The sequence below is a fragment of the Apium graveolens genome, chromosome 6 (genome assembly GCF_009905375.1).
Source record: "Apium graveolens cultivar Ventura chromosome 6, ASM990537v1, whole genome shotgun sequence".
Classification (NCBI taxonomy): domain Eukaryota; kingdom Viridiplantae; phylum Streptophyta; class Magnoliopsida; order Apiales; family Apiaceae; genus Apium; species Apium graveolens.
In genome coordinates this window covers 154820882-154965060 of record NC_133652.1, presented here as the reverse complement: position 1 = coordinate 154965060, position 144179 = coordinate 154820882, and the positions used below count along the sequence as shown (strand labels likewise).

Here is a 144179-nt window from a genome sequence, read left to right as displayed (position 1 = left end):
AGTAAATATGCTGAGGTTTCTAATGCATAACCCCACAGGAATACTGGAAGATTCGCATAGCTCATCATGGACCGAACCATGTCTAACAAAGTTCGGGAGTTGAATAAGGTGACGATTAAGAATCGATACCCGCTACCAAGAATAAATGACCTATTTGATCAGCTGAAAGGAGCAAAGTGCTTTTCCAAGATTGACTTAAGATCAAGTGTTAGATATATTTGTGATGTCATGTCAAATAATGATTTGTGTTTAGTTTTCAGATCTTGACTAACAGGACAAATCAGGACTTAACTGGAAATCAGTACTTATACTGAAATCAGAACTTAAGATATCAGAACTTAAGTTATCAAAACTTAAGATATCAAAAGATATTCATCAGGAGATAATATCAGGACTTAAGAAGACTTTCAGATAAGGAATGCGGCTGATTAAAGGGAAAGAAGATCAAGACTAAAATAAGAAGAGATATGCATGGAGAAGAATTCTATGAAGAATAGAAGACTTGGAGGAAAAGATAACTAATTGATATATTTTAGGATACATAATTATATTCGATATCAATTAGAGATTATCTTGTAACTGTGTGGTATATAAACACAGCATAGGGTTTACACTAGATGTGTTATCATAATCGAGAATATTATTCATTGTAACCCTAGCAGCTCTCGTGATATTGGTTCATCACTGAGAGAGAACGGTTCCATTGTAATACTGTTTTATTAATAAGATTATTCTTTGTTACATACTTGTGTTCTTAATTCGATTTGATTGTATTATACACTGTATCCAACCCCTTCTACAGTGTGTGTGACCTAACATCAGGATACCATCAATTAAAGATCAAAGAAGAAGACATCCCAAAGACAGCATTCAGGACAAGATACGGACATTATGAATTCTTAGTAATGCCTTTTTGGGTTGACTAATGCTCCGACAACATTTATGGATCTGATGAACCGGGTATTTAAGAAGTATTTGGACAAGTTTGTAGTAGTATTTATTGATGACATTCTTATCTATTCAAAGTCGGAAGAAGAACATAAGCAACATCTGTGGATAACATTGGATATACTCCGACAAGACAAGTTGTATGCCAAGTTTTCTAAGTGTGAGTTTTGGTTAAAGGAGGTTCAATTTTTGGGTCATGTTATTGGAAGTGAAGGAGTTAAAGTAGATCCGGCAAAGATTGAGGCAATTATGAGTTGGGAAAGGCCAAAGACACCAGTTTTCTAGGATTGGTGGGATATTATAGAAGATTTGTCAAAGATTTCTCAAAAATCGCCACACCATTGACTAAGTTAACTAGGAAGAATCAAAAGTTCGAATGGAATGCAGAATGTGTGGATAACTTTCAAGAGTTGAAGCAGAGGTTGGTTACAGCTCCGGTGTTGGTACTACCAGACGATCAAGGAAACTTCATGATTTTCAGTGATGTTTCACATAAGGGTCTGGGTTGCATGCTAATGCAACACAACAAGGTGATGCGTATGCGTCAAGACAGTTAAGACCACATGAATTAAAGTACCCTACGCATGACTTAGAACTAGCAGCCATAGTATTTGCACTTAAGATTTGGAGACATTATCTTTACGGAGAAAAGTGTGAGATCTACACGGATTACAAGAGTTTAAAGTATATTTTCACTCAGAAGGAGCTCAATATGAGGCAAAGGAGATGGTTGGAACTAATTAAGGACTATGATTGTTCAATAAATTATCATCCTGGAAAGGCGAACGTGGTAGCCGATGCTTTGAGTAGGAAGGAAAGATTGAATATGATAGCAATACCAAAAGAATTGTCTGAAGAGATTAAGAGATTTGAATTGGAACTTTGTGATTGTGGAATAGTTGAAGAGGTTTGTCGTACTATGACTTTTCAGCCAACATTATTGGAATAGATAAAGAAATGTCAGGAAAAAGTAATGCAGCAGGAAAGAAATCAGCTAACCGGGGAAGAGATTGGGACTCAAAGAGATGAGCAAGGTATACTAAGGCTTTCCTCAAGAATTTGGATTCTTCATGTGACTGAATTGAAGAATGAGATATTGCAAGAAGCCCACAATTCAAGATTTTCAATCCATCCAGGAAGCACCAAAATGTACCAAGACTTAAAGCAAAACTTTTGGTGGCCAAACATGAAGCGAGAAGTGGCAGAATGGGTTGCAAAGTGTTATACTTATCAGGAAGTGAAGGCAGAACATCAAAGACCAAGCATATTAATTCAGCCCCTAAAGGTTCCAGAATCGAAATGGGAAAACATTGTAATGAAATTTATAGTGGGATTACCCCGAACGAAATCCGGACATGACGCTATATGGGTTATAGTTGATCGCCTTATGAAGTCGGCGCATTTTCTTCCAATCAACGAGAGGTCTTCTTTGGACAGATTGGTCCATCCGTATGTGCGTGAAATCATATTAAGACACGGCGTGCCCGTATCGATAGTTTTAGACAGAGATCCCCGATTTAACTCAAGATTTTGGAAGCAATTTCAAGAAAGTCTTTGCACGAATTTAAACATGAGTACGGCGTATCATCCACAGACTGACGGTCAAAGCGAAAGGACAATTCAAATAATCGAAGACATGTTGCGTAGTTGTGCAATTGACTTTGCGGAAAGTTGGGACGACCAGCTGCCATTGGTAGAATTCTCCTATAACAATAGTTATCACTCCAGTATTGGCATGCTACCATACGAAGCTTTATACGGACATAAATGCAGATCACCAACTAGTTGGGATGAAGTGGGAGAAGGAAAGATTCTAGGCCCAGAATTGGTACAACAATTGCATGAGACAGTCAAATTAATTCAGAAGAGGTTACTTGTTGCTCAAGATAGGCAAAGAAAGTATGCGGATCCAGCACGTAAGGATGTCAGATTCCAAGTGGGTGAAGCCGTATTTACTAAATCCACTCACTTTCAATCAAAACAAAGGCATAAAAACAAACACAAGTATCATAGCACTTCATTTTTCACTCCACCATTCCACCCACTCCTTCCTCCCCCCTCCCTCTCGGCCCAACCCTCCCTCTCGGCCATCCCATAGTCGAGGCGCCCATCCCCTTCTTTTCTTATTCTTTCACTCATACATTCATCTTATATTCAATTAATCTTACTCCCTACATGTTGTTCTTATATATTTCAAAAAGTTTAGAGTGAGAAGTTTAAGTTTTGATCTTGCATGTCATAGTTTAACTAGAACTCAAAATATAATATTGATTCTCATGGATTTAAGGTTGTATTGTAGAGGGAACTACAAGGAATGGTGAAATGCCAAGTCAAGAGAGTGAAGCTCTTGTTTTTTTATGGCCATTTCCCTTTCCTTTCATTCGGCCATGACCATAAGGGAGCTGAATGAATGGTTCTTAGTGATGTCTTGTTGCCTTGTTCAATTCTTGTATGTTTTTGTGATAATGGCATGAATTTTGTAGTGAAAACTTGATAAAACCCTTTGCATGCTAAGTGATCATTTAGTTATAGCTTATGCTAGGCTTGCATGTTGATTTTATGATAGAATTATTATGGAAATTATATGGTTTTGACTTGTAAGATTCGAAGGCATGCATGCATGTAAACAACTCATGATTTTCAGAAGTTTTTGATCATTTGGATTCATAATTGTTAGTAGGCTTTAATTTCAGTTGAGTTAAGATAATGATCTTGATTTGTGATCCTTCATATGTGATGTTAATTCGTATATATTTATAAAGAAGATATAACTTGTTGTTTTCAAAAACTTGATGACTTGTAATTAGTGTAGTATGTTAACTTTTATTTTGCTATGTTGCACCTTAGGTAAAGATGATCTCCACTAAGTCAATATTGAGTGTAGGAGAGTTAGTTCAGTAGATCACCTTGGTTGAGGTTTGGTTTGGGTTTTTGGTTGTTATTGGTTGGGTTTGTCAAGCAAGAATTTTGGTGAAAGGAGAGTATTAGTTTCTGCAGAAAATCAGTTTGGTACCCTGAGGTTTAGAGTGGGATTTGACCTTGTCATTATTGTGCACTGTTATGCATATGTTGTGTACTTGATGATTTCATAAACAAAACATCTAAGTAGATTTTACTTAGTGAAATAGTGTAGCACTCGACGGATAAGAATTATAGTCCCGACGGATAACTCATTATAGTCCCGACGGATGTTGACTTATTATCCATCGAGTGAGTAGCTTATGTAATAATGAGTCTGTAGCACAGATCTGTATACATCTTTGTATAGAGTCTGTAGTAGCCTATTATCGAGAAGATTATTAATTGTAACCCTAGCAGCTCTCGTGATATTTGTTCATCACTGAGAGAGGACAGTTCCATATTGTAACATAGTTTATTGTTTTGAATAAAGTTTGTTTTCTGTTACTTGAGTTATTAAAGTTCGATTTGATTGTGCTATACACTGTATTCACCCCCTCTACAGTGTGAGACCTAACATAGAGGACGAAAAGTAGCAAAGCTTAAGACTGATAGTTTTTATATTTATTCAGTCTTTTTGACTTTGTAATTTTTGGTAATATATAAACCAAGAATGTAGCAAATAGAAACAAGTAAGCTAAGATACAAAAAACAGAGAAATCTTTGTAAGCAAAATCTTTAGCATTTCCCTGTATACTCAGTAGTTCAATTTGTAAGCAGCTGTGAGCATTCTTGCACACAGAGTTCTCTCGATATATAATATATATCCCTGGTGGAATTGTTTAAATCCACCAGAAAGTTTTTAAAGACTCTTGTTTTTAATTACTTATGTTTTGATTCAATTAAATTTCTATTCCGCATTGTGCTAATCAAAACACTTATATCTATATTCGAGTTGAACATTTTTATTTCGAGAAAAAGGTTTAAGAATTCCATTCAACCCCCCTTCTGTAATTCTTACTATATTCTTAAGGGACTAACAATTGGTATCAGAGCAAGCTCTTAATCTACAAAGAGTTTAAAGATCAAAATAATTCAGCAAGATGAACAAGAAAGACGTTGGAGTCAAGATTCCTTTTCTAGATAAAGCTAATTACCATCATTGGAAGGTAAAGATGCATCTTCATATGCTTTCTCAAGATAAGGCCTATGTGGACTGCATAGAAAGAGGCCCTCATGTTCCAATGAGAGCTGCAATAGGAAACGAGCCATCAGTTCCCAAGCCAAGGCACGAATGGTCTGATCCTGACATTGAACAAGTCAGGAAGGATAAAAAGGCCATGAGCATTTTGTTCAATGGAGTTGATGCAGACATGTTTGACAACATTATCAATTGCAAAACTGCCAAGGAAGTCTGGGATACTATACAGATAATCTGTGATGGCACTGAGCAAGTTAGAGAAAACAAGATGCAGCTCTTGATTCAGCAATATGAGCATTTTTACATTGAGGAAAGTGAGTCACTCACTGACATTTTTAGTAGATTTCAAAAACTACTAAATGCTCTGAAGTTGCATGGAAGAGTCTATCAGACTAAAGACTCTAATATGAAATTCCTTAGATCTCTTCCAAAGGAATGGAAACCAATGACAGTCTCATTAAGAAACTCACAAGATTATAAAGAGTTTAATTTGGAGAGACTGTATGGCATCCTGAAGACCTATGAGCTTGAGATAGAGCAGGATGAAAGGATGGAGAGAGGAAAGAAGAAAGGAGGATCCATTGCACTAGTTGCTGACTTGGAAAAGGAGAAGGAAGTGAAGATGGAAGCTGTTGAGTCAACTTCTAAGGTCTGTGAGAACAAGGGCAAGGGGCTTGCAGTAGAAAGTGAAGACTCATTGAGCCAAGATGATATGGAGGACATTGATGAGCACCTAGCATTTCTTTCCAGGAGATTTGCCAAGCTCAAGTTCAAGAATAACTTTGGAGCAGCCAAGCTAAATAGAAACATGGTGGATACGTCAAAATTCAAATGTTTCAAATGTGGCTTGGCAGGGCATTTTGTAAATGAGTGTAGAAAGTCAGATTCCAGTAAGAAAAGGTTTGAGTCTGTGGATTATAAGCAAAAATACTTTGATCTACTCAAACAAAAGGAAAGGGCTTTTATTACACAAGAGAATGACTGGGCAGCAGATGGTTTGGATGAAGATGAAGATGTCAGCTATGTCAATCTAGCCCTAATGGCCAAGTCTGATGAAACAGAGACAAGTTCCTCAAGCAATCAGGTAATTACTACAAACCTTGTATATTTATCTAAAGTTGAGTGTAATGATGCCATAAATGACATGTCTACAGAATTATATCATTTGCGTGTTACACTTAAGTCTCTTACTAAAGAAAATGCTAAAATCAAAGAAAACAATCTGTTTTTAAGTGAGAGGAATAATGTGCTTGAGTCTCAGTTTATTGGTTTTGAGAAATTAAGAATGGAGTGTAAGATTGCTAAGGAGGAATTAACTGAGTCCTTGAAAAAGGAAGAGATTTTAAAGAAGCAGCTCGAGTGTGAACAAGAGGTGATTAAAGCATGGAAAACATCCAGGGATGTCCATGCTCAAATCACCAAAGTTCAAGGAATTGAGTCTTTTTGTGATGAAGCCTGGAAAAGAGCAAAGAGAAACTAGAACTTAATTTGGTAGATGGTTTGCTAACAGATGTAGACTTGACGGATGATGCGGACTATCCGTCGGATAACAAAAAGTGTTATCCGTCGAAAGATGAAAATCCTCATCCGTTGGCTGTGAGCAAGCCCATTAGCAAAGCCAAACTAATCAAGCTGAATGAGAAGTATGGGTCTGTTTCCAAGAACTTTGTTTTAGGAGAGTCAAGTCAAGTTAAGAAAGGGAAAAAGGCTAATGTTGGTCACATGACTATCAAACAGTTTAGTGACATACTTGAGAAAATTGAGGTAAAAACAGAGACTAAAAGGAAAAATAATAGAAATGGTAAAGTAGGGATTAACAAACACAATAACTACACACCTGATAAATATGCTCCTAGAAAAATCTGTGTCAAGTGTGGTAGTGTAAATCATTTGTCTATTAATTGCAAATCTGCCATGCCTACTCCCATGTATGTTCAGTCTCAATTTCCTAACATGAATGCCATGCCTCCCATGCCTGTTAATGCTATGCCTACACAGAACATGAATGCACAGTTTTCTAATATGCCATTTGCACCTAATCCATATTATGCTGCATACAGTATGCCTCAAGTGCCATTTAGCATGCCTTACTGGAATAACATGTTTACTCCAAGCATGCCATTTCCTGTTAGCCATAATATGCATGATAATTCTGTTATATTGAATGGTTTCAAAGGTCCAACCCAAATGACTAAGGAAGAATCTGAAATTCCTAAGTCAAATGAGATAAGACCTAAGAAACAGAAGAAGAAAGCTAACAAGGCAGGACCCAAGGAAACTTGGGTACCAAAATTAACTTGATTTGATTTTGATGTGTGCAGGGAAACATAAGGAATCTTTGGTACTTGGATAGTGGTTGTTCAAGACACATGACTGGTGATTCTACCCTGCTCACAGAGCTTAAGGAAAGAGCTGGCCCAAGTATTACTTTTGGAGATGACAGCAAGGGTTATACTGTGGGATATAGCTTGATTTCAAAGGACAATGTCATCATTGAGGAGGTTGCCTTAGTGGATGGTCTCAAACACAATCTGTTGAGTATCAGCCAGCTTTGTGACAAAGGCAATTCAGTAACCTTTAACAAATAAGCCCGTGTTGTGACTAATAATCAAAGTAACAAAGTGTTTCTCACTGGTGTGAGAAGAGGAAATGTGTATCTAGCTGATTTCAACTCATCCAAAGCAGAATCTGTAACTTGCCTTCTCAGCAAAGTAAGTCAGGATGAAAGTTGGCTATGGCACAAGAAGCTATCCCATTTAAACTTCAAGACCATGAATGAGCTGGTAAAGAAAGAACTAGTAAGATGATTTCTTCTAGTGGAGTTTACAAAGGATGGACTGTGTGATGCCTGCCAAAAAGGGAAGCAGATTAAAGCATCATTCAGGAAGAAACTTGATTCAGCAATTGAAGAGCCTTTGCAACTGCTTCACATGGATTTGTTTGGACCAGTCAATGTATTGTCCATCTCAAGGAAAAGATTTTTCCTAGTAATTGTAGATGATTTCTCAAAGTTCTCTTGGACATATTTTCTAAAGTCTAAAGATGAGGCTAGTGAAATCATCATCAATCACATAAGGCAAGTCAACAATCATCCTGATTTCAAAGTTAGAAGAATTAGGAGTGACAATGGAACTGAGTTCAAGAATTCTGTCATAAGAGCATTTTGTGAAGAAAATGGGATTCTGCATGAGTTTTCAGCAGCAAGGACTCCATAACAGAATGGAGTAGTGGAAAGGAAGAATAGATCACTTATTGAAGCTGCAATGACAATGCTTGAAGAATCTAAACTACCAACATATTTCTGGGCTGAAGCTGTAAATACTACATGCTACACTCAGAACATTTCTCTGATTAATCAAGCAAGATGCATGACTCCCTATCAATTGTTCAAGAACAAGAAGCCAACTCTAAACTTTCTTCATGTCTTTGGCTGCAAATGCTATATCCTGAGAAATCAAACTGATCAAAATGGGAAGTTTGATGCTAAAGCAGATGAAGGAATTTTTGTTGGATATGCTGTTGGTAAAGCATATAGAGTCTACAATCTAAGAACCAACATTGTTGTGGAATCTATACATGTTGTGTTTGATGATAAAAAGATTGATGGACTGATAGATGGAGATTACGATGAGAGCCTCAAATTTGACAATGTGGAGATGGTTAGTGATGACAGTGATGATGAGAGTGATCAAGAAATAGTGTCTAAGGATAATGCAGACAAATCTACCACCAATGAAGCACAAAACTCAACATCCGTCGAGTTGCATAATGCTTCATCCGTCGGAAGGCAATCTATGTTATCCGTCGGAAGACAACCTGCCTTATCCGTCGGTACTCAAAATTCACCATCCGTCGGGTTATCAAAAGGGGAAGGAGGTCAAGACAGATTACCTATAGAAAATTCCCCTTTCTCAAATCAAAGATCCACAAACTCAGGGGGAGTTTCTAGCAATAAAAACTCAATCACACATCAAGACAACCATGAGGTCTCTTCATCTAGAGCTAATCGACCTCAACAAAGGAAATGGACAAAAGATCACCCCTTTGAGCTTATCATTGGTGATGTTTCTTTTAGAGTTCAAACAAGAAGAGCAACTCAGGAAGAATGTCTATACAACAACTTTCTGTCAAAGGAAGAACCAAAGAAGGTAGAAGAAGCTTTGTTGGATCCTGATTGGATATTAGCTATGCAGGAGGAGCTAAACCAATTTGAAAGGAATAATGTATGGAAGCTGGTACCCAAGCCTAAAGGAAAGAATCCAATAGACACCAAGTGGGTATTCAGAAACACGATGGATGAAAATGGCATAGTAATCAGGAATAAAGCTAGATTGGTTGCTAAGGGTTATTGTCAGCAAGAAGGATTAGATTTTGATGAAACTTTTGCTCCTGTTGCAAGACTTGAAGCCATCAGAATCTTCTTAGCCTATGCAGCCCATGCCAATTTCAAGGTCTATCAAATGGATGTCAAAAGTGCCTTTCTAAATGAAGATTTGGAGGAAGAAGTGTATGTTAGTCAACCTCCTAGTTTTGAAGATCCAAATTTTCCAGAATATGTCTATTATCTTCTGAAAGCACTTTATGGACTGAAGCAAGCACCTAGAGCCTGGTATGACACTTTATCAAAGTTCCTTTTGGAAAATCATTTCACAAGAGGTACTGTAGATAAAACTTTATTTTTCAGAAATGTTAATGGATCTAGTATACTTGTTCAAATTTATGTAGATGATATTATTTTTGGCTCTACAGATGAGAAACTTTGCAAAAAGTTTGCCAAATTGATGCAAAGTAAGTATGAAATGAGTATGATGGGAGAACTAACTTACTTTCTTGGTTTGCAAGTTAAGCAAGTTAGTGATGGAATATTCATTAGTCAAACTAAATACATTTTTGATCTTTTAAAGAAGTTTGATCTAATGGATTGCACATCTGCAAAAACTCCCATGGCCACTGCAACTAAGCTTGAACTAAACACTACTGAAAAGTCTGTGGATATTTCAAGTTATAGAGGCATGGTTGGCTCACTTCTGTACTTAACAGCTAGTAGGCCAGATATAATGTTTGCTACATGTTTATGTGCTAGATTTTAGGCTGATCCTAGAGAATCTCACTTGATAGCTATTAAGAGAATTTTCAGATATCTCAAGGGAACACCAAAACTTGGCATTTGGTACCCTAGAGATTCTGGTTTTGATCTAACTGGTTATTCAGATGCAGATTATGCAGGTTGTAGAATTGATAGAAAGAGCACAACAGGAACTTGTCAATTTCTAGGAAACAAGCTTGTGTCCTGGTTTAGTAAGAAGCAAAATTCAGTTTCTACTTCTACAGCTGAAGCTGAATATATTGCTGCTGACAGTTACTGTGCACAGATTTTATGGATGAAAAATCAATTGCTAGACTATGGTTTGCAAGTTGAGAGGATTCTTATTTTCTGTGATAACACAAGTGCAATTGCTATCACTAAAAATCCAGTGCAACATTGAAGGACAAAGCACATAGACATTAAGTACCATTTCATAAGGGAACATGTGATGAATGGTACTGTGGAATTACATTTTGTTCCAAGTGAAAAGCAACTTGCAGATATCTTTAAGAGCCACTGGATGAATCCACCTTTTCAAGGTTGGTAAGTGAGTTAGGTATGCTTAATTACTCTTAAATTTATCTGAGTTATTTTGCAAGTTGTAATGTAGCCAAAAATTTAGTTGATTTTTAAGTCTTGGATGAAATTTTGGCTAAGTCAAAATTTGCATCTCGACGGATGACCCTTATCCATCGAGTTTAGTCATCCGTCGATATACTACTTGCTAATAAAAGTCAATTATTTTTCTGGAATACTTTATGTCTCGACGGATATCAGTTTATCCTCATCCGTCGAATTGTCTAAATCTCAGTCGTTAATTCCCTGAACATTATCCATCGAGTATACTTACAGTTTGTAAGCATTACACGACGGATAATGGGTGGAATTTTTACAGTTTACTTTTAAACGGTTATTTTAGACAATTTCTATTGGTTAATTTACTTTTCTTTATTATTTTCATCAGTTATTTTTGAGATAGTATAAATGCTTATTTCATTCCAATTGTTTTCTTTTATCATTTTCAAATTCAACTGCTTTTATTTCATTCTCTCTCAAGCAAATATTCTCTTTCTCTTCAAGCTTTCATTCTCTAACAATGGCACCTGTAGTAAAGATTATGTCTCAAACTGGGTTTATTTATGAGAAGAACAACTTCACTGCTTTGGTCAATAAGGGTATTCAACAATCAGAGGACTATCACAAGATGATGGACTTTATGAAGAATTGCAAGCTAAATTACGCCATGCTGGAGTCACCCACAATCTTCTGTGAAGTTGTTGAAGAGATGTGGACCACTGCTATCTACAACTATGCTGACAAGACCATCACTCTAACCATCAAAGGTAATGAGTTCTGTATCAATAGTGATGTGATAAAAGCATGTTTCAAAATTCCTGATAATAATGTGACTTCACCACACAATGACACTGATATTATCAATATGCTTAATTCCATGCATTATGCACTTCCTACTACTAAACTAAGTGATATTAGGAGATTGGGTCTTAGGAAGAAGTGGAGTTTCTTGTGTGATGTGGTTACTAAAGTTTTCTCTGGAAAAGTCAGTAATTTTGATTCAGTGAATATTTTCAAGCTTAACATGCTATACATGCTAGTTACAGACAAATTTTTTAATTTCAGTGACCTTGTCTTGTTTGAGTTAGGTTTTAAACTAGGTGAGTTAGCTAAAAGAGGAAAGAATGTGTATTATAATAGATTTTTCATGTTATTGGCTAACCATCTATGTCAAGAGATTGTGCTTGAGAACCCAAACAACAAACTGGCTTGTTGGGTTCAAGAGAGAAGACTCATTGCAGATTTGGACAGAGCCAACCATCACAGGGATGTGCCAATGTTCTATTTTCCTGTAATGCAGGCACCTCAGGTAAGTGAGGTAAGTTCATCCATCCCTACAACTATTCCAACCTCCACCATTTATTTGACTTCAGGAGTGGCTATGGCAACTGTGCCAATGACCAAACAGTTGCCTACCAAAGCCTCCAAACCCTCTACAATTTCCAAATCTAAATCAAAGAAAACCCCCTCTGGCATCTCTCAAAAGATGCCAGTTGAAAAATCCACAAAAGCAAAAGAGGGGAGTGTGAAGGAGGGAAACTCAGGTGAGGGAAGGGGTGAACATCAAAGAAACCCCAAGAATAAGGATGGAGAGTTGAGTGAATCCCAGCCTAGCCACACTGCAGTTTCCCAACAAACTGCATTGTTTAAAAAGGATAAAAGCTCACTTCTAGCTGCATCCTCCCAAAAGGATGCAGTTATTGAACAAAGCTCTCAGCCAAGAGCACAGGCTAAAAGGGTTAGGGACACAAGCTCACCCCAAACTTACACAAGTTTGCCCAAGTGTTTCTTATGGAGATGACAACATTGGAAAAACATTGGGATATGGCAATATCAATCTTGGGAATGTCATCATTAAAGAAGTAGCTCTAGTCTCAGGACTTAAACACAATCTGCTGAGTGTTAGTCAAATCTGTGACAGAGGTTATCGTGGATTTCTTTGAAGAACACTGTGAAGTTGTAAGTAAATCTACAGGCAAAGTTGTTCTGAAAGGATACAGGCGTGGTAACATTTATGAAGCCAAGCTTTCAACAAGTACTGATGGTTCTGCAATCTGTCTGATGAGTAGAGCATCAATTGAAGAAAGCTGGAATTGGCACAAGAAACTCTCTCATTTAAATTTCAACAATATAAATGAACTAGTCAAGAAAGATCTTGTGAGAGGACTGCCAAAGTCAGTATTTGCTCCTGATGGCATTTGTGATTCTTGTCAGAAGGCTAAACAAAGGAAATCCTCATTCAAGAGCAAGACTGAATCATCAATTCTTGAGCCTTATCACCTACTGCATGTTGATCTATTTGGTCCAGTAAATGTCATGTCTATTGCAAAGAAGAAATATGCTATGGTCATAGTGGATGAGTTCACCAGATACACATGGGTGTATTTCTTGCACACAAAAAGTGAAACTGCATCTATCTTGATTGATCATGTCAGGCAACTGGATAAATTGGTCAAAGATTCTGTGAAGATAATAAGAAGTGATAATGGTTCTGAGTTCAAGAATTTGATAATGGAAGAGTTCTGCAAAAACCATGGAATCAAGCAGGAATTTTCTGCTCCTGGAACTACACAGCAAAATGGAGTTGTTGAAAGAAAGAATAGAACTCTCATTGAAGCTGCACGTACAATACTTGATGAAGCAAAGCTTCCAACCTATTTCTGGGCTGAAGCTGTGTAGACTGTTTGTTTTACTCAGAATGCAACACTCATTAACAAGCAAGGAAAGACACCATATGAGATGGTGAAGAAAAAGAATCCAAATCTGAAGTATTTTCACGTATTTGGATGCAAGTGTTTTGTTTTTAAGACTCATCCTGAACAGCTACCAAATTTGATCTAAAAGCTGATGAAGGAATCTTTGTTGGATATCCACTTTCCACAAAATCCTTCAGAGTCTATAACTTGAGAACAAGAGTGGTCATGGAATCTATCAATGTCTCTTTTGATGATAAGAAGATTACTGGACTTGAAGATTTCAATGATCATGATCAGCTGAGATTTGAAAATGAAGACTTAAATTATGAGACTGAAAATCCTGACAGTCTAAATCCTGATACTGCAATCTCTGATGGATTAAACTCTGATGTTCTTGAAACTGTGGTGACTATGCCAAAGGAAGATGCACCTATGCAGGGGGAGCCTACTCAAGATACAACCACATCTCAAGAAGCATCAGAACATACATCTGGCTCTTTAAGTTCTGATTCGTCAAGCTCTGATAAGCCAAGTTCTGATAATTCTGAAAACTTAAATTCTGAAGAATCCAACTCAGAGAGCATAGTTTCAGGGGGAGCATCAGAAAATGTTGATGAAGATAGCATGGATCATGGGGGAGCATCCAATTCTAGAGAAAACCTTCCATCTGCAAGGAAGTGGACTAAATCATATACATCTGACTTAATAATTGGAAATCCTGATGCAGGTGTCAGAAATAGAACAACTACTTCAAGTGAATGTCTTTACAATTCTTTTCTTTCTCAGACTGAACCAAAGAAAGTGGAAGAAGTACTTCAAGATGATGATTGGGTGCAAGCAATGCAGGAAAAGTTAAATGAATTTGAAAGAAACAAAGTATGGACCCTAGTGCCAAGACCAAAGAATAGATCTGTTGTTGGTACAAAGTGGGTATTCAGAAACAAAACTGATAGTGATGGCATAATTACAAGAAATAAGGCAAGGTTGGTTGCAAAAGGATATTCTCAACAAGAGGGAATTGATTATGATGAAACATTTGCACCAGTTGCTAGATTGGAAGCCATAAGGATATTTTTGGCTTATGCTGCTCACAAAAAGTTTACTGTCTTTCAAATGGATGTGAAAAGTGCTTTTCTCAATGGAGAATTGGAGGAGGAAGTATATGTTGAACAACCTCCAGGCTTAGTAGATCCCAAATATCCTAATCATGTCTACAGGCTTGATAAAGCACTTTATGGCCTTAAGCAAGCTCCAAGAGCATGGTATGAGACTTTAGCTCAGTTTCTTCTAGAAAGTGGATTTAACAGAGGAACTATAGACAAAACACTATTCTACCTCAACCATGGAAAGGACTTACTTCTGGTTCAGATATATGTTGATGATATCATCTTTGGTTCTACAAATGACAGACTTTGCAAGAAGTTTGCCAAATTGATGCAGTCAAGATATCAAATGAGTATGATGGGGGAACTTAGCTATTTTCTGGGCCTTCAAGTCAAGCAGAATGAAGAAGGCACTTTTATTTGTCAAACTAAGTACACTAGAAATTTGCTGAAGAAATTTGGAATGCAAGATTGTTCAAGTGCATCCACTCCCATGACCACTGCAACAAAACTGGATAAGGACACTCGTAAATCAGTAGATATTACTGATTATAGAGGTATGATTGGCTCTCTACTCTATCTAACTGCTAGTAGACCTGATATCATGTATGCTACCTGTCTTTGTACAAGATTTCAAGCAGATCCAAGAGAACATCACTTAACAGCTGTGAAAAGAATTTTCAAGTATCTTAAAGGAACAGCTGATCTGGGATTGTGGTATCCCAGAGAATCAGATTTTAAACTAATAGGTTACTCAAATGCAGATTTTGCAGGTTTCAAAATTGACAGGAAAAGCACAAGTGGAAGCTGCCAATTTCTTGGAGGCCGATTGGTTTCTTGGTTTAGCAAGAAACAAAAGTCAATTTCCACATCTACTGCAGAAGCAGAATACATTGCTGCAGGAAGCTGTTGTGCACAGATTCTTTGGATGAAGAATCAGTTACTGGATTATGGGTTAACATATTTTAAAATCCCCATTTACTGTGATAATCAAAGTGCTATTGCTATGACAGGTAATCCAGTTCAACACTCAATGACAAAGCACATCAGCATTAGGTACCACTTCATAAGGGAACATGTGGATGAAAGTACAGTGGAATTGCATTTTGTTGCAACAGATCAACAACTAGCAAATATCTTCACAAAACCACTGTGTGAAGCTACTTTTACAAGATTGGTAAATGAACTTGGAATGGTTTCAGGTTCTTTCTCTAAATCTGCTTAGCTTTTGTTCTGATGCATCAGACTTTATGATCAGTATTTACAGAAATTACTCTCTTTGTGTACTCTGTGCTTAATTGAAAATTGCTTAAGTACTGATTGTTGTCTGATGTGAATTTCTAAACTCTAATAGTGATATGACTGTTTATGTGACTATTCAATCCTATGAGGATAACTGTGCTAGATGCTGACCTAGTAGTCTTTAATATACTAGAGATCCCATGTTAGAAGTAATTATTTATGTGGAAATCTATTGACACAAGCAAATTCTGATATTGAGCTTAGTTAAGTTTAATTTGTCTATCTTATTACTAAGTCAAAAACTAGAATAATGCTTCTCATCTGTTAAGTTCTGATGTTAGTAAATCTGTTGAATGTACTAAGTGCTGATAAACCTCACTTATCAAAATAAAAAGGAACAGAACAAGGAATAAAAATCAGGTACTCCTTTGAGATCTAGAGTAAAAATGTGGAAGGGACGACCCAAGTGCATTGCTGGTATTAAGTAATATGCATCAGAAAAGCAAATAATTATTTTTCTTGGTGACTTTTCACACTCTATGATTACTGGAGAAATACTCTGATAAAAGCATAAGTTCTGATAAGCAGTCGTGACTCACTCACACTGAAAAGCCACTGTAAAATGGAATTTCAAAAGATGCATAAAATAAGCACAAAACAGTTGAGGTGGACTCGCGCATGAACTCATTCAAAAGTAAACTTCAGAATAATGACAGAATTTTAGTAAAGTTCTTAGTTATGCCTTATTCCTAAGATGTACTGAAGTGAATCAGACTTTACTCTTTGTCTGATATTTTGCTTAATGCACACACTTACACTCCATATGAATGATGAAAATTACTGTGGCGTTCAATGTTGTTTTAGATGAACAGTTTATGTGTCAGATTGCATAAATTCTGAGGATAAGTTCTGATGGAAGTTCTGATAAATAAAAACTGAAGAACCAAAATCAGAATTTGTGTGAAGAATCACAAAGATAGGCTTTCATTTTTCGAGTTAAGAAATCATGTTCTGATGACTGTTAAGTTCTGATATAAGTCTAAGTGCTGATATTCAATTCTAATCCTCTACTTGACTTATTTATGGTTAAAATATGAAACAGTCTTATTTTAAATCAGAATATGAACAGGTAAGATATTAACAGTCCATACAATTCGGGTTAGTGGAACACGTACATGCACAGTAATTTTTACTTGTTTCTTGTGCGCATTAAACCCTGTTTTACTTTTCCAATGACTGTTTTTCTTCTTCCCAGTTTAGGAAGACGAGGTAGAATTATTTCTGCCTATACGAATTAAATTATCCTCGCGTCTCCTGGCATTCTATTGCCTATATAAAATCCTCACCTCACATCAGCCTACACATCATTTCTTTTCTCACATACTCATTTTTTCCTTCATACCAACACAATCATGGTTAACTACAATATGTTTTTGAACTATGAGACCTTCAACATGGAATTGAGCTGTGAGGACTGGCAGCAGGAATGGCATGTAACTGTCATTCCTGATGAGATTTGGGACTCGGTTCCCCAGGAGGTTCTCACACACCTCCTGTTCTTTTACATGGACTACCATCGCCATCTGGAGCGATTGGAAGAAGAAAGGCTGGAAGCTCTCCGCCAACAAGAGCGAATCATACGACTCGCTATTCTTTTTGTAGAGAGTCGAAAGAAGAAATAATTTGTTTTCTTCTTCCTATTTTTCTTCATCGTCAGCTTTGTCCGGCTTCGTAGCCAAAGATAAAAGCTGTTGATGTTAAGTTTAGTAGCTTAGGACAGTCTTGTAATGCTCTGTTGTAATTTCAATTTCATGAATGTATTCTCTTAATATATTAATGGAATTTCTTATTTTTGCAAGATTCTGTCTCTGAGATGTTTACAATTTTACTGCACTGTTAAATCCTGATATATCCATATTCTGATGACCATTTTAATTATTGATTTAAATTAAGTTCTGATTTTAAAATATCAGTACTTGTTTACTTGATTTATTTTTTGGTCATTCTCACACTTGAATTTTTTCAGAATATTGGTTTTGTAGTGAAAATTATTAAATAAGTGGGAACAGTTTAAATTTTGAACAGGTTTCTGCATCAGAACCTGTTGTAAAAGAAGTTGAGAAGGTTCCTTCTCAGTAGGATTCTGGAATTGGGGGATCTAAGCTTCTCAAAAGGCTTAGAAGAATGACTTCTGCTGAACCTCCCAAGGAATCCCCACCTTCAAAGAGATACAAGAAACAGAGAGCTAAAAGGCCAGCTTCAGATGATGAGAAAGCAGCAACTAATGAAGGAGATCAGGAATCTTTGATCTCAAAAGAACCAGAATTTGCTGAAGCTACTGCATCTCCCTCTCCATTGTCCCCAACTCAGGAAGCTGCTACAGACAAGGCCAACATACCATCTGTGTCTCCTTTACATGAAACTGTATCTCCTGTAGACCCAGGCATAAGTGCTGAAATTGATAATTATAACCTTGTTGTGCCTGAGGTTCTCTACTTAGAAGCTTCAACAACAATTAATCCATCAACAACACCTGTTACTGATGCTAATCAAACTCTAGAATTGTCTACAACACCTTCTCTGCATCTAGATGTTGATGATCAGAATATAGGTGAGCATCAGGATATGGCTGTTGATCAGAACTTGGAAACATATCAGCACTTAGAGGATGATGCTGACGCCTCTATTGCTTCTCATACTGTTGTTTTATCAGAAGATGCTAATTCTGTCAGTTCTGATGCTTCAAATGCTGATGTTACTGGTGATGCTGCTATTAATGCAGATGCTGATGCAGCTGGTCCTTCAGGACATGCACCTCGACAAACTGTTCATAAATCTGAACTAGTTAAGAAGTTTGTTACAAGAGCAGCACCAGTATGTTGGAGTGAAACTCCTAGAGGATAGGAGTGGACTAAAGAATGGAACTCAGTTACCTTTGTTCCATCTGAAAAGATTCTTCCTTAGCACTTGGCAAAAGCTGATGAAATGTTAATTAATGATGATTTCAAGACACAGCTTCGAGTCACTGCATTGAGTACTAGACATCTGCAAAGTCTCCATTCAACAACTCATGCAGAGTTACGTCAAGTTAAGGAAGAATTGCTCAAGCAAGATATGACTAGGAAACTTGATAAGAAAAAATTCTTCCAACCTACCTTTGATAGAGTTGTTTACATTGAGAAGACCCAAGAGAAGCAACAGTCTCAGATTGATGATATTTTGAAACATCAAGCTTCTCAATCACAACTCGATGAAATCCAAGCCTCAGTGGAATTGCTTGTCTCTCTTCTCTTACCTGCTGATGCCAAAAAGGGGGAGAAAGTAATTAAGTCCAAATGCAAAACTGTTAAGACACTGAAGGGGAAGGATGATGAAAAAGATGACCAGGGAAACTCTGGAATGGGTGGAGGTCATGGTCAAGGTAGAAGTTTCTCATCAAGAAGAGCTGAAATTACAAGTCACAGGACAAGTTCTGATGCTGGAAAAAGAATTACTTCTGCTACTGGTAAAAGGATAAGTTCTGATGAACTTCTGGATCTTGATGAAGAAATATCAAGGCAGTTATTTCTGAAAGAAAATCCAGGAATGGACTTGGAGAGTCTGATGGAAGAAGAAGCTAGACTTAAGTCAGAAAAAGTCAATTCTAAATCTGAAGCTTCTGTTGGTAAAAAGAAACTTCCAAAGGCCAAAGGCATTGGGATAAAAGAAAGAACAAGTTCTGAAGCAACCAAGGCTAAATCACAATTGCAGATAGATACAAGGTCCAAGGGAAAAGAGAAAGTTGGTGAACCTATCAAAGTTTATGTGCCTCCCGTGGATGAAGAAATTACTGTTGAAGATGCTGATATTGCTCTAACTTCAAGAAAAATTTCTAAGACAAACTCTGACATGGCTCAAGTTGTTCAGAGTAAAGATATAGTTAGTTCTGATATTTCAAAAAAGCAAGTAACCTCTGACATAGCTCAAGTTAACTTGATATCAGAAGATAAATCAAAGGAAACCTCTGACATTGCTCATGTTAAACCTTCAAAGATACTCCTACCAGGATTCACCAAAGCCAAACAGACTCAACCTTTGAAGACTGCTGCAAGTGGTTTTGAAGCAAGAGTGGTTACTGGAAAGGAAGCAAGAGATAAATCTGGATTGGGTAGTGCTGATGAAAGAAGAATACAGAACACAACTAGTGATCCAACTTCCTTAAGTGAACCAGGTATTAGAGCAACTCCTGAAAGATTGAATCAACTAGAATCTGTACAGATGGTTTACCATACCTACTTGAGAGAACACATCTTGTTGTACTTCATGACAGATGGTGGGGTTTATCATATAAGGGAAAATGCCATTCCACTGAAGTATTTTGAAGAATTGGAACATGTATTATTCTTACTTCAAGTGAATGACAAAATAACAGAAAGTGCTGCAAACTATTTGAAGAGTCAAATTCAGAAACAGAAAAGGCTTTATTCTGTTAAGTCTGACAGCATATATCTTTCAAAGTACAGAGATCACAAGGGTGATATTGTTGAGATGAAGCCTAACTCTGCTAAGATTATAACTACCTTTCTGGGTTACAAGGCTGTGGAATTCAATCTTGAGTCTGACAAGGCATATTTGATCAGACTGGATCAGGACATAAGGAAAGCTAAAATTAATGATCTCAGGGCTGCAATCTTTCAAACTGGTGAAGATTCTGCAGAACTTAAAGATGCTAAAAGGAGGATGATTGATGAACTCAGATATGCTAAGAGATGTTTGTTAAAGAATTATCTCAGAACAACTCCTGACATCAGAGAGATCAGAAAGTGAAGCCAAGTCAAGATCTACAACTGCTCAAATTCTGATATGTATACAGACTTAAGTTGTTATTAGAAGTTAAAGTTGGTAAAGCTTTAAGGACTGTAAGTTGTAGTTATCTAGTCAAGTTCTCATGCATTTGTACTTAATGTTTTTGACATCATCAAATATCTGTTAAACTTGTATATTATGCTAATTTACAAGTTGGGGGAGATTGTTAGATATATTTGATAATGTCATGTCTAATATGATTTATGTTTAGTTTTCAGATCTTACTTAAACAGGACAAATCAGTACTTAACTGAAATCAGTACTTATACTGAAGTCAGAACTTAAGTCATCAGTACTTAAGGTTCAGGAGATATTTATCAGAAGATAATATCAGGATTTAAAGGAAATATTCAGATAAGGAAGGCAGCTGATTTACAGGAAGAGAAGATCTAGACAAACGTAAGAAGAGATATGCATGAAGAAGGAATTCCGTGAAGAATGAAATACTTGGAAGAAAAGATATTTGTTTGATATATTTTAGGAAGCAGAATTATATTCCATATCAATTAGCGATTATCTTGTAACTGTGTAGTATATAAACACAGACATAGGGTTTACACTATAAGTGTTATCATTATCGAGAAGATTATTAATTATAACCCTAGCAGCTCTCGTGATATTTGTTCATCACTGAGAGAGGACAGTTCCATACTGTAACAAAGTTTATTGTTTTGAATAAAGTTTGTTTTCTAGTTACTTGAGTTATTAAAGTTCGATTTGATTGTGCTATACACTGTATTCACCCCCCTCTACAGTGTGTGTGACCTAACAAGTGGTATCAGAGCCTATCTGTTAACACACAAACAGTTTAAGATCCAAAAACAATCATGTCTAAAGTAGAAACTCCAACTAAGCCCACCAAAACTGAAGAACCTCCAAAGACACAAATCCATAGCCGATATGAGGCTATTAGAGTTCCCATATTGAGACCATCTGAATATCCCATATGGAAGGTGAGGATGACCATGTTTCTGGAAGCAACAGATCCAGAATATCTTGATAGAATCAAGGAAGGGCCTCACAAACCAACCAAGCTCGCAGTTGTAGTTGCAGGTGAAGCAGCAAAGTCAGTACCAAAGGAGAAAAGTGACTACACTGCTGAAGATATCGCATCAATTGCTAAGGATGCTAAGGTACGACACTTACTGCATAGTGCCATTGATAATGTAATGTCAAACAGGGTAATAAACTGCAAGACTGCAAAGGAGATATGGGATGCCTTGGAAACAAGATGTCAGGGAACTGATACGATTAAGAAGAACAAGAAGATAATACTCAATCAAGAGTATGAACACTTTGACTCAAAGGCTAATGAGTCATTGGCTGATTTATATGATAGATTTGTCAAACTCTTGAATGACTTGTCACTGGTTGATAAGGAGTATGATCTTGAAGATTCAAACCTTAAATTCCTGTTGGCTCTTCCTGAAAGCTGGGATTTGAAGGCAACAACAATAAGAGACAACTATAATCTTGATGAAACAACTCTTGATGAAATTTATGGGATACTCAAGACTCATGAACTTGAGATGGAACAAAGAAGCAAGAGGAAAGGAGGAAAGTCAAGAACAGTTGCTCTTAAGGCTGAAAAAGAATCCCCCAAGGCAGCTACCTCAAGGAAAGGCAAGGGTAAAGCTCTCTTCACAAAGTCTGATACTGAGTCATCAAGTTCTGATAGTGATGATGACTCAGAATCTGTAAGCTTGCCTGAGACGGATGCTGATGAAGAGATGATGAAGCTGTGTGCTCTTATGGTGAAAGGAATCACGAAGATTGCATACAGAAAGTTCAGGAAGGGAAAGAAGTTTTCCAGGAAAGGTGCAAGTTCTGATAAGAAGAATTTTAGAAAATCTGAGGGTAAAGGAGGAAAGTCTGACAGAGGATATTATACAAATGTCAAATGCTACAACTGTGGTGAGAAAGACCACATATCTCCTGATTATAAGAAAGTGAAGATTGACAAAGGCAAGGCTCTTGTCACAAAGAACAAAAGCTGGACAGACACCTCAGATTCTGAAAATGAGGAGAATTATGCCTTGATGGTAAATGCTGATATGGCAAGTGCTGAAAGCAGTTCTGAAGCTGCTGAGTTAAAGGTACCTCAAACTACTTATGCCTTTCATACTGATGATATTAATGAGTTGAGAAGATATCTTAAAACCATGTTCATTAGCTATAGAGATCAAACTTTAACATGTGAAAGATTAACTTCTGAAAATCTTGCTTGCAAAAAGAGGAATGATTATTTAGAAAAAGAGTTAGTCATGTTCCATCAAACTCAGAAAGATAGAGATGATGCTTTCTATGTTAGGGATGAATTACTTAAAATGAATGAATCTCTAAAAACTGAGTTAGAAAAGGAAAGAGAGATTATCAGGACTTGGACTAACTCTGGCAGAACAAATTAGAATTTGTTAAGTAGTGAAAACTGGAAAGAGGGCTTAGGTTATGGAGATGATAAGAATGATAAAGGAACTGTAGATGTTAAGCCTATAGTTGTTAAACAAAAGCCAAAGTTAAAACCTGTTAAGTTTGTAGCTGTAAAATCTGATACTGAGAAATCAGAAGTTAAAAAGGAATTAACTGATGACAAACTAAAACAGGAAAAGACAACTGAAGTAAACGTGGGCTTAATGACTAAGAAGCAGCTTAAGCATAAGCTGAAAGATGTTAAGAATGCAAACAAGGTAAAATCACCTAGGAAAAATAGGAATGGAAAGGAAAGTATGAATAAAAGCAATGATTATAAGCCTGTTCTTGATGCTCCTAGAAAAACATGTCATAACTGTGGAAGTTCTAACCATCTGGCTTCTTTTTGCAGGAAGAATAAGAATATAAACTCCTTACCTTCAAAGTCAGGAGTTAAGAGTCAGTCTGTTAGATATAAGCCACAAAATCCTTATTTTCATTGTGGTAGTTTATGGCATTCCATTTATACTTATAAGGAAAATCATAGTTTGTACTATGATTATTATCAAATAAAACCTTCTTTAAAGAAAGTTACCATTGTTCCTTCTAGTGTAAGTTCTGATTCAAAGTATGATAGTGTAAATTCTGATAAGAAAAATGATAACATAAACTCTGATGCTAAATCCGCTGCAAATGTTAACAAACTTAATAAGGCCAAAGGATCCAAGAAAGTCTGGGTCCTTTAAACTAATCATTAGTGGTCTTTGTGATTGCAGGGCAACAGGAAAAATATCCTAGTTCTGGACAGTGGATGTTCAGGACATATGACTGGAAATAAAGCTCTGCTATCAGACTTCGTGGAGAAGGCTGGCCCAAGTGTTTCTTATGGAGATGGCAACATTGGAAAAACATTGGGATATGGTAATATCAATCTTGGGAATGTCATCATTAAAGAAGTAGCTCTAGTCTCAGGACTTAAACACAATCTGCTGAGTGTTAGTCAAATCTGTGACAGAGGTTATCATGTGGATTTCTTGGAAGAACACTGTGAAGTTGTAAGTAAATCTACAGGCAAAGTTGTTCTGAAAGGATACAGGCGTGGTAACATTTATGAAGCCAAGCTTTCAACAAGTACTGATGGTTCTGCAATCTGTCTGATGAGTAGAGCATCAATTGAAGAAAGCTGGAATTGGCACAAGAAACTCTCTCATTTAAATTTCAACAATATAAATGAACTAGTCAAGAAAGATCTTGTGAGAGGACTGCCAAAGTCAGTATTTGCTCCTGATGGCCTTTGTGATTCTTGTCAAAAGGCTAAACAAAGGAAATCCTCATTCAAGAGCAAGACTGAATCATCAATTCTTAAGCCTTATCACCTACTGCATGTTGATCTATTTGGTCCAGTAAATGTCATGTCTATTGCAAAGAAGAAATATGCTATGGTCATAGTGGATGAGTTCACCAGATACACATGGGTGTATTTCTTGCACACAAAAAGTGAAACTGCATCTATCTTGATTGATCATGTCAGGCAACTGGATAAATTGGTCAAAGATTCTGTGAAGATAATAAGAAGTGATAATGGTTCTGAGTTCAAGAATTTGATAATGGAAGAGTTCTGTAAAAACCATGGAATCAAGCAGGAATTTTCTGCTCCTGGAACCCCACAGCAAAATGGAGTTGTTGAAAGAAAGAATAGAACTCTCATTGAAGCTGCACGTACAATGCTTGATGAAGAAAAGCTTCCAACCTATTTCTGGGCTGAAGCTGTGCAGACTGCTTATTTTACTCAGAACGCAACACTCATTAACTAGCAAGGAAAGACACCATATGAGATGGTGAAGAAAAAGAAGCCAAATCTGAAGTATTTTCACGTATTTGGATGCAAGTGTTTTGTTCTTAAGATTTATCCTGAACAACTATCCAAATTTGATCTAAAAGCTGATGAAGGAATCTTTGTTGGATATCCACTTTCCACAAAAGCCTTCAGAGTCTATAACTTGAGAACAAGAGTGGTCATGGAATCTATCAATGTCTCTTTTGATGATAAGAAGATTACTGGACTTGAAGATTTCAATGATCATGATCAGCTGAGATTTGAAAATGAAGACTTAAATTCTGATACTGAAAATCCTGACAGTCTGAATCCTGATACTGCAATCTCTGATGGATTAAACTCTGATGTTATTGAAACTGTGGTGACTACGTCAAAGGAAGATGCACCTATGCAGGGGGAGGATACTCAAGATACAACCACATCTCAAGAAGCATCAAAACATACATCTGGCTCTTCAAGTTCTGATTCGTTAAGCTCTCTGTGGTACCCACACCAGCTACAACTCAAGCATCAAAGCCCTCTGTGGTATTTGAAGATATAAGGGTGGTGGATCCCTACAGGAATATTCATGGTTAACCTATTGTGCCCAAGGATGAGTCAATAGAGTGGGATAACATACCAATTCCTGACTTCAGCTTACCAATCCTTAGCAAGCCAAAAAGAACAAAGCCAAGGGCAGTCAAGAAAGTGAAGCTGTCACCTCTCAAATCCAAATCAGTAGTTAAAGCTCAACCCAAAGTCAACAATGGAGACTACTTGTACTTGTGTGACATCAAAGAATTTTCTGATCTAAACCTCTATCTGGATAAACTAGATGAAGTGAGGGGAATTGATGCATACAGAAACCTACCTGAAAGGTTAGTGTTCAAGTACAAAGGAGGAAAGGAGATTGTGTGGCCACTTCACAGGATTCTTCAAGAAAGCCAAGCTGTACTGATTAAAGTTTATTCATCCTTCAAGAAGAACTTTGGGTTCAATGTCACTGCAAGAAGCCTAGTATTGAAGAAGATTGAAGAACTAAGAAGTATTAGAGCTAAAGATGCACTCCCAAAGACTCTAATCATCCCATACACAGGGAGAAGAGTACATCTAAGGCCCTATTGGCTGATGGAGTTCATAGATGACAAAGGTGTGAGAAGATTCTTCAGGTTAGAAGACCAATTGAGTATCTCTAGCAATGAGACTCTCTTGGAAATGCAAGAAAAGCTAGATCTCTCAGAATCTGATGAACTGGAATTCCACAGGCAGCTCCAAAATCAGATTGATGAAAACAACAGGAAGCTTGGAAGAAGATCCAGACCTTCAAGAAACTAGAAAAATCTGCTCAGGCTAGAGGAGCATCTTGAAATGACTATGAGCCAAACTTTGTACATTTTGATTATTTGAAGCACTTTCAGTATTATCTACTTGTCTTTAAAGCTGTATGTTTAGGATGTTTTGTTATCATCAAGTATCTCTTAATTTATGGCTACAATTCCAGTAGACATAAATTGGGGGAGATTGTTGTGCATATGTTGTGTACTTGATGATTTTATAAACAAAACATCTAAGTAGATTTTACTTAGTGAAATAATGTAGCACTCGACGGATAAGAATTATAGTCCCGACGGATAACTCATTATAGTCCCGACGGATATTGACTTATTATCCATCGAGTGAGTAGCTTATGTAATAATGAGTCTATAGCACATTTATGTATACATCTTTGTATAGAGTATGTAGTAGCCTTTAAGTCATGTTGACTTTAACTAGATATGCAGAATAGGTTGATTAATTGTATATAAATGATGTCTTGTAATTCTGCATAAGTGAAATGAAGTCAAGTGCCAAAATAGCTACCGACGGATGATTAACAAAACCATCGACGGATGATCAAATGACTATCAATGGATGTTTAATATAGCAGTCGACGGATGATCAATGAAGCCATCAACGGATGTTCAGAAAGTCGACGGATGGTCATATATCCAACGGATGTTCATAAAGTCCAACGGATGATCATATAAAGAATTCAAACAGCAGTTGAACAGTGAAAGCTGAGCACAGCCGTCGAGATGTATACAAATCTACTGTGGAAGCCCATTAACTGGGTAATAAAGTGTTAGATATATTTGATAATGTCATGTCTAATATGATTTATGTTTAGTTTTCAGATCTTACTTAAACATGACAAATCAGTACTTAACTGAAATCAGTACTTATACTGAAGTCAGAACTTAAGTCATCAGTACTTAAGGTTCAGGAGATATTTATCATAAGATAATATCAGGATTTAAAGGAAATATTCAGATAAGGAAGGTAGCTGATTTACAGGAAGAGAAGATCTAGACAAACATAAGAAGAGATATGCATGAAGAAGGAATTTCGTGAAGAATGGAATACTTGGAAGAAAAGATATTTGTTTGATATATTTTAGGAAGCAGAATTATATTCCATATCAATTAGTGATTATCTTGTAACTGTGTAGTATATAAACACAGACATAGGGTTTATACTATAAGTGTTATCATTATCGAGAAGATTATTAATTGTAACCCTAGCAGCTCTCGTGATCTTTGTTCATCAATGAGAGAGGACAGTTCCATACTGTAACAGAGTTTATTGTTTTGAATAAAGTTTGTTTTCTGTTACTTGAGTTATTAAAGTTCGATTTGATTGTGCTATACACTGTATTCACCCCCCTCTACAGTGTGTGTGACCTAACATAGAGGACGAAAAGTAGCAAAGCTTAAGACTGATAGTTTTTATATTTATTCAGTCTTTTTGACTTTGTAATTTTTGGTAATATATAAACCAAGAATGTAGCAAATAGAAACAAGTAAGCTGAGATACAAAAAATAGAGAAATCTTTGTAAGCAAAATCTTTAGCATTTCCCTGTATTCTCAGTAGTTCAATTTGTAAGCAGCTGTGAGCATTCTTGCACACAGAGTTCTCTCAATATATAATATATATCTCTGGTGAAATTGTTTAAATCCACCAGAAAGTTTTTAAAGACTCTTGTTTTTAATTACTTATGTTTTGATTCAATTAAATTTCTATTCCGCATTGTTCTAATCAAAACACTTATATCTATATTCGAGTTGAACATTTTTATTTCGAGAAAAAGGTTCAAGAATTCCATTCAACCCCCCTTCTGTAATTCTTGCTATATTGTTAAGGGACTAACATGCACTTTGAGGCCCAAGTCACCAGAAACTAGCACTAGGAGTATACAATAGGTTTTAGGTGTTTGTTGGAGGTTTGTAAGACGTTTGGTTAGTGCACGAGTGGAAACACCAAATATGTCCAGCAGGGGACAGTTTTGTTGCAACTTAGAAATGGGAAGATTTGACCTTGTCATAGGTAGGCCCTCATTAGGCCTTGTTGGGCCTTAGTTAGAGGGAGTGTCAGAGGAGTTTTTCCAGCCATAGTTCATAGGATTTGAGTTAGAATCATGTGTCATAGGTTAGTTCAAATCAGGACCCTTTTCTGCCCAGAAAAATAGGGGAAGCGTAGACTTAAAGCTTAGGCCTAGGGAGGCCCAAGCTAGGCCCTTGAGCCACATCAGGTTTGGGAGTTGGATTATGATCAAGAGAGTCTAGTGTAAAAGTTTTGGAGGTAAACTTGAAGTGTAAGAGTGTCAAATGTACCCAAGAAACCTTAGATGTCATTTTGAAATTTACCATAATGAGCATATTCACTTACTACATAGTTTTAGAGCACTTAGGAGTGAAGTTTTGGTTGAATACCATAGTTGCAATGTGACACCCCCAAATCCGGGGTCGGGGATCCGGGTTGTTACGAATTCCATTTCCCATAATAACACCCAATCTTAATAAACAATCAACTACTCCGTACTGTGACCCCACAATAAACACACACACCACAAGTTATAGTCTCAGAGATGAATATCCAAAAATAACACAAGTCATTTTATTCCACAATTATATGCCATTACACCTTAAAAGGGTTTCTGAATAAATTTACATTTCTTTGCCATTATTACAATTCATAAAGATATATAAGTCTGGTACATCAAAAGTTGAAAGCCTAGCCTATTAGTAGTTCCTACCTCAGCTACAGCGACATCAACGCCTATAGGAAACTGCGGAACGTTTCCTATCCGCTCGCGAATTGGGAGCTTGGTCCTGTTTATCTTGTCTATCTGATGTTGTGTGATGAAAGAAGAAAGCAAGGGTGAGCAACAAGCCCACTGAAATAGTATGTATAATAATTTACAATATATGAGCATTCTCATAGTACTCAAGAAAGTCTTGGTTAAGAAGAAATGAACCAAGTTGATATCTTAACGCGACCAAGTCGCAAAATATTCAGTATATACATACATATATACTTTTCACAATCTTTGAAATCCTCTGACATGTAAAATATACACAGAGTTCCAGGTTATAACGGTATACAAATATCGTTGCAAGGTGATCTCATATATCTAACCTTGTCTCAACGTTTTTCTGAAAATCTTTGACATGCATAAGATAATCATTTACTAGATATAAGTTCAAAAAATGAAGTTACAAGATACTCCAATATACTTATATCTTTTCTGAATACTACTAGAACTACCACCGTTCAAGTTATAATTAGTTTTAAAAGTTCATCACACTGATGAGACTACGAGATAAGACTTGAATAAATTCAATCTTTGAAATATCATTTGAAAGAAATGAAGTTACGAGATACTTCATTAAGTCCCGATATATATATACACCTATATATATACATTTCATACACTCCTTGAAAACCTCTGTTATGAAAATTATAAACAGAGTTGCAATATCCAATGAATTTTGGAAAGGAGAAAACCTTGGCATAAACCTGATATCTTGCTGATCAGGCAAAGATACCAATAAGTAACCTTTTCTACTAGTAGATGGACGAATTCCCCACTGGTCATCACCCTGGCCACAATAGGACCTTATGCTGGACTGCCACTCAGCCACTTACGCATTTGATGGACTCCCACTGAGCCACTTACACTTTCATGGATGCCTACTGAGCCCATGTTGCTTATGCCGACTCAAATAGATGAACTTACTTCCCGAATGATGGGCAAGTAATCAAGATTTTTTCTCAAAACAGCAACCTCGTTGCGAATGTAAAATACACCACTGAGCCGGATCCCTCAGGTTTTGAGTGAGTATTTAAATCCCCTTTGAAAGGAAGATCTTAAATATCAAAATGAGTTTTGGGATCCGCTCTAACTTTTAAAAATCATTTTGAAGACTCGAAAACATTTTTAAGAATGTTCGGAGTAATACTGATTTAATGAAATAAATCAGTCCCGATATATTAGAAAATATCTGAATATTATTATTAAATAATATTCCCATAAAGGATAATCTTTATAAAAATAATTGAAGTAGAAGTTTTAAAAAACTCATACTTGAAATGAATAACGAATAACCAAAGATATACTTATACGAAAGTAAGATCTTTATTTGAATAATCGAAAATAAGTTTGATTATCGAAACACTCTTTAATAAAATAAAGAATATTATTTAATAAATAAGCGGAGTCATAAGTCTTCGAATGAATATTCAAAATAATATTCAATAAATAAAATAAACGGAGTCATAAGTCCTCGAATGAATATTCAACTAATAATATTCATTGAATAAAATAAAGTTTTCGAATAAACCTTTTCAATTAATAGTTTTGAAAACTATATCCATATATATATGAAAATTTATATATTATACTCGGGAACATCAACTCCCGGTTTAGAAAAATGTTCACCTTTGGGTCCCCTATACTAAGGGTATACGCAACTACTGCTTATCTCTAGCATACGTATTATGCAACTTATAAGCATTTGAATAACAATTAGATATCAAGATTACGAAAAAGACATGCATATATACCCTATTAGCATGCTCCAATATATCGCAAAATTTGCTAATAACAATTATGCACTTATCACAAGTTAATGCATATACATATATTTACATCACAACAACAGTATAACGGGTAGAAAACTTGCCTGAGTGCTCCGGGATAGACTTAAGCTTAGAGTGGGTCCGGTAACCTATGAACAACAACATAAGCCGGAATTAAACCACGGTCGCTTAAGAAACTAGACTTTAACCAATTTAACCCTAACATTTGCTTATGGTCATTTCTGCGCTTAACAAATCACATAAGTCGTTCGAGTACCCTCGACTCCACCATTTTTAATAAATTAACCGTTACGAATTTTAAGGAGACACTTTCGCGAATACCCTACCAACTTCCTATTACACTTTACATAATTTTTTCATACTCCAATTAGTCATTTAAGGGCCTTAACCAAGGTTTCAAAGTAAGGCGAGGGGTAACGGTTCGTTCGCGAAACGCCGTTACTTAAAACGGTCGTTTCTCCTAAACCGTACATCGGAATCAAGCGAACCACATATCAAAACGAAGCTCGTAATATGAACTATCTAAAAATGGCAAAGGTTAGAATCTTTCAGTGAGTTCACGGGTCCTAAAGTTAAGAACAGAACAGTTAAGGAAAATCGGGCATTATGACGTTTATGTTTACGCGATTTTCAATTTAATTAACACTCTAAATTATCATCAATTCACTCACAACCACCAATACAACAATATTCAACCATCATACTACAAACTCAGTCCCCAACTCCAAGTTTTACCAATTTATCCAACCAATCAAAGACCCAATATTCAAAACCAATACAAATCCACCAAAACTACTTATAATCAAAGATCAAGCCTTAATACTAACAATGCTTCAATAAAACTTAATGGAATCATAAAATCAAAGCTAGGGTTTGAAGTTGATACCTTTCTTGGCAGGTGTTAAATTTCTGGGAAGCCTTAGGGAGCCTTAATCTAACCTCCTACAAGCTTGATCTTTCCAAAGAAATCAAGAACACAAAGTTAGGTTTTGAAGTTTCTAAAAGTCCGATTTAAAGAACTGTAAAAATTAGGATCTTACCATACTTATTTGGACGAGACTTGTAAACAAGAGTTGTAGGACATCTCAATACCTTTCCAACGAGCTATAGAACACAATATTTGAGTGAGTATTGAAGGAGATATGGTAGTTTTAAGTTGCTGCTCTGGTTTTGGCCGAGAGCAAGGGAAGAAAAAGTGAAGTAAAAATGTTTCTAGTTTCATTAAATAATTTGTGTGGTGTTTAGCTTGGTTACTTCCTTTTGTTGTTAATTAGATTTTTACCATGGTAAAAATTGTGTGGCTCACAATCAACCAACCAATCCCTCCATTTGTCATACTTATGTCACCATGCCTATGTCATCTTTCTCATGTCATCCTCTTACACTTGTCTTCTTCTTATTGGTGTGATGACATCATCATCCACTAACTTCTTTGATTAACCCCTAATTACTTGGTTAATGACCGCTTATCTGTTATTTGGCTCGCTTAACTTTCGTTCTCGTTTATCGTTTGAGGGATCATACCTGAGATCTTATTACTTAGGTTCCCCTAAATCTTTCTCAATATTTTATATTCCTTTTATGATCCTCTTTAAAAATTCTTGAATTTAAATCATTTTTATTATGTTACCTTATACTCAATTCTTTCGGTATCTGGTGGATTTTCGGGAAAAATCAAAGTGTTCGGATTTGGATTCTGACGATCTTTACATACACTTATATACTATATAGAGTACTAATAAGACCTCAGAATATCAATAAAAGAACTGCTACATTGTGTGGCATGAAAAGTTTTCTTATTCAGCATAATGAGAAAAATCATTATTCATAAGGTTTACAAAAAGTCCAATTTTTTTTGGGGTTATTACAGTCTCCCCTCCTTAAAAGGATTCCGTCCCGGAATCAGATAGAAAATGAATAGGGATACTTTCTTAGCATTGCACTTTCTAACTCTCAAGTCAATTTTTCCACATTGTGGTTCTGCCAAAAACCCTGACTAGCATGATAACCCTTCTTCTAAGCACTTGTCCATTTTTGATCTATAACCCTTCCTGGTTGCTCCATATAGGTTACGTCTGGTTGCATGTCTATGCGCTCATATGCCCCTATTTGTCTAGCATCCGGATTACACTTCCTTAACATTGATACATGGAACACGTTATGAACTTGCTAAGGTTCGGGGTAAGGCTAGCTCATATGTTAACTTCCCAATACGACTTAATATATCCAAGGGTCCAACAATTCGTGAGCTTAGCTTTCCTTTCTTTCCGAACCACATCCATCCTTTCCAAGGGAATACTTATAACAGCACTAGGTCCCCTACTTCCTATTCTTTGTCCTTTCGTGTCAAATCAACATACTTCTTATGTCCATCTTGGGCTACTACCATCCGTCCTCTGATTAGATCTATTATATCCTTGGTCCTTTGGACTACCGCGGGTCCGAGCATCTTGCGCTCTATAACTTCATCCTAACATAAGGGAGATCGACATTGTCTTCCCTCAAGGATCTCATAAGGCGATACCTCGATACTGACATACGATCGATTATCATAAGAAAACTTAATCCGCGTTAAGTGATCATTCCAAATTTCTTTCAAGTCTATTGTACAGACTCTCATTATCTCATCTAGATCTACAGCTATTGCTTCTCAATACCCACTATTTTCCAGTTCGTAATCGTTACTATCTTCCGTACCAAATTTTATACTGATTACACTTTTGCTCGTTAGCGTTCTATAACCTTTTAATAATCGCGTCAACCTTAGTTTCACAAACACATTAGAATCGGAATACCACCATACTTGGTACCACTTCATCTCTAGCTGCCTCCATTTCGAAAGCTTGGTCCTTCATATAGAAGTAAAAGAATTTATTGAGAGATCACTATGATCATGAACACTTGTTACATTGCATAGTTAGTACAGAAGGTGGCCAACCTTTAGTACTTGACAAGCAATTAAACAATAGATGGTATCCTACTAGGCTTCTATCACACAGATAGATAGTCATTCGGCAATACCTCCCCTTCTGGAAGGGTTGTTTTTCTCAGCTTATATGAAATGAAAAGGTGAGAAAAGAACGAATTGAAGAGTTGTATATATATAAAATATAATGCCACAAAATATCTGGCTTGGAATCTGCCTCTGAACTATAGAGGTTTGTCATAGGAGAACAAAACATATACGTATATATATCTACATTAAGTATTATAACATCGTATTTCATGTGTCTAAAGATTTACTATTCTGTCCATCATTCTATGGACCCATGCTCTTGCTCGAGCTTATAAACAATCACCTTTGAAACTCCCTCGATATCGAAAATCGAATATGGGATTTCATTCTAGACGTCATCGTTATTAGAATTCTATGCTTGCATCGCAACCTTCCTCGTATAGTAATACGACTCTCTATTGATAAGAAGGAATAAGTATTCAATAGGTAGATAATCGACTTAATTAGCCTATCAATGATAACTTATACACCACTACGACCCGATTAGTGGTACTCACTCTCAACATCCATTCCAATACAACTCTCACGGTTGTAAGTAATCGGCTCATTACTCGCAGAATCATTCCTGCATTACTATGGCCCACCGTTGACCTACTGTAGTCATTCATTTTCCATGAAGTTTTAATAGCTAACCATACGGAGTCCATTCATATCATATCGAATCCTTCTAAGGAGGTAACATAATCACCATTCATGATTCGTGAAGAACATTCCTGATCCTGACGTACATACATGACATGAAGCAGATAAAATTGTAGAAGAGTTTCAATCAAAGCAATGATAGCAGGCTAATACCATTATTAACCATATTTCTTTACTGGGAGACATGAAGCTCAAAGGTTCATTTAGTCCTTTCGTAACATGCTCCTGGCTTATCTCAAGATAGGACCTTCTAAGATAGAAAGCCCGCTCACGGCGATTACATGAATTAAATCTTTACCAAACTACTATTATGGTTGAGTACCGCACAGTCATCAGAAGGAATGTCAATCTTTCACACCATAATACAACCTTCATGGAATTAACCATTATCACTGTATTCCTCTAGCACGAGCGCCGATAATTGTCCTCTTACACTTAAAGTGTTGGCCACCTCTTTGGCCTTTCCTGATAGTAAAATTTCCTTACAATCAATGTCATTTTAACCACCTCCAACTAAATTTTCTACCTCATTTCAATCACTGCTTATGTGAAAATGCTTCTCTTAAGTCCTGGTGAGAAAAAAAATCACCATTTTTCCATAAGTCATTGCCTTAGTCTTTAGATGTGAACATTGCCACGACTGACTTTCGATCATACTTAGGACGTCTCTTATCTTGGGTCCTTCTTGTTTTCACCAATCTCGACCCTCACTGGATCGATCTATACTTTCTTATGGTTCAACACGTGCCCCACCTAGAATTATTATAATTACGTCATATTTCCTTCATCAAAATTTCTATTCTTGAGAACTTTGAATATTACCTTTCTCCTTGTAAAACCTCTAAGGTTATCCTTAAATCCTTCATCAGGTACACCCTAGGCACAGGGCATATCAAGATACCATTTACTAATACCAGAATCATTGTCTATATACTTCTGAAAAATTTCTCCACTGATCCTTAAAGGTTGTTGTTACCTTAATCCTTTCCAATTCATACTGTCAAAACTCATGCTGTCCCTATTAAGGGTGAAATGCCAACCTTTATGCATTCCCCTAGGATTCATTTCAAGTTATCGGGGTTTTATTCTTAATTCCACCTTTAAAAGATACTTACACTCTTCCATGGATAAATCAAGTCATATATACTTGATAGATTACCTTATTCAATCATTCTCACTTCGATAGTCTATACTTAATTTCACAATAGCATCCTTATTCAAACAGAGGTCAATCCATAAGGCCTCCAAAAGATAACAACGTTTTTTTTTCGCTTTGCTTGCCTAATTTGGTAATGATAACATGGATGTTCTGGAAGATATTGGTCGTGTTCAACGTGAACTTCTTCTTAATAATTTCTTATTTACTTTTGGTGTTTATCTCAACAATCATCTCAATGTTGGGATATCTTTCATACATGGCGTCTCCCTTCCTGGGTATCAAGCCACCGGTCTTACACTTCACATTCTTGAAGGTCACTTCCTTCATCCAATTTTCCTAATTTCTTACTTCCTTGTCTCCTCAGTCTATCCGCGTCTCATTATTTATCCTTCGAACTATCTCAAGGTTTCCTCGAATCCTCCTAACTTATAGGGGATAAAATATATGTATCTCTTATACCTTCAACCATCAATTTTAACTCATGGTGAATCACCCTCATCCTGACGATTACATACTTTTCTATTCTATTGCTACGAGTCTTTAGGGTTTCCTCATACCCAACTCCCTTATCATTCCTCAAACTCTATTGCCTTTATATTCCTTTCCACTTCAGTTTCTTTTTATTTTCCTTTCTCTTATCATTATTTCATGAACCAACATAATATAAGCATTGATTTCAAACATCCCGTCATTCAGGATTTGTGTCCTCAGAACGAATCTTGACAACTTTTACAACTTAGATTCATAATTCATCATACTCGTCTGCCTTTGTTCTGGCTCTAAAGCTTTTACACTATCTCCATAACCTTTAGTACTTTCCTGAAAACAATTGACTGAACTTAAATCAGTTTATTATAATCTCTTGCTCCGTGCCTTCCCTGGCCTTTCACCAGCGGGTGGCCTCTCTCTTAGGAGGGTAAGTGACAAAAATGGTCTTTTGTGATTCGTCAATCATTTAGAATCTTAAATGATTCCTATATTTCCTTTAGTCAGGCTCTTGCCTCGACTGGGTCAGCTTGTTCCTTGGAACTCTGAGAGCTTAGCGACTTAAAGGTCCTGAAAGAATTTCTCACCGCATTGTTTCCTTAGGGTGGTGGTTGGGGATAATAGTCTAAGTTCTGTCTAGAAAGGTCCATAAATTATCGTATATGAGTACCGTCTCGGGTCTCCTTTCCTTACTCGACTTCTGTTTCCTTAGTCTGAACGTTCCCTCCTCCTCCCCATAATCGGGGTCATCCTACATATTTTAAATCCTCATTTTCCACTTCATTATGTTATGGGTTCCTTCTATCTTGATGGCGATCTCCCTGACTATCACGTTCAGGGTTTGCTCTAAATCGTATTCCTCAAACTAGCTTTCATCTAAGATCTCATCTTTAAGCTCTTGAACATTTGGAACCCAAATTCTGTAGGAATACCTCATTATTCCCTTATCATCTTTCTCGGTATTAATCTCTTATCTATTTGTTGGCTCTCTGCCTTTATTCATCACTTTTTCTGGCACAATATGTTCTTTTCCAATAATTCGGGCGGTATTGTAATCACAAATAGCTTTTCGGTACCGGCTCTGGTTACCTTCACTTCTATTTCCATTTTCTCAAAATCTCTTATAAACTCTCCCAAAGACATTATCATCTTGAGTCTCTCCTTTTTACTAAGGGCATCAGCCACCACATTGGCTTTCCCTGAATGATAAAAAATCTCCCAATCATAATTCTTGATTAGCTCTAACCGCCTCCTCTGGCGTATGTTGAGCTCTTTCTACGTAAAAATGTACTAGAGCTCCTATGGTTTGTGTAAATCTTGCACTTCTCTCCATACAAGTAGTGCCTCCAATCTTTAGGGAAAAACTATTGCCACGAGCCCAAGCTCATGAGTGGGGATATCGAATTTTATATTCCCTTAATTGTCTTGACGCGTACGTGATTACCTTGTTGTGCTGTATAAGAAGCACCCTAATTCCTTATGCGAAGCGTCACTACACATCAAAAAATCTCCTTTTCCATCCGGCAACGCCATCATACGGGCCGTCACCAATCTTTGCTTCAGTTCTTGAAAGTTGTTCTCGTATTTCTCTGTCCATTCGAACTTCTCTGTCTTACGAGTAAGCGCGTTAAAGGGGCTACTATCTTTACGAACTTGAACGAACCTCCGGTAGTAACCGCCCAATCCTACCTCTGGTAGTCGCCCTAACCATAGTCATCAATTCCTCAGTGGTCCTTTATTCATTCTTGTCAGGATCTTTCACGGGATTCTTCTCAGCAACAATCCCTTCTAGGACAACATCCTCAACTGCTACATCCTCAATATGAACATCATCCGGTCCCGTGTTAGGACGCTCTATCGGATCCATAATCTGATCTCCAATAAGTAATAAAACATCATCGCGTTGTTGCTCCTCAACCTCAGGGTTCGGAGTCCCGCTACCATATACGATAACAAACTACGCTTCTATCACGATATTTATAAGGGTTCCCATAAGGGTTTTAACTGTCAGTACTACGTTAGGTAGTCCGACTATGAACTTGGCAAGAGTTCTTATTATCTTAGTGAACTTGTTATTTTAACGTCATATCATCTCTGAGGTTTATAACGCTTAGCTCTGATACCATTTCTGTAACACCCCCAAATCCGGGGTCGGGGATCCGGGTTGTCACGAATTCCATTTCCCTTAATAACACCCAATCTTAATAAATAATCAACTACTCCGTACTTTGACCCCACAATAAACACACACACCACAAGTTATTGTCTCAGAGATGAATATCCAAAAATAACACGAGTCATTTTATTCCACAATTATATGCCATTACACCTTAAAAGGGTTTCTGAATAAATTTACATTTCTTTGCCATTATTACAATTCATAAAGATACATAAGTCTGATACATCAAAAGTTGAAAGCCTAGCCTATTGGTAGTTCCTACCTCAGCTACAGCGACATCAACGCCTATAGGAAACTGCGGAACATTTCCTATCCGCTCGTGAATTGGGAGCTTGGTCCTGTTTATCTTGTCTATCTGATGTTGTGTGATGAAAGAAGAAAGCAAAGGTGAGCAACAAGCCCACCGAAATAGTATGTATAATAATTTACAATATATGAGCATTCTCATAGTACTCAAGAAAGTCTTGGTTAAGAAGAAATGAACCAAGTTGATATCTTAACGCGACCAAGTCACAAAATATTCAGTATATACATACATATATACTTTTTACAATCTTTGAAATCCTCTGACATGTAAAATATACACAGAGTTCCAGGTTATAACTGTATATAAATATCGTTGCAAGGTGATCTCATATATCTAACCTTGTCTCAACGTTTTTCTGAAACTCTTTGACATGCATAAGATAATCATTTACTAGATATAAGTTCAAAAGATGAAGTTACAAGATACTCCAATATACTTATATCTTTTCTGAATACTACTAGAACTACCACCATTCAAGTTATAATTAGTTTTAAAAGTTTATCACACTGATGAAACTACAAGATAAGACTTGAATAGATTCAATCTTTGAAATATCATTTGAAAGAAATGAAGTTACGAGATACTTCATTAAGTCCCGATATATATATACACCTATATATATATACATTTCATACACTCCTTGAAAACCTCTGTTATGAAAATTATAAACAGAGTTGCAATATCCAATGAATTTTGGAAAGGAGAAAACCTTGGCATAAACCTGATATCTTGCTGATCAGGCAAAGATACCAAGAAGTAACCTTTTCTACTAGTAGATGGACGAATTCCCCACTGGTCATCACCCTGGCCGCAATAGGACCTTATGCCGGACTGCCACTCAGCCACTTACGCATTTGATGGACTCCCACTGAGCCACTTACACTTTCATGGACGCCTACTGAGCCCATGTTGCTTATGCCGACTCAAATAGATGAACTTACTTCCCGAACGATGGGCAAGTAATCAAGATTTTTTCTCGAAACAGCAACCTCGTAGCGAATGTAAAATACACCACTGAGCCGGATCCCTCAGGTTTTGAGCAAGTATTTAAATCCCCTTTGAAAGGAAGATCTTAAATATCAAAATGAGTTTTGGGATCCGCTCTAACTTTTAAAAATCATTTTGAAGACTCGAAAACATTTTTAAGAATGTTTGGAGTAATACTGATTTAATAAAATAAATCAGTCCGGATATATTAGAAAATATCTGAATATTATTATTAAATAATATTCCCATAAAGGATAATCTTTATAAAAATAATTGAAGTAGAAGTTTTAAAAAACTCATACTTGAAATGAATAACGAATAACCAAAGATATACTTATACGAAAGTAAGATCTTTATTTGAATAATCAAAAATAAGTTTGATTATCGAAACACTCTTTAATAAAATAAAGAATATTATTTAATAAATAAGCGGAGTCATAAGTCCTCGAATGAATATTCAAAATAATATTCAATAAATAAAATAAACGGAGTCATAAGTCCTCGAATGAATATTCAACTAATAATATTCATTGAATAAAATAAAGTTTTCGAATAAACCTTTTCAATTAATAGTTTTGAAAACTATATCCATATATATATGAAAAAATATATATATTATACTCGGGAACATCGACTCCCGGTTTAGAAAAATGTTCACCTTTGGGTCCCCTATACTAAGGGTATACGCAACTACTGCTTATCTCTAGCATATGTATTATACAACTTATAAGCATTTGAATAACAATTAGATATCAAGATTACGAAACAGACATTCATATATACCCTATCAGCATGCTCCAATATATCGCAAAATTTACTAATAACAATTATGCACTTATCACAAGTTAATGCATATACATATATTTACATCACAACAACAGTATAACGGGTAGAAAACTTGCCTGAGTGCTCCGGGATAGACTTAAGCTTAGAGTGGGTCCGGTAACCTATGAACAACAACATAAGCCAGAATTAAACCACGGTCGCTTAAGAAACTAGACTTTAACCAATTTAACCCTAACGTTTGCTTATGGTCATTTCTGCGCTTAACAAATCACATAAGTCGTTCGAGTACCCTCGACTCCACCATTTTTAATAAATTAACCGTTACGAATTTTAAGGCGACGCTTTCGTGAATACCCTACCAACTTCCTAGTACACTTTACATAATTGTTTTATACTCCAATTAGTCATTTAAGGGCCTTAACCAAGGTTTCAAAGTAAGGCGAGGGGTAATGGTTCGTTCGCGAAACGTCGTTACTTAAAATGGTCGTTTCTCCTAAACCGTACATCGGAATCAAGCGAACCACATATCAAAACGAAGCTCGTAACATGAACTATCTAAAAATGGCAAAGGTTAGAATCTTTCAGTGAGTTCACGGGTCCTAAAGTTAAGAACAGAACAGTTAAGGAAAATCGGGCATTATGACGTTTATGTTTACGCGATTTCCAATTTAATTAACACTCTAAATTATCATCAATTCACTCACAACCACCAATACAACAATATTAAACCATCATACTACAAACTCAGTCCCCAACTCCAAGTTTTACCAATTTATCCAACCAATCAAAGACCCAATATTCAAAACCAATACAAATCCACCAAAACTACTTATAATCAAAGATCAAGCCTTAATACTAACAATGCTTCAATAAAACTTAATGGAATCATAAAATCAAAGCTAGGGTTTGAAGTTGATACCTTTCTTAGCAGGTGTTAAGTTTCTAGGAAGCCTTAGGGAGCCTTAATCTAACCTCCTACAAGCTTGATCTTTCCAAAAAAATCAAGAACACAAAGTTAGGTTTTGAAATTTCTAAAAGTCCGATTTAAAGAACTATAAAAATTAGGGTCTTATCATGCTTATTTGGACAAGACTTGTAAACAAGAGTTGTAGGCCATCTCAATACCTTTCCAACGAGCTATAGAACACAATATTTGAGTGAGTATTGAAGGAGATATGGTAGTTTTAAGTTGCTGCTCTGGTTTTGGCCGAGAGCAAGGGAAGAAAAAGTGAAGTAAAAATGTTTCTAGTTTGATTAAATAATTTGTGTGGTGTTTAGCTTGGTTACTTCCTTTTGTTGTTAATTAGATTATTACCATGGTAAAAATTGTGTGGCTCACAACCAACCAACCAATCCCTCCATTTGTCATGCTTATGTCACCATGCCTATGTCATCTTTCTCATGTCATCCTCTTACACTTGTCTTCTTCTTGTTGGTGTGATGACATCATCATCCACTAACTTCTTTGATTAACCCCTAATTACTTGGATAATGACCGCTTATCTATTATATGGTTCGCTTAACTTTCGTTCTCGTTTATCATTTGAGGGATCATACCTGGGATCTTATTACTTAGGTTCCCCTAAATCTTTCTCAATATTTTATATTCCTTTTATGATCCTCTTTAAAAATCCTTGAATTTAAATTCTTTTTATTATGTTACCTTATACTCAATTCTTTCGGTATCTGGTGGATTTTCGGGGAAAATCAAAGTGTTCGGATTTGGATTCTGACGATCTTTACATACACTTATATACTATATAGAGTACTAATAAGACCTCAGAATATCAATAAAAGAACTGCTACATTGTGTGGCATGAAAAATTTTCTTATTCAGCATAATGAGCAAAATCACTATTCATAAGGTTTACAAAAAGTCCAAATTTTTTTGGGGTTATTACATGCAAGATAGCATAAAGTCAGTAGAGTGAAAGGCCGAAGTTAGGGTCAATAGGAATTGGATGGTTTAGTAAAGGCACATCGAGTTAGGAGGCCAAAATTTGGAGATTTTGTCTAGTTTAACGACCAAGTGACTTAAGTAAGTGGAGCGAGATCATCCAAACCTAGTGTTGCAATATGGTGTGTGTGATATTATTTGGTACTTAAATATGGTATGTGAGCATATGTGGCTATGTGTACTATTATGATTATAAAGAAATTGTAAATTGTGTGTATATAGGCCTAAGTGCCATTGTGTTTAAATTTTGGTTTACAAATAGGTTGAGTTGGTAAGAATATATTATAATGAGGTTATTATTATTTGTGTAGGATCTCGAGACGAGGGTAAACTTGCCATTAAGGTCAAGTAAAGCTTCCAATTGCTCCTACCTTCCAGTCAAGTCCAGCCTTTCTCAAGGCAAGTGATTTAACCTGCCTTTTTCGTTTACACTGCAAGTGTGTGATAACTAGTTCATATATGTGATGCGAGTATTTTAATTCACCTTGATATATATGAACCAAGTGGTTTCGAATCTATATCCGTAGTATATGAAAATGACATGAACCCTCAAGTATTTATTTCAAGTAGTTTAACTCTACTTGAAGATTTTTATGCAAGTAAATCAAAAGTCCTATCATGCTAGTATACCCAAGTAATTATGATGTTGAACCATGTGCAAGTTATACTCAGTAACCTTATCTTAATACCTAAAAGTCAGTCATTCCTTAATGATTATCCATGATTGTTTGATAACCCTATCTTTACCCTAAAGCATGACACTTTGTTATACCTTGAGTTACTGTTCAACTTCTCTATATTTTAATACCTATACCTCATTTAGAACCATTAATGCTTACTTTCTCTATATTTTTTTAAATACCCATGTCTTACCTGGAAACATTACCTAGAACCTCGTTTGACCTTGTTCCTTCATACTATCCGATAACCTTGCTAAATCTCCCTGTCAAAATCCTTGTATATAGAAACCTTGCAATTCCCTTGATGAAGTATAGTCTAGTTGATCATGGCCTTGAAATTTGGTGGACCTTTTCCCTGTGCTTCAAAGTTGATCTAGAACCCTTGATAAAGATGCTCACTGTTTAAGAAATAACCGTCACCTGGCATCAGTTTTTAATAAAATAAAAAGTTAAAATTTGGATTTCCAGTCCCAAAGGGGGACAAATATTTTCTTTAAATAGTGGATCTGGACTGAGACGCAAGTCCTTTCTGCTCTTGATTTGTAGACTTAAGAGTTGCCTAGGGATCCCATTAATGTTCTAGAACCCAGCGAGGTTCGGGATTACTTCGCGGCTGATCATCGACTGTAATCTATAGCGTCATAAAATGGTTTTTGATAAAGAAATGGTTTGAATGGTTTTGTTACAAATAAAATATGCCATCACTCAAAAGTTTATCTCTTGCTATTATTAGCTCTACCTTCACATTGTTATTCATATATCTCGATTTATATTTTGTATTGTATTGTATAGCACTTGTTGAGCATTTGGCTCACTACTTGCTTTCACCCTGATATTTCAGCTAGCAGATATGGTTAGATTCAAGCAGACAGCGCGTAAGACTTGTGATGCCGATGCATATGTTCGAGCTCAGGTAGATTAGTGATCGTTTTGTGTGAGGACTCGATATTAGAAATCAGGTTGAAATAGTTAATAGTGTTGGGCTGTTCCAAACCCTAAACTGTAAGATCTTGGATCCAGTTGTATTTACTTTCTTTTTTTATCTATTGTAATAATTTGTATAATATATTGTTAAGTCAGGGCGTGACACCTTCACGATCCGGATCTACAATCCAAAAATCAAAACCCTAATTAGATTCCCACTCGACGTTCCCAGAACATTTAATAATTACCCCAATTCGTTCTAACGCTTAACTCATATATACGAGTATAATTACAATTATATACATATAGCACTTAATATAATATATTTGCATACTTATACTCCACACTTTAGCAAATAATCACCTTTCGTATGAATCGATAACAAAACAACTCAATCCTTCCCATTTTTATCCAATAATTCAAACCAAAGTCACATAATAAACCCATCAATTTCCTAATATATCGACATGCATTAACTTAACTAGACTCTAGAATCAAATTAACCAAATAACTTGAATCAATCCTTTTTAAAACCATGATCCTCTCGGCTTTGCACAAAACACAAACAAGAAATCAAATATCGACAAATAACCCTTTTAAACCCTTGTTCTTTTTTACTAAAACCAATTCAATACCTATATTAATTCATGACAACTTATCTTTTAACCATTTTAAACCTAAATAGTTACATTTAAAGCTATAACTTCATATGCATTTGACATTTCATCCAAAACTAAATCAAATTCATCTCTACAATCCATTTAAACAAATAATTGAACTTAATTTCTTAAGAACAATCAAGTACATTCGAAATTTTCAAGAACCATAACATGCATGCACCAATTTGAGTCTTTGGACTACCAATCAATCTAATTATCCAATAATTTATAAGAATAAACATCAACGAGTCATTTTTATCCATAAAAATCAACTTGATTCTTTCAAAAATCAAGAAACCATTCGGGTTTAAAGGAATCACCACATGCAAACATCAAAAATTTAGTTTGAGGATTCAAGAGCTCAGTTTTAACATCATCACTCACCATCGGTTCACCGGAGTTCATCACCGGTGGCGGTGGCTTCACGGTGGTGCCCCCACTCAGTGGTTTCCAACCCAAACCACCAATTTTTACCTTAAAACAAGCATCCAATCATGTATTTTCATTCAAAACCATTTGAAAATCAAAAACCATTTTTGTTTTCATCAAAACCAACCAAAATCACATAACCCAACTTTGGGTTTTTCCAAAACTTTGAAGATAGTAACATGCATCTGCATATCTGAATAGAGAAAGAAAAATCTTGCATATTCATGGTTTTATAACCGAAAAATGATGAGGAATGGAGGAGATATTGAAGAGAGAGAGTACCGAGAGTGAGAGAAAAGAAAGAGAGAAGAGAGAGTTCAGTGGTGAGGAAAGAAAAGAAGGGGGTAGGAATGTGGGGATATATAACTACCAAGGAAGGGTAGTTTGGTAATTTGGTTAAATGAATTTCTGAATTTTCTTTTATTCTTACTCAAAAATGAATTTAATTAATACACAGCCCTCTCAGAAAAGATGAAAATGTTACGAATAATAATTTTAGAATATAGATCTCGAAATTAGCTTTCTAGACATATTTTTAAAATAATTTTTGAGCGTACAGTTTATTTTATATGAATTTTACAAGATTATGCTCAAAATAGAATTATAACTCGATAAAATCATTTTAAAATACATCGATCGCCAAATAATTTCATCTATCATTTTTAGAAAGTCTCTAGGACTATTTCAAAGTTAACAAAACAAATTTCACGCCTTGACCATACTTGGATAATTTTATAAAAATATATAAAGGTTCAAAAAACCTTATTTTAAATCAAATAAATCACTTAAAATCATTTAAAAAATATCCAGATCACATAATCATGCACATTTTCAGGAAATAACATATACTCTCATATCACGACTCATATTTTAATACATTCAATCATAAAAATTTCCCTTTTTATCCATATTTACTATTCGCGTAACGGGACGCGTCTTGTCTGACGGCTCGACGCTGAGCGTTTCCACTTACGCTTTACAATCATTTTTTTTATATCAACTGACACATCACTGGAATATAATACTTACTTCAACATTCCTATTTCATAAAATAACACATATTTCACATTTAAATACCTTAATCTCTTTTTAAGATGGGTTCCATTCAACCTGATGGCCCGACAACACAGCTTATCCCCTAAGCTGACTCATCAAACTGGAACGGGTCATTTCCAGTTACTATTATACAATAAAGACAATTAACCAGCAAAATCATTAACCCTTTATTTATTCACATAATTTATAATTACAACACAAAATTATACTTTATTCACTTAATCACGTTGTGAAATTCCTAGTCGCTACAACATTGCCCCCACAACAGATTATAAATGCTACTCGCAAGGATGACCGTGTCACCAAACCCATTAAAAATATCATCAACCCCCAAAATGTTCAGCAACCAGCGACGCTGCTTCCGAGACCCCCGAATCAGCAATGAGTCCACCTTGACCTCATATGGAACACATAAGCTCAGGTAGATGCCATCATGTAAGTCACCTCAGCTTCTTTTCATCCTGAGAGATCTCACCAACATGCCTTACCTAGGGACTCACAGCTCAACCAACAAGGAGATAACGAACAAAGTAAGGTACACTGTAACGCCCCCAAATCCGGGGTAAGGAATTTGGGTCGTCACGCCATCCTTCAATTATGTATAACCTGTATTGATTCAATAATCCAACATACCCCAATCTCCCACACACGCACACAAGTTATAGCCTTAGAAATGATGTACAAAATGTAATATTCTTTTATTACAACTCAAATGTACTTTACATGATCTCAATAAATTATTCGTAACCTCTACATGAGATCACAATAATTACTACCAACATCTTATAACTATCTGAATACTCTGGTCCACCTGGGATAAAGCTGCAAGAGATTCTCCCCACGATTGCAAGTGACTAAGTCCGACACTGGCATACTAGTAATCTTTTCTGTTGTGACATTTAAAGAAAACAAGAGTGAGCAATAATGCTCAACATAGCCATAATAATCAACAGTATGAAAAGACTGTTAAAGAATTTATATTTATCCGTATAATGATATGTAATTAATCAAAAGTAGTTTTCTGGGTTATACACACCTCTTTCCGAAACAATGTTTATGATCGACTTATTTAGTCTGCAAATACCTTAATGATAAACCCAACACCTAGGCTTGGGTTACGGTATTGCATCCCAATTCCAATTGGAAGAATAAGACATTCACCGGAGCCCACGAGATACGATGATCAGTCGTACAATGGTGAATATTTATTGTTCTCTACATGTAGAAGGACGACTCCCATACATCCAGTTGTCACATTTGCCGCATTCGGGCATATTATATATGGCTCATACATCCGGGCTTTCCACATACTTCACATGTTTACATGTGACACACCAGTAGTCGCTCCAGTACACAAAGTACTAGAGTCTACCCCTCATTGTCCTTTGAAGAATCCTATCATATTTCAAGAAATCGAATTGCATCGAAGTTCCCCAAGTGTTTTGCTTGTTGATAGGCACAACTCATCTCATATGTATATATATGTACTTCCGAGAATTTTCAGAGAAAGTACTAAGATAATATGAGTTGACCGTTGTCAATAGATAAAATAAATAAGGGGGAGTTTCTTTTGATACTATAGTCAAAATACTTAAAACACGTTGAGATAATATTTTTCAACGATCCGAAAATATTAGAATGATTTTCTAAACTCAGAAAATATTTTAAAATAGGTTTTATGATTATATCATATTAAATCATTTAATAAATATTTAATAATTACATAATTATTAATTAAATAATTAAACCTCGAATAATTATATATTAAAACAATATTTGAAATAAATTTTCTCAACTAATTTATGTTTAAAAAATTAAATTAATCTTTAATAAATACTAAATAATTAAATTTAAAATAAAATAATTGTCGAAGAATACTTCTCCTTTTTAAATGAATATCTGAAATAATATTTATTATTCGAGTAATTAAATATAGATGAGACAATACGATCTTTGGAAATTATTTTAAATAAATTCGAGGTATTTAATACTTCATAAGAGGACATCGAGTCCCTTGGAATAAAATAATTACACACTTTACTTGTCCAAAATATCTCCGGAATACTTTCGGGTTTTAATAATATATATCGACCGACTATCGGCCTATAATATATGTACCACACTACTCGCTAGCGTTAATATTCTTAAATAAAAACACATGCGCAATGCTTCCGAGTTTTCATCTACTTATATTGACCGACTCTCGGTCTAAAGATACGTCTTATATATATAACGCTACTCTCTAGCGTTATCAATTGAAATCCAGTAATATTTTTATACCAGAATTATCAACCTATTGTAATATCTGGGATATATCGTGTAATTATTTTTATCAATAAATAAATATTCTGTATTTATTCTGTGATTATTTTGTGAATTATCTGTTAAGTGGTATATGTGTTTGGATATTTAAATATGATAAAATTTGAGTATTTTAATTTTTATATGTCCAAAATAAAGTATAGATAATTGTCATATTTTCTATTAATTTTATGTTGTTATATGATTTTATAAAAAAATTATGGATTTAATAAATTATTTTTCCGAGTATTTATAAATTATTTTGTATAATAGGGAACCAACCGACTTCAACCGTTTTTTACATTTTTGCAACCCGGAAGTCTCGAGAAAACTCCTTCCTAACCTAATTGCAATATTCTGAGCATTTTCCATATTTTGACTTTTTCGATCCAGAGTACGGTTTTCTCCGTGCGGGTCCCGACACAAAATTTTCGATACAATATTCATTTCGGTAAATCGATAAAACTCGTACTTTCGAGAAATAAGATCTTTTGATTAAACTATTATATTATCTTCTCGTAATACGTGTAACCAAAGTGCCGAGACCAAGTCTGTATTTATGAAATGTATAGATATGATAATTATCCTAAAACCAGTACCGTTTTGGATCTGTTTTATCAAATAAACGTAATATTTTATATCTGGTATGATCCAACGGGGTAACAATATTCCGTAAATGTAAATAGCCTTTACCGTATTTTATTTTGTACATAAAATCATTTATAGTCAGTTAAATATTTAAATTTTCAGAGGAAAATAGTATTTTCATAATAGTTTCTGAAAATCAAACCCTAATTTCAAGGCATTACCGAAGTCCGATAGGAAAGCTTGAGTAACTAAAGCGAAGGTTTTGAAGAGTACTTTCAGATTCCAGGACTTGTTTTTCTGCAGAAATAACTGGTATTTTTCTATATTTTTATTTAATTTCGAATTAAATTATGAATTTTTGTTCAAGATGTTGTTTGTATGATTTGATGCTTACATGTTGTAGATCTTTTCTTCCTGATCATTTTGGTATATTATATGAATGATTTGGAGTTCAATAACATGTTAAAATTGATGTTTAATTTTCGAAATTGTGAATTAGTGTTTATATGAACTATGAATGTTTTCAATTAATTTGGGCGTTTCTTTGTTAAGGGTTATCTGTTGAAATTGATTACATGAATAAATAGATCAAGTAGAGAGCAATCGATTAAGCTAGGTGGCATGAACAGACGGTTCTTGGATCGATCAGACCAGAGAAAACAGAGCTCGCCGGAGAGGGTGAGTTTCTTGGACTTTTTCCGGCCAACCCCTTGATTGTTTGGTTGATTTGATTGCATGTATAAGTTGCTGATAGCCAGGAGAGTAAATCTGGAAAGTTTGGTGGCCTGAGGTGGCCGGAATCGTGTTCGTCAGCAACCTCCGGCGAAAACGACGGCGACCACTACAAAATTGCAGTTTGGTCCCCGAAGTTTTGAAGAAGACACAGTTTAATCCCTGTAGTTTCAGAAACTTGCATATTTTGGATTCCTACTTTATAATAATTTAAAAATCATATTTTCTATTTATTTTAATTACAGAAATTCGATATTAATTAATAAAAATTCTAAAAATTATTATTTTAATTCCAAATTTTTTTTTAATTCAAAAATAAATCTGAATTAATTAATTAATTAATTAATTTTAGTTGATAATTAAATAGTTAATTGGTCAATTAATTTGAATATCAATTGATTAATTGATTTAATTAATTATTAATTAATTTTAGTTGATTGTATAATTAGATTTAATTATTTATTTTGATATAAAATTTTTGAAAAATAGTTTCGAGCTTTAAAATATTATTTTAAATTATTTTCAAGGCTAGATAATTATTATAAAATGATTTTAAAGCCAGATTCGGGCAATCAAACCCTATTTATTGTTTTAATATGATTTAACGGCCCGTTTTATTCGTATTAAATATCTGAAAAATCATTTTAACATCGAATCTTCTTTGCAAAAGTATTTTTATCAAATATCTTACGTGTTATGTGCTATATGTGATCTGAGTGATGTGTTATATGCGTATATGTGTATTGTTTGACTGTTTTAACCGTAACTTTCAATCCGTAAATCGGGTTTGGGTAAAACGAAAGGTAGATAGAAGCTTATAATGAATAGAATCAAGTGAGAATAAGTATTGATAGACTTGTGATGTCTGAGCAGAAGAAGTGAGGCATAAGAAAGGGAATCAAGTAGTCGGTGAATACGAGTTAGTAATCGAAAGCCAGTGAAGAGTTAGCGAGACAAGATAAGGCAACTATTTCCGAACCTTCTTGTGATATATTGCGAGTAATTGAATAGTTATATTTTATATTGTAAGTGCTTTGAAGCACTGAACCCTAAACCTTGATTCCAATTATTGATCTTTGAGCCGTAAGCCTTATTCTTTGTAAACCATTGATTGTTGAATACCCAGACACGAACCACAGATATACGATATTACTCCACAAATACATACAAATTAAATACCAATCACTGAATCGGAATTATTTAACATACAAACCTTCATACCTTATACACTAAAAGACTAATCTTTATAACCACAAGATTTTGATTCTTCTGTTATCTGATTCTTTTACCAGCTGATAGCCAATCCTCGTATTTACCATGTTGTCCCCTTGTAATGATTGCAAATCACCATATGCTTGAAAACCAAATGTTATTCATGATTCCGTTTATTGCTTAACATTGTTTATTTTGTTATTGTTATAGAATTGGATTGTTTTATAAAGTGTGGACCAGATTCGTGGTCAGACCAGATTGGTGGTCATATTAGGCCAATGTGTGCCTTGGATCCAGTAATTAGAACAACCTAACCTTGGTTTTTAAAATAAAAGCTTAATATCTAATTCAAATTATTGCTTATCCATAAACTTGATACCTTAAATCATTTCACTTGATCATTGTTTAATCTCAGTATTGTCAATGTGACTTGCCAAGCTAGTTAGCTCATTTGTGCGATTCTGTTTAGGTTTTTTTCCAGTTAAGAAGGAGCCTGTTGGTAGCGAGGATCCCCAATCAAGTGTGCGAGCTAGGATTCTAGGTTGAGCGGAATAAGCTAGCTGAAAACTTTTGTTTTAGTTTAAGTTTGGAAGTTTGTAAAAATGTTTAATATTCAGTTGTAAGTTTAAATAGTTAGGATTTGGACGTTTGTAATATAAGTGTGTGTTTGTGGCTTGTGTGCATACTTTAACCTGTTGCGATCCGTGGATGAAGGTAAGTAGGGTCATTACATATTATTATCTTTATTATTGTTATAAGCAGGTTTATATATATGGTGTGTGTGTGTTGTGGACCCCAAACTTCTGACCTAGGTTTGAAGGGCGCCACAGCTTTGGTATCAGAGCTGCAGATTATAAGTCACTGACACAAGCCTAGATTGTCGGGAATGGGTAGAGGGTTAGGATTAGAAGTAAGGAATAGAAAGATAGAACATTGAGAGGTTGAGTGCGACTGAATAATAGGTGTTAGTATGATTTCTATTGTGGTTCGAGATTCTTATTTTGTGATATGATTTCAGATAGCAGCGATGGCAGATTCCTTTATTCCAGTACCAGCTGATCATTCTGAGCCTTCAGTTGGAGGACCGTCATTTGATCCACGTCCTGCGAGCTATTCCACCTCCTGGTATGAGGCCACCTATCCGAGGACCCCCACCTGCTAATTTGATTCTACTGGGCATTTAGTTACGGGCGTAGCTTTTCAGTTTTTTCCATACCCTATTCCGTACCATCAGTTTGAGGCTTGCCTTATGGAACAACGACATCTACGAGGACAGATCCAAGAGTTATTGCATATCATGAATTCCAGAGATAGCGGGAGTGGTGAGAGGTGGCTCAGAAAGAGGATCCAGGTGTTTCGAATATCAGCTACTGTAAAGATAGCTAGAGATAGTCATAAGGATATTACCCCTAACTTTCTTGTGGAGTAGGCTAAGTGGGTTTTAGAGGAGCTTGAGGAGATTGAAGGTCCAGATTTTCTATGAGCTAGAGACAGATATACTGAGCCAGAGTTATTGTGGTAGTTTCTGAAAGGAATATGTCCTAAGTCCAATCATGTATTAGGATTTCGGAATAACTTTTATGTAATCTGTTTTGATTTCATTGATATTAATAAAAGACTTGTTTTGTTTTTTATTACGTGCTCTATCTATTTAAGTGTTTAAATAAGATATACCATAGTTTAGAGTAAAGCTTTTTTATGGTTTATGATGAGATCATAATAGTGAGACCTAAAAGATGATAACTCTAAACTTAAATAGTTCCTGATCATAGGATTACTAACTGGTAATTAATAATCCGCAAAGATCGGTACATACTATGCTTGCTTCATTATGAAGGATGTCTGTTCTCACAGACATTTGTGTGGTGACACTATAGCTAGTATGTAGGTGCTTATTATAGAATAAGTTCATTGAACATGACTCGCACAGCTGAACAACTGATGGAGTTCACTCACGTGTCAACAGTTGTTCATATAGTGATAGTTGTACAAGTATCCTTAGACTTGAGGTCATCATAGTCATCTTGTGTACACTGAACTATGCTTTGGTTTAGTTCTTAGTCTCCAGGGATAATTATTAGGGCTCTACTGGGTATAGGAATTTGTACACGAAGATAGTGTATGATCAATAAAGGATCTACCCCTTCCAGTGAAGGAAGCGAATGTTCAAGGCTAATCCACTTATGCTAGTTCAGGAATCTCTGGCCAGAGTAAATGAAATTAGAAAGGAGTTTCTAATTTGCATAGAACTAAGCATAGTAAATGGTAAGCAAATGATTGAATTAGATAGGCTTGACACGAGATCCATGCCTTGTATTTAATCGGGACATTGTAGGGTAGAAGGAGTTTATTGTACGGTAACTATTCACTGAATAGGTTCTTGGTATTCTAAGCAGTGAATTCATATTATCTGGATAGTCGCGATATGCTGAGAAGTATCCCTCACGATATTAATTAAATGTGATTAATTAATTAATCATATTTAATAAATTAGAGAATTTATATAAATAATGATAAAATAGTTTTATTATTATTTATTTCTACTACCGGCTTAATATTGAACCTACAGGGTCACACCATAAAAAGAGAATGATTTAATGGTGGAGGAATTAATTAATAATGGCTAATAATTATTTATTTGTGAAATAAATAATTAATTGGAAAATTTAATAATTGATTAAATGAGATTTAATTGATTATAAATTAATTAAGAAAAATTCTTAATATTATTAATTAAGGATTTAATTTTTTGGAAATTAAATCAAGAGAGAGAATTATTTCTAAAGTGTTTAGAAAAAGGATTAATAATTAAAAGGTGTTTTAATTATTAATGAGAATAATAAATGAGATAATAATAATAATATTTATGGGAAAATTTCAGCTGAAAATTTTGCCTATAAATATACTATTATAAACCGATTTTTTATTCTAACCCCGAACCCCAAAATTTTATAAAACCTAATTCTCTCCACCTCCTCCTCCTCCTTAACGTCGTTTTCTTGGTGGATACCGGTGGAGTGCTTCACGTTTGAGGAGCAGCTGCTAAGGATCTCCGATCGTTGCTCTTGGATCGCTTATTAAAGGTTAGTAATTGATCCCTATGTTTTTACCACGATTTATATGCTTTTATTTGGATTTTGTATGTGTAAAAGTGTTTTACCATGCCTCCGCTGCGATTAAAATCCAACAATGGTATCAGAGCATAGGTTGTATGCATATAGATCCGTGGTAAAAATTTCAGAATTTTATGTGCTTGTATGAATTAATTATGATTTTTACAAGTTATATCATGGATTAATTTTGTCTGATGAGAAATCGTTTCTCAGAATAATTTTGAATGTTGATCTGGGTTCTACAAGTGTTGTAGATCGTCTGGGTATTTTTTTCATAATTTTATGATGTATAGATTTTTTATTATGAATTTTTGAAGTTCTTACAATTAAATTCGTAATTTAATAAGTATAAATATATGTATATATAGTATATATATATATGTTTGTATTATCTGCTGTTGGGTGCTGTTGTTGAATTGCACGGAAAGAGAAGACACAGAAGTTGACAGGGACGGCGGCACGGAATTTCGTGCGAGGAAAGCGGCAGCGAATCACAGAAGAACGAAGGACCGCGCGTCGACCACGCGCGCGTGGGGCTCACGCGCTGGCGTGCCACGCGTGGCGCGTGGAAGACATGCGCTGATGACGTCATGCTGACGTCATCAGATGATGTCATACTGACGTCAGCATAGGGGTTAGGGCGCGTGGAGCGCGTGTGGCGCGTGGGGCGTGTGGAGGAAAGTCAGACACGTGCTGTCAGGCGCGTGTGCGCGTGGCCGCGCGTGGGGAAGCTTGTTTCGCCGCGTGAGGGCACGTGGTAGCTCAGATTTGGGCGATTTTGGTGCCGTTGGATTCGTCTTTTCGAGACGCTTCTAATGGTATATTATATGATATTTTATGAAATTGTTTCGAACTGTTTATAGCTAACAGAAGTGTTTTAAAGCTGTTTTTGATCGTTTGAATTGCTTTTAAGTGCTTCATGTGATACATAGAGATGTATATTGCTTAGACTAATATACTAGATGATATAACATGCCTACCTTGATGTTTATTCATGTTTATATATGTAATATATGCTTAGTTTATCATGCGATGATAGATTTAGGTGAACTTAAATGAACATAAGGCGTTTGTTAGACAACCTAGTATAGTGAAATTATTTCATAACCTTAATAATAATATTATGAATACAATCATGAGATTCTTGTGTTTATGAAACACGTAATTGAATATAAATTTTCGATATGAGAGAAAGGATGATTCTGTCAACAACAGATTTCTATCTATAAGAAAGGGTTATTAAGTGACGCCTCTTGACAATGCTCCACCCGATTTGGGAATCATCTGATTATTGATTATTGATTTGAAATATTTAATTTAAAAGGAAGAATCTCTTTATAATATGATTATGATTGTAACGTAATATAATCCCTCTAAAATTAAATAATATCAAGTAGTAATTGGCCAATGACACAACGGGCTTGTGTCGGTCATAGCCTTCCAACATGATAGAAAGTAGTTCTTATTTTTAAATCATTGTCGTTTCGTGCCACAGCCGAGGGCTTTGATTTCGAAATAAGAAATACTTGTCTATTACATAGAGATGTGTACATTGAATAAGAATCTAAAGGTCATTACGTGCCACAGCCGTAGGCCTTTGGGGACTGATTCAATTGTACGGAATGTTGGGTTAGACTTGACTTAGAATATTGATTTTGTCGTTCCACAGCCGTGACTCAATTATTCAAGAGGTTAAAGTTTGATTAGGGAATAACATTAGATGTAATTGACAAGAGTTGCCTGCCTATTGAACATTACATGGCGTTTCGTGCCACAGCCGGGGTTGTGTAATGGAATGTAGGATCCCTATTCCCACTAGCATTATGAATGCTTAATTTTTCACGTAGGGGGTTGAATAAATTAGGTAAACTAGTGGGAGCCACTTATGAATAAAGACCCGATTCATATAGTGTTTTAAAATGAAATCGAATATTTGCTAAGTGTTGTTATGTGTTTATCATTTACAGATTTACAATATACATTATGTCTTCTGCACTATCACTCAGGAGCATACTGGATGCTCACAAATTGACTGGTCCTAATTATGCTGACCGGCTTCGAAACTCGAGAATTGTTCTCAGGATTGAGAAGTTGGAATACGTGATTGACTCACCTAAGCCTACTGAACCTGCTAGCGATGCGCATAATGATGAACATGTTGTGTATCGTAAGTGGATAGATGATGCAAATGTTGCTCAATGCATCATGCTAGCTTCTATGAACATTGAGCTACAAAAGCAATATGAGCATATGGATGCTCACACTATCCTCATGCATCTACAAGAGTTGTATGATGTGGCGGGGAGGACAGCTCGATATGAGATATCGAAGGAGCTGTTCAATTGTAGGATGTCTGAGGGATCATCTGTGAATGACCATGTACTTAAGATGATCAATTTGATTGAACGTCTTGGACAACTTGGTTTTGCCATGGATGGGGAGCTGAGCCAAGACTTGGTCTTGCAATCGCTTCCGAGTTCGTTCTCGCAGTTTGTTGTGAACTTTCACATGAATAAGTTGGATGTCAGCCTGCCTGAACTCCACAACATGTTGAAGACTGCGGAATCGAATTTTCCCCCTAAGAAGAGTTCTGTTCTTCTAATTGGTGAAGGTTCCAATCCTAAGAAAAGGAAGAGGAACCCTTCCAAGAAGAAGAAAGTAGGTGAGAAAACGCCGGTTCCACCAAAAGCTGAAGACCCCAAGAGCAAAGTTGTTTGCTTTCACTGTAACAAGGTGGGGAACTGGAAGAGGAACTGCAAGGTTTACCTTGCAGAATTGAAGAAGAGGAAGGGTAGTAAGACTACCGCTTCTGATTCAGGCATGTTCATGATCGAAGTTAATATGTCACTAGGTCAAATTTCTACTTGGGTATTAGATACCGCCTGTGGTTCTCATATTTGCAATTCGTTGCGAGGACTAAAGGGAAGTAGGAATCTTGAAAAAGATGAGGTGATTCTACTTATGGGCAATGGAGCAAGGGTTGCGGCCATAGCTGTAGGATCATTTAGTTTACATATGCCTACAGGCAAGACTATTATTTTGAATAATTGTTATTACATTCCCTCTATCGTGAGGAATATTGTTTCTATTCCCATGTTAGACTTGGCTGGATTTTTATTTATTATTGAGAATAATGAATGTTCTATCCTTAGAGATAATGTTCTTTATGGACGTGGAATTTTAAATAATGGTCTGTATGTATGTGACGTAGAGCATGATTTACTTCAGATTGAATAAACTAATAAAAGAAAAGGGATGATGAAAATCTCACTTCATTGTGGCACTGCAGTCTCCATTTAGTAGACATGGAGAGAGGGCTGCAAATTTGCTAGGAATGGTACACACAGATGTATGTGGACCAATTTCTACGCAAGCCATGGGTGGATTTTCATACTTCATTACTTTCATGGATAATAGATCTAGATTCGAATATGTGTTTGATGAAACACAAGTCTGAAGCCTTTGAAAAGTTCAAAGAGTATAAGTATGAAGTGGATAAATAAACCAAACATAGTATTAAAATTCTTCGATTAGATCGAGGTGTTGAATACTTGAATGAAGAGTTTCTGGATTATCTCAAAGTAAATGGTATAGTCTCTCAGTGGACGCCTTCAGATTGGTATCTGAAAGGAGAAATCGAACTTTGTTAGACATAGTTCGGTCCATGATGAGCTATATAAATCTTCCAGTATTCCTATGGGGTTATGCATTGGAAACCTCAGCATATTTACTGAATAAGGTGCTTTCCAAATATGTTCCTCAAACTCCGTATGAGATATGGAAAGAAAGGAAACCGAGTCTTAAACACGTTAAGATTTGGGGATGTCTATGTCAAGTAAGTTGACCCAGATAAGGTGGAATATCGATCCGTAAAATGTAGTTTTGTGGGATATCCTAAAGAGACTTTAGGGTATTACTTTTACACCGATCATCGGGTGTTTGTCTCCAGACATGCTACCTTCTTGGAAAAGGAGTTTATCCTTGAAGGAAACAGTGGGAGCAAAATTTGAACTTGATGAAGTTCAAGAAGCACAAACTGCTACGGATCAAGTGGAAACACCTGTTCTGACTGAACAACCTTTTGTGGAACAGCCCATTCATAGGTCAGGGAGAGTGTCTCGCCAACCTGAGAGGTAATATGGCCTTGTCATTGAAAATGACAATGAGTTGTCGATCATTGATGATGACGACCCTGTGACCTATAATGAGGCTATGAGTAGTGTTGACTCAGAGAAATGACATAATGCCATGAAATCTGGAATGAAATCTATGTATACGGGATACAAAAGAATGATTAGAGCAAATGGCCAGGTGGAGACCTTTAAGGCCAGGCTTGTGGCAAAAGAATTCAAACAAAGGCAACGGATTGACTTTGATGAAGCCTTTTACCTGTAGCCCTGTTAAAATCAGTTCAGATTTTGCTTGCGATTGCCGCTTACTATGACTATGAGATCTTGCAAATAGCCAGATGGTTTTCTTTCCAAGAGAAAAGAAAACCTAGTGTGTAAGCTACTGTGAACCATATGTGGTTTAAAGCAAGCTTCTCGAAAGATGGAACATTCGTTTTGATGAGACAATCAAAGAGTTTGATTTTATCAAAAACGTAGATGAACCATGCATCTACAAAAGGGTTAGTGGGAGCGCGGTAACATTTCTTGTATTGTATTGAAATAGAGTTGACACACATAAAAACATACCAGACCCACTCACAAAGCTACTTCATGAAAGTCACTTTGATCGTCATAAAGACAAGATGGGTATTAGATACCAGAGTGATTGGCTTTAGTACAAGTGGGAGATTGAAAGGAATATGTCCTAAGTCCAATCATGTATTAGGATTTAGGAATAACTTTTATGTAATCTGTTTTGATTTCATTGATATTAATAAAAGACTTGTTTTGTTTTTTATTACGGGCTCTATCTATTTAAGTGTTTAAATAAGATATACCATAGTTTAGAGTAAAGCTTTTTATGGATTATGATGAGATCATAATAGTGAGACCTAAAAGATGATAACTCTAAACTTAAATAGTTCCTGATCATAGGATTACTAACTGGTAATTAATAATCCGCAAAGATCGGTACATACTATGCTTGCTTCATTATGAAGGATGTCTGTTCTCATAGACATTTGTGTGGTGACACTATAGCTAGTATGTAGGTGCTTATTATAGAATAAGTTCACTGAACATGACTCGCACAACTGAACAACTGATGGAGTTCACTCACGTGTCAGCAGTTGTTCACATAGTGATAGTTGTACAAGTATCCTTAGACTTGAGGTCATCATAGTCATCTTGTATACACTGAACTATGCTTTGGTTTAGTTCTTAGTCTCCAGGGACAATTATTAGGGCTCTACTGGGTATAGGAATTTGTACACGAAGATAGTGTATGATCAATAAAGGATCTACCCCTTCCAGCGAAGGAAGCAAATGTTCAAGGCTGATCCACTTATGCTAGTTCAGGAATCTCTGGCCAGAGTAAATGAAATTAGAAAGGAGTTTCTAATTTGCATAGAACTAAGCATAGTAAATGGTAAGCAAGTGATTGAATTAGATAGGCTTGACACGAGATCCATGCCTTGTATTTAATCGGGACATTGTAGGGTAGAAGGAGTTTATTGTACGGTAAATATTCACTGAATAGGTTCTTGGTATTCTAAGCAGTGAATTCATATCTCCGAATAGTCGCGATATGCTGAGAAGTATCCCTCACGATGTAGAATAAATGTGATTAATTAATTAATCATATTTAATAAATTAGAGAATTTATATAAATAATGATAAAATAGTTTTATTATTATTTATTTCTACTACCGGCTTAATATTGAACCTACAGGGTCACACCATAAAAAGAGAATGATTTAATGGTGGAGGAATTAATTAATAATAGCTAATAATTATTTATTTGTGAAATAAATAATTAATTGGCAAATTTAATAATTGATTAAATGAGATTTAATTGATTATAAATTAATTAAGAAAAATTCTTAATATTATTAATTAAGGATTTAATTTTTTGGAAATTAAATCAAGAGAGAGAATTATTTCTAAAGTGTTTAGAAAAAGGATTAATAATTAAAAGGTGTTTTAATTATTAATGAGAATAATAAATGGGATAATAATAATAATATTTATGGGAAAATTTCAGCTGAAAATTTTGCCTATAAATATACTATTAAAACCCTATTTTTATTCTAACCCCGAACCCCAAAATTTTATAAAACCTAATTCTCTCCACCTCCTCCTCCTCCTTAACGTCATTTTCTTGGTGGATACCGGTGGAGTGCTTCACGTTTGAGGAGCAGCTGCTAAGGATCTCCGATCGTTGCTCTTGGATCACTTATTAAAGGTTAGTAATCGATCCCTATGTTTTTACCACGATTTATATGCTTTTATTTGGATTTTGTATGTGTAAAAGTGTTTTACCATGCCTCCGCTGCGATTAAAATCCAACAGTTTCTATATGTACATCAATGTGTAGTATGTATTAGAAGACTTTTGGTTTGTATTTATAGACTAGACTTGCTGAGTAGTTTGTAGGCTTGTTGTACCCTTTTGCTTTTGAAGCGTTTCCACGCTTGTACTACCAAAACTTTGATCTATATATATAATTATCTTTTCTTTTCCAGCATTGTCATTTACATTACTGCACCTGCTTTATCTTGCTTTATTTATTGCACCAGTTATAAACTCTTGTCGTACCATATACCCTATCCCCTTAACTGTTTATATTCTGTAAAGAAGCATGCAATTTACTTAGTTCAATTATTACAACTGTTTTCAAAAATAGATATTCCTGTTTTACAAAAACTTTTCATAAAAAAGATTTGATTTCAGGTTAAATAAGTTGTTTGATTCTTTACAGAAAATGCCTCCCAGAAGAAATACCCGTTCCACCAACTAGAATGAAGAAACCAACAACAACAACCAAGACAACAATAACCAAACCCATGTCCCATAGACCAAACAGTAGCCTAGATTCTTCAGATCTTGGCTCAACAAACAGTTCATCTGACTCAACAGCATCAAAGATAGACCAACCCTCAGGTAACTTTTAAGACTTTTCAGGTGGTGAATCCACCGGAATTCAAGGGTTCTTTAGATCTAATTGAAGCAAGAGTTTGGTTAATGGAGATAGAGAAGTCATTATCTTTGGTTAAGGTGAGAGAGGAGTAGAAGGTTGAGTTTTCAAGTTATTATTTGAAGAATGAAGCCACCTACTGGTCGGAAACTGTGAAGACATTGGAAGGTACATATGCTATTACTTGGGAGAGATTCAGAGAGTTGTTTCTAGAGAAGTATTTCCCCAGTTTGTTCAGGATCAAATGGAATTAAAGTTCCTAGAGTTAAAGCAAGGAAATATATCAGTAACTGACTACAAAAGCAAGTTTGAAGAATTGTCAAGGTTTGTACCCTCGTATGTGGACACTGACAGAAAGAAAGCTAAGAGATTTCAATAAGGTCTAAAGCCATGGATCAGAGGGAAAGTAGCCATCTTTGAATTGGATACCTATGCAGGAGTTGTACAGAAGGCCATGATTGCAGAGACGGAGAGTGAGATGTCATCGAAGGAGAAAGAAAGTAAGAAAAGAAAGTTTGCGGGAACTGAAGGTCAGTCACAAGCAGGGAAGTTTCCAAATTTTAATCAGAAGAAAGGAAAGTTTCAGCCAGGGAGAAAGTTTAATTTCAAGAAGCAAAATACAGGCGATGGAGGACAAGACAACCGTCCAACCACTTTGAACCAGCCAAATCAGTTGAGGCTAACTTTACCATATTGTCAGGTATGTGGGAAGAAACATGGAGGAGTTTGTAATAAGTTGAATGTGGTCTGTTATAAGTGTAATAAAAAAGGGCACTATTCAAGGGAGTGCCGTAACCAGCCAGCCAGAGAGCCAGTGAATAAGGACCAGCCTACTCAGAATCTAGCAGTTAAGGTTCCAGCAGTTGGATTTACATGCTTTAAATGCGGAAATCCAGGACACATAGCAAGGGATTGCTAGACACCAGCCTCAGTTAGTAATGCATTGAGAATCATGGGATCCACTCTAGTAGTAAATGAGACTCCAAGGGCAAGAGTTTTTGACATGTTTGTGAGGGACGCTATCCAGGATACTGATGTTGTGGCAGGTACGCTTATTGTGAATTCTTTATGTGCCAAAGTGTTAATAAATTCAGGAGCAACTTGATCGTTTATTTCTCAAGATTTTGTTAATAAGTTAAATTATCCGGTTGAGTGTTTAAATGAAATAATGAATGTGAAATTAGAAAATCAAGAATGTATATCTGTTAATCAAGTTTGTGTGAACTGTGAGATTGAGATTACTAGTAATAAGTTTTGTGTGGATTTGATACCATTTAAGTTAAGAGAGTTTGACGTTATTTTAGGAATAGACTGGTTATCTAAGTACGATGCTCAAATAGACTATTGTAATAAGAAGGTAATTTTGAAGACACCAGATGAGAAAGTAGTAACGTTTAAAGGTCAGAAGCAAGGGAAGAAGTTCTTATTAATGATTCAAGCTAAGAAGTTATTGCGACAAGGATGCGAGCATTTCATTACTTATGTAATTGATAGAAGTCAGGAGCCAGCAAAACCGAAGATATTCCAGTAGTCAACAAATTTCCAGATGTATTCCCTGATGAGTTACCAAGACTTCCTCCAGATAGAGAAATTGAGTTTGCAATCGACTTAGCACCCGGAACGGAACTAGTATCCAAGGCCCCGTATAGAATGGCGCCCTTTCAAATGAAGGAGTTAGCAAAGTAGTTGCAAGAATTGTTAAACAAAGGAGTAATTAGACCCAGTGTATCCCCATGGGGTTCACTGGTACTATTTGTTAAGAAGAAGGACGGAAGCATGAGATTATGCATCGACTATCGAGAGCTCAATAAGCTTACGATCAAGAATAAGTATCCGTTACCTCGAATTGATGATTTTTTTGACCAGTTGAAGGGAGCCAAATATATCTCTAAGATTGATCTAAGATCGGGATATCACCAATTGAAGATTAAGTCAGAAGATATACCAAAGAAAGCTTTCCAAACAAGGTACGGTCATTATGAATTCTCAATAATGTCTTTTGGATTAACCAATGCCCCAACAATGTTTTTGGACTTGATGAATATAATTTTCAAGGAGTATTTGGACAAGTTTGTTATTGTGTTTATAGATGATATTTTAATTTACTCAAAGTCAGCAGAAGACCATTCGGAGCATTTGATGATATTTTTGGAAATTTTGAGGAAGGAAAAGTTATATGCTAAATTCTCAAAGTGTGAGTTTTGGCTACATGAATTTCAGTTCTTAGGGCACATAGTTAGTAATGAAGGGATCAAAGTGGACCCGACAAAGATTGAAGCTATAATAAATTGGGAAGGCCAAAATACCAACAGAAGTGAGAAGTTTATTGGGATTAGCGGGATATTATTAAGGATTTGTTCAAGATTTCTCGAAGATTGCAATGCCTTTGACAAAGCTTACCCGGAAGAATGAAAAGTTTATATGGAACGATAAGTGTGAAGAAAGTTTCCAAGAATTGAAGAGAAGACTAATCACGACACCTGTTTTGTCACTTTCAGATGATCAAGGAAATTTTGTAATCTATAGTAATGCTTCTCATAAGGGATTAGGTTGTGTTCTGATGCAGCATGACAAGGTTATTGCATATGCATCGAGACAACTGAAACCTCATGAGCAGAAGTATCCTACTCATGACTTGGAACTAGTTGTTTGTCGCTAAACACGCGCTAATATTACACACAAGTATATGAGTTCGCAAGTAGTATAAGATATAAATCAGATTCGATCCCACAGAGATTGTATTGGTTAACTATCTAAATTACGCACCAAAACAACAATGTATGGTTATTATTCAATGCTAAGACAATAACAAAGTGAGGATGTTTAAAACTAAGGATTACGCTAACAATTATAACTAAGAGAATAAAATAGACTGGATTAATATATATGACAACATGGGATTCTAACTTCATTAAGTATTTCATTCGATAGTTTTATTATCCTCAACCTTAGCATGCAATGGTGATGACACTAATCAGATAACACGAAACTGATAAATGCCAAATTTCGTTGCACGAGTACCATTCTACCAGACATCCATAAAAGAGATAGAAGCTAAATAGGCACCAATTATATTGAGACCCTATATGTCTATAGAATTTGACAACATAACGGTTTTAGCACAAGTTATCTATCTTGATTACATAGGGCAAGTAAGATGGGTAAAATTACCTATTAATCATGCATAATAATACATGAACCTATGCTAGCATGGCAAGTTCTAAATCCTTAAATTCATTTTCGCTTCATTAAGAATTAACACGCTATCTTATAAGTTCGCGGTGCTCATAAGACGAATAAGCACAACCATAACTAGGATATCATACAATCACCACATACTAAGGCATTAAACAATTTAACTAAGGAAATCCATAAATAAATCCACTAGAATCCCATGATAATGATTAGCCCATAATTGAACTCATCGCCAACGTGGGTTTCAATGAAAACATGATATAGCAAACGTAGTCTTTATACGAATAAATAAAACCAAGTACACACAAGAATACACAAGAATATAGGTTCAACAAAACAAGAAACAAGCATCCAAATTACAACTCAAAATAAAGATTCACAAGAATAAACTAGATCGTCTTCACCTTTGTTGAATTGTGCCAAAAGGTCTCTTGTCGTCTTCTCCCTCCTTGATGTCTTGAAAACTCTTAATATCTGAATATCCTTGAAAAACGACCTAAGTTATGTTTATATAGCACTCCATGCATTCCCAGGAGTCCAGAATTCGAATTGCACAAGAATCAGGATTTTTAAATCCCGACCCAGCGCGGGCGCGCGCTTCACCAGAGCGCGGGCGCGCTGACTTTCTATTCCCCAAGTGCGGCCGCGCGCAATACCAGCGCGGGCGCGCCTGCCTTCTGCCAAAACTTTATTTTTTCTTCTTCTTTATTCCTTGCAGCTTCGAGCCAATCTTTCAAGATTTTATTTCAACACATCCTAACCACCATATTAGCATCAAAACAATGCTAATTCACCTGATTCACAAAGTAAAGCCTGAAATGCCAAAACACTTAAAAGCACATTAAAACACAAATATCTTGAGTACAAATACACCAACTCAAAGCTTATTAGAGCATAACTAAGTGTCATAAATGCCACTTAACACACCCCCAAACTTGAATCGATGCTTGTCCTCAAGCATAAACAGACTCAAAGAACAAGAAATAAAAATGCATGAATGCAACTAATATGAATACAATGATCCCCAAAGAATAACTAAACCAATAAACTAGCAACACCTCAGCAAATGCAGTTATTCTCATAAAGATCCATCACATCTCACAAATCAATCTACATACCAGAGACGTGCGTGTGTGTAAATGCTTACAGATGTACTATCATAACTAGATCGACAACCATGACTCACTACTTATCAAGACAATCGCAAGTTTATAAATAGAATAAAAGCTAGACTCAAAATAACTTATAACATTTCAATTCTTATATCGGAGTTAATCATGGATTCATGCTTTTATTCAAACAAAAGAAAATACATATGCTTATTTGATCGTGCAATGAATGAGGTCCACACTAGACTTATACAATAGCACCCATGTAGCGAGCGTTAGGTTAGCGGATCCCAGACTATAAAAGCCTTAGGTCACTAGGCACAAAGTCCCCTAAGAACTTAATAACTTGAGTACTAAAGAGCCCACTCGTAATCAACTACACATAACACTTATTCCATTTTTTTTATTTTTTTTTTCTTTCTCTTTTTTTTCTTTCTCTTTTTTTAGCAATTTCTGAATGAGTGCGTTTCTCTCCATCTCATTCAACCCTAGACTACTCATAAAAATATGAGCCGACTACTAGCCATTTGACACCTAGCCACACAACTAGCAATGAAATCCAATTTCCTCCCATTTTTAAATATCCATGTCTTTTATTATTAAGAGAATATCCTAAATTCTAAATATAAACAAGCGATTAAACTCGACAAATAACAAATCATGACTATCATCTAACACTCTAGTAACCTATAAGACTTAGTGAAATACAAGTGTCTCTAGCATGCAAATCAATCCAACAAGACTCAACATCACTAAATACGACATCACTACACTATCATCAATATCACCAATTAATCGGAATAATTATCTAGGGGAATCATAATATAATGCAAATGCATGAAACTACATGAACAAATTATCATAAAAACTACCAACAATAATAATAATAAAAAACTACATGGCAAAATATATGCAACTATATGAATAAAACTATCATGAACATGCAAACTATATGAGACTCATACAAACATATTCCTTAAACTACTACCCCCAAACTTAAAATATTCACTGTCCTCAGTGAAGGTAATAGTAAGGAATTATGCATATACCTACTGTGAATTAGAATCCTCACCCTCAACGGGTGGAGTGTCAGGCGTTTCCGGAGGTGGATAGACGGAGTCCTCACCAAATACTGGCCACTGAATGTCAACTCCTGTGGCTCTAAATGCAGTCCCAAGTGCCTGGGTGAGATCGCGTGCAAAACGATTATGGATGTTGTGCATCACATCCATCCTCCTCGCAAGATGCCTATACTGTGTCATACTCAAACCCGCTCCCATCTCTGCTCCTGCTGCCTCCTGCTGCTATAGCTGCTACCACGATCCTGACGGTCCAGCCTCCTCTCCATACTGAGCCCTCCAAGCTGCTCGTCGGGCATGATGAGAACCTCCTGCTGTAGCTGCCTCCATTGGCACACCACTTGGCAGATGAACATAAGAGTAACCAATCCCCTTAGGATCGGGCTTCCCTCCATACCACTCGACCATGCTGTGCAGTGTAGAACTATCAATAGGAGCACTGGGAATCTGAAGCTGCTCATGTGCTGGCCAATGAACACCAACTGCCACACACAACTTCGTCACAATGGACACATAAGGAATAGCCCCAGTAGTACCTCCTCTAAAAAACCTCAGGATCCCCTAATATATCACCATCCCCAAATCAATGTAATCACCCTGCAGAATACCCCAAAGCAGACGAGCATGTTCCACCGTAATCTCATGCACATGCGAAGATGGCATGATGTTAGCACAAATAAATGAGTTCCAATCCCGTGCATACCTGTTCATGCATGAAGCAGGGAATGTGGAGTAATCAGTAGTGCCCCTCTTGAACTTCTAATGAGTCTCAGACACACAGAGTAGCAACAATAAGATCCAAATCAAAGTCCTCCGGCGTCTTATCGTTCCATGTGTCCTGACCCACCTTCCTCGCAAGCTGCTCAATCACCCTACTGATAGCCTCTGCACTGTACTCAACAGTCATCCCTCTCACCACCGTGAAACCATTCTTCTCCGCCTTCGCGTTGGCGTAAAACTCCCGCACAACACTCATGGGCACAGCAGCGGGAGCCTCACAAAAAGGAACCCAGCTTATCTCAAGGATCATCTCCAAAAGCTTACCATCGTTCCATGATGGCAAAAACCCCCTCTCCTTAGAAATAGGCTTCGAGAGAAGCCTCGTGTACTCCTCTTCAGCCCCAGGAGTAGAAAATCTGGGCCTCACACCACTCGCAGATAAAGAGTTGGTGGTGTTGCTTCCAACTTGAGTTCTCTGTCTTTTGGGTGCCATCGGAATTGAGAAAGAAAGAATAAAAGCTTAAGTGTTTAGAGATAATTTGTGTTTGAGAATTTGTGGATTGGTGGAGAAGTTGTATGCAAGTGTATATATATTTATAGGTGGAGGGGTGTGAATTTGATAATGAATAGAAGTGGGATTGATTATGGGAATCGTGGGAATAATGGAATTGATTAGGAGAGGGAATTATGGGATGTGGAAGAGTAAAAATCGGGTTAGAATTGATTTTGGAATTAAAATCCTGATTTTCTCGAATAAAACTGTTGTTTTTTTTTTCTGAATAGGGACTCGGCGCGGCCGCGCGCTGAGACATCGCGGGTGCGCTATACTTCTGGAAAACCAGCGCGGGCACGCGCTAGGACAGCGCGGGCGCGCTAGGACAGCGCGGGCGCGCTAGGACAGCGCGGCGCGCTCAACTAGTGGAAAAATGGCGCGGCCGTGCACTTGGCCTGCGCGGTCGTCCAGCTTCTGTACTTGGCCCTGAAATTTTTTCTTTTTCTGATTTTTTTTGTGTTTTTCTCTTTTCTTTTTGCTTCCTCTACCTACTAATGTACAAAAAACTTGGGTTGCCTCCCAAGAAGCGCTTCTTTTACGTCGCTAGCTCGACGTAAAATCTTGAGATCAAGTGGACAATAAAATGATACTAACCACCTCGCGGTTTGCCGTATCACCATAATAATGCTTCAACCGTTGACCATTTACCTTGAATGCTTAGCCCGGATTATTCTAAAAAATTTACATCGCTCCATGTGGAAACACAGTTTTGATTATAAAAGGACCTGACGATCTTGACTTCAACTTTCCAGGAAAAAGACGAAGACGAGAGTTAAATAAAAGCACTTGTTTCCCGGCACAAATTTCTAGAGCACTAGACCCCGATCGTGCCACCTCTTGACTTTCTCCTTGTACATTTTGTTGTTCTCATAAGCTTGAAGTCGAAATTCGTCAAGTTCGTTCAATTGAAGCATCCTTTTCTTTCCAGCTGCATCCAAGTCCAGATTCAATTTCTTCAAAGCCCAATAAGCTTTATGCTCGAGCTCTACCAGCAAATGACACCCCTTACCATAAACCAACTAAAATGAAGACATTCCCAATGGAGTCTTATATGCTGTTCTATACGCCCAAACAGCTTCATCAAGCTTCAAAGACCAATCTTTCCTTGATGGACAAACAACCTTCTCTAGAATGTGCTTGATCTCTCTGTTGGATACCTCGGCTTGACCATTCGTCTGAGGATGATAAGCCGTAGCAATGTGATGATTAACATTTTATCTTTTCATCGTAGTAGTGAACTTGCAATTGCAAAAATGCGACCCCTCATCACTAATTATGACTCTTGAAGTTCCAAACCTTGTGAATATCTGCTTGTGAAGAAAATTAAGCACCACTTTCACATCGTTTGTTGGCAATGCCTTAACTTCAATCCATTTTGACACATAATCAACCGCGAACAGGATATACTGATTGTTGCAAGATGAGACAAATGGCCCCATGAAGTTAATTCCCCAAACATCGAAGACCTCAACCTTCAGAAGCACATTAAGAGGCATCTCATCCCTCCTGGACATATTACCCACATGTTGACATCGATCACATTTCAAAATAAACTGATGAGCATCTTTAAACAATGTTGGCCAAAAGAAACCTGTTTGAAGAAACCTGTAATGAGAAGTCTTTGTACCAGAGATTCTGAATAGATCTTTTATAGCCTTCAAAATATATTCTGACCATCTTTTTGTAACATCAGATTTTACTTCCAGAAGATAGTGAATATGTTGAAGCTCTCTAACAGACTTCTTTAGTACATCAGTATCAGCTAGTCTATAAGTCCTTCCATTATTGAGAAATAAGATCAATTTCTCTTTTAGATTCTCTTTGTCATGAGCATCTATCACAGTTTGTGTAATATCCCATATTTTCAAATATTATTATTATGATTATTTGGAATTATTTATGTGATTTTTATGTGAATTTTTGGTGAATTATCTGATAACTGGAATTGATGTTTGGATGTTTATATGTGGCATTATTTGAATATTTGAATTTTTATATGTTCAGAATAAAATATAGATAATTGTGATATTTTTCTGGTAATTTTTGGAGTGTTAGATGATTTTATATTGATTTATGAATTATTAATTATTTTTTTTTGTAATTACCAAAATTATTTTATAAAGCCGGGAATCGTCCGACTTCAACCGTTTTTGTGTTTTTACAACCCGAAACTCTTCCAAAAACTCCTTCCTAACCTAATCTGGTAATTCCGGACATTTTCCGTGTTTTGACTTTTTTGATCCGGATTACGGTTTGACCCGTGCGTGGCCCGACGCAATATTTTCGATTCGATAATCATTTCGGTAATCAACAAAAACCCGTATTCTCGAGAGACGGGATATTTTTACGTTATTTTCGTATATAGTGTTTTATAAAAAGCTCGGTTTTGATAATTATCCAATTCCGGTATTGAATTGTATCGTTTTTATAGTTACTTAGCGGCTAAGTAACTAATTTAACGATCCAAAACGATCCAGAACGATCCAATATTCCATAAATATAAATAGCCTATTACTTATTTCGTTTATTTCATTTATTCATTTGCAACCAGTTAAAATACTGTAAATACAGAGAAAACCCGAGAAAACCGATACGTTCCTGAGAATTAAACACACGAACGAAGGCGTTATCGAACTCCGATTCGGGCATGCAGCATATCAAAACGAAGCTCTCGAAATCCTCTTTCTGAATCAATCATCAGTTTCTTCCCATAAATCATGGTATTTTTCTTATTTATTTATTTATATTCGAATTATTTGATAATTAAATTATGAAAATTTGTTCTTGATGTTGTTGATGTGATTTGATTCTTCCATGTTGTAGAGCATGTTTTTCTGGTCAATTTGGTATATAATATATCAGATTTTGAGCTCTGCATCATGTAGAAAAGTGGCTTTGATTCTCGGATATGAAAATTAGGGTTTATACTCAAGAACAATTTCAATTGAAACTGGGAACTCTTGATTTATTGATTCTGGGTTCGATTCATTAGTACCAACGTGTAGATCGCGTCAAGTCGTAGTGTTTCCTGTGTTTAAATGTTAAGTCAGACCCCTGTGTTGCTTCATCGGAAAAGCTCGAACCCCGGCCGGTTTTAATGGCATTTTCGCCGGAAAACCAGACCCTGGGGTTACGAGCACGAGCGGAACTTGTCCTTGAGTCTCTGGGAAGATCGAGAAGGTATTGGTGCAAAGAACGGAATCAAACGATTCATGAATTGTCGGAATTAGGCTCGCCGGATTCTGCACTTTCCGGCGAGTTCTTGAGCAGATTATGTGACCCGCTGGGTCGGTTCCTGACCCGGGTTTCGACCCGGCTTCAATCCTATCAACCCAATTGCAAAACTCTGATTTCTGTTTCTGATTGATTTTATTTAAAAATTGTTTTAAAATTCTATTTTTATTTCTAAAAATTCATTTTTAAATTCTGAAAACCTATATTTAATTCTGAAAAATTATTTTTATCTTTAAAATAAATCTTAATTATTTAATTAATTAATTTTAGCTGATAATTAATTATTTAATTAGTCAATTAATTTAAATATTAATTGATTAATTAATTTAATTAGTTATTAATTAATTTTAATTGATTATTTAATTAAATTTAATTATTTAAAATTGATTTAAAAATTCCAAAAAATAGTTTCGAGGTTTAAAATATTATTTTAAATTATTTTCCAGGCTCGATAATTCTTATAAAACTATTTTCGAGTGTTCGAGCCCTATTATTTAATTATTAAATGATTCGGAGACTGTTTTTATTCCGAAAAATATTCAAAAATTCATAATAAATCAATCGTTCGTCCGTTTAATACGAAACGAACGCGTACAGACTCAGAAAAATATTCCGCTTTCAATAAAAATACTTTCGAGACCCGAATTCTTTTGTTTCGAAAGGTCGCTTGTTTTACGAATCATTCTGAGTCGATTTTTGATCGATGAATCATATTTTTGACCCGATTTTCATTTTAAACATATCGAGTCGAGCCTTCTGATGAATCGAGTCTTATGTGATATGAATTATGTGATATATGAGTTATGTGCTTATGTGCTATGTGAATTACGTGTATATGTGGGTCATAAGTCTTGTGTTTGACTGTTTTCCTTGTGTGTGGGCTATCGTATGGGTAGACGATAGGCTTTTGACGCGCAGTTCGTTGAGTGATTATCGTTTGGGCGATTAAAGTTCTACATTTTAATTATAGATGCGGATCTTTCGAGTTGATCAGGACAAGACGTTGGATAAAGAATGAGATAGAATAGTATTGGGTATCTGGCTTCTAGCAATCGCAGGAGCAGCATATCAGTAAAATGTTAAAAATAAAGACGGTGATATTTTGAGACAGAATGTCAGAATAGATGCGGTTTTGTGAGTGTGACTAACTGCTAAAACCCAAAGGCAAGTATCCCTATCATCAGTTATTATTCAAGTGATATTTATTTTAAATCGTATCATGCAAGTATTGCTTTCCCTATTCTCAGTTTAGAATCGATAAATGTTTTACATATCGCTGAATTAAATGCTTCTGTTTACGCAAGTACCCTCTGTTATTCTATGTTCAAAATAATCAAGTGATTTTACTTATCCAATTATTGGATTTATAAATGTTTTTGGATTTTGAGAAAAGTGATTTGGTTGCGAATATTCCTACCCAAGAATTGGGGGAATAAAATTATTTCGGGTGTCGATTATTATTACCCCATTTCAATAAAAGGTTTTAAGATTGGATCATAATTGCGTAAGTGATCGGGATGGACGGTCCAGCGGAGGGCTATTTCTAAGTGCCATATGAAATATTATGACACAACTTTTGCCGAAGGCAGGTATATTGCCTTTTTATTTGGGTACTCGTGTTTTTGGGGTCACGTTTCTATGAATCCTGACCTTGTGCTATCACACGGGCTGATCAGCATGTGATAGTACGTCCGTCGGAGGATGATCCTAATCTAAATTATCATATTGTTTTTGATATTCATAGAATAAATGATTTATCAACTGTTTCTGTTTTGGAATAATGGTAAAGTGCGGTTTTGATTCAGATTTTGATTTATGCTGATACTTACGTTGTTGTTAAATATCAAAGGTGGTATTAGTATAGATGAATGATGTTGACTTCAGTATGGAATGTTGTGAGCATCAAAGTTCATATTGATATCTAATTTGATATGACAGCAAAATAAGTATTAATTTGAAGAGTTCGGTTTTGAATAAAGTTTATGATTCAATCCATAATCATTGTTTCATGTTATTGTTGTTTACGATATTTCCGTAAACACTGTTTTACTAATTTTATTCTCGTCAAGATTCAATGTATTGCTGAAGCATCTCGCTCAAAAATATCAAATTGGTTTTGAATACAATTAAGGAATTAAATCTGGGATTCCTCAACTAAAATTTTATGATTCAACAATTATGATTTTAAATGTTCTGCTCTAATGCAGATGTCAATTTTATATCAAAACGACCATATATATGTCATAATGATCTTGTTGAGCATTTCTTTCGCTCATACTTGCCTGTTTTTAAATCTAACCTCCAGTGAGGATTAGCTTGCTGTTTAGCCGCGTAATTCGAGGAAGCAAGAAGAAGCTCTTGGAAGGTGGTTGGTCCAGGGTTTGCGGACTAGTGTAAGTTTTATTGTGTAAAGTTATTTATATTAGATTATATTATAGATGTATATTTTATTTGGGCCTAGTATACTTCATTTCGAAGTTATACTAGTGGGTTTAGTTTTGAGTTGTATTTGTTGAAAAGAGTTTTAAAAGAAAGTGAAAAATTATTTGTGGAATTTGGATATCTTGTTTCTAGAACTGTAACCTTAAAAGATCTTGGATTAGTTTGGGGTCATAAATGATAAATATCTTCCGCTAGCATTTATTTATTGTTTTAACAGGTTAATTTGGATTGAGGTTTTATAGTGACGACCAAATCCCCTGACCCCGGATTTGGGGGCGTTACAGGTTGGTATCAGAGCTGAGGTTATAGTAAACTAGAAACGAGAGTGTGTAGGAGTGTGTATAGCTATGTGAGTACGTTTGAGCTCATATCGAGTTCCTGTTGGACTATTGGATATAGTACCAACGAATAAGTTAAGATAGGCGCATTCGTTTGAGATGATTGTGCTGAGCTGGATTGAACTCCGGAAAGCTGCAAACTTCTATTGTGGAATCTTTCGAGACTACGATTCGACGACGATGGAGATTATCGATATCCTTGGAACGTGAAGAAGTGTCTAGAAGTGGGTAACGATTTAACTGGAGAGTTCAAATTGATGATAAATATTAAGACTTTGGCAATACCTTCTCTTTCTATAATTTCTTTTGGCCTCTCTCAAAAGAGGTATCTGTTAGATGATATATTCCCTAACACTCATTTTCAATCCTATCTGTGTTTTAAATGTGCCAGAGGCTGTCATGAAGCCTATTTTTCAGGTTTTAATAGCTCTGTCAAGTTATAATAATTAATTCCACTTTTCTTATTTGGTGGATAGTTTCTTGATGATGTGACACCAGTTCATTCATTTTGTGCCAGAATTTTTTTTTTTTTATTATTATTCTCTGGACTTCATTTCCTTCAGAAATATCAGCTTTGAAATCTTTTCAGTTTTATTCATTTGATTTTGAGATCTTTGATAATTTTATTCCGACTGAGATGAACAACCCTAACTATAGGGGACACAAGGTATACCTGTCTGTGTGATAGGAGTCGGATGGGACGCCATCACTTGTGTGTGTTGTGAATACATGAAAGTTTACAACCTTTAGTAGTGTCTTAATTTGGGCACACAATACCAAGTTCATTTGATCATATTGATCTCTCAGTTATTCTTTTATTTCAACAATACTTTTTCTCAAATTCAGACTTTGGTTCCGTTATGGTATCAAATTCTTTTCTCTTTGAAATTCTATGTTTCATCATCTTAAATTTTCGAAGGTATGCCAATCAAGTTAAGCTAAGTTGTCCTGGTCAAGTCAAAGCAGGGTTATGTGATAGGATTACCAAGAGCAACAGTGGACTGTGATGCGGTTAGAATATCAGTGGCGTATAACGAAGTCAATCCATTTCTTTATTTCTCTCTCTATCTTTCTTTTTTTTCTTCTCTCTATCTTTCTTTCTATTCTTCTTTCTCGCGATCAGTATAAGTGATTCTATTGAGGAATTGGTCAAAGAATGTAGACGGAACAGTGGTACACAGTAAAGCTCTTGTAAAAGTTTTATTATGCAAGGAATACAAGATTTGTTTGAGATTATGGAAAATTGAGGTTATATGGAAATGGAAAGTTGGTTAGAAAACCCTTAGTGCTTTCTTCTGCTGATTCCGAGGACGGAATCCTTATAAGGGGGTAGATTGTAATATCCCATATTTTCAAATATTATTATTATGATTATTTGGAATTATTTATGTGATTTTTATGTGAATTTTTGGTGAATTATCTGATAATTGGAATTGATGTTTGGATGTTTATATGTGGCATTATTTGAATATTTGAATTTTTATATGTTCAGAATAAAATATAGATAATTGTGATATTTTTCTGGTAATTTTTGGAGTGTTAGATGATTTTATATTGATTTATGAATTATTAATTATTTTTTTTTTAATTACCAAAATTATTTTATAAAGCCGGGAATCGTCCGACTTCAACCGTTTTTGTGTTTTTACAACCCGAAACTCTTCCGAAAACTCCTTCCTAACCTAATCTGGTAATTCCGGACATTTTCCGTGTTTTGACTTTTTTGATCCGGATTACGGTTTGACCCGTTCGTGGCCCGACACAATATTTTCGATTCGATAATCATTTCGGTAATCAACAAAAACCCGTATTCTCGAGAGACGGGATATTTTTACGTTATTTTCGTATATAGTGTTTTATAAAAAGCTCGGTTTTGATAATTATCCAATTCTGGTATTGAATTGTATCGTTTTTATAGTTACTTAGCGGCTAAGTAACTAATTTAACGATCCAAAACGATCCAGAACGATCCAATATTCCATTAATATAAATAGCCTATTACTTATTTCGTTTATTTCGTTTATTCATTTGCAACCAGTTAAAATACTGTAAATACAGAGAAAACCCGAGAAAACCGATACGTTCCTGAGAATTAAACACACGAACGAAGGCGTTATCGAACTCCGATTCGGGCATGCAGCATATCAAGACGAAGCTCTCAAAATCCTCTTTCTGAATCAATCATCAGTTTCTTCCCATAAATCATGGTATGTTTCTTATTTATTTATTTATATTTGAATTATTTGATAATTAAATTATGAAAATTTGTTCTTGATGTTGTTGATGTGATTTGATTCTTCCATGTTGTAGAGCATGTTTTTCTGGTCAATTTGGTATATAATATGTCAGATTTTGAGCTCTGCATCATGTAGAAAAGTGGCTTTGATTCTCGGATATGAAAATTAGGGTTTATACTCAAGAACAATTTCAATTGAAACTGGGAACTCTTGATTTATTGATTCTGGGTTCGATTCATTAGTACCAACGTGTAGATCGCGTCAAGTCGTAGTGTTTCCTGTGTTTAAATGTTAAGTCAGACCCCTGTGTTGCTTCATCGGAAAAGCTCGAACCCCGGCCGGTTTTAATGGCATTTTCGCCGGAAAACCAGACCCTGGGGTTACGAGCACGAGCGGAACTTGTCCTTGAGTCTCTGGGAAGATCGAGAAGGTATTGGTGCAAAGAACGGAATCAAACGATTCATGAATTGTCGGAATTAGGCTCGCCGGATTCTGCACTTTCCGGCGAGTTCTTGAGCAGATTAGGTGACCCGCTGGGTCGGTTCCTGACCCGGGTTTCGACTCGGCTTCAATCCTATCAACCCAATTGCAAAACTCTGATTTCTGTTTCTGATTGATTTTATTTAAAAATTGTTTTAAAATTCTATTTTTATTTCTAAAAATTCATTTTTAAATTCTGAAAACCTATATTTAATTCTGAAAAATTATTTTTATCTTTAAAATAAATCTTAATTATTTAATTAATTAATTTTAGCTGATAATTAATTATTTAATTAGTCAATTAATTTAAATATTAATTGATTAATTAATTTAATTAGTTATTAATTAATTTTAATTGATTATTTAATTAGATTTAATTATTTAAAATTGATTTAAAAATTCCGAAAAATAGTTTCGAGGTTTAAAATATTATTTTAAATTATTTTCCAGGCTCGATAATTCTTATAAAACTATTTTCGAGTGTTCGAGCCCTATTATTTAATTATTAAATGATTCGGAGACTGTTTTTATTCCGAAAAATATTCAAAAATTCATAATAAATCAATCGTTCGTCTGTTTAATACGAAACGAACGCGTACAGACTCAGAAAAATATTCCGCTATCAATAAAAATACTTTCGAGACCCGAATTCTTTTGTTTCGAAAGGTCGCTTGTTTTACGAATCATTCTGAGTCGATTTTTGATCGATGAATCATATTTTTGACCCGATTTTCATTTTAAACATATCGAGTTGAGCCTTCTGATGAATCGAGTCTTATGTGATATGAATTATGTGATATATGAGTTATGTGCTTATGTGCTATGTGAATTACGTGTATATGTGGGTCATAAGTCTTGTGTTTGACTATTTTCCTTGTGTGTGGGCTATCGTATGGGTAGACGATAGGCTTTTGACGCGCAGTTCATTGAGTGATTATAGTTTGGGCGATTAAAGTTCTACATTTTAATTATAGATGCGGATCTTTCGAGTTGATCAGGACAAGACGTTGGATAAAGAATGAGATAGAATGGTATTGGGTATCTGGCTTCTAGCAATCGAAGGAGCAACATATCAGTAAAATGTTAAAAATAAAGACGGTGATATTTTGAGACAGAATGTCAGAATAGATGCGGTTTTGTGAGTGTGACTAACTGCTAAAACCCAAAGGCAAGTATCCCTATCATCAGTTATTGTTCAAGTGATATTTATTTTAAATCGTATCATGCAAGTATTGCTTTCCCTATTCTCAGTTTAGAATCGATAAATGTTTTACATATCGCTGAATTAAATGCTTCTGTTTACGCAAGTACCCTCTGTTATTCTATGTTCAAAATAGTCAAGTGATTTTACTTATCCAATTATTGGATTTATAAATGTTTTTGGATTTTGAGAAAAGTGATTTGGTTGCGAATATTCCTACCCAAGAATTGGGGGAATAAAATTATTTCGGGTGTCGATTATTATGACCCCATTTCAATAAAAGGTTTTAAGATTGGATCATAATTGCGTAAGTGACTGGGACGGACGGTCCAGCGGAGGGCTATTTCTAAGTGCCATATGAAATATTATGACACAACTTTTGCCGCAGGCAGGTATATTGCCTTTTTGTTTGGGTACTCGTGTTTTTGGGGTCACGTTTCTATGAATCCTGACCTTGTGCTATCACACGGGCTGATCAGCATGTGATAGTACGTCCGTCGGAGGATGATCCTAATCTAAATTATGATATTGTTTTTGATATTCATAGAATAAATGATTTATCAACTGTTTCTGTTTTGGAATAATGGTAAAATGCGGTTTTGATTCAGATTTTGATTTATGCTGATACTTACGTTGTTCTTAAATATCAAAGGTGGTATTAGTATAGATGAATGATGTTGACTTCAGTATGGAATGTTGTGAGCATCAAAGTTCATATTGATATCTAATTTGATATGACAGCAAAATAAGTATTAATTTGAAGAGTTCGGTTTTGAATAAAGTTTATGATTCAATCCATAATCATTGTTTCATGTTATTGTTGTTTACGATATTTCCGTAAACACTGTTTTACGAATTTTATTCTCGTCAAGACAAAGTATTGCTGAAGCATCTCGCTCAAAAATATCAAATTGGTTTTGAATACAATTAAGGAATTAAATCTGGGATTCCTCAACTAAAATTTTATGATTCAACAATTATGATTTTAAATGTTCTGCTCTAATGCAGATGTCAATTTTATATCAAAACGACCATATATATGTCATAATGATCTTGCTGAGCATTTCTTTCGCTCATACTTGCCTGTTTTTAAATCTAACCTCCAGTGAGGATTAGCTTGTTGTTTAGCCGCGTAATTCGAGGAAGCAAGAAGAAGCTCTTGGAAGGTGGTTGGTCCAGGGTTTGCGGACTAGTGTAAGTTTTATTGTGTAAAGTTATTTATATTAGATTATATTATAGATGTATATTTTATTTGGGCCTAGTATACTTCATTTCGAAGTTATACTAGTGGGTTTAGTTTTGAGTTGTATTTGTTGAAAAGAGTTTTAAAAGAAAGTGAAAAATTATTTGTGGAATTTGGATATCTTGTTTCTAGAACTGTAACCTTAAAAGATCTTGGATTAGTTTGGGGACATAAATGATAAATATCTTCCGCTAGCATTTATTTATTGTTTTAACAGGTTAATTTGGATTGAGGTTTTATAGTGACGACCAAATCCCCTGACCCCGGATTTGGGGGCGTTACAGGTTGGTATCAGAGCTGAGGTTATAGTAAACTAGAAACGAGAGTGTGTATGAGTGTGTATAGCTATGTGAGTACGTTTGAGCTCATATCGAGTTCCTGTTGGACTATTGGATATAGTACCAACGAATAAGTTAAGATAGGCGCATTCGTTTGAGATGATTGTGCTGAGCTGGATTGAACTCCGGAAAGCTGCAAACTTCTATTGTGGAATCTTTCGAGACTACGATTCGACGACGATGGAGATTATCGATATCCTTGGAACGTGAAGAAGTGTCTAGAAGTGAGTAACGATTTAACTGGAGAGTTCAAATTGATGATAAATATTAAGACTTTAGCAATACCTTCTCTTTCTATAATTTCTTTTGGCCTCTCTCAAAAGAGGTATCTGTTAGAGGATATATTCCCTAACACTCATTTTCAATCCTATCTGTGTTTTAAATGTGCCAGAGGCTGTCATGAAGCTTATTTTTCAGGTTTTGATAGCTCTGTCAAGTTATAATAATTAATTCCACTTTTCTTATTTGGTGGATAGTTTCTTGATGATGTGACACCAGTTCATTCATTTTGTGCCAGATTTTTTTTTTATTATTATTCTCTGGACTTCATTTCCTTCAGAAATATCAGCTTTGAAATCTTTTCAGTTTTATTCATTTGATTTTGAGATCTTTGATAATTTTATTCCGACTGAGATGAACAACCCTAACTATAGGGGACACAAGGTATACCTGTCTGTGTGATAGGAGTCGGATGGGACACCATCACTTGTGTGTGTTGTGAATACATGAAAGTTTACAACCTTTAGTAGTGTCTTAATTTGGGCACACAATACCAAGTTCATTTGATCATATTGATCTCTCAGTTATTCTTTTATTTCAACAATACTTTTTCTCAAATTCAGACTTTGGTTCCGTTATGGTATCAAATTCTTTTCTCTTTGAAATTCTATGTTTCATCATCTTAAATTTTCGAAGGTATGCCAATCAAGTTAAGCTAAGTTGTCCTGGTCAAGTCAAAGCAGGGTTATGTGATAGGATTACCAAGAGCAACAGTGGACTGTGATGCGGTTAGAATATCAGTGGCGTATAACGAAGTCAATCCATTTCTTTATTTCTCTCTCTATCTTTCTTTCTTTTCTTCTCTCTATCTTTCTTTCTATTCTTCTTTCTCGCGATCAGTATAAGTGATTCTATTGAGGAATTGGTCAAAGAATGTAGACGGAACAGTGGTACACAGTTAAGCTCCTGTAAAAGTTTTATTATGCAAGGAATACAAGATTTGTTTGAGATTATGGAAAATTGAGGTTATATGGAAATGGAAAGTTGGTTAGAAAACCCTTAGTGCTTTCTTCTGCTGATTCCGAGGACGGAATCCTTATAAGGGGGTAGATTGTAATATCCCATATTTTCAAATATTATTATTATGATTATTTGGAATTATTTATGTGATTTTTATGTGAATTTTTGGTGAATTATCTGATAATTGGAATTGATGTTTGGATGTTTATATGTGGTATTATTTGAATATTTGAATTTTTATATGTTCAGAATAAAATATAGATAATTGTGATATTTTTCTGGTAATTTTTGGAGTGTTAGATGATTTTATATTGATTTATGAATTATTAATTATTATTTTTTTTTTGTAATTACCAAAATTATTTTATAAAGCCGGGAATCGTCCGACTTCAACCATTTTTGTGTTTTTACAACCCGAAACTCTTCCGAAAACTCCTTCCTAACCTAATCTGGTAATTCCGGACATTTTCCGTGTTTTGACTTTTTTGATCCGGATTACGCTTTGACCCGTGCGTGGCCCGACGCAATATTTTCGATTCGATAATCATTTCGGTAATCAACAAAAACACGTATTCTCGAGAGACGAGATATTTTTACGTTATTTTCGTATATGGTGTTTTATAAAAAGCTCGGTTTTGATAATTATCCAATTCTGGTATTGAATTGTATCGTTTTTATAGTTACTTAGCGGCTAAGTAACTAATTTAACGATCCAAAACGATCCAGAACGATCCAATATTCCATAAATATAAATAGCCTATTTCTTATTTCGTTTATTTCGTTTATTCATTTGCAACCAGTTAAAATACTGTAAATACAGAGAAAACCCGAGAAAACTGATACGTTCCTGAGAATTAAACACACGAACGAAGGCGTTATCGAACTCCGATTCGGGTATGCAGCATATCAAAACGAAGCTCTCGAAATCCTCTTTCTGAATCAATCATCAGTTTCTTCCCATAAATCATGGTATTTTTCTTATTTATTTATTTATATTCGAATTATTTGATAATTAAATTATGAAAATTTGTTCTTGATGTTGTTGATGTGATTTGATGCTTCCATGTTGTAGAGCATATTTTTATGGTCAATTTGGTATATAATATGTCAGATTTTGAGCTCTGCATCATGTAGAAAAGTGGCTTTGATTCTCGGATATGAAAATTAGGGTTTATACTCAAGAACAATTTCAATTGAAACTGGGAACTCTTGATTTATTGATTCTGGGTTCGATTCATTAGTACCAGTGTGTAGATCGCGTCAAGTCATAGTGTTTCCTGTGTTTAAATGTTAAGTCAGACCCCTGTGTTGCTTCATCGGAAAAGCTCGAACCCCGGCCGGTTTTAATGGCATTTTCGCCGGAAAACCAGACCCTGGGGTTACGAGCACGAGCGGAACTTGTCCTTGAGTCTCTGGGAAGATCGAGAAGGTATTGGTGCAAAGAACGGAATCAAACGATTCATGAATTGTCGGAATTAGGCTCGCCGGATTCTGCACTTTCCGGCGAGTTCTTGAGCAGATTAGGTGACCCGCTGGGTCGGTTCCTGACCCGGGTTTCGACCCGGCTTCAATCCTATCAACCCAATTGCAAAACTCTGATTTCTGTTTCTGATTGATTTTATTTAAAAATTGTTTTAAAATTCTATTTTTATTTCTAAAAATTCATTTTTAAATTCTGAAAACCTATATTTAATTCTGAAAAATTATTTTTATCTTTAAAGTAAATCTTAATTATTTAATTAATTAATTTTAGCTGATAATTAATTATTTAATTAGTCAATTAATTTAAATATTAATTGATTAATTAATTTAATTAGTTATTAATTAATTTTAAATGATTATTTAATTAGATTTAATTATTTAAAATTGATTTAAAAATTCCGAAAAATAGTTTCGAGGTTTAAAATATTATTTAAAATTATTTTCCAGGCTCGATAATTCTTATAAAACTATTTTCGAGTGTTCGAGCCCTATTATTTAATTATTAAATGATTCGGAGACTGTTTTTATTCCGAAAAATATTCAAAAATTCATAATAAATCAATCGTTCGTCCGTTTAATACGAAACGAACGCGTACAGACTCAAAAAAATATTCCGCTTTCAATAAAAATACTTTCGAGACCCGAATTCTTTTGTTTCGAAAGGTCGCTTGTTTTACGAATCATTCTGAGTCGATTTTTGATCGATGAATCATATTTTTGACCCGATTTTCGTTTTAAACATATCGAGTCGAGCCTTCTGATGGACCGAGTCTTATGTGATATGAATTATGTGATATATGAGTTATGTGCTTATGTGCTATGTGAATTACGTGTATATGTGGGTCATAAGTCTTGTGTTTGACTGTTTTCCTTGTGTGTGGGCTATCGTATGGGTAGACGATAGGCTTTTGATGCGCAGTTCGTTGAGTGATTATCGTTTGGGCGATTAAAGTTCTACATTTTAATTATAGATGCGGATCTTTCGAGTTGATCAGGACAAGACGTTGGATAAAGAATGAGATAGAATGGTATTGGGTATCTGGCTTCTAGCAATCGCAGGAGCAGCATATCAGTAAAATGTTAAAAATAAAGACGGTGATATTTTGAGACAGAATGTCAGAATAGATGCGGTTTTGTGAGTGTGACTAACTGCTAAAACCCAAAGGCAAGTATCCCTATCATCAGTTATTGTTCAAGTGATATTTATTTTAAATCGTATCATGCAAGTATTGCTTTCCCTATTCTCAGTTTAGAATCGATAAATGTTTTACATATCACTGAATTAAATGATTCTGTTTACGCAAGTACCCTCTGTTATTCTATGTTCAAAATAGTCAAGTAATTTTACTTATCCAATTATTGGATTTATAAATGTTTTTGGATTTTGAGAAAAGTGATTTGGTTGCGAATATTCCTACCCAAGAATTGGGGGAATAAAATTATTTCGGGTGTCGATTATTATGACCCCATTTCAATAAAAGGTTTTAAAATTGGATCATAATCGCGTAAGTGACCGGGACGGACGGTCCAGCGGAGGGCTATTTCTAAGTGCCATATGAAATATTATGACACAACTTTTGCCGCAGGCAGGTATATTGCCTTTTTGTTTAGGTACTCGTGTTTTTGGGGTCACGTTTCTATGAATCCTGACCTTGTGCTATCACACGGGCTGATCAGCATGTGATAGTACGTCCGTCGGAGGATGATCCTAATCTAAATTATCATATTGTTTCTGATATTCATAGAATAAATGATTTATCAACTGTTTCTGTTTTGGAATAATGGTAAAGTGCGGTTTTGATTCAGATTTTGATTTATGCTGATACTTATGTTGTTGTTAAATATCAAAGGTGGTATTAGTATAGATGAATGATGTTGACTTCAGTATGGAATGTTGTGAGCATCAAAGTTCATATTGATATCTAATTTGATATGACAGCAAAATAAGTATTAATTTGAAGAGTTCGGTTTTGAATAATGTAAGTCATATGTCATAGCCTATTTGTATATTCGAGGATTCAACTCAACTCAAATAAGAATGTAATAAGTAAATAGTAGATCTACCGTCAGAGAGATCTCGCAAAGTAATATCTGTCAAAGGATTCAGAGACAATGTTCATCTACAGACTTGAGGAGTTAATTCACTGGAAGAAGTTCAAGAAATTGATCATGCCTCAGTGATATAAGTCAAGATTGTGGATTTATTCAAGTGACAGAGATCTCGTCAGAGTATCAATTAATTACAAGGATTTAATCTGAAGAAAATCAAAGTGTCAGAGTCAAGACATGAAGAAACGTCACGGAAGTTAGTCACTCATGAACCAGACAGTACATCGAGTGTCAACGTTGAAGTGGTGGAATTGATTCATAATTTTCAGTGATTTTCAGAAGATTTGCAGAAGAATGGTTGCTGCTCAAGACTAGAATTAATTCTCTATTAATTAATTAATTCATCTAATTTAATTAAGAAAATAAATTATATCTGCGAAGAATAATTTATTTATTAATTGAATTAATTGATTAATTAATTCTGAATTAATTTTAGGAATTTTCAGAAGTTTAATTGGATTAAATTCAAATCTTAAATCAGCAAGACAAATGGAAATGAACTAGCATGACAATCTGGATTGTCATACCGATTGTCATGCTAGGCCATTTTCCATTGTCATACCGAAAGTTACTCTAGGAGGATAATTGTCTTGCTAGTTCATTCTGATTGTCATGCTAGTTCATTCTGATTGTCATGCTAGTTCATTCAGATTGTCTTGCTAGTTCATTCAGATTGTCTTGCTAGTTCATTCAATTGTCTCACCGAAAGTCTTGCCAGCTATAGGATTGTCATGCCAAGTCAATTCTATTCGTTTGTTGATTTAAAAAGGAGCAGAGAAGCAGCAACTTATTTATTAAGAACACAGAAGTCAAGAAACAAGGCAGAAAAGAAAATCAAGAAGAAATATTTCATCTTTTCATCTGCATACTTCAAGATTAAATTTCTAGATTGTAAAGTTAAATCCAATCCACTAGAAATCTTTATCTTGCTCTTGTGTATCAATCTAGCGGATTAAAATCCCTAGAACTTAATCTCAAATCGCGTTTAGCATTTGATTCTAATTATTGCAAAAATAGAAAGAGTTCATGTCGAATTTATTCTAGATTTGTGATAATTGATTTGAGATTAATACCTTGTAATCGATACAGTTGTTGTAACACCTTTCAAGTTTAATAATATTTTTATTTAACTTGAATTTTGTTTCACATTTTTTATTCCGCATTTAATTCGATTATTCGGTACTGTTTGTATTCAACCCCCCCTTCTACAAACACATTGGGACCTAACAATTGGTATCAGAGCCTTCTGATTAACGAACAAATCAAGATCCTAGACTTTTGTGATTTTTCAACTCCTTGAATTTTTATTTATTCAAAAATTCATAATGACTTCACATAAAGTTGGAACCGTTAAAATTCCACAATTTGATAAAGAGAATTATATCATGTGGAAGAAGAAGATGCTATTATTTTTACAAGTTGCAAATCCCAAATATTCAAACTTGTTAAAGAAGGGTATAAAAACTCCGATGGTTATTGAACCGGAGGTAATAATAGATGGTGTGGTGACTACTGAAGCTAGAACCTATCCAAAAGAGCCTGAAGATTTTACTCCTGCTGAGAAGGAAGAAGCCTCCTTGGATGCCAGCCTTCAATTAATATTAATTGATTCCCTTGATCCCTTGATGAACAGACATGTGATGAACTGTAAAAATTCCAAACACATGTGGGAAACTATTGAGGTGATTAATGAAGGCACAGAGGAAGTTAGGGAGAACAAGTTGGAAATCCTAACCTCTGAATATGAACATTTCAAATCAAATCCAGGAGAAGGAATTACTGAAGTGTTTGAGAGGTACAATGCGTTGATCAACAACCTGAACATCAATGGAAAGTATTATTCAATCAGGGAGGTCAACAAAAAGTTCCTTTTAACACTGCCAGCTCATCTTGAACATAGAATCACTGCCATTAGAGAAGCTAGAGATCTGAGTGAGATTTCTTTGGACAGGCTCTATGGAGTGTTAAAAACCTATGAGTTGGAGCAGATTCAACAGAAGGAAGTCTACGGGAAGGATAGAATGGTCAGCACATCTACTGCACTTGTAGCTGAAGGTCAACAACAACAACAATCTCAACAGTTAGAAAGAATGGTACAGTTTTCCAAGGGTGAGGAAAATGAGTTAGTAGCAGAATATGATCCTCCTACTACAAATCAATCAAGTGATGATTTTTATTCCTTGGAAGAGCTGGAGCAATTGGAAGATGAATCAATGGCCCAAATTGTCAAGAGATTCTCCCATGTCAGATTCAGGAGGAATCCCAAGCTTAAGTACAAGTCCAACTACAACAAATTCCAGAAAGGTGGATCTTCATCCTCTAACACCAGCAGTGGTGGGTACAAAACAGGGATGGTTGATCGAAGCACCATTAGATGCTATAACTGCAATGAGTTGGGACACTTTGCCACAGAATGTAGGAAGCCAAAGCAAGTAAGAAAGCACTCTGAAAGGGCTTATCTGGCAAAGGGAAGAAGCTGGGATGATACTGACAGTGAAGATGAAGATGAAGGAAATCTTGCTCTTATGGCTATTGATGGAAAAGCTTCATCGTCAAGAATAGAGGTAAAACTTTCTGATGCTGAAATGGTTTATCATCTAAGAGGTAACTTAGATTGTGCACGTCGTGATAATGAACTGTTAAGTTTACAGATCACAGACCTTGAGAAAGAGGTCAATGAATTAAGACTTGTGCACATTAATCAAGACAAATTAAAAGAACATGTATCTTTTCTAGAGAATAGAGTTGACTGTTATAGAAAACTCGAAACTATTCTCAAAGACAAGATCACCGGTCTTGAGACTAAGGTTAGAGCCTACTTCAATTCTTGTTCGAAGGCTAAAGAGTTCTACAGTAAGCAAGCTGTTAATCAAACATCTGGAATAGGTTATGATTACAATGCTGCTATTGGAGAATTAGGCATAAACTCCCCTCCTCATGTATGTGCTAAAGGGAGGGAAGTACCACATGTGCTTAAGGGTGTTGATGAACCCCTCTATAAAGCATCAATTGCTGAACCATTTGATGCGACCTCTTCTGTTATTCAAGAAGAAATACGTGCTGAGGATCATGCTTATGAGAAGATTGTTTCCAAGTCAAGTGAGTCGAAAGTTCCAGTCAAAGTTGTGAAAGCAACTGAGACTAACTCAGACACACATGAGTTGGATAACAATAATGCCATGTCTACCATGCATAAATTGCCTGCTGTTAATCACTCTCATAAAGCATGTGGTGTTGCTAATTGTATGTCTTGTGCTTTTAATATGATGTATGCTTATTTTAATGGTAAGCATGTGTCTAATGATAAGACTACTCCTCGTCAGCATGTGAATAACATGAAGCATGATAGGTCTAAGACTGCTAGTCCTTCTAAGGCTAGAAAGGAGACATTTGTGCCTAAGCTTAAACAGAAATTTGTTAAGGCTGTTTACAAGGTCAAATGTTCAGTCATTGAGAAAGTTGAGACAATTAAAATTAAAAATGTTGTTTTGCCTGACAAAGGACAATTCTACAAGTATGCCGGGCCCAACCAAGTTTGGGTTCCGAAGAAGGTCTAATCCATTTGTAGTGCAGGGCATTAAACAAGTATAACCGGTAGTGTGGATTCTTGACAGTGGATCATCAAGTCATATGACCGGAGATAGAGCCCTGCTATCAAATGTGGTTGAGAAAGCTGGCCCCATGGTTACCTTTGGAGATAACAGCAAAGGTTTATCCGAGGGATATGGCTGTTTGCAAGCTGGGAATGTTATCATTATAATTTTGTATATTGTGCTAGGTTATTATCAGGAAGCAGTATCTAACATATAGCACTAGTGACGAGACTTGAGAATATTACGACATATCAGACACCTGCTGCACATTACACTTGGAATTGTACTCTAGTAAGATGTGTACAAGTGTACTCCTGGTTGGTAAGTCAAAAGAGGAAGTCAATGCACCACAGTTCATGGACTTTGCAGCTGCAGATCTATTGGACTATGCAATTTCTTCTTCACAATCTCACTTCAGGTTGGTATGAACTAGTACACTGCTCAAGCAATCGTCAAGGACATGGTATGGCACTCTAACAGAAATTGTAATTTTATATGAACTAGTAGAGTCGTCATATTTATGCAACATAACAATTAGTATCTAAAGTACTTGACAAGTATCGGTCAATGATATCTTGTTAACATTATGTTGCAGATATTTGTAAGCTTTTGACATGAATGAGAATTACTTAGACTTTATCCTAAGTGATCAATGTTTTATCAAAAACTCATTTATATTGAAAAACAAAAATTAAACTTCTTTCTACATTAGTGATTTCTTATTTCATGTAAAATCTTTTGAAATCACTATTGTAAATCATTTTCTCTCTATTACCATATATTCTGTGTTACAGGTTCAGTCTCCAATGACTTTCTTTCATTGACAGTCATGAGGTTGAAAACCCACAACGTCTATCCCAGACTGTAAAGACAAACACAAAAACAGAACCAACCAACACTCTCTTACCACTAAATATAGTATGAATGAGCGTGAGGGAGATAGTGCCTAGTGCACCACATAAGGAAGGTTCTGTAGTCAACCCAGTAGCTCTGTCTCCTACATAGATGAGTAGTATTTAAACCGAGACAACTGCTAGCCCCTATACATCTTCTCAAAAAGATGTAATGGCTGAAAAGGCACAAAAACAGTTACTAGATTCATTCTCTCAACAGGGTGAGTCTATTGAATTTTGCCTGTCGGCCAAGGTATCCGATGTAGTGTCACCACTTCAAACATAATCAATTCTTGATGCACAAGGAGAGGTTACACACACAAAGGATGAGTTGACAGAAACAAGAGTTTCGACCATTTTAAGGTCAGATTCGATTGTTCAAGGTTCGTTAGTGGACCAATTGCCTTTACAGGTGTTAGGAGAGGATACTGATCCAAAAGCCATATGTCAGTGGTCAGTGTCTACCTCCCCAGGCTTAAATCCCCTGGATGCATCTGCGGATAGTGGATCTGACATAGGTGCAGATCGGCAACTTGTTGACAATGATTCAGATATTACCTGATAAGTCACAAGGAAATGTCTTCACAGACATTAGAAGGGAACTTTGATCTTTATGCTAAATTCGTTGGATCATTGTTTACCTTCCCAGAATTCAAATCTGGAACCCTAAAAGGGAAACTAGCAACTTGTAGATTATGACTCAGATTTATCTGACGAGTTTAACAAGGATGGGGATTTGTGAACTCCCATTGCACCACCTGTGACCTCCTTAAGGATGGCTAAGGTGATTTTCCTTGCAGGTACAGCTGATTTTTGGAGCTATGAGAGGAGTGATACACTTGTGAGAATGAGTGTAAACACGAGTGGAGAGAAGAGTGAAACACATGTGAGGTACACTAAAACACAATCACACACTCACAGTGAGGAAGAAAGAGAAACACTTGTTATTTCTTTTCCAACCAAGTGAAACATGAGAACTCCTTCAGACGACGGCACACATTCCTTCTTTAAGGGGGAGATAAAAGCTTAAGTAATAGGTTGGAGGATTCCTCAACTAAGGGGGAGAAATAGCAGGGAGGAAGAAAAAGATCCTAAATGTACACTACACCACACCATTGTTGTTTCTAACTACGGATCCTATTGTACGGGAGAGGTGGTAAACACAAGGTGATTTTCTGATAAGGGAAGAAGCTGTTAGGGGAGTACCATTGGTTTTTATCTGCGGATCCTATTGTACGGGAGAGGTGGTAAAACGAAGGTGATCTTCTTTAATCAGTTGATTCTCATAGGGGGAGAAGCAAGAGAGATATGTGCTTCTCAACAGGAAATGTGGTTGTACAAATGAAGATGGAACTACTTGAAGATATGTTCAGTCTAGAGGAACATCTACTTGGAATCTGGAAAATGTTAAATCTAGTCCAGAACTTTTCTACTATTTACTTTGCATGTATATTTATATCTTTTTCTTATTTGTTAGTTGAGTTATCCTCTAGGTATTTGTGTGTTATTGTCTAACAAACAAATAGGGGGAGATTGTAAGTCATATGTCATAGCCTATTTGTATATTCGAGGATTCAACTCAACTCAAATAAGAATGTAATAAGTAAATAGTAGATCTACCGTCAGAGAGATCTCGCAAAGTAATATCTGTCAAAGGATTCAGAGATAATGTTCATCTACAGACTTGAGGAGTTAATTCACTGGAACAAGTTCAAGAAATTGATCATGCCTCAGTGATATAAGTCAAGATTGTGGATTTATTCAAGTGACAGAGATCTCGTCAGAGTATCAATTAATTACAAGGATTTAATCTGAAGAAAATCAAAGTGTCAGAGTCAAGACATGAAGAAACGTCACGGAAGTTAGTCACTCATGAACCAGACAGTACATCGAGTGTCAACGTTGAAGTGGTGGAATTGATTCATAATTTTCAGTGATTTTCAGAAGATTTGCAGAAGAATGGTTGCTGCTCAAGACTAAAATTAATTCTCTATTAATTAATTAATTCATCTAATTTAATTAAGAAAATAAATTATATCTGCGAAGAATAATTTATTTATTAATTGAATTAATTGATTAATTAATTCTGAATTAATTTTAGGAATTTTCAGAAGTTTAATTGGATTAAATTCAAATCTTAAATCAGCAAGACAAATGGAAATGAACTAGCATGACAATCTGGATTGTCATACCGATTGTCATGCTAGGCCATTTTCCATTGTCATACCGAAAGTTACTCTAGGAGGATAATTGTCTTGCTAGTTCATTCTGATTGTCATGCTAGTTCATTCTGATTGTCATGCTAGTTCATTCAGATTGTCTTGCTAGTTCATTCAGATTGTCTTGCTAGTTCATTCAATTGTCTCACCGAAAGTCTTGCCAGCTATAGGATTGTCATGCCAAGTCAATTCTATTCGTTTGTTGATTTAAAAAGGAGCAGAGAAGCAGCAACTTATTTATTAAGAACACAGAAGTCAAGAAACAAGGCAGAAAAGAAAATCAAGAAGAAATATTTCATCTTTTCATCTGCATACTTCAAGATTAAATTTCTAGATTGTAAAGTTAAATCCAATCCACTAGAAATCTTTATCTTGCTCTTGTGTATCAATCTAGCGGATTAAAATCCCTAGAACTTAATCTCAAATCGCGTTTAGCATTTGATTCTAATTATTGCAAAAATAGAAAGAGTTCATGTCGAATTTATTCTAGATTTGTGATAATTGATTTGAGATTAATACCTTGTAATCGATACAGTTGTTGTAACACCTTTCAAGTTTAATAATATTTTTATTTAACTTGAATTTTGTTTCACATTTTTTATTCCGCATTTAATTCGATTATTCGGTACTGTTTGTATTCAACCCCCCCTTCTACAAACACATTGGGACCTAACAATCAAGTGATGATTTTTATTCCTTGGAAGAGCTGGAGCAATTGGAAGATGAATCAATGGCCCAAATTGTCAAGAGATTCTCCCATGTCAGATTCAGGAGGAATCCCAAGCTTAAGTACAAGTCCAACTACAACAAATTCCAGAAAGGTGGATCTTCATCCTCTAACACCAGCAGTGGTGGGTACAAAACAGGGATGGTTGATCGAAGCACCATTAGATGCTATAACTGCAATGAGTTGGGACACTTTGCCACAGAATGTAGGAAGCCAAAGCAAGTAAGAAAGCACTCTGAAAGGGCTTATCTGGCAAAGGGAAGAAGCTGGGATGATACTGACAGTGAAGATGAAGATGAAGGAAATCTTGCTCTTATGGCTATTGATGGAAAAGCTTCATCGTCAAGAATAGAGGTAAAACTTTCTGATGCTGAAATGGTTTATCATCTAAGAGGTAACTTAGATTGTGCACGTCGTGATAATGAACTGTTAAGTTTACAGATCACAGACCTTGAGAAAGAGGTCAATGAATTAAGACTTGTGCACATTAATCAAGACAAATTAAAAGAACAGGTATCTTTTCTAGAGAATAGAGTTGACTGTTATAGAAAACTCGAAACTATTCTCAAAGACAAGATCACCGGTCTTGAGACTAAGGTTAGAGCCTACTTCAATTCTTGTTCGAAGGCTAAAGAGTTCTACAGTAAGCAAGCTGTTAATCAAACATCTGGAATAGGTTATGATTACAATGCTGCTATTGGAGAATTAGGCATAAACTCCCCTCCTCATGTATGTGCTAAAGGGAGGGAAGTACCACATGTGCTTAAGGGTGTTGATGAACCCCTCTATAAAGCATTAATTGCTGAACCATTTGATGCGACCTCTTCTGTTATTCAAGAAGAAATACGTGCTGAGGATCATGCTTATGAGAAGATTGTTTCCAAGTCAAGTGAGTCGAAAGTTCCAGTCAAAGTTGTGAAAGCAACTGAGACTAACTCAGACACACATGAGTTGGATAACAATAATGCCATGTCTACCATGCATAAATTGCCTGCTGTTAATCACTCTCATAAAGCATGTGGTGTTGCTAATTGTATGTCTTGTGCTTTTAATATGATGTATGCTTATTTTAATGGTAAGCATGTGTCTAATGATAAGACTACTCCTCGTCAGCATGTGAATAACATGAAGCATGATAGGTCTAAGACTGCTAGTCCTTCTAAGGCTAGAAAGGAGACATTTGTGCCTAAGCTTAAACAGAAATTTGTTAAGGCTGTTTACAAGGTCAAATGTTCAGTCATTGAGAAAGTTGAGACAATTAAAATTAAAAATGTTGTTTTGCCTGACAAAGGACAATTCTACAAGTATGCCGGGCCCAACCAAGTTTGGGTTCCGAAGAAGGTCTAATCCATTTGTAGTGCAGGGCATTAAACAAGTATAACCGGTAGTGTGGATTCTTGACAGTGGATCATCAAGACATATGACCGGAGATAGAGCCCTGCTATCAAATGTGGTTGAGAAAGCTGGCCCCATGGTTACCTTTGGAGATAACAGCAAAGGTTTATCCGAGGGATATGGCTGTTTGCAAGCTGGGAATGTTATCATTATAATTTTGTATATTGTGCTAGGTTATTATCAGGAAGCAGTATCTAACATATAGCACTAGTGACGAGACTTGAGAATATTACGACATATCAGACACCTGCTGCACATTACACTTGGAATTGTACTCTAGTAAGATGTGTACAAGTGTACTCCTGGTTGGTAAGTCAAAAGAGGAAGTCAATGCACCACAGTTCATGGACTTTGCAGCTGCAGATCTATTGGACTATGCAATTTCTTCTTCACAATCTCACTTCAGGTTGGTATGAACTAGTACACTGCTCAAGCAATCGTCAAGGACATGGTATGGCACTCTAACAGAAATTGTAATTTTATATGAACTAGTAGAGTCGTCATATTTATGCAACATAACAATTAGTATCTAAAGTACTTGACAAGTATCGGTCAATGATATCTTGTTAACATTATGTTGCAGATATTTGTAAGCTTTTGACATGAATGAGAATTACTTAGACTTTACCCTAAGTGATCAATGTTTTATCAAAAACTCATTTATATTGAAAAACAAAAATTAAACTTCTTTCTACATTAGTGATTTCTTATTTCATGTAAAATCTTTTGAAATCACTATTGTAAATCATTTTCTCTCTATTACCATATATTCTGTGTTACAGGTTCAGTCTCCAATGACTTTCTTTCATTGACAGTCATGAGGTTGAAAACCCACAACGTCTATCCCAGACTGTAAAGACAAACACAAAAACAGAACCAACCAACACTCTCTTACCACTAAATATAGTATGAATGAGCGTGAGGGAGATAGTGCCTAGTGCACCACATAAGGAAGGTTCTGTAGTCAACCCAGTAGCTCTGTCTCCTACATAGATGAGTAGTATTTAAACCGAGACAACTGCTAGCCCCCATACATCTTCTCAAAAAGATGTAATGGCTGAAAAGGCACAAAAACAGTTACTAGATTCATTCTCTCAACAGGGTGAGTCTATTGAATTTTGCCTGTCGGCCAAGGTATCCGATGTAGTGTCACCACTTCAAACATAATCAATTCTTGATGCACAAGGAGAGGTTACACACACAAAGGATGAGTTGACAGAAACAAGAGTTTCGACCATTTTAAGGTCAGATTCGATTGTTCAAGGTTCGTTAGTGGACCAATTGCCTTTACAGGTGTTAGGAGAGGATACTGATCCAAAAGCCATATGTCAGTGGTCAGTGTCTACCTCCCCAGGCTTAAATCCCCTGGATGCATCTGCGGATAGTGGATCTGACATAGGTGCAGATCGGCAACTTGTTGACAATGATTCAGATATTACCTGATAAGTCACAAGGAAATGTCTTCACAGACATTAGAAGGGAACTTTGATCTTTATGCTAAATTCGTTGGATCATTGTTTACCTTCCCAGAATTCAAATCTGGAACCCTAAAAGGGAAACTAGCAACTTGTAGATTATGACTCAGATTTATCTGACGAGTTTAACAAGGATGGGGATTTGTGAACTCCCATTGCACCACCTGTGACCTCCTTAAGGATGGCTAAGGTGATTTTCCTTGCAGGTACAGCTGATTTTTGGAGCTATGAGAGGAGTGATACACTTGTGAGAATGAGTGTAAACACGAGTGGAGAGAAGAGTGAAACACATGTGAGGTACACTAAAACACAATCACACACTCACAGTGAGGAAGAAAGAGAAACACTTGTTATTTCTTTTCCAACCAAGTGAAACATGAGAACTCCTTCAGACGACGGCATACATTCCTTCTTTAAGGGGGAGATAAAAGCTTAAGTAATAGGTTGGAGGATTCCTCAACTAAGGGGGAGAAATAGCAGGGAGGAAGAAAAAGATCCTAAATGTACACTACACCACACCATTGTTGTTTCTAACTACGGATCCTATTGTACGGGAGAGGTGGTAAACACAAGGTGATTTTCTGATAAGGGAAGAAGCTGTTAGGGGAGTACCATTGGTTTTTATCTGCGGATCCTATTGTACGGGAGAGGTGGTAAAACGAAGGTGATCTTCTTTAATCAGTTGATTCTCATAGGGGGAGAAGCAAGAGAGATATGTGCTTCTCAACAGGAAATGTGGTTGTACAAATGAAGATGGAACTACTTGAAGATATGTTCAGTCTAGAGGAACATCTACTTGGAATCTGGAAAATGTTAAATCTAGTCCAAAACTTTTCTACTATTTACTTTGCATGTATATTTATATCTTTTTCTTATTTGTTAGTTGAGTTATCCTCTAGGTATTTGTGTGTTATTGTCTAACAAACAAATAGGGGGAGATTGTAAGTCATATGTCATAGCCTATTTGTATATTCGAGGATTCAACTCAACTCAAATAAGAATGTAATAAGTAAATAGTAGATCTACCGTCAGAGAGATCTCGCAAAGTAATATCTGTCAAAGGATTCAGAGACAATGTTCATCTACAGACTTGAGGAGTTAATTCACTGGAAGAAGTTCAAGAAATTGATCATGCCTCAGTGATATAAGTCAAGATTGTGGATTTATTCAAGTGACAGAGATCTCGTCAGAGTATCAATTAATTACAAGGATTTAATCTGAAGAAAATCAAAGTGTCAGAGTCAAGACATGAAGAAACGTCACGGAAGTTAGTCACTCATGAACCAGACAGTACATCGAGTGTCAACGTTGAAGTGGTGGAATTGATTCATAATTTTCAGTGATTTTCAGAAGATTTGCAGAAGAATGGTTGCTGCTCAAGACTAGAATTAATTCTCTATTAATTAATTAATTCATCTAATTTAATTAAGAAAATAAATTATATCTGCGAAGAATAATTTATTTATTAATTGAATTAATTGATTAATTAATTCTGAATTAATTTTAGGAATTTTCAGAAGTTTAATTGGATTAAATTCAAATCTTAAATTAGCAAGACAAATGGAAATGAACTAGCATGACAATCTGGATTGTCATACCGATTGTCATGCTAGGCCATTTTCCATTGTCATACCGAAAGTTACTCTAGGAGGATAATTGTCTTGCTAGTTCATTCTGATTGTCATGCTAGTTCATTCTGATTGTCATGCTAGTTCATTCAGATTGTCTTGCTAGTTCATTCAGATTGTCTTGCTAGTTCATTCAATTGTCTCACCGAAAGTCTTGCCAGCTATAGGATTGTCATGCCAAGTCAATTCTATTCGTTTGTTGATTTAAAAAGGAGCAGAGAAGCAGCAACTTATTTATTAAGAACACAGAAGTCAAGAAACAAGGCAGAAAAGAAAATCAAGAAGAAATATTTCATCTTTTCATCTGCATACTTCAAGATTAAATTTCTAGATTGTAAAGTTAAATCCAATCCACTAGAAATCTTTATCTTGCTCTTGTGTATCAATCTAGCGGATTAAAATCCCTAGAACTTAATCTCAAATCGCGTTTAGCATTTGATTCTAATTATTGCAAAAATAGAAAGAGTTCATGTCGAATTTATTCTAGATTTGTGATAATTGATTTGAGATTAATACCTTGTAATCGATACAGTTGTTGTAATACCTTTCAAGTTTAATAATATTTTTATTTAACTTGAATTTTGTTTCACAGTTTTTATTCCGCATTTAATTCGATTATTCGGTACTGTTTGTATTCAACCCCCCCTTCTACAAACACATTGGGACCTAACAAATAAAGTTTATGATTCAATCCATAATCATTGTTTCATGTTATTGTTGTTTACGATATTTCCGTAAACACTGTTTTACGAATTTTATTCTCGTCAAGATTCAAAGTATTGCTGAAGCATCTCGCTAAAAAATATCAAATTGGTTTTGAATACAATTAAGGAATTAAATCTGGGATTCCTCAACTAAAATTTTATGATTCAAAAATTATGATTTTAAATGTTCTGCTCTAATGCAGATGTCAATTTTATATCAAAACGACCATATATATGTCATAATGATCTTGCTGAGCATTTCTTTCGCTCATACTTGCCTGTTTTTAAATCTAACCTCTAGTGAGGATTAGCTTGCTGTTTAGCCGCATAATTCGAGGAAGCAAGAAGAAGCTCTTGGAAGGTGGTTGGTCCAGGGTTTGCGGACTAGTGTAAGTTTTATTGTGTAAAGTTATTTATATTAGATTATATTATAGATGTATATTTTATTTGGGCCTAGTATACTTCATTTCGAAGTTATACTAGTGGGTTTAGTTTTGAGTTGTATTTGTTGAAAAGAGTTTTAAAAGAAAGTGAAAAATTATTTGTGGAATTTGGATATCTTGTTTCTAGAACTGTAACCTTAAAAGATCTTGGATTAGTTTGGGGTCATAAATGATAAATATCTTCCGCTAGCATTTATTTATTGTTTTAACAGGTTAATTTGGATTGAGGTTTTATAGTGACGACCAAATCCCCTGACCCCGGATTTGGGGGCGTTACAGGTTGGTATCAGAGCTGAGGTTATAGTAAACTAGAAACGAGAGTGTGTAGGAGTGTGTATAGCTATGTGAGTACGTTTGAGCTCATATCGAGTTCCTGTTGGACTATTGGATATAGTACCAACGAATAAGTTAAGATAGGCGCATTCGTTTGAGATGATTGTGCTGAGCTGGATTGAACTCCGGAAAGCTGCAAACTTCTATTGTGGAATCTTTCGAGACTACGATTCGACGACGATGGAGATTATCGATATCCTTGGAACGTGAAGAAGTGTCTAGAAGTGGGTAACGATTTAACTGGAGAGTTCAAATTGATGATAAATATTAAGACTTTGGCAATACCTTCTCTTTCTATAATTTCTTTTGGCCTCTCTCAAAAGAGGTATCTGTTAGAGGATATATTCCCTAACACTCATTTTCAATCCTATCTGTGTTTTAAATGTGCCAGAGGCTGTCATGAAGCCTATTTTTCAGGTTTTGATAGCTCTGTCAAATTATAATAATTAATTCCACTTTTCTTATTTGGTGGATAGTTTCTTGATGATGTGACACCAGTTCATTCATTTTGTGCCTGAATTTTTTTTTTTATTATTCTCTGGACTTCATTTCCTTCAGAAATATCAGCTTTGAAATCTTTTCAGTTTTATTCATTTGATTTTGAGATCTTTGATAATTTTATTCCGACTGAGATGAACAACCCTAACTATAGGGGACACAAGGTATACCTGTCTGTGTGATAGGAGTCGGATGGGACGCCATCACTTGTGTGTGTTGTGAATACATGAAAGTTTACAACCTTTAGTAGTGTCTTAATTTGGGCACACAATACCAAGTTCATTTAATCATATTGATCTCTCAGTTATTCTTTTATTTCAACAATACTTTTTCTCAAATTCAGACTTTGGTTCCGTTATGGTATCAAATTCTTTTCTCTTTGAAATTCTATGTTTCATCATCTTAAATTTTCGAAGGTATGCCAATCAAGTTAAGCTAAGTTGTCCTGGTCAAGTCAAAGCAGGGTTATGTGATAGGATTACCAAGAGCAACAGTGGACTGTGATGCGGTTAGAATATCAGTGGCGTATAACGAAGTCAATCCATTTCTTTATTTCTCTCTCTATCTTTCTTTCTTTTCTTCTCTCTATCTTTCTTTCTATTCTTCTTTCTCGCGATCAGTATAAGTGATTCTATTGAGGAATTGGTGAAAGAATGTAGACGGAACAGTGGTAGACAGTAAAGCTCCTGTAAAAGTTTTATTATGCAAGGAATACAAGATTTGTTTGAGATTATGGAAAATTGAGGTTATATGGAAATGGAAAGTTGGTTAGAAAACCCTTAGTGCTTTCTTCTGCTGATTCCGAGGACGGAATCCTTATAAGGGGGTAGATTGTAATATCCCATATTTTCAAATATTATTATTATGATTATTTGGAATTATTTATGTGATTTTTATGTGAATTTTTGGTGAATTATCTGATAATTGGAATTGATGTTTGGATGTTTATATGTGGCATTATTTGAATATTTGAATTTTTATATGTTCAGAATAAAATATAGATAATTGTGATATTTTTCTGGTAATTTTTGGAGTGTTAGATGATTTTATATTGATTTATGAATTATGAATTATTATTTTTTTTTGTAATTACCAAAATTATTTTATAAAGCCGGGAATCGTCCGACTTCAACCGTTTTTGTGTTTTTACAACCCGAAACTCTTCCGAAAACTCCTTCCTAACCTAATCTGGTAATTCCGGACATTTTCCGTGTTTTGACTTTTTTGATCCGGATTACGGTTTGACCCGTTCGTGGCCCGACGCAATATTTTCGATTCGATAATCATTTCGGTAATCAACAAAAACCCGTATTCTCGAGAGACGGGATATTTTTACGTTATTTTCGTATATAGTGTTTTATAAAAAGCTCGGTTTTGATAATTATCCAATTCTGGTATTGAATTGTATCGTTTTTATAGTTACTTAGCGGCTAAGTAACTAATTTAACGATCCAAAACGATCCAGAACGATCCAATATTCCATAAATATAAATAGCCTATTACTTATTCCGTTTATTTCGTTTATTCATTTGCAACCAGTTAAAATACTGTAAATACAGAGAAAACCCGAGAAAACCGATACGTTCCTGAGAATTAAACACACGAACGAAGGCGTTATCGAACTCCGATTCGGGCATGCAGCATATCAAAACGAAGCTCTCGAAATCCTCTTTCTGAATCAATCATCAGTTTCTTCCCATAAATCATGGTATTTTTCTTATTTATTTATTTATATTCGAATTATTTGATAATTAAATTATGAAAATTTGTTCTTGATGTTGTTGATGTGATTTGATTCTTCCATGTTGTAGAGCATGTTTTTCTGGTCAATTTGGTATATAATATGTCAGATTTTGAGCTCTGCATCATGTAGAAAAGTGGCTTTGATTCTCGGATATGAAAATTAGGGTTTATACTCAAGAACAATTTCAATTGAAACTGGGAACTCTTGATTTATTGATTCTGGGTTCGATTCATTAGTACCAACGTGTAGATCGCGTCAAGTCGTAGTGTTTCCTGTGTTTAAATGTTAAGTCAGACCCCTGTGTTGCTTCATCGGAAAAGCTCGAACCCCGGCCGGTTTTAATGGCATTTTCGCCGGAAAACCAGACCCTGGGGTTACGAGCACGAGCGGAACTTGTCCTTGAGTCTCTGGGAAGATCGAGAAGGTATTGGTGCAAAGAACGGAATCAAACGATTCATGAATTGTCGGAATTAGGCTCGCCGGATTCTGCACTTTCCGGCGAGTTCTTGAGCAGATTAGGTGACCCGCTGGGTCGGTTCCTGACCCGGGTTTCGACCCGGCTTCAATCCTATCAACCCAATTGCAAAACTCTGATTTCTGTTTCTGATTGATTTTATTTAAAAATTGTTTTAAAATTCTATTTTTATTTCTAAAAATTCATTTTTAAATTCTGAAAACCTATATTTAATTCTGAAAAATTATTTTTATCTTTAAAATATATCTTAATTATTTAATTAATTAATTTTAGCTGATAATTAATTATTTAATTAGTCAATTAATTTAAATATTAATTGATTAATTAATTTAATTAGTTATTAATTAATTTTAATTGATTATTTAATTAGATTTAATTATTTAAAATTGATTTAAAAATTCCGAAAAATAGTTTCGAGGTTTAAAATATTATTTTAAATTATTTTCCAGGCTCGATAATTCTTATAAAACTATTTTCGAGTGTTCGAGCCCTATTATTTAATTATTAAATGATTCGGAGACTGTTTTTATTCCGAAAAATATTCAAAAATTCATAATAAATCAATCGTTCGTCCGTTTAATACGAAACGAACGCATACAGACTCAGAAAAATATTCCGCTTTCAATAAAAATACTTTCGAGACCCAAATTCTTTTGTTTCGAAAGGTAGCTTGTTTTACGAATCATTCTGAGTCGATTTTTGATCGATGAATCATATTTTTGACCCGATTTTCGTTTTAAACATATCGAGTCGAGCCTTCTGATGAACCGAGTCTTATGTGATATGAATTATGTGATATATGAGTTATGTGCTTATGTGCTATGTGAATTACGTGTATATGTGGGTCATAAGTCTTGTGTTTGACTGTTTTCCTTGTGTGTGGGCTATCGTATGGGTAGACGATAGGCTTTTGACGCGTAGTTCGTTGAGTGATTATCGTTTGGACGATTAAAGTTCTACATTTTAATTATAGATGCGGATCTTTCGAGTTGATCAGGACAAGACGTTGGATAAAGAATGAGATAGAATGGTATTGGGTATCTGGCTTCTAGCAATCGCAGGAGCAGCATATCAGTAAAATGTTAAAAATAAAGACGGTGATATTTTGAGACAGAATGTCAGAATAGATGCGGTTTTGTGAGTGTGACTAACTGCTAAAACCCAAAGGCAAGTATCCCTATCATCACTTATTGTTCAAGTGATATTTATTTTAAATCGTATCATGCAAGTATTGCTTTCCCTATTCTCAGTTTAGAATCGATAAATGTTTTACATATCGCTGAATTAAATGATTCTGTTTACGCAAGTACCCTCTGCTATTCTATGTTCAAAATAGTCAAGTGATTTTACTTATCCAATTATTGGATTTATAAATGTTTTTGGATTTTGAGAAAAGTGATTTGGTTGCGAATATTCCTACCCAAGAATTGGGGGAATAAAATTATTTCGGTTGTCGATTATTATGACCCCATTTCAATAAAAGGTTTTAAGATTGGATCATAATTGCGTAAGTGACCGGGACGGACGGTCCAGCGGAGGGCTATTTCTAAGTGCCATATGAAATATTATGACACAACTTTTGCCGCAGGCAGGTATATTGCCTTTTTGTTTGGGTACTCATGTTTTTGGGGTCACGTTTCTATGAATCCTGACCTTGTGCTATCACACGGGCTGATCAGCATGTGATAGTACGTCCGTCGGAGGATGATCCTAATCTAAATTATCATATTGTTTTTGATATTCATAGAATAAATGATTTATCAACTGTTTCTGTTTTGGAATAATGGTAAAGTGCGGTTTTGATTCAGATTTTGATTTATGCTGATACTTACGTTGTTGTTAAATATCAAAGGTGGTATTAGTATAGATGAATGATGTTGACTTCAGTATGGAATGTTGTGAGCATCAAAGTTCATATTGATATCTAATTTGATATGACAGCAAAATAAGTATTAATTTGAAGAGTTCGGTTTTGAATAAAGTTTATGATTCAATCCATAATCATTGTTTCATGTTATTGTTGTTTACGATATTTCCGTAAACACTGTTTTACGAATTTTATTCTCGTCAAGATTCAAAGTATTGCTGAAGCATCTCGCTCAAAAATATCAAATTGGTTTTGAATACAATTAAGGAATTAAATCTGGGATTCCTCAACTAAAATTTTATGATTCAACAATTATGATTTTAAATGTTCTGCTCTAATGCAGATGTCAATTTTATATCAAAACGACCATATATATGTCATAATGATCTTGCTGAGCATTTCTTTCGCTCATACTTGCCTGTTTTTAAATCTAACCTCCAGTGAGGATTAGCTTGCTGTTTAGCCGCGTAATTCGAGGAAGTAAGAAGAAGCTCTTAGAAGGTGGTTGGTCCAGGGTTTGCGGACTAGTGTAAGTTTTATTGTGTAAAGTTATTTATATTAGATTATATTATAGATGTATATTTTATTTGGGCCTAGTATACTTCATTTCGAAGTTATACTAGTGGGTTTAGTTTTGAGTTGTATTTGTTGAAAAGAGTTTTAAAAGAAAGTGAAAAATTATTTGTGGAATTTGGATATCTTGTTTCTAGAACTGTAACCTTAAAAGATCTTGGATTAGTTTGGGGTCATAAATGATAAATATCTTCCGCTAACATTTATTTATTGTTTTAACAGGTTAATTTGGATTGAGGTTTTATAGTGACGACCAAATCCCCTGACCCCGGATTTGGGGGCGTTACAGTTTGAGCAGACAACACCTTGTCAAGGTGCCTTTATTTGATTTGTTCATATGGTTTATCTGTCAACATGAAAGGATCTCTTAGAGTAACCTCTACTTCTGTTCGAATCTTATCTTCATCAGAACCTAATCCAGCTCTATCTCTAGGTTGCTTGGCTCTCAACCCAAATGTAGCGAGTTGATTAATCATGAGATTGGATTTTGGTTCAACTTGAGTAGCTTTCTTCCATAACAGCTTCTTCTTATCAATAATTGTCATTTTCTTCAAATCAACTTGAGCATTGTCAGTAGTTGATGTCTTGATAGCTTGATTAGAATTTGTTGTTTCTTCTGTACCTTGCTGTCCTTTATTCTGAACAACAACTTGAGCAATGTCAGAGGTTATTTTAGATTCTTCAATTACTTTCTTCTTTTTAGAATTTAAACAGTTTCATCTTCAACAAGATTATCATCAGTTACTTGAACCATTTTGCACACTGGTTTCATCAGATCTTGAGAAGTTTTCAAGTCCAGTGGCTTGGTTGGTTCATGAACTTTTCCTTTCCCTTTGTCTTTGAGATCATTCTCAGTCTGTGATCTAGTCTTGAACTTTGGAGTTTCAGAATTTGACTTTTCCTTGATCACAATGCTTTTTTCTTTAGGCCTTGGAGGTTTCTTTGCATCAGAAGCTTTAGACTTAAGATTTGTCTTCTCAACAACAAATTTAGCTTCTTCCTCCTTGAGAGTTTCTAAATCCATTCCTGGATTGTGTTTCAGAAATAATCTTCTAGCTATCACCTCATCAAGTGTCTGGATTTTAGGATTTTTGTAATAAACAGTAGTCTGCTTCCCCTTTAACTTCAGAGTTTGTAAAAACTTCTGAGAGTCTTCAGATCCTGACTGAATCAGAATATCAAAACTTGACATCAGACTTTGTTTATTAGCACTTGACTTCATCCTTTGAGCATTCTCAGCATCAGAACTTGACTTGTTCTGAATAGAAGATTTTCCTTGAACTTTTCTTTGATCTCTGCTCTTTTCAAAGTTTCCCTGGTCATCACCTTTATCATCATTTTTCTTCAGTTCATAAGTAGGTGAGCATTTGGACTTAACTACCTTCTCCCCCTTTTTGGCATCATCAGAAAGTAAGAGAGAAAGAAGAAGTTCAACTGAAGATTGGATTTCATCCAATTGAGATTTCTGAGAAGCTTGATTAGCCAGGACCTCAGCAATTTGGGCCTGTTGCTTCTCTTGAGTTTTCTCAATGGCTTCAACTTTTTCAGAAATAGGTCTGATATACTTGTTCTTGTCAAGCTTGAGCTATAGATCAAGCTTATCAGCTTGTTCTCTGAGTGTATCAACCTTTTCATGAGTAGAAGTATGTAGACCTTGAAGATGTTTTGTAGACAGAGCTGTGATCTTGAGTTGTGTCTTAAAATCAACATTTGTGAGCAACTCATCAGCTTTTGCAATATGCTCTGTCAAAACTTTAGAACATGGAATAAAATCTGATTCATTCCACTTCTTGGTCCACTCAACACCTCCGTGAGTATCCTCCCAAGGAATAAGTGCTTCCTTTTCAACAAATTTCTTCACCAATTCTTCCTTGCCCAGAATAGGAACTGGATGCTCAGCAGAAACACTGTCATCAGAACTTAAGAAAGACTCATGCTATTCTGATAGCTCAACAGTATGGAAGCAACTGGAGATTCAGGATTAACATCATCTAAATTCCGAGGATCAGATCTCCAAAGCTAGTGTATTTGATGTAGATGGAGCTTCCAGATAAAGAACTTCAGTTATATTCAAATTATGAATATCTATTTCAGAATTTTCAGTTTGTTCTGTAGCATCATCTGTAGCTTTAATAGGAGAGACATGAGGGGTAACAACTATATCATTAGCAGTGTCTTTAGCTTGAGGTGGAAGGGCTTCAATGATAACTGGTTCTTGTGAGATCAGAGATTCCTGATCCCCTTCCTCAGCTTCTTCAGTATCTTCTGATGGAGCCTTAGCCAAATACCTCCTAGCCTACATTTTCTTCAATCTCCTTGCCAATGAAGGAGTTGCTTCAGCAGCAACAGAACTTACAGATTTCTTTCTTTTCAAAGTATCAGAACTTTGAGCTGCTGTTTCTTTCTGAGAAGTAACATTCTCAGCTATATTTATCACAGGTTCAGATGCATGAACCCATGCTTCAACTATTTCCTCTTCACTCTCAGACTCATCTCTGAGAATCATCTTCCTTCTCTTTTATGGAGGTTGAGGAACAGACTTTGTCCTCTTAGAAGGTTTGGAAGATGAAGGTCTGGTTGTTTGTGCTGATGGTTGAGAAGTTCGAGGTGTTTGTGTAGAGGTGGTAGGTGCTGACGGTTGAGGTTCCGATGATTGGACATCAGGATATAGTGCAGTGTATTTAACTTGATCATAGGTAATTAAGGCATGTTTGACAAATAAAGGAACTCAGAGGGGTCTTAATACAGCCTTCTTATTATCAATAGATAATAAGTCATTAAAAGCTCTTTTAGCTAGTCTAAATGATGGAATTAATTCACTAGCTGATTGGGGCTTATCATCAAAACAAAAACTATAAATAAGTTGACAAAATCTAGCAAAATAGACAGTATTCCTATCTTCTGTCATTCTATCCCCAATAAAACCTAAAACATCACTTGCATAATCAAAATCAGTTTGATTAATGAGAGCATACCCGATTTGTTGACTGAATATAGGGATTGCATCGAAGTTAGAACATTTGTTGGCAAAAGCCTTGGTGATGCAGTCAAAGAAGAAACTCCATTCCCTCCTTATGTAAGGTCTCTTCAATTGACCCAGCTTTGCCAATGTCTTTTCATACCCCAGATTAGCCATCATATTTTGAAGAATGGGCTCCTCAACAATTGTATAGGCTCTGTTTTCAGGCAACTGCAGTGCTTAGCGTACTATAGCCAAGGTTATGATATGCTCATTCTCCCCTTTTGTAAAGATTATACTTGGGGACCCTTGAGCACCACCATCATCATATACTCCACTTCTCCAGAACTCCAGCACTTGAGTTCTAGAGACTGCATCAGGTTGGGTCAGAGTGTACCCAATATCAGAATTAGTGAGAAAATCGTGAATAAAGTGAAGTTCCGATGAAGCTTCAGCCTTACTAAGAATGGCGGAGTAGTTGTTAGGAACAAACTTAGCTCCATTGAAAATCACGTCTTTTGGTGCCATCTCTGTAAGAAATTAAGTGAGAAAAAGAGTGTTTGCAAAGTGTTTGTTAAAAGTCCTGAAAGAAAACGCTTCAGAGAATATTAGAAAGAGAGAGAATAAAAGAGATTAAGAATATAAAAGTAAGTAAAAGATTAGAAAATCTTTTAACTCCCATATATATACTCTCTCCACTTAACAATTATATTTTTGAAGCATGGGATACACTTTACACCTGGAAACGTGTGAACAGTCAATAAACGGTTAGAGCAGGAGTTAATGGGCACGTAAAATAGGCAATAATTATCGTGCACATGCAGTTTTTCAAGACATACACGTTTATCACTAACCCAAAATGATTATGACTATTTTTATCTTACCCAAATATATTCTGATTTAAATATGATTGTTTCAGATTTTACCACAAATAAGTTAAGTAAAGAATAATGCCACGTAAGCATCAAGGATTCCATCAGGATTTAATAACAGAACTTAACTTATATCAGATGTTAACAGTCATCAGAATATGGCTTCTATACTCAAAAAATAAATATCTTTTTGTGTAATTCTTCATACAAATACTGACTTGTTTTCTTCAGAGTTTAATCATCAGAACTTCCATCAGAACTTGTCCTCAGAATTTATGCAAATGACACTTAACTGTTTGTCAACAACAACTTAATCACCACAGTAATTTTCATTATTCATATGGAGTGAAAGTGTGTGTGCATTCAGCAAAATATCAGATAAAGATTAAAGTCTGATAAACTTCAGTACATCTTAGAAATAAGGCATAACTGAGAAACCTGTCACGCCCCGACTTAACAATATATTATACAAATTATTACAATAGATAACAAAAGAAAGTAAATACAACTGAATCCAAGATCTTACAGTTTAGGGTTTGGAACAGCCCAACACTATTAACTATTTCAACCTGATTTCTAATATCGAGTCCTCACACAAAACGATCACTAATCTACCTGAGTTCGAACATATGCATCGGCATCACAAGTCTTACGCGCTGTCTGCTTGAATATAACCATATCTGCTAGCTGAAATATCAGGGTGAAAGCAAGTAGTGAGCCAAATGCTCAACAAGTGCTATACAATACAATACAAAACATAAATCGAGATATAAGAATAACAATGTGAAGGTAGAGCTAATAATAACAAGAGATGAATTTTTGAGTGATGGCATCTTTTTTTTGTAACAAAACCATTCAAACCATTTCTTTATCAAAAACCATTTTATGACGCTACGGATTACAGCCGGTGATCAGCCGCGAAGTAATCCCGAACCTCGCTGGGTTCTAGAACATTAATGGGATCCCTAGGAAACTTTTAAGCCTACAAATTAAGAGCAGAAAGGACTTGCGTCTCAGTCCAGATCCACTATTTAAAGAAAATATTTGTCCCCCTTTGGGACTGGAAATCCAAATTTTAACTTTTTATTTTATTAAAAACTGATGCCAGGTGACGGTTATTTCTTAAACAGTGAGCATCTTTATCAAGGGTTCTAGATCAACTTTGAAGCACAGGGAAAAGGCCCACCAAATTTCAAGGCCATGATCAACTAGACTATACTTCATCAAGGGAATTGCAAGGTTTCTATATACAAGGATTTTGACAGTGAGATTTAGCAAGGTTATCGGATAATATGAAGGAACAAGGTCAAACGAGGTTTTAGGTAATGTTTCCAGGTAAGATATAGGTATTTAAAAAATATAGAGAAAGTAAGCATTAATGGTTCCAAATGAGGTATAGGTACTTAAATATAGAGAAGGTGAGCATTAACTCAAGGTATAACAGAGTGTCACGCTTTAGGGTAAAGATAGGGTTATCAAATAATCATGGATAATCGTTAAGGAATGAATGACTTTTAGGTATTAAGATAAGGTTACTGAGTATAACTTGCACATGGTTCAACATCACAATTACTTGGGTATACTAGCATGATAGGACTTTTGATTTACTTGCATAGCAATCTTCAAGTAGAGTTAAACTACTTGAAATAAATACTTGAGGGTTCATGTCATTTTCATATACTACGGATATAGATTCGAAACCACTTGGTTCATGTATATCAAGGTGAATTAAAATACTCGCATCATATATATGAACTAGTTATCACACACTGGCAGTGTAAACGAAAAAGGCAGGTTGAATCACTTGCCTTGAGAAAGGCTGGACTTGACTGACAGGTAGGAGCAACTGGAAGCTTTACTCGACCTTAATGGTAAGTTCACCCTCGTCTCGAGATCCTACACAAATAATAATAACCTCATTATAATATATTCTTACCAACTCAACCTATTTGTAAACCAAAATTTAAACACAATGGCACATAGGCCTATATACACACAATTTACAATCACCTTATAATCATAATAGTACACATATCCACATATGCTCACATACCATATTTAAGTACCAAATAATATCACACACACCATATTGCAACACTAGGCTTGGATGATCTCGCTCCACTTAAGTCACTTGGTCGCTAAACTAGACAAAATCTCCAAATTTTGGCCTCCTAACTCGATGTGCCTTTACTAAACCATCCAATTCCTATTGACCCTAACTTGGGCCTTTCACTCTACTGACTTTATGCTATCTTGCAACTGTGGTGGTCAACCAAAACTTCACTCCTAAGTGCTCTAAAACTATGTAGTAAGTGAATGTGCTCATTATGGTAAATTTCAGAATGACATCTAAGGTTTCTTGGATACATTTGACACTCTTACACTTCAAGTTTACCTCCAAAACTTTTACACTAGACTCTCCTGATCATAAGCCAACTCCCAAACCTGGTGTGGCTCAAGGGACTAGCTTGGGCCTCCCTAGGCCTAAGTTTAAAGTCTACGCTTCCCCTGTTTTTCTGGGCAGAAAAGGGTCCTGATTTGAACTAACCTATGACACATGATTCTAACTCAAATACTATGAACTATGGCTGGAAAAACTCCTCTGAAACTCCCTCTAACTAAGGACCAACAGGGCCTAATGAGGGCCTACCTATGACATGGTCAAAACTTCCCATTTCTAAGTTGCAACAAAACTGTCCCCTGCTGGACAGATTTGGTGTTTCCACTCGTGCACCTAACCAAACATCTTACAAACCTCCAACAAACACCTAAAACCTATTGTATACTCCTAGTACTAGTTTCTGGTGACTTGGGCCTCAAAGTGCACAATAATGACAAGGTCAAATCTCACTCTAAACCTCAGGGTACCAAACTGATTTTCTGCAGAAACTAATACTCTCCTTTCACCAATATTCTTACTTGACAAACCCAACCAATAACAACCAAAAACCTAAACCAAACCTCAACCAAGGTGATCTACTGAACTAACTCTCCTACACTCAATATTGACTTAGTGGAGATCATCCTTACCTAAGGTGCAACATAGCAAAACAAAAGTTAACATACTACACTAATTACAAGTAATCAAGTTTTTTAAAACAACAAGTTATATCTTCTTTATAAATATATATGAATTAACATCACATATCAAGGATCACAAATCAAGATCATTATCTTAACTCAACTGAAATTAAATCCTACTAACAATTATCAATCCAAATGATCAAAAACTTCCGAAAATCATGAGTTGTTTACATGGATGCATGCCTTCGAATCTTACAAGTCAAAATCATATGATTTTCATAATAATTTTATCATAAAATGAACATGCAAGCCTAGCATAAGCTATAACTAAATGATCACTTAGCATGCAAAGGGTTTTATCAAGTTGTCACTACAAAATTCATGCCATTATCACAAAAACATACAAGAATTGAACAAGGCAACAAGACATCACTAAGAACCATTCATTCGGCTCCCTTATGGTCATGGCTGAATGAAATGGAAGGGAAATGACCATTAAAAATAAGAGCTTCACTCTCTTGACTTGGAATTTCACCATTCCTTGTAGTTCCCTCAACAATACAACCTTAAATCCATGAGAATCAAGATTGTATTTTGAGTTCTAGTTAAACTATGACATGCAAGATCAAAACTTAAACTTCTCACTCTAAACTTTTTGAAATATATAAGAACAACATGTAGGGAGTAAGATTACTTAAATATAAAATGAATGTTTGAGTGAAAGAATGAAGAAAAGAAGGGGATGGGGGCCTCGGCTATGGGATGGCCGAGAGGGAGGGTTGAGCCGAGAGGGAGGGGAGGAGGAAGGAGTGGGTGGAATGAAAAATTAAGTGCTATAATACTTATGTTTGTTTTTATGCCTTTGTTTTGACTAAAAGTGAGTGGATTTAGTAAATGACAAAAGTAACCTTCTAGCTAAAGTTAGGTAAATTTGCATGCAAGGACAAAGTGGTAAATTGGCTAGTAGAATTAGAGTGAGTGGGGTTGGAATTGTCTTTTTAGCCCTTTAGTTGAATGGGAGGGTATTTGCATGCAAGGATATTCATGTAATTTTCTAATTACTTAACAACCAATTTTCAAAGATCTATTTTTATAAAATAAAATAAAAGTTCAAAAATTATAAAATTTATACCATAAAATAACTTGGATTTTTAGAAATTTTATGAGATCACTTTTGAAATTTGTGAATGAAATAATTTTTAAAAGATAATTTTCCATGGTAAAGAATATTCTTTATAAATCAAAAATAGGAGCAATTAATAAAACTAACGCTTTGAAAAAAAATCATATTCTGAGTTAAGCAATTTATAATTCAGCAACTCCATTCACACAAGTGTATAATCAAATAGGTATATTTATAATCGATTCAAATATTATACAAAGTTCGCAAATAATATTACATAAAATACCGATCGTAACAAAAAATGCTTAAAATCTGTCATCTGTCATGATGTCTAATATAGAATAAATTTATGCAAGAGTCCACCTCAACTGTTTGTGCTCATTTTATGCATCTTTTGAAATTTCTTTTTACAGTGGCTTCTCAGTGTAAGTGAGTCACGACTGCTTATCAGAATTTATGCTGTTATCAGAGTATTTCTCCAGTAATCATTGAATATAAAAAATCACCAAGAATTTTTTTTGCTTTTCTAATGCATATTACTTAATACCAGCAATGCACTTGGGTCTTCCCTTCCACATATTTACTCTAGATCTCAAAGGAGTACCTGACTTTTATTCTTTTCTCTTCTTTTCTTTTGATAAGTGAGGCTTATCAGCACTTAGTTCATTCTTAAGATTTACTGACATCAGAATTTGACAGATAAGAAACACAAATCTAGTTTGTGACTTAGTAATAAGATACACAAAGTAAACTTGACTAAGCTCAATATCAGAATCTGCTTATGTTAATGAGTTTCCACATAAACAACTAATTCAAACATGGGATTTCTAGTATGTTAAAGACTACTAGATAAACATCTAGCACAGTTATCCTCATTGGATTGAATAGCCACATAACATTCAAAACTCTTATCAGAGTATATTGATCCACATCAGATAACAATCAGCATTTAATGAATTTTCAAATTAAGCACATATTTCATATAGATAATACAATCTGTAAACACTGATCATAAAGTCTGATGCATGAGAACAAAAACTAAGTAGATTTAGAGAAAGAACCTGAAACCATTCCAAGTTCATTTACCAATCTTATAAAAGTAGCTTCATATAGGGGTTTTGTGAAGATATCCTGCTAGTTGTTGATCTGTTGGAACAAAAAGCAATTCCACTGTACCTTCATCCACATGTTCCCTTATGAAATGGTACCTAATGCTGATGTGCTTTGTCATTGAGTGTTGAACTGGATTACCTGTCATAGCAATTGCACTTTGATTATCACAGTAAATAGGGATTTTAGAAAATTCTAACCCATAATCTAGTAACTGATTCTTCATCCAAAGAATCTGTGCACAATAGCTTCCTGCAGCAATATATTCTGCTTCTGCAGTTGATGTGGAAATTTACTTCTGTTTCTTGCTAAACCAAGAAACCAATCTGCCTCCAAGAAATTGGCAGCTTCCACTAGTGCTTTTCCTGTCTATTTTGCATCCTGCAAAATCTGCATCTGAGTAACCAATTAGCTTAAAATCTGATTCCCTAGGATACCACAATCCTAGATCAGCTGTACCCTTAAGGTACTTGAAAAATTCTTTTCACAACTATTAAGTGAGGTTCTCTTGAATCAGCCTGAAATCTTGCACAAAGACAGATAACATACATGATATCAGGTCTACTTACAGTTAGATAGAGTAAGGAGCCAATCATACCTCTGTAGTTAGTAATATCTACTGATTTACCAGTATCCTTATCTAACTTGGTTGCAGTGGCCATGGGAGTGGATGCAGTTGAACAATCTTGCATTCCAAATTTCTTCAGTAAATTTCTGGTGTACTTGGATTGACAGATAAAAGTGCCTTCTTCATTTTTCTTGACTTGAAGGCTCAAAAAATAGCTGAGTTCTCCCATCATACTCTTTTAATATCTTGACTGCATTAACTTTGCAAACTTCTCACAAAGTTTGGAATTTATAGAACCAAATATGATATCATCAACATATATCTGTACCAAAAGTAAGTCATTTCCATGGTTGAGGTAGAATAAAGTCTTGTCAATTGTGCCTCTGTGAAATCCACTTTCCAGTAGGAATTGAGCTAAAGTCTCATACCATGCTCTTGGAGCTTGCTTAAGGCCATAAACTGTTTTGTCAAGCCTGTAGACATGATTGGGAAATTTAGGATCTACAAAGCCTGAAGGTTCTTCAACATATACCTCTTCTTCCAATTCTCCATTGAGAAAAGCACTTTTCACATCCATTTGAAAGACTTTAAACTTCTAGTGAGCAGCATAAGCCAAAAATATTCTTATGGCTTCTAATCTAGCAACTGGTGCAAATGTTTCATCACATCAATACCCTCTTGTTGAGAGTAGCCTTTAGCAACCAGTCTTGCTTTATTCCTTGTAATTATGCCATCACTGTCAGTTTTATTTCTGAATACCCATTTTGTGCCTACAACAGATCTGTTCTTTGGTCTTGGCACTAGGGTCCAAACTTTATTTCTTTCAAATTCATTTAACTCTTCCTGCATTGCTTGCACCCAATTAGCATCTTGAAAAGCTTCTTCCACTTTCTTTGGTTCAGTCTGAGATAGAAAAGAATGATATATACATTCACTTGAAGTTGCAGTTCTAGTTCTGACACCTGCTTCAGGATCTCCAATGATTAAATCAGGTGTGTGCGCTTTAGTCCATTTCTTTGTATATGGAAGTTGATCTCTAGAACTGGATCCTCCCTCATGATCCATGATGTCTCCATCAGCATTTTCTGATGCTCCCCCTGTAGTTATGCTCTTTGAGACTTCAGAATTTGAGTTTGACTTTTCAGGAGTTGAAGAATTAGAGCTTCCAGAATTATCAGTACTTGGCTCATCAGAACTAGATGAATCAGAACTTGAAGAGTCAGTGACAGGTTCTGATGCTTCTCAAGAGTCTTAAGGTATGGTAGGATCTACAACTTGCTCCCCCTGGACAGGTGCATTTTCCTTTGGAGTTGTTATCACAGTTTCAACGACATCAGAACTTAATCTAGTAGAACTTACAGGATCAGGATTTAAGTCATCAGAATTTCCAGAATCAGAATTTAAATCTTCATTTTCAAATCTCAGCTGATCATGATCATCGAAATCTTCAAGTCCAGTAATCTTCTTATCATCAAAAGAGACATTGATAGATTCCATGACAATCCTTGTTCTTAAATTGTAGACTCTGAAGGCTTTTGTGGAAAGTGGATATCCAACAAAGATTCCTTCATCAGCTTTTAAATCAAATTTTGACAGCTGTTCAGGATGAGTCTTAAGAAAAAAACACTTGCAACCAAATACATGAAAGTATTTCAGATTTGGCTTCTTTTTCTTCCCCATCTCATATGGTGTTTTTCCATGCTTGTTTATGAGTGTAGCATTTTGAGTAAAACAAGCAGTCTGCACAGCTTCAGCCCAAAAATAGGTTGGCAACTTTGCTTCATCAAGCATAGTTCGTGCAGATTCAATCAAAGTCCTATTCTTTCTTTCTACAACTCCATTTTGCTGTGGAGTTCCATGTGCATAAAATTCCTGCTTGATTCCATGCTCTTTGCAGAACTCTTCCATAATCGAATTCTTGAACTCATTGCCATTATCACTCCTTATTATTTTGACAGAATCTTTGACCAACTTATCCAGGTGTCTGACATGATCAGTTAGAGTAAATGTAGTTTCATTCTTCTTGTGCAAGAAGTACACCCAAGTGAACCTTGTGAACTCATCAACTATAACCATAGCATATTTCTTCTTTGCAATAGACATAACATTGACTGGACCAAATAGATCAACATGCAGTAGGTGATAAGGCTCAAGAATTGATGACTCAGTTTTGCTCTTGAAAGAAGATTTTCTTTGTTTTGCCTTCTGACATGAATCACAAAGGCCATCAGGAGCAAATACTGTGTTTTGCAGTCCTCTCACAAGATCTTTATTTACAAGTTCATTTATATTGTTGAAATTTAAATGAGAGAGTTTTTTGTGACAATTCCAGCTTTCTTCAATTGATGCTCTACTCAACAGACAGATTGCAGAACCATCAGTACTTGTTGAAAGTCTGGCTTCATAAATGTTACCAAGCCTGTAACCTTTCAGAACCACTTTTCCTGTAGAATTACTTATAACTTCACAGTGTTCTTCAAAGAAATCCACATGATAACCTCTGTCACAAATTTGACTTAACTCAACAGATTGTGTTTAAGTCCTGAGACTAGAGCTACTGATTCAATGATGACATTCCCAAGATTGATCTTGCCATATCCCAGAGTTTTTCCAATGTTTCCATCTCCATAAGAAACTCCTGGGCCAACTTTCTCCACAAAGTCTGATAGCAGGGCTTTATTTCCAGTCATATGTCCTGAACATCCACTATCCATAACTAGGATGTTCTTCCTGTTGCCCTGCAATCACAAAGACCACTAATGGTTAGTTTTAAGGACCCAGACTTGCTTGGATCCTTTGGCCTTATTAAGTTTGTTAACATTTACAGCGGATTTAACATCAGAGTTTATGCTAACATTTTTCTTATCAGATTTTATAGTATCAGACTTTGCATTATACTTTAGACTAGAAGGAATTAAAGCAACTTTCTTCAAAGAAGGTTTTATCTGATAATAATCATAGTACAAACTATGATATTCCTTACAAGTATAAATGGAATGCCATATACTACCACAATGAAAATAAGGATTTTATGGCTTAAACCTAACAAACTGACTCTTAACTCCTGACTTAGGAGGTAAAGAGTTTATATTCTTATTCTTCCTTCAAAAAGAAGCAAGATGGTTAGAGTTTCCACAGTTATAACATTTCTTTCTAGGAGCATTAGGAACAAGCATATAATTGTTGCTTTTATTCACACCTTCCTTTCCATTCCTATTTTTTCTAGCTTCCTTTACCTTGTTTACACTGGTAATTTCTTTCAGCTTATATTTAAGCTACTTCTTTGTCATTAAGCCTATGTTAACTTCAGTTGGTTTATCCTGTTCTAATTTGTCAGAAGTTGACTCTACTATCACTTCTGTCTCAATATCTTTCATCTTTTCAGAATCAGACTTTACAGTTTTAGCTACAAATTTAATAGGATTTACCTTTGGCTTAGTAGTCTATTTAACAATAATTAGCTTAACTTGTTCAGTTCCTTTTTCACTTTTATCATCTCCATAACCTAAGCCCTCTTTCCAGTTTCCACTACTTAGTATATCCTGAGTTTCTCTACCGGAGTTAGTCCAAGTCCTGATAATCTCTCTCTCCTTTTCTAATTCAGTTTTTAGAGATTTATTCATTTTCAGCAATTCATCTCTAACATAAAAGGCATCATCTCTTTCTTTCTGAGTTTGATGGACCATGACTAACTCTTTTTCTAAATAATCATTCCTCTTTTTAAAAGCAAGATTTTCAGAAGTTAATCTTTCACATGTTAAAGTTTGATCTCTGTAACTAATAAACATGGTTTTAAGATATAATCTCAACTCAGTAATATCATCAGTATGAAAGGCATAAGTTGTTTGAGGTACCTTTAACTCAGCAGCATCAGAACTACTATCAGCATTTGCCATCAAGGCATAGTTCTCCTCATCTTCAGAATCTGAAGTGTCTGTCCAGCTTTTCTTCTTTGTGACAAGAGCCTTGCCTTTGTCACTCTTTCCTTTCTTGCAGTCAGGAGATATGTGGCCTTTCTCACCACAGTTGTAGCATTTGACATTTGAGTAATCTCCTCTATCAGACTTTCCTCCTTTGCATTCAGATTTTCTGAAGTCCTTCTTATCAGAACTTCTACCTTTCCTGGAAAGCTTATTTCCCCTTCTGAATTTCCTGTAGGCTATCTTTGTGATACCCTTCACCATAAGAGCACACAATTTCATCATCTCTTCATCAACATCTACTTCAGGTAGACTTTCAGTTTCTGAATCATCATCATCAAAACTTGATGATTCTGAATCAGATTTTATGATGAGAGCCTTTACTTTGCCTTTCTTTGAGACAACCACTTTGGGGGATTCCTCCTCAGCCTTAAGAGCAACTGTCCTTGACTTTCTCCCATATCTCTTGCTTCTTTGATCCATCTCAAGTTCATAAGTCTTGAGCATACCATAAATTTCATCAAGAGTAGTTTCATCAAGAGCATAGTTGTCTCTTATAATAGTAGCTTTCAAATCCCAACTTTCAGGAAGAGCTAAAAGGAATTTCAGATTTGAATCTTCAATATCATATTCCTTCTCCACCAGTGACAGATCATTCAAGAGTTTGACAAACCTGTCATATAAATCAGTTAATGACTCATCACTTTTTGAGTCAAAGTGCTCATACTCTTGAGTGAGTATAGTCCTCCTGTTTTTCTTGATTGCATCAGTTCCCTGACACCTTGTTTCCAAAGCATCCCATATCTGTAATATCCCATATTTTTAATATTATTGTTATTATTTGGAATTATTTATGTGAATTTATTTGAATTTTGGTGAATTATCTGGTAATTGAAGTGATGTTTTGAATGTCTATATGTGATATTCTTTGAGTATTTTAATTATTATATGTCCAGAATAAAATATAGATAATTGTGATATTTTTCTGATAATTTTTGGAGTGTTATATGATTTTATAATGATTTATGAATTATTAATTATTTTCAGTATAATTACAAAATTATTTTATAAAACCGGGAATCGTCCAACTTCAATTATTTTTACGTTTTTATAACCCGAAACTCTTCCGAAAACTCCTTCCTAACCTAATCTGGTAATTTCGGACATTTTTCGTGTTTTGACTTTTTCGATCCGGATTACGGTTTGACCCGTGCGCGGCCCAACGCAAGATTTTCGATACGATAACCATTTCGGTAATCAACAAAACCCGTATTCTCGAGAGACGAAATATTTTTACATTATTTTAGTATATGGTGTTTTATAAAAAGCTCGGTTTTGATAATTATCCAATTCTGGTATTGAATTGTATCGTTTTTATAGTTACTTAGCGGCTAAGTAATCTATTTTTGGATCATTTTGTAGTTACTTAGCGGCTAAGCAACTAATTTAACGATCCAAAATGATCCAGAACGAACCAATATTCCGTAAATATAAATAGCCTATTTCTTATTTCATTTATTTCGTTTATTCATTTGCAACCAGTAAAATATAGTAAATATAGAGAAAACCCTAGAAACCGATACGTTCCTAATAATCAATTGTACGAACGAAGGCGTTATCAAACTCCGATTCGGGCGTGCAGCATATCAAAACGAAGCTCTTAAAATCTTCTTTCTGAATCAATCATCAGTTTTTGCCCAGAAATCAAGGTTATTTTCTTATTTAATTATGTTAATTCGAATTATTTAGTGAATAAAACATGAATTTTTGTAGACGTGATTATTTGAGTGTTTTGATGATTCCATGTTGTAGAGCATGTTTTTCTGGTCAATTTCATATATTATACTTCAAAAATAGAGTTCAATAACATGTTTAAAATAGTCTTTAATTCTCTGATTCGAAAATTAGGGTTTATTTGATATGAATGTTCCTAATCGAGAATTGGGCGTTTCTGCCCTGGGGGTTATTAGTTGTTTTTGATGATTGAATCATGTTCCCTGCTAAATTTAGACTCGATTGATATATATAAATCTAACAGACAATTCCTGGATCACCTATAATTGGCCACGCCGGAGTTTGGTCGAGTTTCGCCGGGTTTTTATCATTTTCGCCGGAGTATTAGTTCTGGGCATTGTTTATGAAACTGGTTGATGATTCTATACTTCTGTACTGAATCTTGATGCAAAGCATGAAAGAACCCTGTTGTTTGGCTGAGATTTGGGGCCAATCGGAGGTTCGCCGGAACTCCCGACGCCACCGGAATCTGGAATTGGTCCGGTGGGTCTGGGTTGTTCTTGGCAACCCGGTTTGACACGGTTTCAACCCGTTTGGGTTATTTCCCGACCCGCTTTTGATCTGATTTCCCCCAAATTTTATTCTTATCAACTGTTTTTAATTTTTTCCTTATTAAATAATTCAAAAATCCTGTTTTTAATTTCTAAAAATTCATTTTTATTTTGAAAATCATTATTTTAATTCTGAAAATTTATTTTTTTATTTAAAAATAAATCCAAATTATTTAATTAATTAATTTTAGTTGATAATTAATTATTTAATTAGTCAATTAATTTAAATATTAATTGATTAATTAATTTAATTAGTTATTAATTAATTTTAATTGATTATTTAATTAGATTTAATTATTTATTTTTAATTTAAAAATTCCGAAAAATAATTTCGAGGTTTAAAATATTATTTTCAATTATTTTCCAGGCTCGATAATTATTATAAAATTATTTTCGGGTGTTCGAGCCCTATTATTTAATTATTAAATGAGTCGGAGACTCGTTTTAATTCCGAAAAATGTTCAAAAATTCATATTTAATCAACCGTTGGTCCATTTAATACGAAACGAACGCGTATAGACTCAGAAAAATATTCCGCTTTCGATAAAAATACTTTCGAGACCCAAATCCTATTGTTTCTAAAGGTTTCTTATTTTACAAGTTATTCTGAGTCAAGTTTTGATCGATAAATCATATTTTTGACCCGATTTTAGTTTTAAGTGCACTGAGTCAAATATTTTGACGAACCGAGGCATGTGTGATATGAATTATATGTGTGTTATGTGTTTATGTGTTATGTGAATTATGTGCATATGTGGGTCAATGGTCTTGTGTTTGTCTGTCTTCTTTATGTGTGGGTTATCGTATGGGTAGACGGTAGGGTTTTGACGCGCAGTTCGTCGAGTAATTATCGAATAGACGATTAAAGTGTGATCTTTTAATTATAGATGCGAGTCTTTCAAGATGATCAAGAGCAGATGGAATGGATGAAGACTAGAGTTGAATAAGTATGGAATTTTGGGTTGCAGCACTGCATGAGCATCAGACCAATGGATTAGTAGAATAAAGATGGTTATGTTTCGAGACAGAATGTCAGAATAGATGCGTCATTGCGAGTGTGACTAACTGCTAAAACCCGAAGGCAAGTACCCCTGACTTCACTTATCGTTCAAGTGATGTTTATTTCAAATTAATTAGGCAAGTATCCCTATCATCACTTATTGTTCAAGTGATATTTATTTTAAATCTTTTCATGCAAGTATTGCTTTCCCTATTTAGTTCGGAATATATAAATATTTTACATATCGCTGAATTAAATGATTCTGTTTATGCAAGTATTCTTCTGCTATTCTATGTTCAGAATAGCTAAGTGATTTTACTTATCAAAATACTGGATTTATAAATGTTTTGGGTTTTGAGAAAAAATGAGTTGGTTTTGCGAGTATTCCTGCCCAAGTAAATGGGGGAATAAAAGTTTTTAAGGGTGTCGAGTATTATGACCCCTCTCAATAAAATGTTTTAAGATTGGATGGTTGCGTAAGAGGCCGTGGCAGCGGTCCAGCCGAGAGTTAGGTATTATACATGATATAATACTTATAGGCCGATATGTGCCTTGGGTGCCCCATTTGTTTAGTTGGATATGCTTAGGCATACCGGTGTTGCTCCGCGGCTGATCACCGGCGGCAACACACCGTCGTCCGATGATTCCAATCTAAATTATTATATTGTTTTTGATAATCTTATAAGGAATGTTTTATCAACTATTTTGGTTTTGGAATAATGGTAAAATGCAGTTTTGATTCAGATTCTGATTTATGCTGATATTTACGTTGTTATTAAATATCAAAGGTGGTATTAGTATAGATGATTGATGTTGACTTCAGTATGGGATGTTGTGAGCATCAAAGTTCGTATTGATATCTAATTTGATATGACAACAAAATAAGTATTAATTTCAAGAGTTCAGTTTTGAGTAAAGTTTATGATTCAATCCATAATCATTGTTTCATGTTATGTGGTTTACGATATTTCCGTAAACACTGTTTTACGAGTTTTATTCTCGTCAAGATTCAAAGTATTGCTGAAGCATTTCGCTCAAAAATATCAAAATGGTTTTGAATACAATTAAGGAATCAATTCTGGGATTCCTCAACTAAAATTTTATGATTCAACAATTATGATTTTTAAATGTTCTGCGTTGATGCAGATGTCGGTTTTATATCAAAACGACCCTATAATCGCTAAATGATCTTGCTGAGCATTTCTTTCGCTCATACTTTCCTATTTTCAAATTTAACCTCCAGTGAGGATTAGCTTGCGCTGTTTAGCTGCGTAATTCAAGGAAGCAAAGAAGAAGCTTTTGGAAGGTGGTTGGTCCAATGTTTGCGAACTAGTGTCAGTTTTATTGTATAAAGTTGTTTATATTATATTATATTATAGTTGTTTATTTTATTTGGGCCTAGTATACTTCATTTCAAAGTTATACTAGTGGGTTTAGTTTTGATTTGGAATTTTTTGAAAAGAGTTTTAAAAGAAAGTGAAAATTTATTTATGGAATTTGGATATCTTGTTTCTAGAACTAACCTTAAAAGATCTTGGATTAGTTTGGGGTCATAGATGATAAATATCTTCTGCTGGCATTTATTTATTGATTAAACAGGTTAATTTGGATTGAAGTTTTATAGTGACGGCCAAACCCTCTGACCCCGGATTTGGGGGCGTTACAATATCTCCTTTGCAGTCTTGCATTGAATTACCCTGTTTGACATGACATTATCAATGGCACTATGCAGCAAATGCCTTACCTTTGCATCCTTGGCAATAGATGATATATCTTCAGCTGTATATTCACTTTTCTTCTTTGGTATGGTCTTTGCTGGCTGATCTGCAACTACAACAGAGAGCTTGGTTGGCTTATGCGGTCCTTCATAAATTCTGTCAAGGTATTCTGGATCTGTAGCTTCCAGAAACATAGCCATCTTCACTTTCCATATGGGTTACTCAGAAGGTCTCAGCATGGGAACCCTAATAGTCTCATATCGACTGTGGGTTTGAGTCTTTGGAGTTTCTTCAGTTTTGGCGGGCTTGGTTGGATTTTTTGCTTTTTCAGACACGATTGTTTTGGATCTTTACTGTATGTGTGTTAACGGATAGGCTCTGATACCACTTGTTAGGTCACACAACACTGTAGAAGGGGTTTGAATACAGTGTAGAATACAATTAAATCGATTTAGAACACAAGTAACAGAAAATAGATGTATTCGATATAATAAACTCTATTACAATAGAACTGTTCTCTCTCAGTGATGAACAAATATCACGAGAGCTGCTAGGTTACAATGTATGATCTTCTCGATGATCGTAACATATATAGTGTAAACCTATGTCTGTGTTTATATAGACACACAGTTACAAGATAAACTTTAATTTATATGGAATATAATTCTGTCTCCTAAAATATATCAATCAGATATCTTATACAATTCTTTTAGTCCTCTAACTCTTTCCATGCATATCCTCTTCTGTATTAGTCTCGATCTTCTTTCCTGTAAATCAGCTTCCTTCCTTAACTGTTTGTCCTCCAGTACTTAAGTTCTGATATCCATCTTCTGATATTATCTCCTGATAATCTAAGTCCTAATATTCTTAAGTCCTGACTTCCAGTAAGTCCTGATTCCAGTAAGAACTGATATTTCCTGTTTGTTAAGATCTGAAAACTAAACATGAAACATATTAGACATGCCATCTCAAATATATCCAACATGGTGCACCACACAGACCAAAAGAAACTCGTCTAAAGGCGAATGTACCGAATGGACAAGTGAAGGTAGTTTTCTCCTGATCTTCTGGAGCGATACAAATATGGTTGTAACCCGAATAACCATCCAGAAGACAATAGTATTAATGACTAACCAACCTGTCAAGCATCTGATCAATTAAGGGCAGGGGTAAGTGATCCTTTCTAGTGGCTTTGTTCAGCTTCCTATAGTCCATACAGACTCTCCACCCCGTGACTGTCCGTGTAGGAATAAGCTCATTATTCTCATTTTCTACCACAGTAATACCACCTTTCTTGGGTACACATTGAACCGGGCTTACCCATGAACTGTGAGAGATAGGATAAATGATCCCTGCATCTGGCCACTTCAGAATTTCCTTCTTTACTACTTCTTTCATGATTGGATTAAGTCTTCTTTGCTGCTCAATTGTAGGCTTGCTACCTTCTTCTAGCAGAATTTTATGCATGCAGTAAGCAGGGCTGATTCCCTTGATATCTGCTATAGTCCATCCAATTGCCAATTTGAACTCTCTCAAAATTCTCAATAGCTTTTCCTCATCGCTACCCGAAAGGTCAGATGCAATAATAACAGGCAGAGTAGATGCATCACCTAAAAAAGCATACCTCAAATGTTCAGGTTAAAGCTTAAGCTCAAGAGTAGGAGCTTCCTCAATAGAAGGCTTGAGGCGTTTATGAGCTTTTCTTAATTCTTCCATTCCAAGAGATTCAAAAGGCATATCTATCTTCCTCTTCCAGGGAGACGCATTCAAATATTGCAATTGCTCATCTCCTTTGTCATCTTTGCTGTCTGAATTTCCCAACAAGGCTTTTTCTAAGGCATCAGACCTTAGCATTTGATCAAGTTCCGATGTGACCACCGAGTCGACCAACTCGACTTTTAAGCATTCCTCATTATCAGTAGGAAATTTTATAGCATTGAATATATTAAAGTCACATCCTGATCCAACACTCGCATTGTAAGCTCACCCTTCTGCACATCAATCAAGGTCTGGCCAGTTGCCAAGAAGGGCCCTCCCAAGATTATGGGAATCTTCTTATCCTCCTCGAAATCAAGAATAACGAAATCAGCAGGGAAGATGAGTTTATCCACCTTGACCAAGACATCCTCCACAATACCTCTTGGATATGTAATAGAACGGTCGGCCAACTGCAAGGTCATGTAAGTTGGTTTGGGATCAGGTAAGTTGAATTGCTTGAAGATTGAAAAAGGCATCAGATTGATGCTAGCTCCCAAGTCACATAAACATATGTCAAAAGACACTTTTCCAATAGTACATGGAATAGTGAAGCTTCCTGGATCTTTAAGCTTTAGAGGCAACTTCTGCTACAGCACAGCACTGTATTCCTCCGTGAGAGCGACAGTCTCTAAATTAGCTTCACCTTCCGAGAGAGAATAACTTTCATAAACTTTGCATAACCAGGCATCTGCTCGAGAGCCTCGGCGAAAGGTATGTTGATTTGAAGTTTCTTGATCACCTCCAGAAACTTCTCAAACTGCTTGTCCAGCTTTTTCTTCTGCAGCCTCTTAGGAAAAGGTGGTGGAGGATAGATCTGTTTCTTCCCTGTATTACCCTCAGGCAGAGTATGCTCAACAGTAGTCTTCCTTGGTTCTAATTCTTCATCCTGCTGCCCATCTTCTTTCTCAGCTCCAGCTTTTTCAGTCAACTCTTGAGTTTGTTCGAGATTAGTAACCTTCCCAAACCTCAAAGTAATTTCCTTTACCTGCTCCTTAGCTTCCTTCTTTCCTGGTACTTCAGTGTCACTAGGTAGTGTACCATGCTGACGATTTAGCAAGGCATTGGCAATTTGCCCAATTTGATTTTCCAAAGTCTTGATAGAAATGGCTTGGCTCTTGCACATAAGCTTCAACTCCTCTAACTCAGAGTTTTCATTAGCTTGCTGCAGCTGGAGTTGTTATTTTGGTGCATACTACGGTTGCTGATGTTAGTGTATACTGAAAATATTTATTTGAAGTATGTACATTTATTTCTGGCCAGTTTATTTGAGAATCATTTGAATGTTTACATGTTGTCTAATATTATATATTGTGAACAATCTAGTATCAAATGGGATACATAATATTAGATTGTTAAATACGGTTATATAATATAATAAGGTTCACAGCACAGGTGGTGTTGGACAATCCACTGGTATGGCTGTAGTATTATTTAGATTAGTTTATATTGACTAATAAATAATACTAGTATACTTTGTGTATATTGAACAGGATCAAATTTAGAATTGTTCCCTTAATACTGATTAAGAAGGAGAACTAAAATTCTATGTTATTATTAATGCTTAGGTTCTTAATCCGGAAATAGTAATTGACACGTGTATATTATTTACATGCTTTGATTTATATATGAAATAATTCTTTTGAATTATATCATTATATTTTGGGTGATGGAATTATATACATGGTGGATATTATTTATTGAAGGAATCCATGTCCTGATAATATTCGGGTTAATGATGTCCCCTTGAAAGCTCAAAAAGATTTAATTATGTGAAACCCTGCAGGTGGAATTTATTCTGGCATAATTAAATAAAGGTTGAGTGGATGATCAAGGATAAAAGATATTAATTAAATAAATTATCAGTAATTTATTTAATTAATGGACATATGATATTTTAAACATGGGGAATTTAATAAGCAAATAATATTGGAACCGAATTAATTAAATTATGGTATTAGGAAAGGTAGTGCAAATATTAATTCTTTAGTGGATTGAATTAATATTTAATTACATTGGGCTAGACTCAAGATGTAATTAGAAGGCCCAACCTAATTATCCATGGTCCCTATTGTAGCCTATATATATTCTTATTCTCTTCTTGCTTGGAAATTGTGTGAAAACATATTATAGCCACCAAGGATCAAGAAGAGAGGATAACTTGAGAAGAAGGAGGCTACACTTCGCTCAAGGGAATTTGGGAATACAATAGAAGAGCGTGGAATCAACCATTAACATGGTAATCCTCTTTTCGTAATCTTTATCGTAAAACGTAGTAACACCCTAAGTCCGTGGTTCCCAACAATTGGTATCAAGAGCCTGGTAATGGGTTCTAAGTTTTATGATATAATGTCCATGTCATAATTATATATGCGTGTATATAGTGTTTTGCTTGTATTGGTTTTGATGCAGGTTGTTAATCCACTATTATGGCCATGTATATTTTAATTATGTGTTTGGATCCCACGTGGTTTAATCGTGGTTAATTTTTATTTTGGTTTCCACGTGGTTTAATCGTTGTTGTAATTTACACGAGGGTTGATCGTGTTTGAATAGATTTTACAAAATTAGTTTTGTATTAGATCTATTTTTTTTGTAATTGTTCCGGGTATTTTGTAATAGATATGTGCGATCGGAAATCAATTCCGGTAGTTTTTTGTTCCTCTGTGCGATTACAAGGGGCTGCTGTTGATGTTTGGATCGAACAAAATCAAAACAAAACTCACAGAAAAGCAACAGGCGCGCGTGCGCTGCGGCCGCGGCGACAACTGGGGCTGCTGGGGCCGCTGCGGCAGCTGGAACTGCTGGGGCTGCTGGGGCTGCTGCGGCAACTGGGACTACTGGGGCTGCTGCGGCAGCTGGGTCTGCTGGGGCTGCTGGGGCTGCTAGGGGCGTCAGGGCGCGCTTGAGGCAGATTTTTTTTGAGAGCTTGATTTTTTTTTTCAAGGGCCATAATAGTGGAAAATTTATTTTAATTTTTTCCATTAAATTTTAATTATTGCTTTAATTTATTGATTATGTGTGTCGTTAATTATGTGTGTAATTCTTTTAAAATTGCTTGTTTAACTTAATTAGGACGACATGGACATAAATTTTATTTATTGCTTTAATTAAATGTTATATGTTGCTAAAATTATGTGTGTATTTTGAATGCATGATTAGACATAATTATAACAACATAGGGCCCCATTTAATTTTAAAATTCCTCAATTTTAATAAAAAAAATTCTAAGTGGGAGAGGGAATTAATATGAAATTAAATCCCATGGTCTTCATTATTGGTTGTAGGTAATTTAACATAAAGACGAATATAAATTATATATACGTCATCCATCGGTGCATGTAATTTATGGTGTCTAGAATGTTATAGAAATTACTAGAACAAACTTCTTAAATTAATTAATTTTGAAAGGAATAAATACGGATTTTCTTTATTTCTGATTTGGGGCGATTTTGTCAAAAACGGGTTCATCGAACTTGTAAGGCTGTGGGTTTTAAGCGAGACCGATGTGACTCCTCCACTACCTGGAAATCAAACCATTGATGAATATTGAATTGAAGTATTCTATTCAAGGAAAAATTACGAATAATTGGAAGGTATACACGCCACCCATCGTGGCGTACCAAGTTCCATATATTTCAAATAATTTAAGATTTGATGATGGTATACACTTAGCTATGAAAAATAATATAGTCCACCCCAACGTGGCATATTGTTTAGTAATAGGACCGAAGTAACATTTAAACAAAATTAGGTGGTATACATGTCACACATCGTGGCGTACCAGAAGCTTATGGTGTTTATATGTTAGTGCATTAAATTTTAATAATTGTTAGAGGAACCAATAGATCTTAATAATTAATGCACCCTTATCTATGTGATGTTTTTATGCATGATTCTCAGGATAAAATGGGTTTTAATCCACTATTCACCATACCTAAGGATAACAAACTTACCAGACCTAACTATATTGAATGGAAACGAAATTTGGACATTGTGTTGACTGCTGAGGAGTACAAGTTTTGTACTTATGAACCCAAGCCTGAACAGCCTGCTGTTGATGCTCCTGAAGATGAGAAAGAGTATTATAAACGGTGGATTAAAGCTGATGAAATGCCACGATGTTACATTCTGGCAGCAATGTCGGGTGTTTTGCAGCATCAGCATCAGTCTATGGCCACTGCTTCAGATATGCTCTTTAATCTCAAGAAACTTTTTGGAGATCAGAATAGGGCTGCTAGGCAAGTAGCCATGAAGGCTTTAATGAACACTCAGATGGCTGAAGGCACACCTGTAAGGGATCATGTTCTTAAGATGATATCTCATCTGAATGAGATAGAGATCCTTGGTGCTGAACTTGACGGGGAAACCCAGATTGACATTATCCTTATGAGCTTGTCCAAGAGTTTTGAGCAGTTCCGCTTGAATTACAACATGAACAAGAGGCAGTATAGTCTCACGGAACTGCTGACAGAACTTCAGGCAGCTGAAGGATTATTTTGGCAGAGTGTTCAAGTGAATGTGGCTGAGAAAGGTTCTTCCTCTAAGCCGAAAGGTATTAAGAAGAAGAAAAAGGCTCAGACACAGAAAGCTGTGAAGGCAGTGGGAGTTCAGGGTTGTGTGAAAAAGCCTAAGGGAAAGTGCTTCAGATGCAAACAGTCAGGTCACTGGAAACAGGATTGTCCTCTTCCTAAGAAGACAAACAATACTGGTATGTCTCTTTCTCTAGTTACAGAAACATTTATAGCGGCTATATCTACGAGCACTTGGTGTGTAGATACAGGAGCCACTGATCATGTTTGTAATTCTATGCAGGGGTTCCAACTATCCAGAATGCTTAGAGATGGTGAGATATACGTGTTCATGGGAGATGCTACGAAAGTAGCAGTAGTTGCAGTAGGAGTTATTCATTTATCTTTTGGTTCTGATAGGATTTTGGTTTTGAACAATTGTCTTTATGTACCTTCTTTTAGAAGGAATTTAATTTCGGTTTCTAAACTTGCTTTGGATGGTTATAATGTTTGTTTGGATCGTAATGTTTCTATTATGATGAATAAACGAATTATATGTTCTGGTACATTGTAAGACAATTTGTATATAATTAATCCCAGTCAACCTGCACTGCAACTGCAATTTAGGGAATTGAACAACACATCTTCTAACTCTACTAAAAGAAAGGAACCTTCTAGTTTGAACCAAACATATCTTTGGCACTTGAGATTAGGTCATATTAACTTGAGGAGGATTCAAAGACTGGTAGTAGACGGGCCTTTAAGCTCATTGGCAGTGGAGCCATTTCCAGTTTGTGAATCCTGCTTGGAAGGTAAAATGACTAATAGGCCTTTTAAGGAAAAAGGGAATAGAGCCAAACAACTGTTAGAATTGGTTCACTCTGATTTATGTGGACCCATGAATATCCAAGCAAGAGGTGGTTATGAATATTTCGTCACTTTCATTGATGATTATTCTAGATATGGGTACGTTTATTTGTTGCACCGTAAGTCTAAGTGCTTTGATAAGTTCAAAGAGTACAAAGCTAAAACGGAGAAGCGACTTAATAAAAGTATCAAGTCACTACGATCAGATCGTGGTGGCGAATACTTGCTTGGAGAATTTAGGGAATATTTATCAGAAAATGGGATAAAATCCCAGTTAACTGCACCAGGCACACCCCAGCAGAACGGTGTAGCAGAGAGAAGGAACCAGACTCTTTTAGAGAGTGTTAGATCGATGATGAGTTATTCGGATTTACCCAAGTCATTTTGGGGACATGCCTTAGAGACAACAGCTTATCTTCTGAACTTAGTACCTTCTAAGTCGGTTCCTAAAACCCTCTTAGAATTGTGGACCGGGGATAAACCGAGTCTAAGACATATTCGAATATGGGGTTGTCCAGCACATGTGCTGAACAAGAACGCGACTAAGTTAGAATCTCGTACAGAAGTAAGGTTATTTGTAGGCTACCCCATGGGAACGAAAGTATATTTATTTTATAGTCCGAAGAATCGGGATGTCATTGTTAGCACCAATGCAAGATTCTTGGAGGAGGACTATATAATGAATCAGAAACCCATGAGTAGTGTCGTTTTAGAGGAACTAGTGGGAGGGACAAATAAACCCATGAAGCTGTAGTACAAGTAGAACAACCACAACATAATGTACAACCTGTCACTAATACCGCACTAGTGCCTCGTCGTAGTGGGAGGGTTGTTCAACAGCCTGATAGATTCATGTTTTTGGGAGAGTCTTCAGACTTGGTCCATGGTGAACATGATGATGATCCCCGTACATACGAAGAGGCAGTACAAGACAAAGATGCAGATCTTTGGCAAAAGGCGATGGAATCTGAGATAGAATCAATGTATTCTAATTAGGTCTGGGAGCTTGTGGAACCACCCAAAGGTATAAAACCTATTGGATGTAAGTGGATCTACAAGAAAAAGAGGGGATTAGATAAAAAGGTGAAAGCCTGGAAAACAAGACTTGTTGCGAAAGGGTATACTCAGAAAGAAGGTATCGATTATGAGGAAACCTTTTCACCGGTAGTCATGCTTAAGTCAATTTGTATTCTTTTATCTATAGCAGCTCATCTCGATTATGAGATTTGGCAAATGGATGTCAAGACAGCTTTTCTTAATGGAAGTCTTGAAGAAACCATCTATATGCAGCAACCAAAAGGATTCATAAAGGAAGGCCAAGAGCATCTGGTATGTAAGCTTAATAGGTCTATTTATGGACTTAAACAAGCTTCCAGAGACTGGAATATTCATTTTGATCAGGTAGTCCAGTCATATAGATTTGATCAAAGTCCAAGCGAATCGTTCGTGTATAAGAGAAGTGAAGGTAATACAGTGGTTTTTCTAGTACTATATGTAGATGATATTTTACTCATTGAAAACAATGTTGAGATGTTGTCATCAGTAAAGGCATGGTTGTTCAAACAATTTGACATGAAGGACTTAGGTGAAGCGGCACACATCCTTGGGATCAAAGTTATAAGGGATCACAAGAAAAGGATGTTGGCTTTATCTCAAGAGCCCTATATTGATGAAGTATTAGCTCGTTTTAACATGCAGAACTCCAAGAAAGGTTTTTTACCTTTTAAGCATGGAGTTGCTCTATCTAAGAAGCAGTGTCCTTCGACACCTAAGGATATAGAGAGCATGAAAGCAGTTCCTAATGCTTCAGCATGTGGAAGCTTATTGTATGCTATGTTATGTACGAGGCCTGACATCTGCTTTGCTGTAGGCATGGTTAGTAGATATCAGTCGAACCCAGGTCAGGAACATTGGAGTGCAGTAAAAACTATACTCAAGTACCTGTGAAGGACTAAATAGTATATGTTAATTTACAAGGCCTCAGATCTATTTCCTTTGGGATATACTGATTCAGATTTCTAATCAGATAGGGATAAGAGGAAATCAACCTCGGGATATGTTTTTACTTTGGGAGGTGGAGCCGTTATATGGAGGAGTGTAAAGCAGAAATGCATTGCAGACTCTACCATGGAGGCCGAGTACGTGGCGGCCTCTGAGGCTGCCAAGGAGGCTGTATGGTTCAGGAACTTCCTTTTGGACTTAGATGTGGTACCTAATTTGCCTAGGAGCTTGACGGTGTATTGTGATAACACTGGTGCTGTGGCAAATTCAAAGGAACCGCGAGACCACAAAGCAGCTAAACATATTGAACATAAGTATCATCTCATACGAGGAATCGTAAAGCGAGGGGATATAGTTGTGGCTCACATATCATCAGAAGATAACCAAGCAGATCCTTTCACAAAGAGCTTGCCAACCAAGGTTTTTGACAAGCATGTGGAAGCGATAGGAGTCAGATGGATGGACACATAGATTTTTATGTAATAGTGGATTAAATAAACACTGATGTACACATAGAATATTTTGAGTATAAGTGGGAGACTGTTAGTGTATACTGAAAATATTTATTTGAAGTATGTACATTTATTTCTGGCCAGTTTATTTGAGAATCATTTGAATGTTTACATGTTGTCTAATATTATATATTGTGAACAATCTAGTATCAAATGGGATACAGAATATTAGATTGTTAAATACAGGTTATATAATATAATAAGGTTCACAGCACAGGTGGTGTTGGACAATCCACTGGTATGGCTGTAGTATTATTTAGATTAGTTTATATTGACTAATAAATAATACTAGTATACTTTGTGTATATTGAACAGGATCAAATTTAGAATTGTTCCCTTAATACTGATTAAGAAGGAGAACTAAGATTCTATGTTATTATTAATGCTTAGGTTCTTAATCCGGAAATAGTAATTGACACGTGTATATTATTTACATGCTTTGATTTATATATGAAATAATTCTTTTGAATTATATCATTATATTTTGGGTGATGGAATTATATACATGGTGGATATTATTTATTGAAGGAATCCATGTCCTGATAATATTCGGGTTAATGATGTCCCCTTGAAAGCTCAAAAAGATTTAATTATGTGAAACCCTGCCGGTGGAATTTATTCTGGCATAATTAAATAAAGGTTGAGTGGATGATCAAGGATAAAAGATATTAATTAAATAAATTATCAGTAATTTATTTAATTAATGGACATATGATATTTTAAACATGGGGAATTTAATAAGCAAATAATATTGGAACCGAATTAATTAAATTACAGTATTAGGAAAGGTAGTGCAAATATTAATTCTTTAGTGGATTGAATTAATATTTAATTACATTGGGCTAGGCTCAAGATGTAATTAGAAGGCCCAACCTAATTATCCATGGTCCCTATTGTAGCCTATATATATTCGTATTCTCTTCTTGCTTGGAAATTGGTGAAAACATATTGTAGACACCAAGGATCAAGAAGAGAGGATAACTTGAGAAGAAGGAGGCCACACTTCGCTCAAGGGAATTTGGGAATACAATAGAAGAGCGTGGAATCAACCATTAACAAGGTAATCCTCTTTTCATAATCTTTATCGTAAAACGTAGTAACACCTTAAGTCCGTGGTTCCCAACAGCTGAAACCCAGGGGGGTTGTACTGCTTAGCTGGATATTACTGATAAGGCTGTTGAACCGCATTCTGAGCACTCCAACTGAAATTAGGATAATTGCGGTTGTTAGGATGATAGGTGGCTAGCACAGGTTGCTGCAATCGCTGGAAGTTGCTCACGAACTATGCTGATTCATTAGAAATTACGCACTGATCAGTCTCATGGGCACCAGCACAAAGCTCACAGACACTAGTAATTTGATTAACTCCATAATTAGCCAAAATGTCCACCTTCATTGTCAAAGCCTTAAGTTGGGCAGCTATAACAGTTGCTGCATCCAACTCCGGAATTCCTGCTACCTTTCCCTGAATCAGTCTCTGGGAAGGATTCTGGTACTCATTAGCAGCCATCAGTTCAATAAGTTCATAAGCTTCATCATAGCTTTTATCTCACAAGGCTCCTCCTGATGCTGCATCAAGCATGGGCCTAGAAGTAGGACCCAATCCATTGTAGAAACAGTTGATAATTATCCAATCAGACATGCCATGGTGTGGGCCCTTCCTTAGCATCTCCTTATATCGATCCTAAGCCTCACACAAAGATTCTCCAGTTTTCTGCGTGAACTGGGTAAGAGCATTCCTGATTGCTGCAGTTTTCGCCATGGGAAAAAATTTAGTGAGAAACTTTTGAGCAAGATCTTCCCAATTTATAATAGACCCTGCCGGTAGAGAGTGTAACCAGCACTTAGCTTTGTCCCTCAAAAAGAATGGAAAGAGTCACAGCTTGATAGCATCTTCAGTCACACCATTGAACTTGAAAGTGTCACAGATCTCGATGAAATCCCTGATGTGCATGTTGGGGTCTTCGGTAGTGATAAATGGCATTTATACCACTTAGAACATCTTATAATGGCTTGAATTGATGTCTTGAAATCAAGTATTTTGTGTATTTGATGCGTTTTTCTAGTGTTTGTGCATTTCAGGATATTATTTGCATTTGTGGAGAGATTTCATCAGGAATAAGCCTAAGGGAGTGCTTGGCATTGTAAGTGGGAAGTTAGGAGCAGAACGCAGCAGCAAATATGATCAAAATAATAAATTTTCCAGCGAGGTGCTGGGCGCCCGCTCAGCCTGGCTGGGCATCCGCTCAGGAAGCTGGGCGCCCGCTTAGGATTGCTGGGCGGCCGCTCAGGGTCGTGAAATAAAATCCTGATTTTTAGAGTTCTATTTCTGTTGGACTTTCAACTTTTGAGATAGCTGTGACTTGTGGGGATTCTATATAAGTAGTTTTCAGAGACATTTCATATGTAGAGAATCGTGGTATCAATCGAGGAGAAAGGAGAGAAGGAAGAAGACCGTTTTAACACATCGTAACGAAGAAGATGAAGCATAGTTTTCTCGTGATTCTTTTATTCATTGTATCAGTGGATGCTAGTTTTCTTTACTTTGAACCTTATTACTCTTGTGACGTACTCTGGTTTTAATAAGTATTTTATTTAGTTATTCTCGTGTGTTATTATCATGTTTTCACATGAACCCATGGTGACGATGAGTTCAATCATGGGCTAATCGTGATCATGGGGTCGTGACGGATTTACTATGGAATTCTTTAGTTAGTTGTTTAATGCCTTAGTGTGTGATGATTGTATGATATCTAGTATCGGTTGTGCTTATTTGTCTTATGTGTGTCGCGAACATATAAGATAGGGTGTTAATCTCCTGTGAAGCCATAGTGGATCTTGAGGTTTAGAACTAACTATGCTAGCATAGGTTCATGTATGTGTATGCAATGATTAATGGGTAACTCTAACCGTTTTACTTGCCCTGTGTAATCATAAGGAATAACTTGTGATTAAATCGTTATGTTGTTAAATTCTGTAGACATATAGGGTCTCAACATAATTGATGCCTATTCAACTTCTATCTTAATTGTGGATGTTTGGTAGAATGATATTAGTACAATGAAAGTTGGCTTTTATCAGTTTCGTGTTATTCGGTTAATATCATCACCGTTACATGCTAAGGGTAATAACAATAACTATTGAAGGAAGTAGTAATGAAGTTATGATCTCATGTGTGTTTAATATTGTTAATTCAAGTGTCAATTAAGTGTTTAATTCTCGTAGTTAATTATAGTTAATAATTAGTTAATCAATTCTACGTGTTATTGTCTTAACATTGAGAAGTAATCATACATTGGTGAGTAAGTGTTAATTGAACATAATTAGTCTGAGTCTCTGTGGGAACGAACTAGAAATTATTCTACATTACTTGCGAACGCGTATACTTGCATAAATTATTAGCGCGTGTTTTGTGCCTAACAAGTTTTTGGCGCCGCTGCCGGGGACTCGGCGTATTTGTTTAGTTTATGTACTTACCATTACTGGTCATTAGGACTCATTGATTAAGACGTGTTACTTATTATTTCCGGTTGTGTTTTAGGTACTTTAGCAGGCATTTATGCAAACATGTTCTCGTACTCGCAAGAGGACTTTAGATACGGCTGATGAGACAGACTCAGTTCTTGATATTCTGGAGAAGATAGATTTTGAAGATTCGGATAAAGAGAGTGAGCAGAAATGTGACGCCCTCCAAACCCGGGGTCTAGATTTGGGGGTCACTTGCCACTAAATTATAATAAAATAATCACAGCGGAATAATATAATAAATACGACCCCTTTACCTGCACTGGAACGATCACAGGTTATAGTATGGAACAGGCACTAATATAAATCAAATATTATTACAAACCATAAGTCTAATTAGTTTTACAGATTATTCAAATTTTATTACAAACCTCTAGACTATCCAAGCATCCCAAAACAGTCTACCTGGAATACACACCACTATTTACAAGCACTCGACTTCTGACCAAAATGTACTTGAAATGATAAACCACATTCTGATAATAACTGAACAAAAGGATAAAAGCAGTAATATTTGATCAGTAATAAAGCTTCACAAGCTATCAATAATAAACGATAATTTTTAGATTGGAATCTAACTCCGACGGACGTACTATCACATGCTGATCAGCCCGTTTGATAGCACAAGGTCATGATTCATAGAAACATGTCCCCAAAATATGAGTACTCAAATAAAAAGGCAATATACCCGCCTGTGGCAACAATGGTGTCATAATATTTCATACAACACATAAAAATAGCCCTCCGCTGGACCGTCCGTCCCGGTCACTTACGCATTCATCCAATCCATAAAATATTTTGATCAAAGGAGCCGAACCAAAGGACATCCTTAACCATATAACTCTCCATTTCTCATGGTCCAGAGTTATCTTAACAATTGATGGCGAAATAACTAGAACAATTAGTTATTCGCTAACCTCAATTCAACGTTCCACTGTATAGAGTAATTTATAGCAAAATATAAAACGTTTAACCATTCTGAACTTAGAATAGTATGGAAATCGAAATAATAAAGTTCAGAGTCAATATCAATTGAATGATAAATGAAGATATAGGTACTTGCATAATATTATTCGAAATAAACGTCACATGAACAATAAGTGAAGTTAATGGTACTTGCCTGGTATGCTCAATAACCTTTCTCTATAACTCTGCTTATAGCTGCTGGCTACTATCTCCGTCTAACACTTGACCGCACTCCTTGCTACTCGATTCTATAAACAAAAGGACTATCTTAAATGACAGAACCAAACTCAATCGACGTAACTATACGTCTTGACATCTACCCGATCGTTTATAACTAAGCATGGCATTTTAAAAATGTAAATAGATAGCATACATATCACGTAACACATAATCATGGCATTTATATAACACGTAATCACATATTTCATGTAACACATAAGTCAGGTCATTAAAAGATACGTCCTAAGGCGTTCAGAATTAAAATCAGGTCAATATTAGCATTTATCGATCAAATACCGACTCAAACTGATGAATAAATCAAATTACATTGCAATACAAAAGAAATTAGGACTCAAAAGTATTTTTATTGAAAGCGCAATATTTTTCTGAGTCTATACACGTTCGTTTCGTATTAAACGGACGAACGGTTTAATTATTATGAATAAAATAAGAAATAAATAGATTTAAATCAATTAATAATAATATTAATTGATTTTTAAATACCAAAATATAATTTTTATAACCTTAAAAATAATTTTTAGAAATTATTTGAATTAATTATAAATAATTTATATTTATTTAATTATTTATAAATAAAATTAATTGATTAATTGATTTTTAATCAATTAATTAAATTCATAAATAATTAACTAAAATTAATTATAAATAATTAAATCAAATTGTATTTTTGAAAAAAATTAAAGAAAATAAATTTAGGAATTTAAATCAATTAAGAAAATAATTTTTAGAATTTAAAATAATTTGTTAAATGATTTTTAGAAATAATTAAAATGATTTTTGAAAATAGAATAATAGATTTTTGAAATATTTTTAAAATTAAAAATTGGGAAACAGAAATGGGGAATTGAGGTTAGTGTTTCAGGGATCAAACCCGGGTTTTTAAACCAGGTTACGAAGAACACGGCCGGGTCCGGGTTGAACACCGGCCGGTTTCTTGAATAAGGCCAGATTCCGGCGGGTTCTTGCCGGACTCCGGCGAGTCCTAATCTGTCCAAAACGCAGCCAATCGATCCTGTTTTCCCTGCCCAGACATTTGGTATCAACCCAGAAACACAGTAACCACCACATCAACGAGTATCATTCAGCGGAATGATTTCTCCGGCAATAAAACCATTAAAGCCGCCGGACCTTTTAAGGTTTTCCGGCGAAAACGATCCCCACCGTTTCTGAACCAAAACCAATAATCTATATACGAAATTAAAGCTGAAGAAATTTAGAATCCAACCATCATATCATTAACATCTAACAATCAACAACAACTCCAGAAAATCAAAATAAAAATATTAAAACCCAAAACTCGACTAACACGATTTCGAACTAAAACGATGCAAATTTATACATAAATCGACTCTAAACATCACTCTAAAACTGTCTGTAACATCAAAATCAACCCAGAATCATCCAAAAACAAAAACGATTTTCAAGAATAAAAAGATAAAAATCGACTTTTCGATTTACTGTACCTCAGATCAAGATATTGGTATCAATGGAAAGCTCTCTTCGAGAGGAAGATTTTGGTTACTAGCACGTCTGATTTGGTTTCCAGAATCGATCAAAAATCACGATTGAAGTTAAGGAAGAAATTCTCACCCCCAAAGTTGTTCTTGGTGTTTATGAATTTTCTGAATTTTTATAAAATAAAATAAATAAAAATCAATAAATAAAATCAGTTTCAGGTATTTATATAAATCTGAAATTATATCCCCAAAATAAATTAAGGGTGTTTTTATTCCTTAATTATAATAATTAGGGCCCCAAAATAATAATTACGGGGAATAATTTTAAAAATGATAAAATACAAAATTAATGTCAAAATTCCCCAAAAATTGCGAATAATTCAAAAATACAAAAATAAAGGGTATTTGAAATACAAATAATTTTATAAAAATAAAAACATCGATTTTGTGGGGTTTGACGTCCCGGTGGGGTCCCGGTCCGTTGATTTTTGAAAAACGGAAACGATCCCTAAATTACCAGAAAATCCCGATAACACATAAAATGTATTGGAACATGCGTAAAATGAAATAAAGCGAGTACCTTAATAAATATGCGAATAAATAAGAGTTCGAATTGCATATCGATTCATATAATTGCAGTTTAAACACATTTTGATCAATCGAAAAATTTTCTGGCCCGCACAGAAATACACATAACAACCATAACATCTCATATCATGGAAATAATTACTTCAAATTTATAAAACACATAACATTTATTTATTTAACATATAATATTCACATAATTTTCCCGGTTATTAAATCTTTCCCCCCTTAACAGGATTTTGTCCTCAGAATCAGCCTAGGAAAACAAATGAGGATACTTGGATCGCATTTCGCTTTCCAACTCCCAGGTCGACTCTTCAACCTTGGGATTCCTCCATAAGACTCGCACTAAAGATACAGACTTATTCCTAAGCACCCTTTCTTTCTTATCTAAAATCTGCACTGGTTGCTCTACAAAAGACAAATCTGACTGAATCTCGATTGGGTCATATTCTATTACATGGTTCGAATCAGGAAAATAACGCTTCAACATTGACACGTGGAACACATTGTGAATATGCTGCATGTGAGGTGGTAATGCTAATTCGTAAGCAACCTTTCCCACACGTTTCAAAATCTCAAAAGGACCAACATAACGTGGACTCAGTTTTCCTTTCTTCCCAAATCTTGATAAACCCTTCCAAGGTGAAACTTTTAATAATACTGCTTCTCCAATTTCAAATTCCATATCTTTTCTGGTAGGATCTGCATATTTGCGTTGACGATCTTGAGCTGCTATTAATCTTTTCCGAATGAGTTCTATTTTCTCTTTTGTCTGCTGGATCAATTCTGGACCCAAAATCTTTCTCTCACCAACTTCTTCCCAACATATTGGAGATCTGCATCTTCTCCCATACAAAGCTTCATAAGGCGGCATTCCAATACTGGCATGATAACTGTTGTTGTAGGAGAATTCAACCAATGGCAAATGTTCGTCCCAACTCCCTTCAAAATTTAGTACACATACCCTCAACATATCTTCAATAGTCTGAATCGTCCTTTCACTTTGGCCGTCTGTCTGCGGATGATACGCGGTACTCATGTTCAGCTTCGTTCCGAGACAATCTTGAAAACTTCTCCAAAATCTTGAATTAAATCGAGGATCTCTGTCTGAAACTATGGATACTGGAACTCCATGTCGGGTCACAATTTCCTTAAGATATAACCGAACCAATTTATCCATTGAGAATCTTTCGTTGATAGGAAGAAAATGCGCTGACTTTGTCAATCTGTCGATAATAACCCAAATAGCATCATGATTCGCCCCGGTCCTCGGTAATCAACTACAAAATCCATCACGATATGCTCCCACTTTCATTCTGGAATATCCAATGGCTGTATCAGTCCACTAGGCCTTTGATGTTCCGCTTTGACTCGCTGGCAAGTGTAACACTTACTTACCTATTCTGCAATTTCCTTCTTCATGCTTGGCCACCAAAATTTTTCTCTTAAGTCTCTATACATCTTTGTACTCCCGGGATGAATTGAATATCAAGAATTGTGAGCGTCTCGAAGAATTTCATCTTTCAGCTCGGCTACATTGGGTATCCATATTTTGGAAGAAAATCTTAAAATTCCTTTATCATCCTTTTGACTCCGTATCTCTTCTCCAGTCAAACTGTCTCGTTCATGGCTCACAACTTCTTCCTGACATCTTCTTATTTTCTCTAATAGTTCTGGTTCAAAAAACCATTGCACACAACACCTCTGTAGACATACTTGGGGTACTGATCTCTATTTCCAGCTTCTCAAATTCCTTGATCAACTCCTCGGATGAAGTTATCATATTCAATCTTTCTTTTCTGCTCAGAGCGTCGGCAACCACATTTGCTTTGCCTGGATGATAGTTAATAGTACATTCGTAATCCTTGATTAGTTCTAGCCATCTCCTCTGCCTCATGTTCAATTCCTTCTGGGTAAAGATATACTTCAAACTCTTGTGGTCCGTGTAGATCTCGCATTTTTCCCCATAAAGATAATGCCTCCAAATCTTCAATGCAAACACTATAGCTGCCAATTCAAGATCATGAGTTGTATACTTCTCTTCATGTGGTTTCAACTGTCTTGAAGCGTAGGCTTTCACCTTGTCATGCTGCATCAAAACACATCCCAATCCTTTGTATGATGCGTCACTATAAATCATAAAATTTCCTTGTTCGTCTGGCAAGACTAGTACTGGAGAAGATACTAATCTATTCTTTAATTCCTGGAAACTTTCTTCGCATTTCGCGTCCCATTCAAATTTCTGATTCTTCCTGGTGAGCTTTGTCAATGGCGTAGCTATCTTCGCAAAATCTTGCACAAATCTTCTATAGTAACCTGCCAATCCCATGAAACTTCGTACTTCTGTTGGTGTCTTTGGCCTCTCCCAGTTGATTATGGCTTCAATCTTTGCCGGATCCACTTCCACTCCTTTATTGCTAATCACGTACCCAAGAAATCGTACTTCTTTTAACCAAAATTCACACTTAGAAAACTTTGCGTACAATTTCTCCTGTCGCAGTATCTCCAAAACTATTCTTAAATGCTCTACATGCTCCTCTTCTGTTTTAGAATAGATCAAGATGTCGTCTATGAACACGATCACGAATTTATCCAAATACTTCTTAAATACTCGATTCATCAGATCCATGAAAGCTGCTGGTGCGTTGGTTAATCCAAATGCCATCACCAGAAACTCATAATGCCCATATCTGGTTCTAACCGCGGTCTTTGGAATGTCTTCAGGCTTGATCTTCAGTTGATGATATCTGGATCTTAAATCTATTTTAGAAAACCATACAGCGTGTAATAACCCCAATTTTTGGAAAATTTTTGAAACCCTTATGAATAGTGTTTTTTCTGAATGAGAAAACTTTTCATGCCACACTAGGTAGGGGTTCTTTTATGGATATTCTGAGATTTTATTGGCACTCTATATGGTATATAAGTGTATGTAAAGATCGTCAGAATCCAATTCCGAACACTTTGATTTTCCCGGAAATCCACTAGATACGGAAAGAATTAAGTATAAGGTAACATGATAAAAAGGATTTAAATTAAAGGATTATAAGAGAGGATCATAAAAGGAATACAATATATTGAGAAAGGTTAAGGGAACCTAAGTAATAAGATCCCGGGTATGATCCCTCAAACGATAAACGAAAACGAAAGTTAAGCGAACCGTATAACAGATCAGCGGTCATTAGGCAAACAATTAGAAGCTAATCAAAGAGATTAGAAGGGATGATGACATAGCAATGTGACATAAGCATGACATAAAGGGAAGGAGATGTGGTTGATTTAAAACCACACAAAGTCAAGGCTAGAAAGGTAATTAACCAAAAAACAAGACAAAAAGCAACCAACCAAGCCAAAACATTTCATTTTCATCAAAAAACACAAAACCCCCATTTTCTTCATGAAGCTCTCGGCCCCTTTTCTTAAAAAATGAAGATCCAAGCTCCACCACTTACTATTTAGCAAGGTATTTATCTAAGCTTCCCCATGGATAATTACATACTTCCTATAAGTTTAAGCTTCTAATTCCAAGCCAATCTTTTTCTATAAATCATGGAAGAAGATGGTGAATAGTACTTTCTTGAAATTAATTTTTGTGTTCTTGATTTCTTTGAAAGAACAAGCTTGTAGGAGGTTAAATTAAGGCTTCCATGGGCATTTCAAAGATCTTTCATAGATTAAAAGCTCCAAGGAAGGTATAAACTCCAAACCCTAGCTTTGGTTTTGAGTAATTAGGAATGAATATGATTGATATAGTATATGTGAAGCATGAGGCTTGTTTGTTTAAAGTTTGGTTGAGTTTGTAGAGATTAGTTGGTTTTGTGGTGTTTTTGGAGTTGTAAATCTTGTTAATTAGTTAATGAACTTAAGTATAGCTTTTAGTTCATATTTGAGGGTAGTATAAAGTTGATAATATTGAGTTGTTGGGGCTGTTGGAGTGTGTTTTGGATGGATGTTGGTTGTATGATTGATTTGGGGTTGATTGGTGGTTGTTTTGGAATGGTTTAAATTTGGGAAATCGCGTAAACATAGCCGCCATAATGCCCGATTTACCGTAGACTGTTTTTGTTCTTAACATCAGAACCCTTGAACTCACTACTAGGTTTTGACCATTTCCATGTTTAGATAGTTCATGTTACGAGCTTCGTTTTGATATGTGGTTCGTTTGATTCCGATGAACGGTTTAGGAGAAACGGCCGTTTTAAGTAACGACGTTTCGCGAACGAACCCTTACCCCTCGCCTTACTTTGAAACATAGGTTAAAGACCTTAAAGGACTAATTGAAGTATGAAACATTTATGTAAGGTGTAATAGGCAGTTGGTAAGACACTTGCGAAAGAATCGCCTTAAAACTCGTAATGGTTAATTTACTAAAAATGGTGGAGCCGAGGGTACTCGAGTGACTTAAGAGAATCAGTAAGCGCAAAGCGAGCGTTAGAGTCTAAGTTGGTTAATGTATAGATTTACAAGTGACTTTGGTTTAATTCCAACTTACTTGTTGCTTATAGGTTACCAGACTCGTCCCGAGCCATTCGTAACCCCCAGTCGCTCAGGCAAGTTTTCTATCCGTTATACTGTTGTTGTGATGTATACACTTATATATGCATTATCTTGTAATAGATGCATGACGGTTATATTAGCAAATTCTTGCGATATATTGTAGCATGTGATATGGTACATATGCATGCCTGTTTCGTATTCTTGCCATATATATCTGTTGGTTCAGTTGATAATACCTATGCTAGAGAATAGCGGTAAATTGCATATACCCTTAGTATAGGGACCCAAAGGTGAAAACATTTTCTAAAACCGGGAGTCGAGGATCCCGAGTAGATTTTATATATATATATATTTATATATATATGGTTATAGTTTTCAAAACTATTAATCGAATAAGGTTTATTCGATAACTTTATTTTATTATTGAATATTATTTTGAATATTCATCCGAGGACTTATGACTCCTTTATTTTATTATTGAATATTATTTCGAATATTCATCCGAGGACTTATAACTCCTTTATTTTATTATTGAATATTATTTTGAATATTCATCCGAGGACTTATGACTCCTTTATTTTATTATTGAATATTATTTCGAATATTCATCTGAGGACATATGACTCCTTTTATTTTATTAATTGAATATTATTTGAATATTAATTTGAGGATGTATGACTCCTTTATTTTATTTAATGAATATTATTTATAATATTCATTCGAGGTATTATGACTCCGCTTATTACTGAAATATATTCTTTATTTTATTAAAGAATAAGGTGTCAAGAATCAAACTTATTTTCGATTATTCAAATAAAGATAGTACTTTCATATAAGTATATCTTTGGTTATTTAATATCCATTTCAAGTATAAGTTTTAAAACTTCTACTTCAATTATTTTTATAAGGATTATCTTTCTGAGAATATTATTTAAATAATAATATTCAGATATTTTCTAATATATTGGACTGATTTATTTTAATAAATCAACAGTACTCCAAACATTCTTAAAAATGTTTTCGAGTCTTCAAAATGATTTTTAAAGTTAGAGTGGACCCCAAAACTCATTTTTTTATATTTAAGATCTTCCTTTCAAAGGGGATTTAAATACTCGCTCAAAACCTGGGGGATCCAGCTCTGTGGTGCATTTTACATTCGTAAAGTGGTTGCTTTTTTGAGAAAACAAATGAATTGATTACTTACCCAACGTTCGGGAAGTAAGCCCATCTAATTGAGTCGGCATAAGCGATAGGCCGGGGTACGGTCTATCAAAGTGTAAGTGGCTGGGTGGCAGTCCATCAACGCGTAAGAGGCCGGGTGGCGGTCCAGCACAAGGTCCTTATGTGGCCAGGGTGATGACCGGTGGGGGATTCATCCATCTACTAGTAGAAAAGGTTACTTATTGGTATCTTTGCCTGATCAGCAAGATATCGGGTTTATGCCAAAATTCTTTTCCTTTCCAAAATTCATTGGATGTTACCAGCTCTGTTCATACTTTACATAACAGAGGTTCCAGGAAATGTTTAAGAGATATATATGTGAATATATATCGGGACTAAATAAAGTATCTCGTAACTTTATTTCATTCAATAATATTTCAAAGATTGAATCTATTCAAGTCTTAACTTGTAGTCTCATCTATGGGATGACTTTTTTTTTAAAACCTATAATACTTTGAACAGTGGTAGTTCAAGTAGCCTTATAAATGATATAAGTATAGTGAAGTGTTTGGTAACTTCATCTTCCTTTAAGCTTATATCCAGTAAGTAATTATCTTACTTTTGATAAAAGATTCTAGTAAGTATCCATTTAGATACTTGTATTATGGTTATCACTATATATTATCTTGCGAGCTGTAAGGCTCACTCTTGCTTTATTTCTTCATCACACAACAACAGTTAGGAAAGATGGCCAGACTCCAGCAGACCCAGCGCAAGCGCGTGGGAAGCGTCTCGCGTCTTCCCATTGATGTTGTAGCTGCTATAGCTGCAGAGGAAGATCTATTGGTAGATCAG

At 35.5% G+C, this 144179-nt stretch overlaps 1 non-coding gene across 1 annotated transcript; it reads left to right on the top strand.

Annotated features, from left to right (window-relative positions):
• Positions 1-132530: 132530 nt before the first annotated feature.
• Positions 132531-132637, top strand: LOC141669305 (small nucleolar RNA R71). The gene has a single exon (XR_012553592.1). It is a non-coding gene; the product is annotated as a small nucleolar RNA R71 (small nucleolar RNA).
• The last annotated feature ends 11542 nt before the right edge of the window (positions 132638-144179 follow it).